Below are 129,909 nucleotides of genomic sequence, written 5' to 3'. Positions count from 1 at the left end.
TGGTTTTTCCCGATGTGGTATTTTGATAGTGTGATTTTCTTGCTCGTAGTTTGCCGTAAATAACCTGAAATAAAGCGTGTAAATTGAAAGTGCAAAATAGAATTTACTGATGATGATGGTCATGTCTTTGATGGTTTTTCCCGATGTGGTATTTTGATAGTGTGATTTTCTTGCTCGTAGTTTGCCATAAATAACCTGAAATAAAGCGTGTAAATTAAAAGTGCAAAATAGAATTTACAATTTACTGATGATGACGGTCGTGCCTTTAATGGTTTTGCTCGATATGGTATTTTGATGATGATGCAATTTCCTTGCTCGTAGTTTGCCGTAAATAACCTGAAATAAAGCATGTAAGTTGAAAGTACAAAATAGAATTTACAGATGATGGTATCGTGTCTTTGATGGTTTTGCTCGATGTGGTATTTTGATGATGTGATATCCTTGCACGTAGTTTGCCGTAAATAACCTGAAATAAAGCGTGTAAATTGAAAGTACAAAATAGAATTTACTGATGATGATGGTCATGTCTTTGATGGTTTTTCCCAATGTGGTATTTTGATAGTGTGATTTTCTTGCTCGTAGTTTGCCATAAATAACCTGAAATAAAGCGTGTAAATTGAAAGTGCAAAATAGAATTTACTGATGATGATGGTCATGTCTTTTATGGTTTTTCCCGATGTGGTATTTTGATAGTGTGATTTCCTTGCTCGTATTTTTCCGTAAATAACCTGAAATAAAGCTTGTAAATTGAAAGTATAAAATAGAATTTACTGATGATGGTATCGTGTCTTTGTTGATTTTGCTCGATGTGGTATTTTAATGATGATGTGATTTCCTTGCTCATAGTTTGCCGTAAATAACCTGAAATAAAACGTGTAAATTGAAAGTGCAAAATAGAATTTACTGGTGATGGTATCATGTCTTTGATGGTTTTGCTCGATGTGGTATTTTGGGTGTTTTTCAGAAAATAATTAATAAGCATTTAAAAATATAATCAAAATCAGAATTATCTTGTTTTTTTTTATCAGGACAGACTTGTAAACAATTTATATAATAAAAAATAAAGAGTTAAAATTTACTGTTAAGGATGTTGAAGCAATATTACACTGATCTTGATTTTCAGTACTACTACAAGACTTTGCTCTTGTCTTTTCTTGCTTCGTTCTTTCTCCGTTTGACTTTCTTCTGGGGCTGATATGTTATTAAAATTTAAAAATATATACCTATTGAATAGTAAGAATATCTATAATATATCAATTAGTTCTAGTATATATATGTTGATGTATAAGATGGCAATGGTTTTATGGTAAAAAAAATATTTAGTATATATGTATTTATTATGTAAAATGTAGAGAAGACAATAGAACAGAAAATAAAAAATTTATTTAGGTCTTTTTTTTTTATCAGGACAGACTTGTAACTAGTTTAATTAATAAAAAATAAAGAGATAATAAAATTTACTGTTAAGGATGTTGAAGCAATATTACATTGATCTTGATTTTCAGTACTACTACACTTTGATATTGATGCAATAAGACTTTGCACTTGTCTTTTTTTGCTTTGACAAAGTTCCTGTCTCTGTCTGGCTTTTTCCTTATGCTGATATGTTATTAAAATTTAAATATACCTATTAAATAGTTTGAATTTTAACATATATACACTAAAATGTTATATCATTTTTAGCACCTATAGAAGAAAATCCAAGGAGTTGTATGTGTTATAAAAATGATCAGTTATGTCTAAATTTGAGACAAAAATTTACTGTACCTCAGCTAAAATTTAAAAATATATGAATATCTATTTAATAGTAAAATTTTAACTTATATACACTTAAAAGCTATTCATAACTTATTTTTATAAATGATCATTTTTAGCCCCTATAGAAGAAAAATCCAAGGAACTGTTGTATGTTATAATAAAGATGTCTAAATATGAAAGTAAATCTTTAAAAAAATCTAGATATTGTAAAGCATGCAATAAAACAGGACCTTCAGGCGCGTACGCAGCGGGGGGGGGGGCAGGGGGACAAATCCCCCCAAAGCCAAAAAATGCAGATGCCGGATTATATTTTTCAAAAATATTATTGTTAATATTAATTTATATTTGTTAATATTTATTCTTATCTCATACATACATATATATATATATATTTAATTACATTTATTTATCACATTCATCTACTAAGTTATTTTATCAATCAATTTCGATTTCAAGTTTTCCTTGGCGTAATTTACCTATTATTTTCAAATTTTAGTGGCGTAATATTTATCTAAATTTCTAATAAAATAATAATTATCTCTGAAACTCCTTGTCCAACAGGGAGAAAAAAATTGCAAGCTTGTCCAACGAGATCGAGTCTCCGCCACAGTAACAGCTATTTTGGAGTTAGAAGAGCTGATTATTAATGCTATTACTGAAATATCACAATGGCTTGAAAGAAATATTTTTTCAGAAGCAAGAAAATTATTGGATTCAATACTTATTCCAAATTTTTTTTCTCATTAGAATGTATTATTTAATTATACAACTATTTTATATAATACTTTTCAAAAACATAACATTGACTTGATTAAGAAGATGAGAATAGCGGAGAGCATTTTATTAGAACTCAAGGAAATAGAGCTAGTGTTGTTGAAGAATTTCATATTTTATATGTTATTGTTGAGTCAAAAGCAGAGCTATACGTGTTAAATATTTGTCCCCCTCGACTTGCAGCAAGCAAGCTCATCATCAAAACATTAATATAGGATCAGTAGAAGAGTATTATAAAACATTATATGGTGATAGAAAAAAAATATAAATATTTGTTATATTTTTATCATGAAGATGTTAAAATATCTTATGATGCCTTATTAGCTGAATAACTATGATTAAAAGATTAACTATGGTTGATACAGTCCCAAAAAATGCTATGGATGCTTTTTATCTCAAACACATTTTAGATTATACTCCCAATTATTAAAATGGTTATATATATATTAGCAGCTCTTTAGTAAACTAATGAGAGAACATTCACTTTTTTAAGAAGAATAACAGAGCCTTGCAGAGGTACCATTTGCAGGACCAGGCCCAGATTTTTTTTAAAAATTTTTTCCGGCCCGGGTTTTTTTTAAAAAAATTTTCAGGCCCGGCCCGGCTGGCCCAGCCCGAATTTTTTAAAATAAATTATATTTATTTTTGATATTTATAGCTAATAATGGCGATTTCAAATATTTGGTTTTAAAATATACAACTCGGCTCGGATATATTTTCTTAAAAAATTTTCAGGCCCAGCCCGGGTGTTTTTAAAAAAAAAATTACGAGCCCGGCCCGGGTATATTTAAAAAAATTAAAATACGGTCCGGCTCGGGTGCCGGGCCTGCAAGTCTGTGAAAAACATACCTATGAATTACAACATCTGAAAGTAGATTGAATGATTTGGATCTTTTGAATATTCATAGACATTTAACGCCAAGCAAGGATTGATAATTGAAAAATTAGCTCAAAACATACAAAATACAATTATTCCTAAGAAACTTTTTGTGTATTAATTTATATTTACAACATTTAAATTTTTTATACTTTATATATTTTAAAAGCTCAAAAAATTCAAATTTCAATTTTGGGTCATAAGTGATTCATATCGTAGGTTATATTCACTTTATATTTTATGATTCATATTTAAATGCCGGTTTATATATATAATTTTTTTAATTCACATTAATTTAAAATTGTGTATTAGAAAAGTTTTTAATCCTAATAAATTTATGCTTAGTATTTTTAATTAAAAATATTATTTCTTAAAAAAATTTATTATCCCCCCCCCCCCCAGACCAAATTCCTGCGTACGCGCCTGAGGACCTTCATGGCTAAAATTTAAAAATATAAGAATACTTTTAATAGTTTGAATTTTAACTTATAACACTAAAAAGTTATGCATAACTTATTTTTTTTAGACAATCATTATTATAACATACAACATTTTCATGGATTTTTCTTCTATGGGGGCTAATAATGATAATTTACAAAATTAATATGCAAAACTTTTTGGTGTATATAAGTTAAAATTCAAACTATTTAATAGATATATATTTATCTAGATTTTTTAAAAGATTAACTTTTAAATTTAGATAATTATTATAACATACATTAGCTCCTTGGAAATTTCTTCTATGGGTGCTAAAAATGATAATTTACAAAAGTTATGCATAGCTTTTAGTGTTTATAATTTAAAATTCAAAATAGGTATTATTTTTTAATTTTAGCTGCCATGAAGGTCTGTTTTATTGCCTTCTTTACAATATCTAGATTTTTTAAAAGATTAACTTTCAAATTTAGACAATCATTATTATAACATACAACAGTTCCTTTGATTTTTTTTCTATGGGTGCTAAAAAAGATAATTTACAAAAATAAGTTATGCATAGCTTTTTAGTTTTTATAATTTAAAATTCAAAATAGGTATTATTTTTTAATTTTAGCTGATAAAGGTCTGTTTTATTGCCAGTGTTTATAAGATAATATTCAAACTATTTAATAACTAATTTTTGTATATTATTTTAGCCTTCATGAAAAATCTAAGGAACTGTTATATGTAAAAATTATAAAAATTTACTGTTATTGATTTTCAGTACTACAATTTGATTGTTGATTTTCAGCATCTTTTTGTTGAAAAGTATCTTGTGCAGGAATCTAAAAATATAATAAAATAGTAATTAAATCAAAAAATTTACCATAGCCTATAACCTTTTCGTGTATTTTAAAAAAATGAAAATTTTGTTTCGTGTACCTTCTAAAAAAATGAAAATCAAAGGAGCGGTTAAATATATATTATATATAAAAATTGTAAATCAGCTAGTTATGTATAATTGTGTATGAATATTTATTATTTTTCAGTTCAGTAATTGTGTATGAATATTTATTATTTTAAAGTTCAGTTTGGTTTGGTTTGTTTAATAAGATTATGTAGTGATTTTTAAAAAGAATGTAAAAAATTTAAAAATATCAGAATAACTATTTAATAGTTTGAATTTTAAACTAGCTACACTACACTTTGAATCGTTCTCTTTGATTAATTTTGTCAGATTAAGAAAAAAAAATATTTTACCAGATTAAGAAAAAAAACCATTTGCCGGGATTCGAACCTAAGTCCAATAATCCATCTAGATTTGTAAGCGAAGTTCTTGCCCAATTGAGCCATAGGCACTTTTCAAAATTAACGATTTTTTGAATATATATTATAAAGTGTGACATGAAAAGTGGGACATGAGAGCGTAACGCTATTTTTGTGATAAGGCTTTTATATATATTATAGATGTTGAAATTTATTATGATTTTAAATAAACTATGTTCGAGAAGATAATTAAGCTTTTGGAAAAATTTTAAAAATAAATCTATACTCGTGAATTCCAATTTTAAACTTATATAAGAATCCATCCCCCAAGTGTTAAAAGGCTTAGTCATAAATATTACGACATGATTTAGTGCTTAGGCCAACGCTATGGGTTTTCACTGGATGCAAACCACCCTAACTAACCTATACCTACCCCCTAAAAAACCTACACTTTCGAAGGTGATAATCTCACATTATTAATTCCATCCACTTTTTTTATTATAATGGTACTTCTTCATATATTTTTAGAAGAATGACCTAAATTATTAATGCTCAACGACTATCAAAATATTGTGATCGTAAAAGAGTTATTTATAGAACATGAATTTAATTAAAACCCCCTCATTTACAATGAATGCATTATTATAATATAGTGTTTGGCATGAATATATGAGTTTTGAGAATGTTTAACCTTTTTAAATTACATTTAAAGGGATAGCAGAAAGTTTTATGTGGAAATAATATCTATGATTATATGCAATATAGAGATTTGGTGAATGTTTACCAATATCATTTCCCGATAATGTTTCGTTTACTAAAAATATAATAAGAAATCCTGGACGAAAAATTAATATCCCAATAAAAAAAAATTTACTCCTTAAATGTTCTAATATCTTCACTACCTTAGAATTTAGAAATTTATTGCTTCAATACTTATTGATAGCGGATTCATTGGGCAAAATGTATATGCCTTATTTTATTATTTGGAGCAATGGCCAATACATTATGTTAAAAATAAGTAGAAAATTATTCTTAAATAAAAAATTATTTTCCTTTAAGATCCATAAAATAAGTTAATAAATATTTTTTTATGATAATTATCGTCAACAGATATTTCTACATAGTCTCTATAATTTGGATTATATATACAGTATATTTCCTTCCTTTCAGGCATGTTTGAACTTAATTAATAACATGTAATTTATATTGTTATGTGAAGCAAATTGAAATTAAAGAGAGAAGAATGAATATTTATAAATGAGCCCTTATTATCTTATTATATATAATTAGGGGAAACCGAGGCACGCTGGATACACGGGAAAATCAGTTAGCCCCATTTATAATCTAAACTATTGTATAATAGTTTTTATCTAATACAAATTATTATGTCATACATTATTTGCTATTAAATATTTAACACATACATTATTTGCCAGTAAATATTTAACAATTTTATTTTCGCGAAGGAAAATATGTTTTAGCGCAACAAAATAACCTAGACCCACTCACTTAGAGATACGATTAATATTTTAATTAAAAGATATTTTAATTACCTTTTACTTACTTGATATGCATGTTGTTTATTTATGTTATAAAAAAAGTTCAGATTCCTGGCCTTAAAATCTAGAATCGTCCACCTATTATTACAATAAAACAATAATTAAATACATTTTATTTGATAACCAAATCAAATTTTTATGTTTTAATATTCCCCACCCCTACCCTCTTCCATCCATCACAGGCAAAGTTATACTTATTAAAACCATGAGTGCTACTATTATTTCAGTTAAGATATATCAAATAGCTTTTATTTGATACCCATATCAACATTTTGTTGTGTATTTTTTACCCCCCTTCCCATTCCCAATCTAAACCCGCCTACTTAGGATCATAATTATGGTTATGATCAAATGATAATTAAATTATCTTTTATTTGATACCAAATATTGATATTTTATTGATATAAATATTCATGACCCCCCCCCCATACCAGACATAGACCTGCTTATTTAGATTGATAATTATGATAACAATTAAAATATAATTAAATTATCTTTAATTTGATACCCATATCGATATTTTAAGTTGATAAAAATATTCCTGACCTCCAAGACCGAGCCTTGCCCTCTTATAATGATAACTATGATTACAATCAAAGAAAAAAATAACATTTTGTGGATAAAAATATTCCTGACCCACAATGGCCTAGACTTACCCATGGGAGGGAGCGGTTGATCCCCAGCTTGGCAGATCTTTTGATTAGCTATCGATTGATACTTATATTGAACATATATAGTTTTCTAGGTCAAGAAAAAAGCAATTTTCAAAACTAATGGGTTTTTGCTCAGGGTTCGTGCTCCAGGTTTGCCAAAACTTTGCGCTCTGGGTTTATGGGTTTGCTCAGGGGTTTTTCTCAGAGGTCTTCAATAGACCCAGCAGTGTCTACATGAGTGGGTGGGGGGGGGGGGTAGAAACAGTTTACTTTCAATTTTTATTGAGAGGGGGCAAGGATTTTATGGGGGGGTAGGATAATTTTCTTGGGAGTAATCTATTAAGATTTTTAATGAAATAGGGCAAATGTGTTGCTATATAAATAAATAATTTTATTCTAGACTTATTTTGATACAAAAATATTGCTAAACATAGACCAAATCTATATATTACACACAATCATAGACATTATTTTCCAGATGAAATTCTTTCTGGATAATTTTGTTGCTATCCTTTTAAGTGTAATTTAAAAGGGGTTATTCTATCAGTAAACTCGTATTCATGCCAAACATAATACTATAATAATACATTCATTGTAAATTAGGGAGTTAATTGAATTCATGTTCTAAAAAATAACTCTTTTTACAATCACAATATTTTGAAATGTAGTAGAGCTTTAATAATATAAAATTTATGGAGTACAAGTTTTATTAGAAAGGTGAATAATGTGAGAATATCGCCACTGAAGGCGATGTGATTTTTTAGGGGGGGAGGAAGTATAGATCTATGAGGGGGGTTTGCATCCAGTGAAGATCCTGTCATGTAGACGCTGAGACCCAGACCCAGGGTCTTATGCAATTAACCTAATTGGCTCAAATTTTTAGTCAAATTAGAGAGTTTCGCAAATTATCAAGAGCCCAAATTAGATAGGTTTGACTTTTATGTTTTTTAAAAATTTTATTAATAATGTAAGCCGAGTTTTTAATTCAGATCAACCATCAAAGTTCTTCTTATTTATTAATTAAATTTTTGTTGTTGAGTTTTATGCTATCTTGTTAATCTAATTAATATTTAATAAATCAGTCTTGAATTGGAGTGCTCCTTTTGACGAATCTAATAATAATTTCCCGGAAAAAAAATCCCTGTGAAAAAAATTCCCCAGAAGATTACTCCCCTGAAAAAAAATCACCAGGAAAATAAATTCACCGGAAAATAATTCCCCAGAAAATAATTATCCGGAAAAAAATCCCTTGAAAAATTATTCCTTGGAAAAAAATTCCTTCAGAAAATATTTCAACTTTTTTATCCTAAAATATATTAAATTATTCTTAGAAAATTACAAAATAGGGAAAAAAATCCCCAAATAAAATATTTAAAATTTTTGAGAAAATCAACAAAAAAATAAATTCCTGTAAAATTTTTCCAAATATCCTCAAATAAAATTGTTAAACAAAATTATGAATATGTATTAATATTAAAAACCAAATTTTTAAATTATTATTAATTAACTTTAACCAATATAATAATGTTATGGCCTTATCCAAGGTTGCCATGTCTCCCCCCATCAGTGGGAGTCTCCAACAATTTTTTAGTTTACCCACATACATCTCACTCCCACAAAACTCCCACAATTAGAAATCTCCCACAAAAAGCTCCCACAATTTTTTAATTTCTCCCACAATTTTTTTTTTAGCATTTTAAATGTTTTTAATATATAAATAATAATTTTGAGAGACAGTATTTGATTATTTTTATATTTTTAAAATAAATTTTAAATATTTATTCGAAAAACATGTCTAGTTGTAAATTTCTTTCTATCCTGTTTTATTTTTATTCAATAATAAATCAACACCATTTCATTCATACATATAAGTCAGTACAGGGAATTATATTAACATCGATTGCAATACAAAAATATTCTCAAAAATAATAAATAATACAGATGCAACTACATTTGCGGAAATCGTATACATCTATCATGTAGTTCAACATTCACAGAGCTATTTTTCATCATAATGTGGGTCGAATCTTTTCCCCATAATATTTAACGACTCCAAAATAAGTGCTAACTTTACTTGTGGTAGGACAAAAATGAGCAAGGCTATCACAAATGTGTTAGGACCTGAATCCAAGAGGTCAATTCTAGACGATTTGAAAGAAGGACATCCATATGCTATTTTAACAGATGCATCAAATAAGGGAAATATTAAAACATTTCCCCTAATTCTTCGCTATTTTATCAAGAATAAGGGCATTTCTATATAACTATTGAAATTTTTTTCATCCGATAGTGAAAAATCCAACGATATAGCTAACCACATAATGGTAAATATAGCTGATTCAGGGTTATCAATGAGTTGCATGTCAGCTTTCTGCGCTGATAATGCCTCTGTTAATTTTGGCAAAAATCAAAGTCATCGAGAGAATTTTAAAATTAAACGAACCCTTAAAGAAATACTTCTTAAATAAAGATTTTAAAAGCTGTCCTAAAATTTTGAAAAATTTTTCGAGGATAAAATGTCAGAAGCATATTTGGGATTAGTTTCACATGTAGGAAATCTACTTCATGTAGTTAATATTCAGTTGCAATCAGAAGATTCTTTATTGATAAAGATTCACAAAATCATGCTACAGCTCTGTTCATCTCTACAGTTAAAAATAGATAATAAATTTTATGGCGCTATTGCTAAAATATCATATTAAAATGTTCAAATATTACTATAATTAACGTATTTTTAATTGAAGCAAATATTTTTATTAAGACAATTTTGGAATATTTACAATCAAGATTTGATTTTAATAACTCTATTTACAAGTGTATAAATATTATGACCTTGGAACAGAAACCATCATTTGATGGTTTTTGTAATTTAATAAATATATTAAAATTACCGATAGACATTGAAGCCTTGTTTGAAGAGATTGTAATTTTTTCCATTTTTTATGATTCGCCAGAATACTTGTTAGATGGTCTCAGCGTCCACATGACAGGATTTTCACCCCCTTCAAAAACCTTTGCCTACCCCCTAAAAAATTTTGTCGCCTTCGGCGGCTGTGTCTGTCTATTATTATTTTCACCTTTTTAATTCATTGATACTCTTTTCAGAGAATTTATCTAGGATAACTTAAATTAATCTATCTCTACTACCAAGACTATCGATATTTTGTGTATATACAGAATTTATTTTTTAGATAATAAATTCAATTAAAACCTCCATTATTTACAATGAATTAATTATTATAGCATTATGAGCTTGCTGAAATATCTAAACCTTTTAAATTACATTTAAAAGGATAGCAGAAAGTTTTATTTGGAAAACAATGTGTATGATTGTTTGCAATATATAGATTTGGTCGATGAATTGTATTATAATAATTCTATAATAAAAGTATTAATTTTTACAGCAATAAATTTTGTCCTATTTCATCTCAAAATTTAATAGATAACCCCCCAAAAAATTTATCCTACCCCCATTAAAGCAGCCTATCCCCTACCCCTCTCAAAAAAATAGGATGCAAACTGTTCCTACCCCTCCCGCTCATGTAGACGCTGGATGGTCTAAAAGCAGAGGAGAAATGGGTGGAATTTTTATGTAATAACGATAAATCCCCATGCTTGGAAAAAATTTGCGAGTATGTTTTCTCCTTACCTCATTCTAATGCCTCATCGAAGCGCATTTTTAGCCTGATGAGGACTGCCTGGAGAAAGGAAAGAAATTGAATTGCTTTAACAACATTAGAGGCCGAGTTAATGGTTAAACAAAATTATAAAATGTCATGCCAGGAATTTTATAAATATCTTAATAACGACGGTAAACGTTTATTTCCATTATTTAAATCTCAAATAAAATATAATTAACTATAACTATTTGACTTTCTATATTTTATAAAATCTTATTTATACATTTGCATAAAATCAAATAAATTTATTTTTTTCATTGTAAAATTAATATTTTGAATATTTTGGCAAATCATAAAAATAAAGAAGCATTACAATCTCCTCAAACATGACATCATATTAAATCTTATTAATAATTATCCGATAATAGTAATAATATTCTTACTTTGGCATTTCTGCAGAATAATTTAGTGAACCTTTATTAAATTATATTCTTCTGATTGCAACTGCATATTAACAGCATATAGTAGATTTCCTATATGTAAAATTCCTAAATATACTTCTGCCATTTATTTTTGAAAATTTTTTTCAAAATATTAGGACAGCTTTTATAATCTATTTATTTTTTAAAGGTTTGTAAAATTTTAAAATTCTACGATGGCGCGTATTAGGAGGAACCTGTCAACCAACATTTTGGCCTTGCTCATTTGTGTTCTACAAAGTATACTTTTCATTTATATTAGTCGTTAAATATTATGGGGAAAGATTCTACCAACATTGTGATGTTAAGTAGCTCTCTGAATGTTGTACTGCTTGATAGGTATTTACCATTTCCGCAACTGTAGTTGCATCTGTATTATTTCTTATTTTTGAAGAATATTTTTATTTTGCAATAGATGTTGATAGACTGCCCTGTACTGATTTATGCTTTGAAGATTTTTGATGCCTCAAAATATCATATTACCTTCCCCCATTGTATTAACTAAATACTGTAGAACAACTTCCCCGCACTGATTATAATTATTTTTTACATTGTAAATTTAAAATTGTTTGTTTTTTTTATAAAATCTTATTTATACATTAGCATAAAATATATTTTTTTACATTGTAAAATTACAATTTTTTTATAAAATTTTATCTTCTTTACATTCTTTTGTATTTAAAAAAGATCGTTGGTTATTATTTTTAAACAAAATTAATATATTATAATAAATCAATATAATTTTAATAATAAAGATAGTATTTAAGAAATTTTGTGTCGTACTATAATTACCTATTTTGAAATATAGTTGCGTATTTTATTTTATAAAATAGTTACCTATTTTATTTTGAAAAAGAGTTGGATATTTTATTTTGAAAAATAGTTGGCTATTTTATTTTGAAAAATAGTTGGCTATTTTATTTTGAAAAATAGTTGGCTATTTTATTTTAAATAGTTGGCTATTTTATTTTGAAAAATAGTTGGCTATTTTATTTTAAATAGTTGGCTTTTTATTTTAAATAGTTGGCTATTTTATTTTGAAAAATAGTTGGCTATTTTATTTTGAAAAATAATTACCTATTTTATTTTGGAAAATAGATTCGATTTTATATTTATAAAAAATAATAAGCGGATAACTAAGTCAATTCTAAATCCCAAAATTTTCTTTTAGCAATTTTCATATTTCTCCCACAATTTTTATATTACTCCCACAAAATACCGAATTTCTCCCACAATTTGAAAATTTTGACCTGGCAACCCTGGCCTTATCACGAACCCAGGTTTGGTGAAATTAAATAAAACGATATTTATAAAATAAACGAATTGGATACCTTGTCTCTGTGATATTACGCAAAATATTGATTTTTTATTTTAGCCCGGATTTATAAATTCATACCATTTTTGGCCCGGATCTGCACTACTTTAATTAAATCAAAATGTTTTAAATTCAAATTCTCTCGAAGATTTGAGGTTTTAAATAATAAAACGAAAGTTCACCCATTTTCATCAACTTTTAGATATTTATTTGAAAATCATATTTTTATTTATACACAAATTATTAATCATTTGCATGAAGTTTTTAGAAATATATTAAAAAATAAACTAATATTTCAACCTCGATATCCAGCAGCTCAAATCAAAAAAAACATATGAAAGTAAAAATATGAATTCACATTAAATTCTGATAAAGACAAAAAAAATTGCTGAGGATCTGAAATGAAGATTCTTGTAAAGATTATTTAATTAGTTTTATGAAAATTAAGATCATTCTTTTAATATTTGTTAGATTTCCCCAATTTATAATATAATACCAACCTCCCATCCTCTGCTACAGTTAAACACAGCCAAAGTTATTTTTAGCTTAAACGCTCTTGTTTATCTAGTCAAAATTTTGAAAATCAAAATTGTTAAAAATGAAAAATATATTTATATAATATATTTATTAACTATTGGGAAAAGAATAAATAAAAACATTTATATACAATATTTAGTATTTTTTAAGTAAGGAATAACGCGTTCCTATTTTCGCAAGGTAACGAATAACGGTAACCCGTTTTTTTTCAAACATAACATGTTAAAAAGTCGAGTTCACCCGACTCCGACTCAGAGTCTGAAGTCGTTAGTCGTGAACTCGAGTCGTGAACTCAAGTCGACTCAAGTCGTGAACTCAAGTCGACTCGAGTCGTGAACTCATGTCGACTCAAGTCGTGAACTCAAGTCAACTCGAGTCGAGAACATGAGTTTTCAACTTGAGTCGTGAATTTAAGTCAACTAGAGGACGAGTATTTAGAATTAGTATTATTGTATTATTGTGTTTGTGTATATTTTTGTTTGTAACAATTAATTAATGATTTTCAAGCCCAAATTTTAAGCAAAATTTGCTTTGATAAGAATTTTAAATCTTCTTTTTTGTAAAATAAAAGCTAATTTAATTTAAATATCTTTTGACTCAAAGCATTCATACTTGGTCTTGAGATGATGATGATTTGATGAGTATGACTTGGTCTGGGGGGTGGGTAAAGGGGGGGGGGTAAAAATAAGTTTTTTGATATGGGTATCAAATAAAAGCTAATTTAAATATCTTTTGAATCTAAGCATTCATTCTTGGTCTTGATGGGCATGACTTGGTCTGGGGAGTGGGTGAAGATGGAGGGGGGGGGTAAAAATAAGTTTTTTTGATATGGGTATCAAATAAAAGCTAATTTAAATATCTTTTGACTCTAAGCATTCATTCTTGGTCTTGATGAGTATGACTTGGTCTGGGGGGTGAGTGAAGGGGGGGGGTAAAAAAATAAGTTTTTTTGATATGGGTATCAAATAAAAGCTAATTTAAATATCTTTTGACTCTAAGCATTCATTCTTGGTCTTGATGGTATGAATTGGTCTGGGGGGTGGGTGAAGAGGGGTAAGCATTTATTCTTGGTCTTGATGGGTATGACTTGGTCTGGGGGGTGGATGATGATGGGGGGGGGTTAAAAAAAAAGTTTTTTTGATATGGGTATCAAATAAAAGCTAATTTAAATATCTTTTGACTCTAAGCATTCATTCTTGATCTTGATGGTATGAATTATTCTGGGGGGTGGGTGAAGAGGGGGGGGGTAAAAAATAAGTTTTTTTGATATGGGTATCAAATAAAAGCTAATTTAAATATATTTTGACTCTAAGCATTTATTCTTGGTCTTGATGGGTATGACTTGGTCTGCGAGGTGGACGAAGAGGGGGGGGGGGTAAAAAATAAGTTTTTTTGATATGGGTATCAAATAAAAGGTAATTAAAATATTTTTCCTATTGTATTAATGATAATCACTTTAAGCGGGTGGGTCTATGTCTTGGGGGGTCAGGAATATTTTTATAAACATAAAAATCGATATGGGTATCAAATAAAAGCTAATTTAAATTTCTTTTGACTGAAAGCATTCATTCTTGGTCTTGATGGGTATGACTTGGTCTGGGAGGTGGATGAAGAGGGAGGAGGGGTAAAAAATAAGTTTTTTTGATATGGGTATCAAATAAAAGGTAATTAGAATATCTTTTTATTATAATAATAATAATCACTTAAAGGGGGCGGGTATAGGTTTTGAGGGGTTAGGAATATTTTTATCAACTTAAAAATGGGACTATTAAATAGAAGCTAATTTAAAATATTTTTCTACTAATATAAATGAAACCTCTTAAGACTATAATATTAAATAACAGTAAATGGTCGGGTCTAGGGCTTAGGACGTCAGAATTTTTCTAAAATTTCTATAATATATAAATTGAATGTTAGACGAAGTCATACAAATCAAGACCAAGAATGAATGTTTTCAGTCAAAAGATATTTAAATTAGCTTTTATTTGATATCCATATCGATTTTTATGTTTTTAAAAATATTCCTGACCCCCCAAGACTTAGACCCAACCGCTTAAAGTGATCATTATTATTATAATAAAAACATATTTTAATTACCTTTTATTTGATACCCATATCAAAAAAACTTATTTTTTACCCCCCCTCTTCATCTACCCCCCCCCAGACCAAGTCATACTCATCAAGACCAAGAATGAATGCTTAGAGTCAAAAGATATTAAAATTAGCTTATATTTGATACCCATATCAAAAAAACTTATTTTTTTACCCCCCCCCCTTTCACCCACCCCCCAGACCAAGTCATACTCATCAAGACCAAGAATGAATGCTTAGAGTCAAAAGATATTTAAATTAGCTTTTATTTGATACCCATATCGATAATTTGTTTATAAAAATATTCCTGATCCCCCAGACCTAGACTCGCCCATTACGGGGGAGAGATTGACCTCCAGTTGAATAGATCTTTTGATTAGCTATCGATTGATACCCTATGATAGACATAACCTATTTCATAAGGTCAATAAAACAACATTGAAAATTAATAAATAACAATAAAATTAACGCGTAAAACGCTTTTAAAAATAAGATTCCTCTTTATATCACGGTTCAAACTGAAGTAATTTTATTAAGGAGAGGTAAAGGTTATAGACACATAGGCCTAGACAAGGAGTTAAATAGAGGAATTCTCCTACTAAACCTTTTTTTTAAATATAAATTTAACATCCCCTATAGAGCAGTTCCTCCTTTTCTTTTGGTAATCGAGTCAGAAGTGTCCTGGACATGAAGATCCGGACAGATTACCTCGGACTAAAGTACCCTAAAATTCATTGGACAAAAATAAACCCGGAGATTCATCCGGGCAGAAAGGCACCAAACATAAAGACTCTTGGATAAAAAAGACACCATTTAATCTTTTTTTTTTAAATGTTAAGAAAAAGGGAAAGTTTAAAAAAAATTTATTATTCACTAAAAAAATATTTAGTTAATAAGTTGTAGCAGTGTTCGCTGGTTTTAAAAGATGGTTCACATATGTGAATTAATGGGATATTGTTATTTAAAGTTTGTGACTACAAAATAAAACTCGTTTTAAAGGCTATAATCCAAAATTTTTAAAAAAAATTCGAAAAATTTTAAAATTGTATATATTTAATTAAGTATTAAAATTTAGAAAATTGTCTAGTATTTTTTGTAAATCTTTTTATTTTTATGTTTAAAAATATAGACTTATCTTATTTATAAATTTTCATTAAAGTTTCGAAAGTTTGTGAATTTAATTTTTGTTAATTTAGGACACAACCCAATGAAAATATTTTGCAGTTTGATAAATAATTAATAAAAAAGATATACAAAAAAGTTGTTATTTAATCGACATCTGGTAGGTAGTGAGTTCCGTCAGAATGTTTTTAGGGATCCCATTTTTCTGAAACTAGCCGGCACTAGCAGTTAGCCAAGGATTATCCTGAATTCACAGTAAGCGCGAATTCGTGGTGAAGTATACAAAAATATGTTATATAAATAATGCATTTTTTGTCACGTGTTTAGAGGGTTATGAGCGGGTAAGCCTCACACCCACAACTATAGTTGGGTAATGACTAAATGTCCGCTCAATCTATAAGCGCCTGCCGGAGAAAGTCCGTTAACATTAAGGCGTTATAATTTATATTTGTTTCTTTCAAATATGAGCCGCTATATTTCAAAGAAAAAATACCAAGGTCAAAGTGATAGCTTTAGGCTAAAAACTAGGTTTAGCCGATTTTTTTAGCCTGCTAAAAATTAACTTAAGCTGCTATATAATTATTACCCTACAATCCACCGCTAACTTTGAACTTTGAAAAATCCTGGATACTCCTATTGTGGGCTAGGATAAGTCTGTATAAAATTTTTGGATGAGTTGACGGTAAACCTATTTCATTTTTTTGGCGGGTAAATTTTAAGATTGCTTTGTTTTTTTAAAATAAATTTTTCCATACCTTGACATTTCAAATATTTTCTTAACAATTTTAAATAAAATTCTTAAAAATCATTCCAGAAAGATCATATATCAAAAAATTAATTATTTTTAAAAAATTTACCAAAAATAAAAAGGGGGAAATTTACGAAATTGTGGTAGAGGAGGGAATTTTTTTTAAAAAAAATTATTTTTAAAAATTTTTATAATATAAATGCCGATGCATTAAGTTATTTTTTTTTTATTATATTAAAATTTTATTATAAAAAAATATAATTAATAAAAAGTTTAAAATGTGAGTTATTTATTTTAGTAATTGTAAAAAAAAATATACAAAAAATTAGTGGTGCCAGCTAGGCGCAAAATCAAACTAATAAATAACAATAAGAAATATAATATTTTAAAAAAAATAAGCTTAAGAATAAGAATAATAACAATAATGGGAGAGGAGAGAGAGACGGAGGAAGGAGGGATTTAGAGATATAATATATAAAATATTTTATTTATATATATTGTATCGTATTATGTTTAAAAGTTATTTTATGTTTACAAAATAAATAAATATTGTGTAATACAAAGAATTATTTTAAAGAAAATATAATCGTTTCTCGTTTTAGAATCATAAAGATTTCAAAACCCCTATTTTTTTTAAATAAAATTCTGTATTAGTATATTGGATTCGAACTTTAATATCATCATTTTCTTTTGTAGAAAATTGAGTAAAATTTAACAAAAAATAAAATTATACCTAAAACGAATTATTCACTATTCGATTTTATTTCATAAGATTCGTATTTTATGAATAAAAGAATTATTTGATTCGAATCGAATAAAGAAAATATATTATCTGTGTCTGTGGAATATTTTTTTTTATCTATTTATTATTCGATCGAATTATTATTATTTGAAATAATTTATAAATTATAGAAATTATTCGTAATTAAATATTCCAAATTATTTGTTAATATTTCAAATTATTCAGAAATATTCAAACCCAGAAATATTTGACATGATTCTTAAGTATTTAAAAGTTCCTTGAAAAGTTTTTATATTTTTTTTCAACATCTATAAATCACTTATTAAATTTTAATATCCTTTTTGAATATATTTTTGAAGAATTTAATTTTTGGCATCGAATATTCGATGAATCAAATCCAATAATGTTTTCATTATACGAATTATTTAATTCGTACTAATACGAATAATATAATTATTCGATTCGAAAACACGAATATGTAAATATTTGATTTGATTCGTATTTTTGTAGGAGATTCAAAGAATTTTTTTTATTTTTATGTAAAAAATTTTAAATAAGAATATTAAATTTAAAAACTTTTTTTTATTGAGGAAATTTAATTAAGCAGAAGAAATAATTTATGTCCTAAATAAGAGTCTTCTTGAAAATTAAAAAATATTAGATAACTTTTTAGCTAAGTTCTATATCTCTTTTAAATTATTGAGGAATAATTTTGATCAAATAAATTTATGCTCGAATTTAAGCTCTTCACGAAAATTAGAAAGTATTAATAATAAATTTTTAGCTGTTTTATATTAGCATTGTTGAACGGCCCAATTAAGATTACCAAAATTATATTTTGTAAACCTGTAGATTTTACACATATATGGCAGAAAGGTTTTTACCTCTATTTGCCAAATCTCCAATCTTGCATAATATTAATTTGGCTAAAATCTTAATCAGGCCATCCAAAACATCACTATTTTATATATCTCTTATATTATTCAAGAATTTGTTGATTAGACCATAATTACTTCTTAGATTTATTAATGTTTGAATCTTTGAATTATAGAAAAGTTTTTTTTTTTAAATAAAAAATATTATAAAAAAATAATACAATAGCAACAACCAAAAATGATTTATATTTTAATTTCTATACCTAAAAAATAAATTCTTATCATGTACAAAAAAAATTTATAAACAAAAAATAATATATTATTTGAAAAAAAAACATGATCTAACTTTGTCTGTTTATAAAATAAATAAAAAATATAAAAAATGTATCAGACAGGACTTTGCAAAAAAAATAATTATATAAAATAGTTAAAATTAAATTTTATCCAGCCTTTATTTCATTTTTTCTGGAATTATTTAGAAGGGTAAATAAATGAGAAAGCCGTTTATTTTAGCTCGCTATAACACCTGGTTCTTGAGATATAGGGGCTCAAATCTGTAAAATTTTTAAAATGCTTATATCTCAAAAACTAATTATATATCATATTGTAAGTAAAAATATTCTCTAAAGGGCTATCAAAAAATAATAAAAATTGGCGCTAAATTGAGTCTTTAACATTCGGTTTACCTATAATGCTTTAGCTGTATTTTTAAGCAAAAAAGGGAGTTTGTTTTCAATGATATAATAAAATATATATTTATTAAATAATGTGAACAGGATTTCCATTAGTGTTGTTAAACGGCTCTTTTTGAGCCGATTTAAAAAAAAGGCTAAATCAATATTTTAACCAGAAAACAATTGTCTAAGCATCGAGTTTTCGATAATAGATGTCTAAACCTTTGTGCCATCTATCCGGATCTGGACCTTGGGTCTGAACGCGGGGTCTGTGCTCGGGGTTCGTGCTCAGAGCTGGTTTTGTCGATATTTTAGACCCAAACACCGGGTCTGGGCTCTACACAACCAACCAATTAACAACACTACTTATGCAGGCAAAAATAATTTTATATGTAAATAGGAAAATATCAAGTGCAGAAAAGGCTAATTTTATGTAATATTAAAGAACTTTTCATTCACTTTAGAGAGACTCATAACGATATACAGTTAGGTCTGAGTAGATTTGCTTTCTTACGACCTAAAAACTGTGTTTTAGCAGGTGGTCCAGGTACACATACCATGTGTATCTGCACATTACATTAAAATTTTAAGCTTATTTTAATAGGTGGAAAATTAAAACAGCTAACAAACAATATTGATCATTATAATTATCCTGTGTAAAAACAGAACAAATAAATTAATTAATAATAACTAATTTGAAATATTCGTCCTCTAGTCGACTCAATTATATATTTCGTATTCATGGTCAAGTTGAAAGTCTAAAGTAAATAAATGTAAAAAATAGATCACAAATATCTTAATTAATAAAATTTGAAATATTCGTCCTCTAGTCGAATCACGTTTATATCATATAAGTATAACTATTCGTCCTCTAGTCGACTCAAATATATATTTTGTATTCATAACTCAAGTTGGAAGTCTAAAGTAAATAAATGTAAAAAACAGAACAAATATCTTAATAAATAAAAACTAATTTGAAATATTCGTCCTCTAGTCGACTCTAGTTCATAGAAAACTATTTGTCCTCTAGTAGACTCAAGTATATAATTCCTATTTGCAACTCAAGTTGGAAGTTTAAAATAAAAAAAGTAATAAACAACAAATATCTTAATTAATAATAACTAATTTGAAATATTCTTCCTCTAGTCGAATCAAGTTCATAGAACTATTCGTCCTCTAGTTGACTAAAGTATATAATTCCTATTTAAATCTCAAGTTGGAAGTCTAAAATAAAAAAATGTAAAAAACAGAACAAATCTTAATTATTAATAATTATTATAAAATATTCGTCCTCTAGTCGACGACTCAAGTTTATAAAAATATTCGTCCTCTAGTCGACTCAAGTATATAGACTTGAGTTCACGACTTGAGTCGACTTGTTCACGACTTGAGTCGACTTGAGTTCACGACTTGAGTCGACTCGAGTTCATAACTCAAGTCAGTTTGGGTCGATTTTTTCGACCCAAAACTTCGACTCAGTCGATTAACAACACTAGTTCTTTTTGAAGTAACCTTTACTAAAGAATCGAATGCTATTTTTTAAAAAAGGTGCTAATATTTTAAAAAGGGATGGTGCGACACCGAGTCAACAACATGCATGATAATTTGAATAACATTTTAATTTAGACTCTTCCTTTTGAAGTAATATCAATTAAAATGCATGAATAGTATTAATATGTTTTGTTATAAATGCACAGTACAATTATTTTTAACAATCTATTTTATTTTGATATTGTTTATATTGTATCTTATTCTTATTTTATAAATTGAAATTATAATTTTAAATTCAATAAGGATATGGTAAGAGAAAATAGAATTCCCACTTGTAAATTTATATTTTAGCAAAAGAAAGCATTTTTATATAATTTGGCTTTCTGTTTAAAAAATTCAGTAGACGGGAAATATAAATCCATATAGTTCTCTCAAAAATCGTAAGTAGAAACGTTTAATAAGGCCAAATTAATTTGTAATAATAAAACATTTATTTATTTTTATAAAAAAGAAAGTTAACAAATTGAAAAGTTATAATAATTTAGTAAACCAATTTCAATATTATAATAAGGCATTATAATATGATAATTATAATGTGATAATTCAGGGGGAAAAACAGATAACGAAATCAAAAGTTTAATTACAAAATATATTTGTTACATTATTTAAAAAATAATATTATTATCCTTTTTTGTTTGTTACTAAAATTAAAAGGTATTTTAAAACAAATAACGAAGAGCCATACTATTATTCTATCCGGCCATATTATTGATATCTGGGTTTATATTAAAAATTTTTAACGATTCAAGAGGGTTTGGGAAAAATTTAATAAAGGAATTAAAAAATATTAACAATTATGATTTCTCCTGAAAACTTATCAAGATAAATAAATTCAAAGTTTAAAATTCAGGGAACAAATTATTTAATATTTTTCTTGTTTTCATTTCCGTTTTAACAAAATATTTTTATTGAGGTGCCAGTAATAAGCACCTAAATTGCGACGAAGTAAACGAAATCATGTGATCTTCCTCTGGTAACTTATCGCCACACTCCGTGCCATTATTATATGGAGCCGATACGAATTCGTTGAATTGATCGTTTAAACGATGATTGGGATCCCATTTTAGATCTTGTCCAGAAATCCACTCAAAATTTGAATTTTCATTCTTGCTGTAAGAATCGGCTGCCAATTGTAATCCACTTAATCCCGGAGCTGGCTTAACTAATCCTTTCGCAACCCATTTTTTGGACTGTGCATCACTAGTGCTTCTATTATTTTTGATATTAAAGATATCGAATAGATTGAGTTCTTCCCCGCCGATATCTTGATTGGAAAGACGTTGTTCAGCCTGGGTTTTTTTAGGGCTTGGAACACCGAAAATTGTAAAATCGGCAAATTGGGTTGATGCTAATGGTTTTTCCTTCGACAAATCTTTACCGCTATCTATTCCTAAGCCTGAGTTTATAGCGATGGTTGATTTACTATAAATCGTGGGAGCGGATAATTTTTTGACTTGATTCAACGATGAGCATTCGGCGCAGCTTATTTCTACCTTTTTATCTGGCGTCAAATTTGCTTTGTATATATATTTCATCGTATCCACTTCGTGATTCGAGATACCGTTATTGTGAATAGGATAATTCCTTTGAGGCGATAATTTGCTATTACGATATATTTTAAAAGGGGTGCTAGTGTATCGGCCTGGTGAATCTGGATTGTTGAAGTCGATGGAAGTTCTTAAATAAGGGTTACAGCCATAAAACTCATGGTCGCTATGTTCGAGATGGCTTTGGGGTGCTTTCATAACTATGTTCGATTCATATTTAGGAAGGCAGGCACAATTTTCCTCCTTGGGATCATTATTTACATCATTCTTAAATTTCTCATCTATAGCCAAGGTAGGTGGGAGAGGCGACAAATTTTTGTTGGGGGTATTTTTATTAGAAATTCTATCTGGGCATATCTTGTAATCGCATTTGAACGTCTTAACCTAAAACAGTATATAATATAAGGAATGGTATATAATAGAGATCTACCCTGCCCGAACGGGTTTCGGGCCTCCTAATATTTTTTAAGAAAATTCAGGTCGGGTCGGTAAAATTTTTTTAAAATATATCTAAATTTATCAATTTTACGTTGAATTTTTTTATGTAAAATAAAAATATGTGATTTTATTTATAGAAAGTATGTGCCAAATAACATATATCGTTTATTTTGAGTAATTATAAAAATTAATTTCTATATTTAAATAAAAAATTTCGGGCCGGGCAAAACTTTATAAAAAAATTTCAGGCCGGGCCGGGCTTGAAAAATTAGGCCCGATGCAGATCACTAGTATATAATCAAATTTATATAAAAACTTGGTAATTGGATTGTTAGCCATAAATTATATATTTCTTATTTGATTTTACGTAATTTTCCAATTTTAACATTAAATTGCTTGTAAACCAAACTAAATATGGTATATACTAGGGCTTGATGTGGGCTAGGGTTAGTTTATATGATAAGGCTAGGGTTAGTTCAATTTTTTTAATATTCATATTAGACAATACAAGGTGTGTGAGATAAAAAAAACTGTGAGAAGGCTAGAGTAAGTGAGAAAACTATGGTTAAATGTATTCGCGCCCGTACCTATACACTAAACAGACGGTGGGTTTAAATTTATTTAAGATAAATATATATGAAATCAACTATATTTTAAAAAAGTCGTGTTTCTGAAAAAGCACACTATTTGATTAAAAACTTATATAGAATTCAGACAATTTTAGAAGTTAAAGCTAGATTCCCCCCACCCAACTCTTCCCAAATAAATATATACATTGGGCCTACCATAGACATACCAAATGAAAGATACTAGTGACGCCACCACTACTTCTAAGGAATATTTGAAGAATTGGAATAATATCCAAATGTTTAGATTTATTAGTTGTGCATTAGGGGTTTTGAAGCTATTTTTTACAATCGGATACCCTTCCTGACATCAGCTCCTTTAGGTGGTTTTTATACTCCGTCGAGAGACTGTGATCATATTCTAGACTAGTGAAGGTCAACGGTCCGGTCCTATCGGTCTTAGACCGGGATCGGACAGGACCAATTGTCGGACCGATCTTTTTCTTGAGGACCGTGGTCCGGACCGGTCTTTTTATTTTTTTACGGTTCAGACCGCGGTCCGGACCGGTCTTTTATTATTGTTTAAGTTTGCTTTACTATACAATTAATATAATTTTTTTGTATATTTTATTTTATGATATTTTTCTAGAGGAGTCATTTTAGATTTTGTTAATTTTTATTTTACAATATGAAAACCATAAGTTTGTCCAAGAAACATTTTACTTATAGTCCCAATAAAAACATAGAGTATGTGTTCACTGCAGTACCAAATTTAATGTATCGTCAGCACCTAGTAACAAAATAATTGTTTATAATTTTTTAAGCAATAAATTAATCAAAATAAGCAATAATATTATTAAAATATTTTAGTTATTATATAGTTCTATTTTTTTTAAAGAAACTGTTTGTATAATTTATTGTAAAAATTACTTAACCTTATTCTTAATAAAATAATTAGGTACCTTAAGCAGACATCTGATAAAACATAAAATATATACTTCTAATGATGAAAATGAAAATATCTCAAAAAACACAATCTACTCTTAATTTTAATATGCCCTCTACAAGCACAAAATCATTTTTTTCAATACCATTGGATAAATTTTATTGTTTATATAATACTCTTATATTTAATAAAATGATAAAACAAATCAAATTAGGTTAAAAAATATGTTTATCATGACCTTCACTATTCTAGACCCAGACCACAGTGAACCTATTAAAACTCCTTTAGCCGCCAAAAGAGCCCCCCTTCCCACGCCACGATGAGGCTGAAGGTGGAGCATTTTTATTCGTATTTAAACCAGAGACTACAAGTCTGAATTTTTGATCAGGCCCAGCCTAAGCCCGCAGTATAAAATTTTTATAGGCCCGGCCCATATTTAATATTAATATCCAAATATTTAATTTATTGTATTCACATGAAAATAAAAAATATTTCAGTGGATTTAGGCAATCATTGTGTTTGCAATACTGAAATTCATTTTAAAAAATAATTGCAATATTTTTTAAAAATCAACAACTGTTTTAAATATGATAAGTTTAAATAAAATTAATTTTAGGCCCAAGCCGTATTCTGGCTTATTAAAATTTGTTTCAAATACCCCGGCCCGTCTCAGGCATACTAGAAAATGTAATATTAAGCGCATACTCTAGTCTGCCGGTCGGCCTGCCCATGAAGGTCTTTGATTCAAATAATTTCATTTTAATATTCACGAATATTATTCAAATAGTAAAAATAAATAAATAAAATTTTATTGTTTAGCATTTAATTTTTTAAGATGTGAACTATATTATTTATATTTGAGTTCTGCAGAATTGACCCGTCAGTTTTGCCTGGAGTGACTTTATCAATACAGACCCGGCCATAACCCAAAAAATATTAATATTTTATTTTCTTCTTATTCTTTTTTTCTTTGCCTCATTAATTATCACAATAAAACAAATTCAAATGGCATAAGAAATTGAAAAAAGTTAGTAATAAATAGAATGAAATAGCTAGACATTATTAAAATATTAAATTTATTGGGGAATATTTTAATTAATTGTATAACATTAAAAGAATAAAATAGATATTTTGAATTAGATTTCTCTATAAGCTTTTTTTAAAATTCAGAGGTCTAAAATTTTTTTATCACCTAGTCGCGGGTAGACTCATGCTGAAAAAATGATATGCAGGTCTCTAATCTACATCACAGAGCTTATATTTTAAGTATGATATTTTAATTATTAATGTTTCTCAAGGGGTTTTTGTGACAGATTAAATATTAGTTTAGACTTTTTTATATTACAAATATAATATTATTATATTTCAACTAGAGTGAAGTTTAATATAAAAAAGGTTCTAATTTCTGCCTCCGGTTTTTAAGTTTCTTTAAATAAATTATTCTTCTTTACTTTCTTAGATTTGACCTGGTTCCAAGCTCTGGTTCCAAAATTTAGTTAGAGATTTTAAAAAAATTTAAATTCAAACATTAAATAAACCTTTTAAAAATATCACGCAACATTCTGAATATTATATGGTAATGATAGGACTTAATTTTTTAAAAAATATTCGAATATATTTGTTGAAATTAATATTCATATAAAACGAATAATAAATAATAACCTGGTTTTATATTTAAATATTATTCGAATAAATAAAATGCTTAATTCGTAAAACAGGAGCTCTATAATGTTGACTCTGTCCTGGCTAGTTATTTTTCTTTTGTAATTAAAAAAGCTATTCTGAATAGTAAAATTGTAGATTTAAAAAACAGGGATAAGTAGGGGAGACCGCGGTTAGGCAAACCGCGGGGTTGACAGCTAACTTAATCTCATTTTAAAATAAAATACATCAGAAGTTTAAAATTTTATCATATCTCTTTTATTAGTGTCATCTATAAAAAATCTTTTGATAAATAAAATTTGGTGAAAAATTTAAAAGATTTTATATGACAGAATTTTCATTTTTATCAAAATATATAATCATTAATATTTAAATTAAATTTTAAATAAAATTACGAAAGTATACCAAAATTTAATGAATTGATATTATAATATAATTTTATGTTATTATACTGCGTATCCACTATTTTGCTATGGGAGGGGGGAGCACTAAATATTTTCCCCATAAATTTTGTTGGAGATATTTAAGTCCACTTATTGTAGGCTTTTGTTTTATATTAGAGAGAGTGGGGGGGGGGGTGAAGGGGTCAATTATTATTAGCTTAAAATAATATTTACGAAAACGGAAATTTGCGATAGTGGGGGGATTTCCCTCCCTCCCTCCCTCATTGGTTACATGTCTGGGCTATTAAGGTATATAAAGTAGTGATCTGCATCAGGCCTAATTTTTTACCCCGCCCCGGCCCGAATTTTTAAAAAAGTTTTACCGGCCCAGCCCGAACCAGAATTTTTTTTAAATAACAATTTACAGGCCCAGCCTGAATTTATTTATATATAGATATAACTACTCAAAATAAATTTTATGTTATATGGCGTCTCGTTTCCATAAATAAAATAAAATATTTTTATTTTACATAAAAAATTAAACTTAAAATTGATAAATTTAATATATTTTAAAAAATTTCCAAGGTCCGACCAAGTTCGAATTTTTTTAAAAAAATATTAGGCCCAACCCACCCTAACCTACTTTTGCAGATATCTAATATGAAGATTGTAAATCAACAAGGATCACTTGCTAACTAACATATAAATTTATCTACATTATCTGACTTATTTTTAAAATATAATCACAATAATTTTATGTAATTTTTAAACAATATAATCAAATTTTAGCCATATTTAATATAGAGATTATGTAAATAAAAATCTAAATGGTATGGTAAAGAGATTAGAATATTATTTATAAATGTTATTTATAAATTTTAAGTTCTTGTATTTTAACATTTGATAGATCAAAATTATGATGAAGTATAAAATTATAAAATTAGTATTTAAGTTTAAATTAATATAATCTAATATTTTATTTGGCATTAGATCAAACTTTATGAGATATTATAAGAGATAGAAAGTGAAATATTTGCAAAAAAAAAAAGTAAAAAAAATATTAACAAAGATATTTGTCTTTATCGTAATATAGAACACCATAACGGCAAAGAGTATACCAATGAAGAATGTTCCAATGATGGGCACATGTACATGTTTAAACTTCGATAAATTTTTTATATTTTCAAAATGTTTATTATATTAACCAAAATTAAGTTTCAATTTTTATATATAATTAGCTTCAATTTATTAGTATATTTTGAACAATAAAATTATTCTATACGTATCATTATTAATAAATAAAAATGCTTTTGATAGGCTAAGAAAACCAATGTTTTAGGAAGGCCAGCGGTTTGCCTAACCCCGCTATTGGGGCTTGTTGGACAAAATTTCCACTTTTACAAAAAATAAAATTTCAAAAATATACTTAAAATTTTTTATAAGGCACCAGAGTATAGTTATAGGTATCTATTCATATATTATTTTTTATAATTCCAAAAAGAGCCATCGCGATTTTGCAAAAATCGGTTCTACTAGCCCCTGTCTCTCCTACACCTTTAAACGTATTTTAACTATATCACTATATTAGATTAAAATCTATAATTAAAAGAAACTAAAAATGACATCCAGGTCCCTTTATTGATTAGTACATTAAAAATAATAACAAAACCTTAAATGGAATTCCCTATTTTCAAGCCTATCTATAATAAAATAATTTTTATATAAGTAAGGAAAGAAGAAAAGTAAAAAATAAAGAAAGAGGAAAATGAGCCCACATAAAATAGAAGTTATATAAATATGTTCGCATAATTATGTTTTTAAATCAACTAAGTATAAATTTTACATAAATGAGTAACTTTTTTATCTGTAAAAACTATCGATCCTTTTATAAGATTGTTTTCCTTCATGATTTTAAAAAACTGTTGGATTTGTTGGAGCAATTCCTCGTTCTGTTTAAATAATTGATTTACTCTGACCTGTAAATTATGAGGAGAATATAAATTAATATTTAGTGATTAGATTTCATTATTTATTTTCATATTTTAGTTAATTTAGATAAATAGGATAACATTGTGCATGTAGCTTATAAATCTCGACCAGACCATCTTTCTTTCAATTTGAAAAGAACCTCAAAAATTGATTTTAAATAGGTTTTTGCTGGCAAGGCAATATAAATTGCCACATATATCATATTTTCACTTTAAAAATAGCGGCACATGGGAAGGTAATTTAGGTATCTCATTAACATGTATGGTAAAGTTCTGTTCTGGATAAGACGACTAAGATTAAATTAAAATAAGAATCCAGTTAATAATGATACTAATGTGCCCCTTTATTTTATCTCCTTATACAATTTTTTATAATTAAAATAAATTCAAAAAATGAAATTAATTTTTTTTAAATTTATAACTTGTTATATTTTAAAACAAATAAAATCCATTTCTGAAAATTTCTAAATTTGGATATGCAGAATACTATAATAATCCAACTCTTTAAATTATTTGTGATCAGGTTTTATCAAGAATCCTCAAAGTCCTAAATCCTAATATCACGATATATTTTTCTCTAATCATCTTTAAATTACAGGAGTTAAGGTAATTGGTTTTCTAAAAAATAAAAAATAAATTAAAAAAAAACTTGAGTTTCTCTTCTGGCATTAGTTTCGAGATTTAGTTTTTCTCTCAGAAATTTGATTTGGGCGTGAGCCATTTGCAATTTATGTTTATAGCGCTTCAAATGCTGACTCAGCAAAAATAGATGGGAAATCTGATTATCATCCATGTCCTCAAACAAATCATCGTCCTCTGGGGAGGATAATGTTTTGCTGTAAGATCCAGAGTCTTCTTTGTCATTTATGCAGGTATCCTTTTTTTTTGAAATAAATAAATGAGTGTAATTAAAAAAAAAATTAATAAAATTTAAACATAAAATGGTGATTAAATATCAATTGTGACTGTGAGTAAGACGTGATTTATAAATTAACGAGAAAGAAAGAAAATACTTTTAAATATGATTATGAAAAAAAAATCTTAAGCAAATTATTCATAAATATTCTAAGGTGATTAAAAAAATAGTTCTCCTAAAAATAGAACCCAGCAAGGTCCCATTCAATTAAACTCGGGTCGGTCGGACTCAATAGAATCGAATCTTGATGTTTAAATTTTCTTCTGACCTAATCGGACCTCAATTTTTTTTAAAATTATTTTGTTTTATAATAATATAAAAATTATTTTCAAGAATAATCACAAAATTATTTATTATTCTTAAGCACTTATTTTTTTTTTTACCGATTTCGTTGAAATAAGGATTTAAATTTTTTGGTAAAATAAATATTTAATATCACATAATTTGAACACATTTTGCTCAAAAAATTTAATAATGAATTAAGATAATCCATTAAACCCTAAATTTTTAATTGCGAAAAAGGAAGTAGAATATTTTAAGCTAGTTTATGCAAAAATCCTGTTCAAAATTGTAACTCAGGTCGTTAAGAAAGTGGGTTGAAAAATATCTCGCATCCCCAAGTTTTGATCCGAAATATTCTTCCATGTCGTTTATTTTATGACACTAATTAAAGTTATTACATTTACTTGGTCCTTTTCAATTGAAGATATATGGACAAAAGAATCACTGATCATTGAATAGCCCGATAAACCGCTGTCTAATAAGTAGGTAAAAACAAAATAAATGGGATTTATCGATTTGGTTTTCATAACATGGAAGTGTAGATTATAATAATAAGCTGATTGAAAATATATGAGATTATTTTTTTTCCTATATATAATATATCAATGTTATGTAAGATAAATCACTATATTAAATAATCTTTATTTGATATCATTATTATTGTCCTCCTGATATCTAAACCTAGTCAAAATTAGTCTCCTCCATACTCTCAATATACTTTTATTTATCCTCATTTATAATAAACGCAATGATGTTTAAGTGAATTATCATCGATAAACATTAGAATAGTTGTATTATTAATTTTGTAATTTAAGTATCGAGTTATGGTGTCTCGTTATTTTTGCGTTTACTATAAATGAGGCCTAAATATGAATTTAAGAAATTATATTGGTTTAAGGTTTATCTCGCATATTTTTTCTCCTTGAATATATATTATGGATGTCTAAAACTGCAAAATTTTCTTAATAAAAACTATTCTAAAAAATTTTAAAATGTTATAAACCTCTCATATGCACTTTTTCAAATGTTATGCTATTCATAGAGGCACCTAATTTACACGCATTATCCACCTTAAAGTCGCCCTCTTCAGGTACCATTAGAGGTTTGTCGCGACATTTGTCTGATTTTTTGTCGATCGTAATAGGAGTTATGTCTTTTGAGGATTTGTAATCTTTTTCGCATGCGAATTTGTGACAAACTTCGAAGGCTTGCCCTATCGTTCTAACTATTAACATTGCTTGATTCTATTTTTATTTATTTAAAAAACAATTTAATACTGTCCGGTCTTTTGATCACAAATAAAAATTTTACATTTAAAAAAAGTATTAAAGATTAAATCCATAATACCAAGTAATTTTAAAGAAATGTCAAATGAAAATTAAACCTTTTTATCAGCTTTAAAGACGTTACATTTAAAATGGTTCGTACCGCAATCTCTCGCTATATAACTAAAAATCTTGAGATCTTGGGAATCGTGAGAAACATAAAATACCCTTAAAAAGATAATTATTTATGTCGCATATGATATATTTACTAATTTACGGTATGCACCCAAGAAGGATTTATATTTCATTTATTTTTTTTTCAGATAGATGCAGGGCTGTTCCTATTATTATAAACTAGGGATGTATAACGTAATGTGCATTCGTTTTTAATTAAAAGAAATGGTGGTTGTTAGGGATACTATATATAATTGGCTTTTTGATTCGACTTCAATGAGGGAAATATTTACATTATAAAAGTTATCAATTGATTGGAAAAAAAAATTACCTATATATTGGATGATTATACAGGATTTGTTCTTCAACGAATTCTTGTTTCAATTTGATAAATTTCTTCAAAATAAAAAATTTAAGTTTATTTTTTTAAATAATTTTTTTAAACTTCTTTGGTATATAATTTTTGGAATTTGGAAGTAGTTTATTCTATATCTAAATAAATTCGGGCCTTGTGGACAAATAATGTTTATTTTAATTTCTGGCCGGGCTTTTCGGGATAAATATAAAAAAATTCGTTCGAGATCGGGCAGGACAAATTTAAAAAAAAATTAGGGCCGGGTCGGGCTTGAATTAGGCTCGATGCGGATCACTAGTTTGTATCATAGTATAAGAGATGATAAATGAATAGTAAATTCATCTCATAATTTTGACGAAAAATGAAATAGTAGCATTGAAAGATATTGCATATTTTAAATAACATCAAGACAATTTTTTTTAATATAATATCCTGGGCCTTCATTCTTTCTTTCACTCATATAAAGGACAATTGTATTTTTTTGACCTAATTTACAAATATAAAAAAAAAAGTACACCGGCAATGAAGTGAAACTTTCTATATAAAAAAGAGGGGGAAAGCCTTAAAAATGAATATTATAAAAAAATCGATAAAAATGGCTTTAATTTTTAGTTTCCATCCAAAAAATCTATCAAATGATAAAAAGTTATTTTTTATTTTTTGTTTCATATTTTTTTTTTGATTGATTAAATTTTTTATATTATTTTGTGGTAATTTATTGGATAATGAGAATTATATATTATTTGTTTTCTCGTTTTTATCATTATTCAAAGGAATGTTAAAATTCTACCATCCATCTACCTTCTAATGGCCCTTTAAAATTTTATTCATATTAGTTCATGTCATAAAAACTTGTAAAAAAAGGAAGAACAAATCTCGGGATTTGATAAAAATATTTTTTCGATTTTGACCCTTCTTAAATGATTATATTGTATTATTTTTAGGAAAGAAGAAAGGAGGGGTTGGAGAGGGGAAATTTTTATTAGCTAAAAATGATATTTAAAAAAATAGCAAATTTTTAGTTACATGAGTCATTTATGTTAATGATTGATTATACAATTAATGCCCGACCTTAGCCAGTGCCTAGTTTCGGTTATTCCAAACAAAATATTTATTATTTGATATTAATAACCCAATAATATAATAAAATTAATACTTATGGTTTCCATTTATATATATTGGAAGCCTTTTTTAAAGAGTCAGGGTAGCGGATCATAGCTAAGACAGATTATTCAAACGAGGTACCCCACATAGGGCAAAAGAAGATGCTACTGAATAATGTCAGAACCTATCTTAGCTTTATATTCCTGATCAATGAATCTGCTAAAAGGAAGAGAACAACTATATAATAATAATAAGCATATCAATTTTTAATGGGCATAATAATATGAAATTTTCTTAAAACTTCTCATGCCTTTTATCCTTCATGATAATCAAATTCATATTTACATGATCGTTGGGAAACTTCAACTTTATTTATATAAACTCCAACATTAAATTATAATATTTCAAAGTTTATAATTTTATCTGTTCGATTTTATTAAATAGTATTTTAAAATTAAACACACCTTTGCCCTTAAACTAATTCAATTAATTTTTTTACATATTAGAAAATTTTTTTTTTTGTATTTTTTTTTATTAATTTAGAATTTATGTATAGTTAAATTTTATTTTACTTTCATTATTATTGTAAAGTATTATTTTTAATATATATCTATTAATAATTTTTTTCACCTTTTTAAAAAAAAATATATTTAAAATTATATAACTAAATTATTTTAAAAAAAACAGTTGAGGGGGATTAAAAAATTGTTTTGTCGGACATATAGTCGAAGATGGAGATAAAATTAGATTTGTCTGAGATATAAATTTTCTTTAGGATCTCCAGTGATTGTTTCCAACTTTTTACCTAAGGTTAGTTTTTAAAAAGAGAATTGCATCCTCGCCGAAGTTCCCTAATAGGGTAATAACAAAAGGTAGACAAGTATATTTTCTAATTGCGAATATTTGTTACGTTTGAATGATTCGGAGCCCGCAATGGATGAGTATTGTGTTTGATTTTACAAGCGCATCTATACAGATACAATCCCATACCAAGGATTGTCCTTACCGTCTGGGTCAGAGGTACTTAATTCAATTGGTTCTAAGATGGAAGGATGTTGGCTAATAGAAGCGCCTATTAAGTTGTTAATTGGCGAGTGACGGGAGTGCCTGTCTTTAGAAAATTACAGTGTAAGGAGTGATGAACTTTACTGTCAAACTGAGGAGAGAGGTATTTATCTAAATTTTGACTGGGGGTTGCCACAAGCCATTCGCATCCATTGTGTTTTGATAAATGCAAATTGGGAAGTTCTGATTGCGGGTTAGAAAGGATAAAATCAACGGAACATGCAATCAGAGGAGAGTCACAGTCTTTTTCGAGGACGCTTATTGAGCGAAGTGTGTTGGACAATATATTATTGTCTCATATGGGTAAGCTGTTTGGAGATCTTGGTCTATAAAGAATGTTAATTTGTTTATTAACTCATTGGATGAGAGGCAAGAGTGAGAAGAAATGAAAGCTGCAAGTGATAAAGAAATTGGGATCGGATTCCAATACCCGGTTTTAGAAGGAAGGGAATCTTGCACCCATATAAGGGGAGGATAATTTGATGTTTAAAACTTCTGCTAAACAGTCCTTGATTGTGTTTTTAAGAGAGAATAATTGATCAAGATGTGTGAAGACTTCTGTAGATCTGAGTAAACGAAAGATTTTAGGAATATAAAGAATTTTTTAATGAATGATGAGGTAACAGAAATAAGAATAATGATCTTAGTTCTTGCGTTGTTGATATAAAATTGTTTAAAATGGAGATAACTACTTCAGTTCCACCAATAAGGGCTCCTAAGTAGTGATCTGCATCGAGCCTACCCCAAATTTTTTTTATAATGTTTTGTAAGCCCGGCCCGTACCCGAGTTGGCAACAATCACTGGAGATCCTAAAGAAAATTTATATCTCAGACAAAGAATATCTCTTGAGATATGTAGATCTAATTTTATCTCCATCTTTATGTCCGACAAAACAATTTTTTAATCCCCCTCTACCGTCTTTTTTAAAAATAATTTAGTTTTAAATATATATTTTTTTAAAAAGGTGAAAAAAAATATTAATAGATATATAATAAAAATAAGACTTTACAATAATAATGAAAGTAAAATAAAATTTAACTATACAGATTTATTTAAATATAGAAATTAATTTTTATAAACTTAAAATAAAAGACATATGTTATATGTCGTTTAATTTCAATAGATAAAATCAAATATTTTTATTTTTCATAATCAATTTAATATAAAATTGATAAATTTAGATATAATTAAAAAAAATTCCAAGGTCCGACCGACCCGGCCCAAATTTTAAATATTAGGCCCGAGCCCGGCCCCAAAACCCGTTCGGGCCGGGTACAGGCCGGGCTTACCTTTGCAGATCTCTACTCCTAAGTGTGTGTGGATCTGTTAGTATGTACGAAAGAAAATTCTCCTTGGGGAGATGATATGGATGGAGAGCAAAGTTCACATTTGCTGGTATTAACTGATAGTGCTGCTATTGGTTCTAATTTTTTTATTGTAATGGGAACCTTCACTATTTCGGATAGTTAACCAGCAACGTGCCATCATCTAGGTACCAGATGCTTAGACCAAGTTTACATTGAGTATTTATTTCAGCCACTACTTTTGTATCCCTAAGAAAAATCATCTTGTCTGTTGTGATTGGATAATAATATCGTCAAATTTGACAGCTGACTATTGGTAGATTTCTAAGGATATTATTAAAATCAAGTTTCAAAATATAGAGGTTGTTATCTGTATTTTCAAGTATGTGAATGGAGTAGGAGGCGGCGGCACAACCATTTTTATCCCATAGCCTAGTTGGTGGGGTTGTAATAATGCACTGAGATTGACTATGATTCGGTTACTTATTAGTTTTGCTGCTACTCTACGGATGATGAACCAACAGCAATTGGAAGTATACCACCATTTCTTTATTTAGAGCTATTAGTCGTGCTCCAAATAAAACAGGTTTGACATCGGGTGGGGTCTCACCTTTAAGAATTTTGTTTAAAAGGCTGGTCAAGTTTGTTGATAAGCACTTACTTGATGGGATGGTGGGTAGAGATCTGCAAAAGTAGGCCCGGTCCAATCGAGTTCGAGCTGTGTCAGGTCTAATAATTTTTTTAAAAATTCGGGCCGGGTCGGGTCTTGGAAATTTTTTTTAATATTTCTAAATTTATCAATTTTATGTTGAATTTTTTATGTAAAATAAAAATATTTGATTTTATTTATAGAAACTAGATGCCATATTACATATATCGTTTATTTTGAGTAATTATAAAAATTAATTAATGTATTTAAAAATGGGCCTGCAAAACCTTTTAAAAAAAATTTCGGGTTTGGGCCGGGCTGGGCCAAACTTTTTAAAAAAATTTCGGGCCGGGCTTGAAAAATTAAGCCCGATGCAGATCACTAATGGTGAGTTTTAAGAGATCTTGTAAGTAGATTAGTCGAATGAGTAAAATGATCTTTACTACAAATTACATTAACTCTATCAATACTACTTGATTTTATAAAAGCAGTATATGAAATAGTGATCTGTATCGGGCCTAATTTGTCGTGACAGGCCCGAAATTATATTTTTTTAATTGTAAAAAAAATTCTATAAATAAAAAAAAATTGGCAACTTGTTTCTTGCAATAATTTAATATAAATTTATTCCATAAAATTGAGTGATATCATATTTAAAAATTTAAGCCAGACCCGGCCCGGCCCAAATTTTCTTTAAAAATTACACCTGTCCTAGCCCTTTCGAATTATTTTTAAAATAGGGTCGACCAAGCTTATACGAGCAGGGATTTGTAGATCTCGAATATGAGCATAAAATTAATTTTCATAAATTGATTGGTATAAGTCAGGGTTGGCAAGTCGGTCAATTGACCTGTCAAATTCAGTCAGAGGAGTATTTGACCTGGTGAGATACGGTCAATTACTCTAAAAAATGTTTAAAAAAAGGGGAAAACGGTATAAATACATGTGATCACAATGTTGCCTATTTTTTTGGGTCCCCAATATCAAAAGGAGCTTCTCACTAGTAGTTAATTCAATGAAGTATGTGATATAATTGAAGAATTAGCCATTTTACAAGGTGGTGATAGCCAAAATATTAAGTGATATAATTAATTTCAGAAGCAAAAAAGGCATGTTTAATAGCAAATTATGTGGAAAGCAGTAATTTTCATAAGAAACAATCAATTCCGACCTCAAGTTAATGGATTAAATTTTGCTACCATTCTCATTACGAGACTTCTTTAGAAAGAAATAGGTCGATTTGGGTTAACATTCTTATGAAAATAGAAATCGATTGAAGATCTCGACATCAGGAAAATTGAAAAAAAAATACTAAAGAAAATGATAATATTGAATATGAATCAGAACAAGACTCGACTCTGCTACAGAGAGCTAAACATTAGTTATTGAATGACAACAAATTTAAAAAATTAATTTTATAGATTCATTTTACTATTATATTCAAAATAAAGTTAATATTGACTTTAAAAAACATATATTAAATTTGACTAAATTTGGCCATATTTGGCCTGTCAAATATCGGTCAATTGATCGAAACTTATTTGACCGGTCAAATGCACAACCCTGGTATAAGTATCTAACCAAACATCGAATATTTATACTAACCCTAATGGGCAACCCAGGCCTCAGCCCTTAACTAGTTTAGGTAAAATTAAGAAAAACATGCAGGCATTAATTAATATTTAGTTAACCCTAGCCCACATCAGGCTTCAACTTGAAATGTATTCGTGGTTATGATTTTCGGGTTTATGTAGTTGAGGTAATACATTCGCGATAATTTTTTATCAGTCATATCTCATAAATGCATTCGCGGTAAAACATTCTCAAATTTATTCACGAAAATATCTTTTGCAGTAACCGATAGGAGTGTTTTTACTATATTAAATTTATTGATGTAAAGCAGAAAATTCACGCACTTAAAGTGTAATAGAGCACGAGTAAAATTGAATTTAGTTTTTTTAAATTTTAATGAAAAGTTAAAATTCAACAAATTAAGTCATGTCCGACTAGAAAATAGGTTTAGTCAAGTTCGGGTATGAAAATAAAAATATTTTAAAAAATCCGGTCGAAAAGAAGCTTTTAAGTGGACCGGACATTGACAAGGGTAAACATGGTTCTACTATACCGGTGACTCAGAAAATGTCTTTTTTGAAATCTTTAACCCTAAAACGAGTCAATTGGACCGGACATTGACAAGGGTAAACATGGTTCTACTATACCGGTGGCTCAGAAAATGTCTTTTTTGAAATCTTTAACCCTAAAACGAGTCAATCGTTTTTAATATAAAAAAATCCCCATTTTTATTAAAGAATATATATTGAATCTAACCTCAGATATTTTAGAATTCGATATAGTTGCTTTTTAGAAAATTGGGATCAAAAATAGTAAAATTTGAGAAAAAATAACTAAACATCCTCCTTTTTTAAAAAACGAGCTAGAAGGAATTGGAATAGGCCTGACACTCGCCTTTCAAAATTCTTTCTAAATTATAAAACGAAATATTTAGTTAATCAAAAAGATTCCGCCTTTTATTGACACTCAATAAAATCAGACGATAATTTTTTAATTTATGTTATCAAAAGAAGATCTTATACCGATAAAATAATATTTTTTTTAATTCACAAAGAATAAAATTCTATGTTAATATCAACTGAAAGAACTTTTACCACTTTTAAAGCTTTATTACCGATTAAAAATGATCTTTATGCATGACAACCTTCCTTCTCATAGCGCTCACCCAAAGAAAAATTTATAAATTTGCTCAATGACCCCTGGATTATCATGCGTAGTAAAAATTAAAGACTTGTTTTATAAAAATAGGGCAACGACCTTTGGGATTTAGAACTTGAATGAAAGATTCGTAAAATGTGGCTCCTAATTTCTGAAGAAAAATCTAGTTGGCTTTCGATCAATGGAAGATTAGATTACAGCTGTTATATTAAAAAAGGAAGACAGATCCAATATATATTTGTTAGTTATATTTTTGTATTTTGATAATTCCATGATATAATTACATTTAAATAAATTATATTTATGCAATTTGATAATTCATAATTGCATTTAAATAAAGATGTCAAAGTTTGTGTGTGTTGAACTTTATAATTTATGATTAGGAGAAATTTTCGAAAAAGATAGAACATTCAGCTATAGTCCAACATAGTGGGAACCCATCTAATCCCGTTTCTCAAAAAAAAATTGAGAGTACTAGTTATCTTTTGTCAAATTTTACTATCGATATTTATTTAAATAGGAAACCATAATGGCGTATCCCAGCTAATTTATAATCAAAGGTGCCTCAAAATGCATTTGAGTGAATGAATAGTCAGTGATAAGTATTATATTTCATTGGGTATAATATATTATAATAGAAAGAATTTGATATATCTGCAGATATTATAAATGCATGAAATAAATTATAAGGTCAAAGCATTATTTTTATACTTTGAACTGATGATGTTTATTATTATTTATAAGCACTTGTTTTTTTCTGATTTATTCTAAATTTCCACCAAAACAAAAAAATTAGTATTTTTTTTAGGTTAGCATTTTATATTAATAAGGGGGGGGGGCAAGCAATTAGATAATTTGAAAGGGGATAAAATTGATAAATTTCGCTTAAAATAAAAGAATTGGGTAATATTCCATGATTTTCTATCTAACAACCTACAAATAATCTAAATTTTGGGTAATGGTAGAATATTCAATTTTTTAAACTGAATCGTTTTCGACAATCTGTACAAAGTATAAACCAAGTATTATGAATTCACCATAAAATTTCTAATGATCTCAAATAATTTGGCAATAATTTAAAAGGATAATTTTTTTCATATTACTTTTATATATAATAAATTGGATATATTAGCAAAAATAAAAATCAGTCCCTTATTATGTTTAATTGGATTATATTATACAAGGATTATACATACATAGTATTTATTAGTCAATTTTTGCCATTAAAAATTATTTTTCTTTTGTAAACGTTCATCCAAAATTAGATTATAAAATGGTAATTTTGATAAGAAATTAAAATATTTAAAAAGGGAAGAAGAAAGGAAGGGACGGGTAGTAAGCAAAGTTGTTAAAGTAGCGCGATTTCCAATTACAATGAAACGAGTGTTAATAATCAACTTACAATAAAAGGGGGTAAACATAATAAGATTTTATTTTAATTTAATACATATTGAAATTTATGGAGAAGCAATTAATTAACAAGATTAATCGTTTTTAAATAATTAAAAAAAATTATGTTGTAAATATATAATTTGTGATGAAAAATTAATCTTGATCTTCTTTGAGAAAACTCGTAAGATTTTAATTAAATTTCATCTAAAAATTCTAAATAATTTTTTGTAAAAAATCTTTTTAATATTTGAAAATATTTTAGAATTTCTTAAATATAATCTATTTTGTAATTTTGTATCCATTTATTTCGATAAAAATATGATAATACTATAAATTTTTATAATAACTTCGATAAAATAATTAACACATAAAAAATATAATTATAATTTATGATGGTGGAACCTTTTTAGAAATTAAAAGAGTTATTATAATTAATACAAATTAATTATAAGGATTACCTAATTACTCAGTTACCTGCCATAACCCAACTCCTAATAGCTTTGCATGTGATTGTAAAAGTTAGTAAAATCATAAGGAATAAATCCGTGTAAGAGCTGAATAATATTCCCAAACAAATTCATCCCTTGAATTAGGGCGGGAATTGATTGCTCGATATTTATTTTCCAAGACTCCAAAAAATTTTTCAGTGGGATTTGGCTGTGGTGAGTATGGTGGTAGGTATTTATTCCTATCTTTATAAGCATCGATAAGATGGTTTCTATAAATAGATGCATTATCCATTACAATAATTGCATCTGGTGGTAAGAGACTGATAAGCTCTGTCATAAAATCACGGAATAATAACCCATTATAAGCTCCTTCGATTATTTTATAATGGATTACCCCTCTAATAATAATTGTACAAAGTATGCTTACATTTTTACTCTTAGAGGATGGGATTTTTATTATTGGATGTACATTGTATGGCGCCCTTCTTCTACAGGCTCCTTGCCAGCTCTTTTTTTCGACCAACCTATATTTGTGATATATTTACTAATTGTGGTTTTCGTTTTTGGACTACCAGGGGGTAAATTATCTATTATCTCCTGGATAGTAAGAGTGTTTCTTTCCATTAATAAGTTTATGATGTATTTTTTAATTATGTAAGATTTTTTTTTACTTACACTTTTTTGAATATTGTATTCATTTAAATGATCTCCATTTATATCTGGGAATGTGTCCCGTCTAAATTTATGGACCGATGCTGTAGACATTTCGAGCGATGTCTTTAATTTTTATTTGTTCTTTTTCAGACATTGATAACATTTTAGTAACTATATCTATTTTTTATTTATTCCAATATTTGTGTATTCTTTTTGGTCTTTAAATTCTGACGGATTAGGAGTTTTCATTTAAATTGGAAAAATTAGTATTACTATTGGATAATAAAGATTGTATATTAAACATTTTTTTTATTAATTTAAGAAAAATTAAAAAATTTCATAAATATTTTACTACAACATATTTTTTTATTTTAAATTAAAAATTCAACACATTTCTTTTCAACCATTAATCTAGTTAATTAATTGCCTGTCCATATTTAATTTTAATATGTATTAAATTAAAATAAAATCTTATTATGTTTATCCCCTTTTATTGTAAGTTGATTATTAACACTCGTTTCATTGTATTTATTTTTTAGTGCGTCCCTGCTACTTAGCTATTTTATATAATGGATGTAACTATACACATGAAAATTTAAATTTAATATCATAATTAATTATAATTTTTCAATTTCAATTTTAATTTTAATTTTAAAATTGAAATTTATATTTTTATTTAAACCTAAATCATCTGGTGAAAATTATTTAAAAGGTCATTGCAAATGGATCAAATCGACGTAAGTGAGTCAAACAATTTTGATATTAATGAAATGGAAGGTACCCTGATAGAAAATATTCTTGACAATACAAATTAACCATTTCCCAAAATTTGAAAAATATTTCAAAATTAATGAAAAAACAAATGGTGGCTACAAATTTATTTGTACAATAAAAAAAATATCCTTAAATAGTCGTTATAATATAACCTCAGAAAACACCTAATTTTGGTATAAGGGAGACTACTCCAAAAAGACCAATTCAATTCAAGTTAAATTAATTAATAATATTGCACATGCCAATATTTTTCAGAAACTGGCTTATAAAGTTATTGTCAAATTTATAAATGATGCAGTTCAGCCAATGTCATTGATTGGATCCATCATTTACCATGATGATTAAAACTCTATCCCCTGGTACAACAATTTTTTGACTCCAGAAACTAATTATTGAGACTGCAGACAAAAATGCCCTAGTTAAACCATGAAAACGACTTCCACTGATAATAATTTTCAAATAAAGGATACTAATAAAATAGAAAATCCCCTAGACACGTTTTTTAAATCTAAAAATACAAATGAGTATTTTTGATAATTTTATTAAAAATATGTATATAAAATTAAATATTGCCTTGCCCTCAAGTGCTGTGTTGAGAGATTATTTAGTAAAGCGAAACTTATACTTTCTGATCATCGCTCTAGACTTGGGGATGATATTATATATATGATTTTATTATTAAAATGCAACAAAATAAATAAACAATAAATATTGTCATAAATAGTTATTTTTATTAAATAAATTATAGTCTTTTTGCATAAATTTTTTTATAAAATTAACTATATTTAAATATTTATAAATGTTGATTTTTATGTATTATATACTATGCAATTACATTATAAGCAAAAGATAAAACCAATTTATAAAAAGTAGCCTAAAAAGTAGCCAAAGCTACTCTTAAAAAATAGTAGCTAATAGCGCGCTATTTTTAAAGTAGGGTTTAACAACTCTGGATGGAAGAGAGGGTGAATGTGTGATGAAAAAAAAGAGTGAAACCAATAATAAAATAATTCAAAAAATAATAAGGGCATATTGTATATTTAAAAATTCTTTCAATAATAAATTTTTTATAGCGTTGAATTCCCCAATCGGGCGAAGTTTCGTTTCTGAAGATTATTATGAAAATCATGTATAATTAATGTAATTTTTTATATTCAATATACAAAGGGCGAAAATTAAATTATTATATATCGTTGTCAATAAATTATGTTAAGATTGTTTTAAAAATAAATTTACAACTGGATGTTGTTGTATATTTTAATATCATCTTTTGTCCCGAAACAGGATTGATTGTTTTTAAAAATTATTTTATTTTTATGAGATGAGCTATTTTATTTGGAGCTGTGAACAGAGTTAGGCGGTTATTTATTTATTTTATTTGGAGCTGTGAACAGGATTAGGTGGTATTTTACCCTCGCTATATGATATGGATTTTTCAGATAAATAAAAAAATACACAAATGTTTGTAGCGATAATTGTCTGAAATTCACATTCTGAGATACATTTCCGGTTAAATCGAATCTTAAAATATAAAAACCCACCCTAGATAAATGACTTAAAATCAAGAGATTCCGAATCGCCATGGATTTCATATCCCAATACCACATATAAACTCAATTTCTTATACTGATTTTTAAATGTTTTATTTAGTTTTTATACAAATTTATATATTTGAAATTGCCTTCATTTACTTATTTACATGATAAAATAATTTTATGAATCAAGTTAGAGGAAAAAAAGAAGATCTTATCTGTTTCCTCATATAATGAGCCCAGGCACATGCGTAACCATGGGAGGAAGGGGAAATCCCCTCTTTGGAAATTTACCTGTTCTCATAAATATCATTTTAAGTTAATACCCCCCCCCCCCCCCCCATTTTAATCTCCCCCCAAAATATATCACTATAAACAAGAATTTAAAAGAAAAATTCGTAAAAACTAATAACTATTTTAAATATATGCTATAAAATATTTTTCAAATTTTGAAAATGGGAAATGTGTATTATTGTTATCAAGAACATTTTCTTCCAGGGTACCTTCCATTTCATTAATATCATCATTGTCTGACTAACTTACATCGAATTGGATATCCATTTGCGATATCTAATTAATTTATATCAGATAATTTAGGTTTATAATACAAATTAAAATATAAATTTCATGAAAAAAAAATAATAAATGATAAAAATTATAATTAATTATGGTATTATATTTAAATTTTCCTGTTTTTAGTTACATTCATTATATTTTTAAAAATTAGCTAAGTAGTCAAAAAAAGGAACGCGCTAAAAAAATGTAGCGCGCTAAGTACCGATTTAATTATCTTGTTTTATTTCTCCTTATTTTTTGTTGACATTCATTTAATGTGAATCCCGGAAAAAACCCCCCGAAAAAAATTCCCGGAAAAAAACCCCTGGAAAATAAACCCCCAGGAAAAAAACTCCCGGAAAATAAACCCCCAGGAAAAAAAACCCCGAAATTTTTTTTTCGAATTTACTTAAGACCTAATAATATCGGTATATTTTTATTTGGATTTAATAAGGTATAGACAAATTAGTATTTTAGAAAAATATTATAAAAATATAATTTAATAATAAATTGTTTTAGCCCCCAATTAATTACTTAAAGATAACTCATATACCCTCCATAAAAAATGCTTAAACAAGGAAAAATGCTATGTTCAAATTGGTACTGGGGAAGAAAATATCCCAGTAAAATAACCCATGTATTACTTATTTTCGTAAAAATTATTTGCTATAGTAATAAATACAATATCAAGTAGACTAAATTTGACAAAATTTGCAATAAGATCTGTTTATTTTATTGATAAATCATTATTATGTATATACAAATTTAATAATTTAGAATAATAATTATAAGGGTTGACATAGAATATTGAAGGAAATCGCTCTCATAAAATCTGGATGGCTTCGCACCCCATCACGGTATTCCTCGCAAAGTTTCTTTAGCCGAATCTGGATATTGTAACTCTGCGATTTTGTTTTCGGTGTCCAACTACCTACACGCCATCGTTCAAGTTTGGTTTTATCGGCAGCCACCTCGCATTTCATTTTTTTAATCAATACCCAGATTGATGGGTGTTTATTCCCAACCAGATTAAAAAAACGATGATTCCAACCTTCGCATTGATTAAACGTGCCTTCTTCCTCGGATAGAGTGCTCTCATTCACGTTCCAAGTTTCTGGAGAAAATCGAGGCCCAATTCGACGTGTCTGGGATTGAGAATTGCTTCTTGTGACCTCCCTTGATACTCCATTGATGTAATTTTTATTGAAATATTTAAGAATATCTTTACCATTACTCGGAGTAACCGATCTAAGGAATGCCATTGCATTGCCCATATCACATAAAGGAACAAATGCTAAGCCGTCCATCATGCCACAAAAGAAGCTTATCATCGGTTCTGTATTGGCTTTCCAGACCTAGCTTTTGAATTTTTCTATGGGTACTTTGACACAAATGGTAAAAGCATTCTCTGATTAGGATGTGATCCCCTAATTGTAAAAATAAATATAAATAATTTAACATATTAATAATCATACCAATGACAGTTTTAACCGCGCTCATAGCAGACTTTTCGAAATTCATGTATATATATAATGGATCAGGAAATAAATCCCGTTCTTGACATTTAGACATTATTAGTTCGAATATTTTTTTCGTAAGTATTTTGTGTTTTTTTGAGTTTAATAGCTCTTAATGATTGTGGCATTCGCTTATAAAATTATTTATCTAATTATTGCTAGGTTATACTAAAAAAAATTAAGTGAAAATTGAGAAGAAAAAAATTGAGAAAAGATAATAAAAATAAAGAACAATGACTTAAAGCAAAAATGGGAAGAAAAATATAAATTGAGAAAAAAATTTAAGAAAAATTGACAAGAAAATTTTTTTAAAAAATAACGATTTTCCTTTTTTTGAATTTTTTTCCATGGGGTTTTTCCCGAGGGTTTTTTTGCCAAGGGGTTTTTTCCGGGGGTTTTTTTTCCTATTAAATTAATAATTTATATAGATAGAATGCAATTATTTTCATAAATAAAATTGATACTTAAAATAAAAGCTCTATATAATTATAAAAGGTATATAATAAAAAAAAGCCATGAACAAACAAGCAAGATCAATGTTATAAAATAAGAACGGGTCATTAAAAAAAGTATTTGTAGCTATGTCATTTACTAATCTAGATTGACTATTTATTTATTATAGTATACATACATTGAAGTCAACTGTAGTCAATGTTATTGGCTAGTAGATACCATTGAAATATATTTTGTCGAAATACCTTTCATAACATGCCATTAAATAAGAACTCTATTGTATGTAAACATTTAAATGTATTTTAATGAATGAATCGTCAATCTAGGCTAGTATTAATATAATAGATTTGATGTATCAGTATTTAAAATGTAAAAAACATGGCTTATATAACCCCGATCTTCTATAAAAGTCAGAGTAATTTGCAATTTTATATACAAAATTTGAATTTTCTTTGCAACTTGAGCTCCCACATCTCATTTCATTGGTAGAGTCAAATACTAAAATTTTATATATTGGTTACCAGGAGGGTTACTATCTATTAGGGATCAGCATGGACCAGCCCAGCATGTTGAGATTTTTATACAAATTTCGCACCTTGCTCTGCTTTTAATAATTTTTATACGAATTGCCCACCCGGCCCACATAAAATCTCAAAAAAAATATTATTTTGATTTACATTTATGACATAATTTTCTTTAGACTTAATTTATAAAAAAAATTAAATTTTCTTGTAAATTTTTTTTTTGATCCTGGCGCATTAAAAAATATTGTACTACAAATGTCCTTCGGACTTTCGGATGGGCTGTGCAGATCTTCACTATCACTATTCAGAGCTTAAAAAAAAATCCTGCACAGTTCGGTCGAAACTAGTGTTGATTTGTTGTCAAATATACAAATATATATTTTAATATGTATGCAAATATGACTCTTTTTCGTAAAAAAATTATTAATTTATAGTTATAATATATTCTGTCTGCCTAAATAAGATTGGCTGTTTTTTAAAATATTTTTCATATTAATATGTTTGGGATTATGGATTCTAAAAAGATATATTATTTATTTATAAAATTTTTATTTCCATTTCCATTGCTATCATCATTCATTTGTATGGAAAATTTTTATTTTTTATTCATTATTATTTTATAAGTAATGAATGAGTTTTTATTTAGAGGATGAGAAGAAGAGTTAATAGTTAGATGATGGAATATATTATTGATTTATATTTTATTATTAAAAACTGAAAATAGAATTTATCAAAATAAAAAAAAAGTTATTATTTTGGTCAAATAAATGTTATGAAAATTTATGAAATAGTCTTAATATAATATTCGAAAAGTGATTTAAAAAAAAATTTACATTTTGTAATTTAAAATTACATATTCTTTCTTGTTTTTCTTTTTTTAATTCCCTTCTCTAGCAACCTTTTATCGGACCTATTTTTTAGATTATGGCCTTTCAAAAAAATAGACGTTGCAACAGCTGATTTATTTAACTTTATTCGTCTATTTATAATCACGTGGCCTGTCAGGTTATTAATAAAGAGAATTGGATTTTATTAAAAACTAGTCTAAACTTTTACCAATATATCTAAAACCTTTAAATAACCTAATCCATATCTTTAATCATCCTACTAGATACCTGTTTAATTTTAATCATATTTCATCAAATTAAAAATATTCCTTCAGTTAAACATTCCTTGAATTGAGTGATTATCTATTTTACCAGATTCGACATCATCTGAAAATTTTTTTCGCCCAAGACCCGATAATTTTTTTTATAGATTCGAACCCAATCTGATCTGAAATTGATTTTATATCAAAAATATAATTAATAAACTTTCTTAACTTTAACTAAAAAGAGTATTTTTAAATAGTAGTCTAATTCATTTATACGATAATTTTTTAAAGTTAGAGAAATTGATAAAATTTAATAAATTTTAGCTTAGCGAAATTTTTATGAAAAAAAGGTAAACGATATATTTATATTTTTAAAATTATAATAAGAAATGGGCAGTTATATTAATCAAAAGGTAAGTATATAAATTCAATGGGATGTATAAAAATGGTTTGGTAGGAATTATAAATTTCAAAATTTACAAAACTTGTAAATATTTTTAATGATGTTTCATAATTTTATATATTTACAAAAGTTTTGAAATTTTGAGATTTTTTAAAATATATTTAGGTCAATAGCTTAGATATAAGTTCGATTGATATTTTTTTATTGAAAAAGTATAATCAATGAAATTAAGAAAATTTATAAGCGCTGAAAGAATAATTAATAAATTTTGGCTATTCTCTAATATAATATTTTTAAAAATATTAGGAAAAAAGTTATAAATTTTGGTTGAGGTTCAAGTCAAGTCATTTTAGATCAAAGACCTAATCTGAACGAGTTCATGAAAATAGTTGTCCTCTTGGACTCAGATCGGTCCGGGAAGAGTTTAACCTTTTCCCCTTATTCTTTCTTTTTCCTTTACCTTTTTCTCCCCTTTCTCTATTTTTATTTCACAAAGTGGTGAGAAAGTTGATTTAATAATTTTTATAGCTTCATCACATAGCCACCGATCACCCTTTATGATAGGAAAAATAATGAGATTGTTATAATTTATTTAAATTCTAAAATAATATTTCAGTGTTCCTAGATATTACATCGTCAATTATGTTTTTAATATCTTTGACATTCTTTTTGGATTTATTATAAAATAAAATCGAGTTGTATTATATTTTATAAAATCGATAGATAATCGTTCTTAAAAAGAAACAAAGCCATGATCTAAAAAAAAACTCCTAACATTAGATCACAGTAAGTTAAAAGTTTTAAAAATATTTATCAATCATTTCATTCAAAAAAATAAACATAAATATACTTTTTTCGGCATTTTGAACGTAACTTTAATGCCGTTCGCGGAGATTGTCAATTTGATAGGCCTCTTTTTGACTGAATTAGCCTTGTATTCGAACTAGATAAATTGCACATGGGAATTGAATTTGTAGATTAATTTTGAAATAAAAAAATATGTTAGTGTTTTTAAACTAAAAATAATAATGTTTTTTTAATAAAAAATATTTTTTCGAAATAAATAATTATATAAATTGAAATGAATACTATATATGTACTCTTGGGTATTGAATGGATCACTCATATATTTTTATTTTTCATTTAGACATTTTGGATTACATATATAGGGGGAAGAGGTCAATCAAAATTCTAATATTTATTTAGGTTTATGGAAAAAGTTAGAAATCTCTGTTATCATTCCTATTACTCAGGCGAGACCAATGACATAAATACCAACCCAGACTTATGATTATAAATGCACATACATGAAAGCAGTGGCTCTACTAGCCTTTACAATGTCAGGGGGATCAGAAATATTATTTTTTAATCTTAATTTTATTTTCATTTTCAAAATGACCTCGTTTTTAAACTAACATTTTCAAGATACCTTATGTGTTTTTTAAACTTTTTCAAGGGGCTCGAGCCTCTGTACCCCCCTTCCATTCCCCATTAACGTAATTCTATTGAAAAGTTTAGTCAATAGTAGACGGCATCGAATGCCATTTTCGTCTAGATGCCTTTTAATGGCGGACTTGTTGTCAAAATGTAATAGCAAATAATTAATTTTTTTAAAAGGTAAAATTAATAAAGGTGAAAAATGTAGAAATAGAGTTTACGGGATATATCTATTATTTATCAAATTAGAACAACAAATGTTAATATATATAGTTTGTATAAAGTATTGTATTTTTATTATAATGATATATTATATTTCATTTTAAAAAAGATTTATTTACAATATACAGAATCTATTCACTACAGTTGGGCAATCACTAAATGCCAGCTAATTCTCATTCTACAGACAGGTGCCGAAGAAAATCACTAAGCATTGAGGCGCATGATAATTTATTTCTACTTTTTAATGCTGAACTTTATTTTCAAAAAATACACCGAGGCTGGGGTAATAGTTTTGACTAACAAAGTTTTATCCCTTTTTAGCAAGATAAAAATTGGCTTAAACGGTTAAAAATCAAGCACTTACCCTAAAGAATTACCGACATTATTTATTTTAAACTATTATAAAAATTAGTAGGAGAGACCGGGGATAGTGTTATCCTGGGGTAGTTAATTTCTTATTAAATAGTTTAAAAACTAATAAATTTTGAGAATTGAAATTCAAGTTAGATATGTATTTTAATAAGGTGCTTAAGTAGGCCTATTTCATACAAAATTGCTCATTAAAAATTTTAAATTTTAATTTTAACACGTCAAAAGTAACTTTTTAATTTTTTATATTTTTACTAATAAATTTTTTTATAAATGTAACTCATGCTAAATACTAATTCTAAATGATAAAATAAATTCAATTTTATAATGTATAAAAATATTGACAATATCTATGGTATTAGATTTTAATTAATGGGAAACCTGGGTCAAGTTTTAGCGGGGTATCTATTAGTCATTTTAAGCTGGTATTATTTTAAATGAAAAAAATCCAACTAAATTTATACGAACAATAGAAGCCACTAATTTGTCTAGGGCCACCAATGACGATATGAAAATAATTCACTTTTTTTGAGATAATATGACAGTTTTAAGTGTCAGGTTCTTCCGGGTGATATATATAATATAAACTAACCTGATAAAAACATATTTGACAATTTATTTTTCTATATTTACTAAATTAACAATATTATATAAAAAAAAATTTTTAAATCTATAACTAAAGAAGTGCTATCAACGCAACGCGAAAGGATTCATAATTCTTAAATTTTCATTTTTTAAAATTCTATATAATAAAAAACTAAAATATTTTTTTCTTAAATATCAATTTCTACAGTAGAAATATATGTAAAAATTAAACTACTTTTAAACATTTTGAAATATTTGCTTCATCTATTTTTTTTATAGCACTTTAATATTTTATGGACAATATAACCCTGGTCTCCTACACTTTATATAAATAAATTATCTCTTTTCATAATATATACATAATGGAATAAAAAAAATCAAATGTAATTAGTTACTTTTATAGTTACACTCCCAAATATGTAACTAACTACATAGTGTTTGCAACGGTCCTTTTTTTCTAAAATGAGATCGAACCGATGGACCGTTAAGTCAAGTGAGACCGAACCGTGGGACCATCGGTGCAGTCCAGTCCGGTCGGTCCGGTCCTATTTAAAAAATTTTTATTAAGCTAGAAAAGTTTTATTCTGCATTAAATTTATTAAAAATGAAAAGTGTTAAATTACCAATATTTTAATTATATCATAAAATCCTTTTTATTATATTATGCAATACAAATGCCTAAAGTTCAAAAGAATATTAAAATACAAATTTATTAAATATAATTTAAATCAATTTGATTTACATATTTAACTAGTTTTTATTTTATATATGTGATAAATATTTGTTATAAAATAAATTATATTTATCTTCTAAAAAATCAAAAAATTTTCTATTTTTTTCCATGAATCAAGTGTCATTTGTCATTTTTTTGTTATTTTATTATTAGCTTTAGAAAAGATCCGTTTACATGCTACAGATGTAGCTTGCTGTGGGAGATAATCCATTGCTATTTTGACTAGAATTAGATGGTTCCTTCCCACAAATCTAGCATATTTGAATTTATCGGATATAAAATATCAGATAAATAGCATTGGATTTCATGTATATCATCTTTCTCAGCTTTCTCTGCTGATGTCCCAGTTCCCATAAGCCTATCCCTGGCTATTCTCTTATTTCTATTCTTTCTTTAATTTAAACCAATATCAATACAAGTAATAGAAAATATAATTTAAACCAATAGTAATATTTTAGACCTAGTACCAATACAATAATTCGTTAACTTGGGTTTTTAATATTGGTTCCCAGCCCTAATCATTACTATAGTATGTTTATTTGATTAAGGTTTTATTCATATATTTAAAATTTTGAGCTCCATATATATGCATAATTTACTTGTGCTTGAAGAATTGGAAAATATTTCTAGACATATATTACATGTTTTCTCAGCATTTTCTTTTTCAAAATATTTCTATATTTCTTTAACATTATGTAAAGAATTTGATGGATTTTTTTCATTTACATCAATAGTCATTCTTTCAACCCTTGAAGAAAGAGTGTGGTGGTTCAATAGTTTTATCAACTTCTATGATAACAATTTCCATTTCCATTTCCATTTCTAAAAATAATATACCACCTACCCTACTAAATTAAATTGACGACGAATAAAACGCAAGAATATAAAAAGTAAAAGATGAATGAGATATTATAAAGTGTTAGGCATTAAATAATCATGTTTTATGTGTTCATGTACATGCACATTAACTAAAAAGCAATTCATAGTATAGCAAACTTATCTTCTTTAATCGGTCTTATATCGGACCGGACCATCGGACCGTGTTGTCGGACCGGACTGTCCCGTGGAATCCAAGAGTCTGATAAGACCGCCTTGGACCTGACAGGGCCGTGAGTCCGACCTGATCATTGCTAACACTATAACTACAGGAGAAAGTTGCATTTTTAAAATAGTTATAGTTATAATTCCTCAACAAAGGTAATTAGTTACTAACACCAATTTTAATAAATAAATCGTCAGTTTAAATTAGTATTAATGTCATTAGACGAGACCAGATTAGTGAATTCAGATAAATTAGTATATTGATATCGACACGATATTTTTGACAAGATCAGTGGCGTAGCCTGGATTTATCCATGGGAGGAGGGGGTTGAAAATTTTTGCAAACCATTTTAAAAATTTGCCAATATTTTGTGTTTTATTAGTGTCTTCCTCTATAGTAGCCAGCATAAATGAAAAAAATATTAGTAACAAAATTTTGGTCAAATTTATGATTAATACGCGACTTAAAGCATTATTCTGAAAATTTTATCAAAATCAATTAATTGTAAATTAATTCAATCCATTCGGTGTAGAAAGAAGAATAAAATCTCTCCCGAAACCATCATTTTTTATGATCACTTAATATATCTTATTCTATGTTAAAAATAATTATTTTAATTAAATTTTTTCATATAACAAAATTTTGCAGAGAATTTCATTATAGATTTTTTATTATTAATACTTTAGTATAAATAACATATTTAACTATGCATTTATTTTAATGATAATATACAGGCGCGTACGCAGCGGGGGGGGGGGAGGTCAACCCCCCCCCCCCCCCCCCCCCCCCCCCCAAGCCAAAAAATGCAGATGCCGGATTATTTTTTTCAAAAATATTATGTTTATATTCATTTATATTTGTTAATATTTATTCCTATCTCATATATATATTTAATAACATTTATTTATCATATTTATCTACTAGGCGTAATTTACCTATTTTTTTTAAATTTTAGTGGCGTATTATTTATCTAAATTTCTAGTCAAATAATAATTATCTCTGAAACTCCTTGTCAAACACGAAGAAAGAAATTGCAAGCTTGTCCAACGAGATCGAGTCTCCGCCATCAAGCATAACAGCTTTTATGGAGTTAGAAGAACCAATTATTAATGCTATTACTGAAATATCACAATGGCTTGAAAAAAATATTTCCTCAGAAGCAAGAAAATTATTGGATTCAATACTTATTCCAAATTTTTTTTCTCTCTAAGAATGTATTATTTAATTATACAACTATTTTATGTAATACTTTTCAAAAACATGACAATGACTTGATTAAGATGATGAGAATAGCGGAGAGCATTTTATTAGAACTCAAGGAAATTAGAGCTAATGTTGATGAAGAACATATTTTATATGTTATTGTTGAGTCAAAAGCAGAGCTATACGTGTTTAAAATTTGTCCCTCTCGACTTGCAGCAAGCAAGCTCATTGTTAAAACATTAATATAAGATCAGTAGAAGAGTATTATAAAACAAATGTCCCCTCTCTTAGATACATTTATAACTCAAATAAATGAATGGTTTTTAATTAATTAAGCAGCACTTACAAATCCGCAGATATTACTTCCACAAAAGCCTTTCCATCCCTTTTTCAGATGATGATAGAAAAAAAATTATTTGTTAGATTTTTATCATGAAGATGTTAAAGTATCTTATGATGCCTTATTAGCGAATAACTATGATTAAAAGATTAACTATGGTTGATACAGTTCCAAAAATGCTATGGATGCTTTGCATTATTTCAAACACATTTTAGATTATATTCATAATGTATTAAAATGGTTATATATTAGCAACTCTTCCCATTAGTAAACTAATGAGAGAACATTCTCTTTTTTAAGAAGAATAACAGAGCCCTGCAGAGATACCATTTACAAGGCACGGCCCGGTAAATGGTACAAAAATTTTTTCGGCCCGGATTTTTTTTTAAAAAATTTTCAGGCCTGGTCCAATGTTTTTTAATAAATTATATTTATTTTTGATTTTTATAATTAATAATGGCGATTTCAAATATTTGGTTTTAAAATATATAGCTCGGCCCGGATATTTTTTTAAAAAAAATTTTTAGGCCCAGCCCGGGTGTTTTTTTAAAAAAAATTTCAGGCCCGGTCCAATGTTTTTTAATAAATTCTATTTATTTTTGATTTTTATAGCTAATAATGGCGATTTCAAATATTTAGCTCGGCCCGGATATTTTTTTTAAAAAAAATTTTAGGCTCAGCCCGGGTGTTTTTTTTTAAAAAATTTCGGGCCCGGCCTGGGTATGTTCAAAAAAATTATAATACGGTCCAGCCCGGGGGCCGGGCCTGCAAGTCTCTGAAAAACATACCTATGAAATACAACTTCTGAAAGTAGATTGAATGATTTGGATCTTTTGAATATTCATAGGCATTTAACGCTAAGCAAGGATAGATAATTGAAAAATTAGCTCAAAACATACAAAATACAATTATTTCTAAGAAACTTTTTGTTTATTAATTTATATTTTCAACGTTTAAATTTTTTATACTTTATATATAAATTTTAAAAGCTCACAAAATTCAAATTTCAATTTTGGGTCATTTAAGTGATTTATATCGTGGTTATATTCACTTTATATTATAATTCACATTTATTTTATAGTTTTTCAATGCCGGTTTGTATATATAATTTATTTGTAATTCACATTAATTTAAAATTGTGTATTAGAAAAGTTATTAGTCCTAATAAATTTATGCTTAATATTTTTAAATAACAATAATATTTCTTAAAAAAATTTTTTATCCCCCCCTCCCTTCCCCCCTAAGACCAAATTCCTGCGTACGCGCCTGATAATATAGAATAAAATAAATTTCAAAATGTATAAATTTTATACAGATTATATTAAAAATTTATTCGAAATAACTATATTTAGAAAAATAATATTAAAATAAAATATGAGTAATTCTTTTGTACGGTATTTTAAAAAAATCTAATTTAACAATTATAATATATACAAATGAGTATATTAATAAAACATAAATAATTCTTAATAGAGATCTGCAAAAGTAGGAAAATCGGGTTCGGGATGGGTCGGGCCTTGGAATTTTTTTTAAATACATCTAAATATATCAATTTTATGTTAAATTTTTTATGTAAAATAAAATATTTGATTTTGTTTATAAAAACTAGACGACATATAACATATATCTTTTATTTTGAGTAATTATAAAAATGAATTTCTATATTTAATTAAATTCGTGCCAGGCCGACAAAACTTTTTTTAAAAAAAATCGGTTTCGGGCCGGCCAAATTTTTTTAAAATAATTTTGAGCCGGGCTGGGCTAAAACTAGGCCCGATGCAGATCATTAATTTTTAGTGCAAATGCAATATTTTTATTAAAAATAGTATAATATATAAATATTATGACTAAGAATTCATTATAATTACGTTATGAATATAAAAATTTTATGACTAAAATCATAATATAATATTAAATTGTAATAGCTCGACTTAAGGAAGTGTTTAACTGAAGGAAATTTTACCCAAAGTATAATATAATAATATAGCAATTTTATGATTTGAATTTATAAAGAGATGTCTACTTTTCTTTGAGATTTGACTCCTCAAGAATCAAATTTTTATTTAGGATAATCTACTTATAAATATTTAATATTGCGAATCCATTTAAACGGCTTTCATCGGTGCTATTTCTTAAATAGGTTTTTAACCTTTTCAAAATTGAAAAAGACCTTTCATTAGCGCAGGTGCTAATCGGTAAGGTAGCTAAAATAAAAGGCAATGTTTTGATATTAGGCAGGGAATCTAAAGTTCAATTACACATGGAAAGGGCCTGCATATTTTGGTCTCAAAGAATACTCTATTCTGTGAAAATTTTTATACCAAAATTCGACATCACAAAGTAACTTATCATACGATCCTGATAATTCATCAGAATAAAACTCTGAGATTTTCTTAATATCCTCTCGCGTTTCAAGTGTATTTAGACTCAATCGACAAAATAAAATAAAAGCTGTTTAAAATAAAATTGTGAGTAATAAATATTTCCTTAAATTGAAGTAAAAATGTATCAGAGTAAAAATATTTATTTTATAAAAATCCTCAATCCTAGACATCAATATTTAAGCGATTGAACTATCTAGCAACTACTCTAGGTTTAAAATTTTAATCCCAAACATATTAGCGATCACTTTTACTTTCTCATTATATTTACCATATTAAATGATTTTTCTTTAATTTAAAAATTATCAAATATCAATTAAATTTTTAAAACAGTTTAACAATATAAATTTTATTATAAAATTAATTAATACTGCCAGAAAAAATTTACAATATATTTTTATTGTTTTAATATTTTACATATAATTTTTAATATGTATTTTATTTTTAAACCATGTTACATTTAAAATTTAAAATTCTTATTTGTTTTTTCTAATATATTTCATTTTCATATCGTATATTAATTTTATTTATAAATTGAAACCGTTTTTTAAATAAAATTATTCGCAATAAGAAAAAAATTTAAAAAAAAAAATTTTCGGAGGTTATGAAGGCCCCCCCCCTTCTTATCTACGCCATTGGACATGATTCAATCTTTTTATTAATAGATTTCATCTTTATTATTTGTCATCGCCTTAGAGGATGCTATAAGTGGTCATTTTTCTTTAGTGTTTGTTTATCTACAGAGCTGTTAATAACTAGATATACTATATTTCGATTTGTAAATGAGATATCGGTATCTTAAGATATTTATATAATGTTAGCTAGATACTTTTGCTGTTTTTTTAAAGTTTTTTTTATATAGTAAAAATATTTAATCCTACTTTCGTATAAATCCGATTTATTACATATCTCTCAGTTTATTTATAATTTAATTTAAAAAAATTGGCCATACATTTTACACACTAGATGACAACATGTCTTAAAATATCTAAGGGAGACCGGATATCTTATGCCTGAGGTTCTTGTTAGCCTTTAGGTTTTCTTCTAGAATACTCAACTTTATTGGTTAATTTTTTAACCAAATATGTATAAATATATTCTGTATATTGCTATAATTTCTTAATATCGGATCACATATAATTTGAATAACACAATATATGATACCCATAATAGTAACTTTTCGAATGCTGCAATTTATAAAAAATAATAAAGGTTTTAATTATCCATAACTAACTTATATAAAAGATTAAATCCTCTATATAAAATTATTCTTTAATTGAACAAAAAAAATGTCTAAACTACCATATAATTAAATTTTAAATATATTGAGGGTCTGGGGCTGCTTTTCAGAGATTAGCTTTTTGAGCTTTATTTTTAAAATTTATTTTATTATGGTAAGAAATTATATTAGAAAAAAGAAACAACTAACAAATGATGATATCATGAATGTATTTAATAAAAATTCGAAAAAATATATAACCTTTGATTATTAACCTATCCAGCTTATAATTTTCTATGAATTAGATTTATAAAAAATATATATGTTAACGGCAATGTGTTATTTTTTCAACTTTAAATCAATTTTTGAACACTTTTTTAAAAAATCTGATACCAAAAATGTATTCTATCATGTTTGGAATACCTATTCTATGAATTTCATACAACTTTACCATGAACCTTTTAAATAATATATAATTACAAGATGATTAAAGTATTATAATTTCCTTATATCGACAATTTATATCAAGGTATGTTATAATAATAGTAAATCACAATTATATAAAGTCATTAATTCTTACTATTTTTTTATTGATTGAGATTCAAGTTCCCTTTTAGCGCTAACATTATAATAGGCAACAAAATGGCCAAAGTCCATACTATGCATAGAATGTTCAATTACGGGGTTTCGGATATTGGAAAAATAAAGCTGAGATAATTATATTTTACTATGTTTATGGCTAAGCATTGGCGTAGGTAGAATCCCTCGTTGGGATTCTCGGTCCTAGCAGAGATCCGTTTTCCCAGCTCTTTAAAGAAGTCTAGGGCATGAGAGCCGAACGACGTTAGAGTGGTGGCGATTAATGGTAGGAATGTATGAATATTTAGCTAGTTTATTCGCCTCGGCATCTAGTATGGCATCTCTATTTATATTAGAAGAGGCAAGAGGATCGATGAATGAGAAATCCCAAGTTAAGAATTCCCCCCTCTTCAAAGGGATCATGTCGAACCATCGGGCCGCTTACCATCTGAATTGTAAAGGCCAGTAGGTTCGAGGGTTGATCGGATTTTAAGGCCCTGGCAATGGTATCACATTTTGAAAACCTAATGAATCTGCCTTTACAGCGCTTGCAGTGTAGAGAGTGACGGCCTTTGGAGTTGACCGACGTTTGACAGAGGATACAGTTATAAGGTATTACCATATCGCAATTCAGTCTAAGACCGATGGCGTGACGTAACTCATCATTGCTTAGGAGCTGGTCAAGGTTTCGGGATGGGAAGGCTTCAAGAAACTCGTATCCACTACCTTCGGAAATGGAGAAGAGTAGAGAATGGTCCTCTGGTTGGCTCCTCGATTTAAGGAATGCAACGGAGTTGCCAACTAGAGGTTTATCCCAATCCTTCTGTAATGCCGACGATGGAGGATCGACTAATGAAAGGGACTTCCATAGATCAATTGCCTGTTGGAGTAAGGGGTCAGTATGTTTTGTTAGCGTTTGAATGATGGGCTCGCAGGACAAGCGAGAGGATATGAATGAACGCACTAACAGAAAGTAGGGAGGTGACCTTATACCAATACCGCCGGATTTGGTTGGTAAGGTAGCCTGTAGCCATGATAACTCCCCATATTTAAGATTGAGTATATCTTCTGTTAGGCGTTTAATCTCCAGTTCGTGTGAAGCGAGATTGACGTCATATTGAAAGATTCGTGACGCTCGGAGTGTATATAAAATTCTTGTAATTAAAAGGTAGTTCTTTAATAAGAAAAAAGCTTGGTGAGCTGGGAGGCGAGATAGTGTATCGCGCATAAGGGATATCTGTCGTAGAATATCGGCAAAGAACTTGATAAAGGACTCGTCTTTACCTACTGGAGATCCGAGATGTGTTAAAGCGTTCAATGGTGTATGATTGAACATAGTTTCGTGGTTAAGGTCAATGATCCCAAGAGGACAATATTCGCTTTTGTCTTGATTAACTCAAAGTCCCAAACTTTTCTCGCTGGATTTTATTATTTGGATTGCCTTCATAACTACAGCCGGTGGGCCGCCTAGTATACCATCGTCGATATACCAGTTATGAAGATTTAGCTTGCATTGGTCATTAATGTCTCGTATTAGACTATTAATGCCCAGACAGAACAAAAAGGAACCTAGAGGGTCACCTTGTTGAATCCCATCGCTAGAAGGAATCAATCTATCTTCGAATTGAAGATGCGAGGGATTAGCATAACAATCGAAGATAAATTGTGAGAATTCTGGGTAGAGGATGAGGATGATTTAGAAAAGCTCCACATCTTAGAGAGTTAAAGGCGTTCGAGAAGTCTATTTTGACTAGGATATCGTTGGTGGGGTCCGTTTGCAGATACACCCGGGTCATGTGAAAGGATCCCTAATATCCACCTTTTACGTTGACTCCTAATTGATTCGGGCAAAGGTGATTGGATATTGTGAGCAATAATCTGCTAACTACTAGTTTTGCAGTTAATCGGCGCCCAGTGGTTCCAATAGCGATTGAGCGAATATCTTTATTGGGTTTATGGAGAGCGATGTAGCTCCGTATACCAGTGGAAATAATGGCGGGTGGTATGCCTCCAGTAAGTATACGGTTGATTAATTGGATAATCGTTTTTCATAGATTAATTTATATAAATTATAAATGACTCAAAGGTTAACTTATGAATTATATACAATTCATAAGATAGGTATTCTCTTCCAAAATCCTATCTTCAGCCTCATCGTGGCTGGGGAGTGGCAACGTCTTTTAGCGGCTAATGGAGGTCTAAAAGGTTCCCAGTGATCTGGGTCTAGAATAGGATCATTGTCTCCTCGACGGGGTGTAAAAACCACTTAAAGAGGTTGATGTCAGGAAGGGCATCCGATTATAAAAACCTTGCTACAAAATTTCCCTATGGTTATAACAAATGGGCGGGGTACAGCCCAAAGTACCCCGTGGGCCTCCTCATCCGCCTACGACAAAAAGAAGGATGGGAAACCTGGTGGAACCACTATTCATGAAAATGAAACTTATGACGGCCATAAACAACCTGATAAAAAGTGGAGAAACCAGTTTACGGGTGATCGAGTTAGTATGACGGGATGAGCGGGAGAAGTCGTCGATGTATTGCACAGAAGACATATAGATGTGTGCTGCATACAGGAGACTAGATGGAAAGGAAATGGGACCAGAATGATTGGCAAGACTAGCGAAAAGTATAAATTCTTTTGGCAAGGAGGTAATGATAGTAAGGCTAGAGTTGGGGTATTGGTTGCGGAGAAATTGGTAGACATGTAGTCGAAGTGAGAAGGCTAGACAACCAGATAATGGTTATCAAGATGATATTTGGTAGAAAGCTATATAATATTATCTCGGCATATGTTCCTTAGGTTGGAAGAAGACAGTCTATTGGGGATGACATCGAGACTGGCAAATGAAGAGGGGATTATCCTGGCTGGTGATCTGAATGGACAAGTGGGAGCGAGTAGTGAGGGTTATGAAGGAGTACATGGAGGGTTCAGTTACGGCATGAGAAATTTGGAAGGAAAGAGGATTTTAGAATTTAGTGATGCTATGGATATGATTGTTTGTAATACAATGTTTAAGAAAGAATCAGAGAAGCTGGTGTCTTATAAGTCGGGTAGTACCAAAAGTGCTGTGGATTACTTGTTATTAAGGAGATGTGATCGATGTATAGTAAAAAATGTGAAAGTGATACCGGGAGAGGAATGTATAAATCAGCATCGACTAGTTGTAGGAGATCTCACTCTTAAAGGTGCCAGGGTCACTAAAAGAAAGTTTGTCCCAAGGCTGAAGGTTTGGAAATTGAAGGAGGAGAATGCTAGACGTCAATTCAATATGGCATTGGCGTTTAGGGAGGCGGAGGTGGCACAAGCATCTGGGGTGAATGACAAGTGGGAAGCCATGAAGAAAGCCTGGGTAATGACAACTGAAGAGGTATGTGGATGGACAAAAGGGCCGCCTAGACATAAGGAGACGGAGCCCGGAGGTAGCGAAAGCCGTGGATGAGAAACGGAGGTGTTTTAAAGTATGGTATAATAGCAAAGAAAATAGTGATAATGATATTTACAATGGCTAAAAAAAATGCTAAGAAATTAATAGCGAAGGCTCAAGAAGAAAAGGTTTGCTAAAGAAATGGAATGCGCTGATGGAATTGGAAATATGGTTCGAATGGCAAAACAGATGTCAAAAAAGAGGCAGAAAAATATGGAAGGAAAAATGACGATTGATAGTAGTGGTATTAAGAACACCTGGAAGATTTATATGAAAGGACTTTTGATTGAAGAAAATGAATGGAATAATAATATTAGTTTTGCAAAGGTAGAAGGTCCAGGGTGTAAATTTGGCAAGGACAAGATAAAGAGAGCAGTGAAAAAGATGAAGAAAGGGAAGGCATCGGGTTTAACGATGGTGGTATCAGAGATGTTTAAAGGTTCTGATGATTTAGGGATTGAATGGTTAATGAATTTAGCAAATCAGATTGTCACAGAAGGTACTATTCCCTAGGACTGGTGAAGAAGTATAATTATCCCAGTATACAAGGGGAAAGGTGATCCTTTAGATTGCGGGTCTTACAGAGCTATTAAACTCTTGGAACATGCAATGAAAGTATTTGAGAGTGTTAGAGAAGCGTTTAAGGGAACAAATTAAAATTGATGAAATGCAGTTTGGTTTTACATCGGGAAAAGGCACGACAGATGCAATTTTTGTGGTGAGACAAATTCATGAGAAGTATCTTGCGAAGGAAAAGAAACTCTATTAAGCGTTTGTTGATTTGTAGAAAGCATTTGATAGGGTGCCGCGTGAGATTTCAAGATGGGCCTTGAGAAAATCCGGTGTGGAGGAATGGTTGGTTACCGCAGTGATGGCAATGTATGTTAAAGCACAAACAGCAGTACGGACGGATTATGGTGATAGTGACAGCTTTGAGGTGAAGGTAGGACTTTATCAAGGATCCGTGCTGAGTCCATTATTATTTATCTTAGTAATGGATGTGGTGGCTAGAAAAATGCGTGAAGGACTTCCCTGGGAGATATTATATGCAGATCACCTTGTATTAATGGCAAACAGTGAGGGAGAAATGAGGGATAGTTAGTAAATGGAAGATGACTATGGAAGCAAAGGGTCGGAAAATGAATGCATCAAAAACAAAGGTGATAATTGGTGGGAAAAATCTAAAGATGGAAGAATCCTGTAAGTGGCCTTGTGGTGCATGTGGGAAAGGAGTTGCTAGAAATTATATCCAATGCACCAGATTCCAGAAATGGGTACATAAAAGATGTAGCGGGAAAAAAGGCAGTTTGATGTTAGAAAGAATGACCTTTATTTGTAAAACATGCATGAAAGGGATACATAATAATGATAACCTAAAAAATGGTGGTCTGGATATTGGCAATGGGTTAATCCTAGAAAAAGTGGATAAGTTTTGTTATTTAGGTGATATGCTAAACGCAGATGGTGGTGTTGATTCTGCCGTTGTTGCAAGGATCAGACAAACTTGGAAGAAATTCAGAGAGATGTCGTCTATTCTAACAAATAAAAAAGTTACTCTGAAGTTAAAGGGGAAAGTTTACGTAAGCTGTGTGAGGAGTTGTTTAGTTTATGGGGGTGAAACATGGGCAATGAAAGCAACTCACGAAGCCAAATTAGAAAGAACAGAGATGAGGATGGTTAGATGGATGTGTGGGGTATCTTTGAGAGAGAGAAAAACTAGCAAGGAATTGCGAGCAGAAATGATTGGTATGGTAATGCGACAAAATAGACTAAGATCGTTTGGTCATGTGGAACGTATGACAAGAGATGACTGGGTAAAGTGATGCACAAGGATGGAAGTAGGAGGATCAAGACCTAGAGGAAGACCCAAGATGACGTGGACAAATGTGATAGAGGCGGATATGAGAAGCATGAATCTTACAAGTATTGATGCTCAGGACCGTCAAAAATGGAAAAGAAAAATCAGAGGGAAAACTGGCCTACCCGGGTAAACCTGGAAATTGCCATAAAACGGAGAAGAAGAAGATAAGATAGGTATTCTAAACATGCTGAAATACATTTCGGGTAAAATCAGATTTTTAAATTTAAAAAAACACGCTCAAAAATGATTTCAAGTTGAAAAATAACATTGTCAGAAAAACACATTGACGCTAACATATATTTCTAATTTGCATTTTTTTTCCTGGGTGGTCCAACTACACTCTTTTGCATCCTGCTGCACACAGAACAATTGTGAAGCAAATACAACTAGAATAAATCAAAATTAAATAAAGAAAATGCTCATAGTTTTCATCTTCAGTGTCAAATTCCAAAGTAGTGTTGTTAAACGGCCCGTTTTGAGTCGATTTTTAAAAAAGGCTAACTCAATATTTCATCCAGAAAAATATTACGCAAGCCTGAAGATTTTTCTCATAGAAGGAACAAAGGTTTGACATATATTATAATCTCGAGCCTTAGGCAATATTTTTCTAGCTAAAATATAGAGTTAGCCGTTTTGAAAAATGGCTCAAAATAAGTCGTTTAACAGCACTATTCAAAACCCATTTACCCTATTTTAAAAGTCCATAAAACAATATTTAAATTTTACCAGATGATTTAATAATTGATTTTGTTATAGATAAAATGAACCATTTCAATAGTCATCCTATCAAGATGATTAAAAAAATATTACCACAAAAAATATATTTTTCCAACAAGTAGAATTTCTTAATCAATTTAAAAATTTATGCATGGAAACCTGCGGAAACGTTGTTAAGCCCCTGAAAAAAAACACATTTGTCAATCTATAAAATAAGAAAAGAAAAATTACCCTGATTCTTCTCATTGCTATAACGATATCCGTCCGGTTAGTTGGTTTGGGGACTTCCATGCTTCCGATATACTAAATTAAAAAAATATGTAAATTAAATTTTGAAAATTAATTTATATAAATTCTGAAGGAGTGTTAGGTAAATTTACTAAGAAGTAATGCTGTAAACATTTAATAAATTTCTTTCACGTTTGTAGTTCATATTTAGCCATTGGATTCAATATTTTACTTTAGGGCTCACATTCATGAATAAAGATTCTCTTAAAATATATAATGGGTAAGTCATTGAATTGGGAAATATTTTTATAATATTTTATATAAAAAACAAACTATTTTGTTTTATAGATTAAAATATAGATATAGGAAATAAAGTTAAAAAATAGGAATTCCACAATTAAGAATCATTTCAAATATTTAAATAATTTCGAATATTTACCGATTATTTCTAATAATTCGATTGAATAATAGATAGAAATTTATTCGGCAGATAGTATGTTTTAATTAATCGTATTCGAATCTAATAATTTTGTCATTCGTAAAATATGAATCGAATAATTATTTTAGGAAGTAATTTATACGAATAAATAAATATTAAGAGTTGGTGGTGTTTAATTTTTTTTTAATGGAGAAATACTACTGACATGGGGATTTTTTTAAAAATTTTATAAATTATCTACCATTACTTTATTATGATAGAATATTTAAAATTCAGTTCTTCAATATAAAAATAATAAGAAAATTTTTTCCTGCAAACCCTAATTGAATTTATAAATATCCATGTTGGGGAAAAAAGAATTCCTAACATAACAGTCCTGAACAAGTTTATTTTTGAGATTCGAAAATTGGAATTTTTTAAAAAAATATCAATTCTTTCTACACATAGGTTTCAGGTTAAATAAATATAGGATTTAGATTAATATCTGTCTTATAATTTCTCTAATAAATTAGGTTGAATATAGTTAGGATAGGTCTATGGGATGTAGCTTTAGTCATTACTTGCTTTTAAGGTACAATTAGTAGTTTATAGTTAAAATACCTTTTTTGATAAGTAATTTAGTTTGCAATTTAAGAAAAATTCCACACTTGATTAATTTTGCTCTATAAGATAATCACGTAGAAAAAGTTGATATATTACAATTTAATATTAGTAAAAATTGAGCTCTAGCTCTATATAATGTCCCCAAAATTTTTAAGGTTTATTTCAATTTTATATAAAGCTTAGTGTATAACGTAACATCTATATTTATTAATATTTTTTGAAATAAAGAAATTTGGCTATTATTATACAGTGTCATTTTTTTCGGTGTATCTTTTCCTAAACAATATGATGTAGCATTCGTTTTTTAAATAATAAGCAAATATTTAAGAAAAGACCAATTAGATATTTGTGTGTATACAGAAAGATAATTCTTACAAAATTTCTGTTATGATTTTTTTCAAGGTTATACTATTCGTTCCTTTGTTCTTTTTCATCTTCCCAAGATACCTCTAGTATTCGTTTTTTAAATTATAACTCAAATAAGAAATGGCAGATTAGATATGTGCGTATACATAAAGATAATACTTGCCTTGAAGATTTCTGTTATGATTTCTTTCAAGATTATACTATATGTCCCTATGTTCTTTTACAACTTTATCCCCCCCCCCCTCAAGTGAATTATTTAAAAGATGGTTAAAGCATTTAATTGCATAAGAAATTTAAAAAAATTATTTTTAAAATTGTGGATTAAAATTAATTAATGAAAAAAAAAATTGAATATAAATTCTTCCAAATTGAGGCTTGAAAGTCTTTGACAAAGCTATTTTAGCCATTTATTAACTAATATTTTGTGCTGGAAAAATGTTTGCATGAATAATTTTTTGATTGATATTTCTGGGTATATTAGCATGAGAATATAAATAACAATATTGAAAAAGGTTTATTCTTTTGAAAAATTATTCGAAAAGAAGTATTTAATATAAAAATAAATAAAAATTTGAAAAAATTAATATAAACTAGAATTGCGTCATTTGGCAATGGGTGAGTTTAATATTTTTTCATATATATTTATATGAAAATATTATTATAAATAGATAAAATAAATAAAAAAATGATATTATTATTGATGATTTATATCTTAGCTTTTTAAAAATAAATACATTATAATTGAATATTTTTTGATACGGCTAGTGCTGTTAAATGGCTAAATTTGAGCCGATTTTTAAAAATGGCTAACTTAATATTTTATCCAGAAAATAATGCATAAGCCTCGAGATTTAGTAGATCAAACCTTTCGCCATCTCAATGAGTAAAGTTTACAGGCCTGCATAATATTTCTCTGGAAAATATATTGAGTTAACGGTTACTCGGCTCAAATCGAGCCATTTAATTTGGCCAATTTGGCATCAGTATTAATACAATGTTGATAAACTTTAAAAGTACCCTCTAGAATAATGCATGTCAAAAAAATCTGACAAAATATCCAGACCTGCCCCCCGATTTTTTTGACGAGGTCTAATATGACGCTACCTATTGTAGGAATAATCGATAGCTAATGTTGTTAAAAGTTAATAGTTACACTTTAAAAGTTAACTAATAACTAATTAGAGTTATATTTCAAATTTAATTATATATATTGCAAGTTTAACACAGTATGATATTTATTTTTCAAAAAATCTTAATAAATTTAATTTTAAAAGTTTAAAAATTTTAATTAAATCATATGTTAAATTTATAAAAAATTTTAATATTTTGGACATGTTTATATTTTTATATTAAAAAAGCTTAAATTTATTTTTCTATAAAATTTCAAGTTTACAAAAGTATTTTTTGATATTTTAGGTTTAGCCTTAACAATAAAATATTTTCAAATAGGTGCCTTAAAGGCTTTCCCCTGACTAAACTATTTTTTTACAAGTGCGATTGATTAGTGACATTATATTTAATAAATAAGCAGCATGTTGGATTTGGCAAATAATAGATAATCAATTATTAATATTATAAAAGGCAATAATTAGTAACAGTTTAAAATGTGTTTGTAACTAATTTCTAACTATACTATTCCAATAAAAATAAGAAACTGGCTTAAACTATTATTTTATGTGGAAAAGCATATATGGAGTTTTGTTTAAAAAAATAAATACTTGCAATTCTGGAATATTTTTCACTTATATTAATATAATATTCAAAAGACGGACTTTAATATTTTCTTAATTAACCACCAATTTTTGCGCTGATATTAAGCGAAATTGTGATATCATGACAAAAAACCAATTTTTATAAATAACTCAAGAATTTAACTATTTAATAATAACAAATTTAATCTTTTCTTAGACACAAAAGAAATATTTTATTTAAGTAGGGACTAGAACACAACACAGGAAAATTTTTTTATTGTTTTATTGCAAAATATTAAATTTGAAGTTATTATTTATTAGCTTTTTAAATATTGTTTTTGTAATTTTTTTCTTTAGCTCAGATTATCGGCGACAAATAACTGAAATGACACTTTTACATTGATGTGTAAATTAATTATTATACTTCAGAATTTATTGCTATTTTTATTAAAAAATAATAAATATGCTCGTGTTGCTATTGGTGGAAATTTTTTGATATAAAAATAATTCAAAGTTTTATTACTCAAAAGTTTTAAGAATTGCATAACTTTTATGAAAATTTTCACAATTCTTTAATTTTACATTAAAAATGGCTCATATATTTATTAACTTTCATGAAAATTTTAACAATTCTTTTATTTTACATTAAAAATGATGGCTCATATATTTTTTTTCGTTGCGTAATTTACGGGATTTTTTTTTTTTTAATTTTAAAAGTACGTGTTATTGATGATATTAAGTTAGGACTATTAAATCAAATACTATATAATTAAGCAATTTAAATTTTAAGGATTCTATATAAATTTATATCATTTAATTAATTAATTTAAATCTGATATATGTTTAATACTTAATAAATAATTCACATATATATGAATGACAAGAAGATTTTCTTCCTGTTCTGAGGATGCTCTCCTTAAGATCCCTCCATAAACGCTCAATACGTTGAAAGTTTCTGCTGTGATTGACTGAGTAATGATCATATCCATTTTCATTAAGATCGTTAAAACTTGAAAATATACTATTTTAAGATTTAATTTACCCCTTCCATTTGTCCGTCATTATAATTGAATCAGTATGAACGTGCTAATCTCTTTTTCAGTTTCAGAAATAAATTTCTACCATACCTTGATATCCCACCTACAACCCAAATGGCATTTGATTATAAAATCCTTCCTGTGTTATTTTTTCTTTCAAATATATGGGATTCATCTATTTCGATTATATGTCCAGGGTCCCCTATTTCAAGAGATGACCTGTGTATGCTAGCTTTTTTAAATATTGCATACCTAAAAAAACTTATTGGCATATTTTACCATTTCCCAATAGTACTTCGTGCCAACCCTATTAAACTATCACTGTCATTATAGAAGTCCTGGACACAAAAAGATATAATAGCTGGATAAATTTGTTCATAGGAAGATTAATATTTTAAAATATAGTGCCTAGTTAATAAAATAATTTAAAAATTAATATAATATTTAACCCTTCTACATAGAATAGCTGCTTGAGCATCTTACTCCATAAGATGCCGCATTTTTCTCCAATTTCATGCTATTATAACAACAAGTGTAATTAAAAATAGCTCATGTAAAAAAAATTCATGGTTCTTTTGTATATGAAATTATGATCTCGGTAAAATTGATGTCCATAAAAAGGGAGGGGGGGGGGAATATTTGTTAAATTTAAAATTTTTATACATTAAATTAATATTTATTAATTGAAAAATTTTCAACTAATGGTCACAATAAAATACACCAATTACCACAATGGCATATTTAACTATTATTCATTAATAAAAATATATTTAAAAAAAATAAATATAAAAAAAATAATATTAAAAATTTCTCCTAGTTTCAGTGACTTGTATAGTATATGTTAAATTTATTTATTTATTCCTTCCTTCGAGTTTTTAGGACCGGCCCAATCCAATTTATTTTTTCAAATAGAATTTTTTTGACCGATTCGACTATTTTTAAAAGGTAATTCGAACTCTTAATTCTTTAAAAAAAAGCAGTTAGATCGAGTTCAGCAGAAAGAGTGCAAGCTCTACTACCTATCCTTTTAAAAATAAATATTTATCATATTTAATTTATTATAATATTTCATCATGATAAAATTATTATTTTGAAAATCAAATTTATATAATAATCTTTCTTTTGAAATAAATTTTTTTTTATCAATTTATTTTATTTTGTATATGTATATAATCCATCTTAATCTTGACATTTGAAAAAAGGAGAAGTTAAGCCTTTAAACAACAAACTATTATAAAAATTTTATTCTATAGCCCAAGGCCGTCTAACACGGGGAGGGATACTAAGTAATGGTGTCATTGAAATTTCAGGAGGTTAACTTGGGGGGAGGGAAAGGATTATCAACTTAGTTTGCATGCATACTAGGCATTCCATTTACAAATGGCCCGACCGGTGGAAATTTAGCTGATGCCTGGCCCGGCAAGTTTCAATCTTTTACTAAGGTTAACCGGCCCGACTTTAAAATTTTTTTTAAATGCAAAGTCTAAACCAAAATATATTTTGTTAAATCCAAAACAAACAACTTTTTAATCTTATAAAGTGGTTAATAGTATATTTTAAGAATATTACTTCATAAAATATCAGAATTCATTGAATATATATTCAAAATTTTTTTTTGCCCAGCTAACTATTTTTTTTTTCCTGGCCCGCCACAAAAAATATTTCAGACAACACCCGGCCCATGGGCCAGACATTGCAAATCTCTAACTCCAGTTATAATTAAATTATTTTTAACTTAGTCGTTAAGAACAGGGCTGTGAATTTTCTTTTAAAAAGTTCGGGCTCAGTGAAAATTCCTAAACCAGATTTGGTTTCAGGATTTGGAGTCCAGAAAAATAAGGACTTATAATATAGTTAAACCAGAAACATGAGTTTTTTAAATGTAATTTTCGAGAGGGTTTTTTTCTTCGTCAACGATTATCCATAGCGATTCTCAAAGCTAATTATATCAGTTTCAATGGTAGTCTTCTAGCCAAAGAGCTATCCTAGACAACACTTACGTCCCTTTTTCATTTTTGTTTCCCTGCGTCACACCATCTCCGTTCTTTTTTTTTTATAGTATTATTATATATTTTTCAAACATTTTTAAATATATTAAAACATAAAATATTATATTTTCGTTTTTTTTAATACTTTATATTATTTATTATTTGAAAATTGAAAATAAAGGATTCTTATTAAATAAAAGGAAATCTATCACTATAAATAAAATAATCAATTTTAAAAAAAATTTTTATATTTTAAAAATTCTATTGCGAATTATCATGATATCTTCCAAAATTGAGACTGCCACTTTAGTTTGATAATACATTTTTTAATGATGAAAATGCTCCTTTGACTAGCCTAATAATTTATAAGTTTAAATAAGTTTGTGATGCTAGAAGACCTAGAACAATTTTCACCAATTTATATAATTTTGGATAAATATAACTATTATTTTTCCATAAATATGTACCTCCCTAAATCGCATATGCCCTAATTTTTCACTGGGAATTTTTTTTTCATTTTTTCTATTTTCTAAACGACATTTTTCCTTATATCATAAAATTTTGAGAGGCACATTTGTTAAGGTGGTAATCTCAAATTTGTCACTTTAAGTAATATCAAAATGTCAGCAAGCTTAGCTACTGAAATTTATTATGATTCATTTAGATTAACTCCAGATGTTGTTACGAAATCCATACAAATATCCTTCTACATTAACAATCGATCTAGCATTACTTGCAACGTGCCTTACTCGGTCAATAATCGTTATCGAATAAATTGCCTTTAAAAAATCATTCATGAAAATGATTCCACAAAAAAGAATTTAAAAAAAAGACTTTTAATACTGAAAATATTTTCTAAAAAACAATTTTTTAACCCTAAATTTTAAAAGAGGGGTGTTTGGTTTCAGTAAAATCTTGAGGGTTCATGCTTTTAGAACTGATTAGGAATGCATAGACGTCATTTGCTTGGGGGGAGGACTGTAGGTGGCTTTGTTGTAGCCTTTACAATCTCAGAGGGCTCAATAAAATTTTAAATTATTTTCAAAGGGACCTTTTTTAGCTAACATTTTGAAAATGACTGCATAAAAAAAAATTCCAAAATTTTAGGAGGCTAACTCTAGTGCCGCTACTGATGTCATAACCTGATCAAATAGTGTCTAGATTTAGAAAATAAATTATAAGTTTTTTAGATTATAAATTAGGGACCAGACACTAGAAAACTCGTCCCCTTTTCTTCAATTTATGCATCCTTTTTCTCTAACATCACCCCCACTCTTTTTTCCATAATTATATACAATAATATAACTATAAACTAGGCCTATTCAAAAACAAATCGAATAGTATGCAAATAGTAAGTTATTCGCTTTTTACGAATAGGAATAAAGAATTATTCAAATATATGCGATTTATTTGCTTATTCCCAAATTATTAGAATAATCAGTTTTATTCAAAAATTATCAGATTAATTATTAATATATATTTTTTTATAAAAATTAATCATTTATTTCTATTGACAACACATCAATCTGATGTGATGAACAAGGTATACATTAACTCAGGGCATACATCAACAGGCGTGTAACCAAGGGGGGAGGATTCAACCCATAGCAAAGTTGCCTGTTCTCGCGATATCATTTTAAGCGAATAAAAACTTCCCCCATATACCCTCCCCCTTACCCCCAAAAATATATACAATAACAAATAAAAAGAAAAAATGAATAACTTTAAAAAAATTTTAAGATAAGTGAAAACCCAAAATTGATTTAAAAAAATATAATATAGCCAAAGTCCTACAATAAGTGGTTCTAAAGACCTCCAATAACTGGCGGAAGACCTACCTAGTAGTGCACCTCCTCTACCTATAGACAAATCCTGGAAACGTCTATGGTTGAAAGTTTCCCCAAAATTGGGGCTCCTCAGAGCCGGCGGGAACATCATCAATAAATATAAGCTCCGCCCGTGGTCCTGTTAATATTATATTTCCTTTCTTCCTTCTTTTTTGCCAGATTGAATATCAAAATTTATGATGTTCATATTCATTCATATTTCTTGTGATAAATATAATAAAATAGAAAAATATTCGCGTTGTTTATCTTGAAAAGTAACGAGTTGCAAGTTGCAATCTTAAAAAGGTAACTAGTTAGAATTTAAATGAATAATTATTACTAACCAATGTAAGCTACTTTTAAAATATAACAACTAGTTAATAGTTACCTTCAGGCGCGTACGCAGGAATTAGGTCTGGAGGGGGGGGGATAATAAATTTTTTTGAGAAATATTATTGTTTTTTAAAAATATCAAGCATAAATTTATTAGGACTAATAACTATCCCTAATACACAATTTTAAATTAATGTGAATTATAAAAAAAATATATGTAAAGAATCACTTAAATGACCCAAAATAGAAATTTGAATTTTTTGAGCCTTTACACAAAAAGTTTCTTAGGAATAATTTTATTTTGTATGTTATATATTTACAATGTAAAATCCAATCTTCGTTGGAATTGAGCTAATTTTTCAATTATCTAACCCTTGCTTGTCGTCAAATGTCTATGAATATTCAAAAAATCCAAACCTTTCAATCTACTTTCACATGTTGTAATTCTTGGTATGTTTTTCAGAGACCTACAGGCCCGGCCCCTGGGCCGGACAGTATTTTAATTTTTTTAAATATACCCGGGCCGGGCCCGAAATTTTTTTAAAAAACCACCCCGGCCGGACCTTAATTTTTTTAAAAAAACACCCAAGCCGGGCTGTATTTGTTAAAATAGCCTATATTTGAATCGTTATTATTAGCTATAAAAATCAAAAATAAATATAATTTATTTTTAAAAAATCCGGGCCGGGCCTGAAAATTTTATTTAAAAAAAAGCTGGGCTGAGCCTGTAAATTTAAAAAAAAAAGCCGAGCGGCCTAAAAAATTTTTTAAAAAAAGCGTAAAAAATCTTTAAAAAAAATCCGGGCCGTGCCCTGCAAATGGTACTTCTGCAGGCCTTTGTTATTCTTCTTAAAAAAGAGAGTGTTCTCTCATTAGTTTACTAATGGGAAGAGTTTATAAACCCTTTTAATACATTGGAAATTTAATCTAAAATGTGTTTGAAATAACGCAGAGCATCCATAGCATTTTTTGGGACTATATCAACTATAGTTGATTTTATAAACATAGTTATTCAGCTAGTAAGGCATCATAAGATACTTTAACATCTTCATAATAAAAATCTAACAAATATTATTTTTTTTCTATCACCATCTGAAAAAGGTTGGGAAGGCTTTTGTGGAAGTAATATTTGCAGATGTAAGTGCTGCATGATATATTAAAAATTCATTTATTTGGGTTATAAATGTATCTGCATCTAAGATATACTCTTCTACTGATCCTATATTAATGTTTTAACGCTGAGCTTGCCTTGCTAAAAGTCGAGGGAGACAAATATTAAACACGTATAGCTCTGCTTTTGACTCAATAATAAAATATAAAATATGAAATTCTTCATCAACATTAGCCCTAATTTCCTTGAGTTCTGATAAATGCTCTCCGCTATTTTCATCTTCTTAATCAAATCAATGTCATGTTTTTGAAAAGTAATACTTAAAATAGTTGTATAATTAAATAATACATTCTAATGAGAAATAAAATTTGGAAAGCATTGAATCCAATAATTTTCTTGCTTCTGAGGAAATATTTCTTTCAGGCCATTGTAATATTTCAGTAATAGCAAATAATTGGTTCTTCTAACTCCTTAATAGCTGTTAGTGCTTGATGGAAGAGGCTCTATCTTGTTGGACAAGGTTGCAATTTCTTTTTCCCTGTTGGACCAGAAGTTTCAGAAATAATTATTATTTGACTAAAAATTTGAAAGTGGTAGATAAATATTACGCCACTAAAAATTTGAAAATAATAAGTAAATATTACGCCGGAAAACTTGAAATCGAAATTAATTGATAAAATAACTTATAAATGTGATAATAAATGTAATAAAATATAATTGTGTAAAATAATTTTGCGATGTAATAATTAATCAAAGGAATTTTAATGAAAATAACATTCATTAAATTTAGAAATAAATGCGCTAAATGACGTTTTTGAAAAATGAGTATTTTAATGATTTTTCTAAAATTTGTCTTATAAGGTCTTCCTTTAGAAAAGTTATTTAATGACGATTGAGATCTAGATAATATATGAATTATTTTTTGAATCTGAATAATAATAATTAAACTTAAGCTCAATACAAATTTGTGAATCCTTCCTTATAAGATTCAATACCAATATTTTTTTTATCTAATGATGTTGCTAAGATTTAATAATATTTTAAAATAATTTAATGGAGGCTATTAATTAAAAGAAAAAAATTTAAATTTATTATAAGATATCGATTTTATCTTCTTTTTTTATATTGAATGGATATAATTTATGAACACCTAAAAAACATGTGTCCGAAAAATTATTTTATTAAAATTTAAAAAAACGCTCTAATAAACATATTTCATTTAAATTGAGTATATTATTATTTATATCGAAATTTTAAAATTCATACAAGTAAAAATTGTGAGGGGACAATTTGTATCTTTTAAATGGTTGATAACCATTTCCCAATATTAAAAAAATGTATCGATTATTGGTATTATATACATTTAAGAAAAATGTATTTGTAACTGGCCCGACTTTTTTAGAAATTGTGTTGGCACTCATTCGTTTTATTTCAAAAAAAATTTAAAAACAAGAAAATAATTTATTATATAAAGAAATTAATAATTTCATTTAACTTTTATGCCTTAAGTATTAATTAATACTTTTATTAAAAATTCTGGACAGGGCTCAGGCTAAAAAATATATAATTTGCAGGGTTCTGTCAATTAATAAGGCTTACGAAAAACGAAAAAGAAAAGACCAAAATTTTTATAGATTCAAAACCTACATTTTTTTCTAATATTATAAAATAATCTATTATACCAAAAATATTGATTCATTGGACCATGAATTTATATCATTAGTTATGAATATATTTTTATAAAAATTTTGGTACAAATTATAATAATAATAATAAGAGTAAAATAAAACCTCTTTTCATTAAGTAATATAGTAACTTTCGTTATTGTTCGTTAAAAGTGAAAATCCACCCAGAAGCCCAACCCAAATATTTGTTTTATGGAAGGGGGGGGGGGGGGTGGGGGGGGGCACAAATCATGACTTTATTTTATTCTAAATTTTCTTTTAGTGATTATATTGATATATCTCTTTGCTAATTGGAGTTTATTCGATTAATATTATGAAGTGAAACTATTATTTGAAGTATAATAATATTACAAATAATATTTAAAAAAAAATAAATGAAGCAAAAAAATAACTGCTTTAAACCGTTTTACTTATATAATATACTAACCCTAAATATTTTCTAGCAATAAACAAATTCTTATCGAGACAATATATATACCCCCTCTTGGAAAAAGTATATGGATGCCTTTACATCCTTTTTTAAATTTTCTTTTTCTTTTTGATTTATTAATTCCAAAATGTGATATTTTGATTAGAAATAAATATAAATGATTGAGGAATGAAAATAAAAGGATTGGAAGCGAATAGAGGGGAGAAAAAAAATAAAGATGTCAATATCTTAGAAAAAAAAATTCTATAAATTTTTTATATATAGATAAAATAAAATATTTTTGTATAGTAGATAAAATAAAAGGGAGAAAAAAGTTAAAAATTTTTAATTAAAGTTTAAAAAAATAAATAATTATCAAAATCCATAAAAATTAAATGGTAGAACAAGTATATAATAAGTTTTTTGGTAATATATCTATTATAAGTAAAAGATCTATTCAATAACCTATCTCTTTTTCATAAAAAATATAAACTTTCAATAAGTTAATGGCGAATAAGCATTTTCGAATGTATCTTTTGTTTTGTCTAAATTAAATATCAAATAAATAAAAATATTTAAAAAAAACTGTTTTTGTAGATAATTCGTTCCTTAGTATATCTAATATATATAATCTCTATAATCAAAACATGATCGTTTTCGTATTTTCCTAATGTATTTAAAATTTAAGGAGACTATAGTGTAATGTTATTTTTTGCTCTCTACGAGAGTCGAACCACAAACCTCCTCGTTTCAAGGTCGTATGTTGTAAGCATGCACCAACTTGAATATAATTAAATTTAAAATATTAATTATATATATATATATTAAGTGATAGCTGATATTTTTAAAATTCTGCCATTTATTACCATACTAGCTGACGGGGGTTAAGGGTAATTATTTAGTTTGTGTGTATGGTACTAAATATACTTTATTAATAAATTTTATATAAATATTAAAATTTAGGAGAAAAAGAGGTAAGATTGTTGCAATGTATACCGTAAGCATGTATTAGAAATATCAAAATTTAAATTTGTGATGGAAATCATATTGGATAAAATTTAAAATAGAGATGCTTTAAGATTTTTGAATTTTAAATATGGGTTATAAATTGGCCTGAAAATAGTTTCTTGCAGTCATAGCCAGGCCTGATCTAAAAACCAAGTCCAATGCAACTTTCATAAAATTTTGCCATTTATTTTTATTGTAATTCAATAAAAATGACTTAAATTTAATTTTATATTTAAAATAAAATTTAGATTTGTGATAGAAATAATATTGTGTAAAATATAAAATGCTTAAAAATTTTTAATTTTAAATATGGGCTAGACATCTGAAATTTTTTTTTGCAGAAATCGCCAGGCCTGATAAAAAAACAAGCCCATGGAACTTTCATATTCGGATTTTATTTTTAAATGAATTATGACTTTTATATATTTTATTTCAGTTCTCAACTAACAAAATTAATATGGTCTTTGGCGGGCTTGAGAAAATTTTTTCAACAATATGGTTTTCAGAGATTTACCTATCTCCAGGCTTGGGAAAAAATTACAAAATTATTATGGTTTGGCCAGGTTTGAGGAAAAAAATTTCAGGTCAATGTATGGTCCATATTTAAAATTAATAAATTTTCAAGCATATCTATTTTAAATTTTACGGATGATTTCTATCACAAATATAAAATTAAATTTAAGATATTGTTATTAAATTACAATAGAAATAAATGGAATATAAATTTAAGAAATCGTTATTAAATTACAATCAGAAATAAATGGCAAAATTTTATGAAAGTTGGACTTGGTTTTTTGATCAGGCCTGGCTATGTCTGCAAAAAAAAACTTCAGGTCAATGTCTACCCCATATTTAAAATTAAAAAATTTCCAAGTTAAATTTTATTCAATATGATTTCTATCACAAATTTAAATTTTATTTTAAATATAAAATTAAATTTAAGACATTATTATTAAATTTCAATAGAAATAAATTACAAAATTTTGGGAAAGTTGCATGGGACGTGGTTTTTTGATCAGGCCTAGCTGTGTCTGCAAAACAAAATTTTGAGGCCAATGTCTATCCCATATTTAAAATTCAAAAATTTTGAAGAATCTCTATTTTTAATTTTACCCAATATGATTCCTATCACAAATTTAAATTTTGATATTTCTATTACCCTTAATACTCACGGGTTACATTGCAACAATTTTACCTCTTTTTCTCCTAAATTTTAATATAGAGCAAATTTAGTAACATATACACAAACTAACTAATTACCCCTCAACCTCATTTTTGACGGGTTATTAGCTAGTATAGATATAATATGACTGTGGGAAGATTGGAATTTAAAAGTGTTTAAATTTTATGTATAAGTTTGGTTCGTAAAAAATATGTTATTTAATTATAATACCAATAACATTCCTTGCATGCAATCCTATTATCCTATTAAGAAAGAAATCGGATATGATACTAAAGTGTTAGTCAATTTTAAGAATATGATAAAATATTTTTTACGATTTTAAAATGTACAAACTAAACATTTTTTAATATTTCTTAAATATCGGTTTATTTTATGTTATCCTTTATGCCCAGTAATATCGGAAAATCTTATCGAACCGATAGATTTTAAATGATAAAATATACTTTTAAGGGGATCTTTGCCTCAGTTGCAAAGGGGATTAGGAGCCCTTGATCTCTAATCATTAGGTCATCATACTTAAATTAATTTTCAATATTAACATTGTATATATGATAAAATTGTAATTACAAACCATCCAATATTATATATTATTTCTTATTTAATAAAATAGAAAGGTCTATGGATTGAGAGATGGAAGGATCTCGTTAAATAGAGAAAAAATAAAAAATAAAATGACAAAAGGTTATTGCTATCTTTATATCTTTTATATATTCTATTTTGTAGGGACCCTCGAATTTCAAAAGAAAAATTATAATCGAACAATATCAATTATATTTATAATAAAAATAAATTACTTATAAAATTTTCATGGAAATAGAGTCTTATTTAATACGAATCCCTGGCATAAATGTTCTTAAGCTTTTAAATTTTTTCCTAAAATTGCGATATTTTTGTCCGGTGTCAGGACATTTGTGTCAGGGATTAAAATTTTACAATTAATGATTATTTATTTTATTAATAGGTGATTATCATCGTATCAAATGTAGTAGCGTAGATAATGGGAGTTCATAGATTTAATTAATATGTGATTATCATGGTGTGTATCAGACGCAGCAGCGTAGATAATGAGAGTATGGAGATGAACCTCTCCCTCCATGGAAAATATGGTTGATTTATTTATTTTAAATTGATATAAACCTTCCTAAATTTTCAAATTCTATTTCTTACCATATATACGTAATAATATTTTTTTAATATTTATATTTTAAAAAAATGTCATAAATTATATAAAAAAATCAAAAAACGGAACGCTTCCCAACTATGATCGATATAAGATTGACGTTTGACCATTTTATTTACAGTGTATAGATGCACTTTTATTAGTATTAATCTATTAAGCAATCACTCAACCTTAGCGCTTGGGGGTAAAAAAAAGCATCTATTATAATTGTTTTCAATTTAACAAATCCCTCTTATTTCGATATCACATTTTCCAAAGGTGCCACAAATCCATTTGACTTCTTTATTATGCTAAACTAAATTATAAAGGTAAAGTACGCGACCGAATTACAGTTTAAAATACGATATAAATAAATTTTTTAATATATCTTCGTTTATTTAATTTTTTTGATTATAAATGTTCTTTTAGTGCTTCTATATTTTTCGTTCTATCTTTAATCTTGATAAGTCAATGTTGGCAATTTTTTTCTCATTTTACCATTATTTTTTTTCCTCTTTAAATTATCTCCCAAACAGATTAAAGATATAAATTAAGCATTACTTAATGGTATGCTATAAGTTTTAAATTAGTGTTTCCAAAAGATTGCCTCAATTCTCGCTAAAGCATGAGGTTATAATTTTCATTTTGTCGTTTATAACTCGGTTTCTTTTGGAGGTTCTCAAAACTGATTGAGGAATTAATAAGCAATTGCCAAGCATGAAATATTAGCACAAGTCAGATATTTGGTTCTTATATACTTTTCATTCAGGCATGATGTCGATTTTAACAACTTATTTTGCAACCGTCTACCAAACGGATTAAAATATCATACAATTAAGTATTAAACATTGATAATATTTTCAGGATAATTCTCCCAGTCTCTCTTTAAGGTTGACCATTGGTAATAATTTTTCCCTTTATACTGGTAATTATACTGGTAAAAGAACTCATAGGCATTAATAAAGTAACATTAGCAAGATATTATAATTACTGCTTCCAATTGTTCAGCTCACCATAAAGGAAATGATGTTAAGATATTATTTTTAATATGCAGAATAAAAAAATAATCATAGAAAATTCAAAAATACCTAATCACATTTTTTTAGGGATGATCCCCTCCCCCCAAGATAAATCCTGTCTACAACTGGGGTTTAGAAAATTCAGGGATGATATAGACCCGCCCACGTTTATAGCAAATTTTAAAATCTTAAATTATTTAAAGCGTCCCTATTTTAATTTTGAATCACTAGAATTTGCCGAAATCGTATTCCAGCATGGATAAAGTAAGGGAGACTGGAACTAGTAGAACCGATTTTTATAAAATCAATTATAACTCCTGTGTTTTTTTAGATATTATAAAGAGCAATATATGAATCGATACCTATAACTATACTCTATAAAGGTACCTTATAAATATTTTTAAAAATATAATCATATTTTTAAAATTGTATATTTTGTAAAAGTTTTTTTTTAACAAGCCCAATAGTGAGGTTAGGCAAACCACTGCAAGAGGCTTCCTAAGCCATTAGATTTTTTAGGGCTATAATGAATTGAAATGTATTTAATTTATTAATAATGATACGTATTGAATTTTATTATTTTATTGCTAAAATATCACAATACTTCAAAATTGAAATATATAAAAATTGAAACTTAAATTTATTTAATTTAATAAAATTTTGGACATATAAAAATAAGGATCTTAATTAGATGATTCTTAGCATAAATCCTAATAAATACCTATCATACACAGCCATGAAATCTTCCTTTATAGATTTTGAAATTTTTTACATATTAATTGCCATGTATGGTTTATCAAGCCCCGCTAGCTCTAAATTGCCTAATGATAATTGAAATAATATCTAGACAAAATAAATACTCATAAAACATTCTCAAATTATAAAAGAGGGTTAAAACTCTGCTATAAAATTTAATTTATATATTAATGATTATATAACATAATAAAAAAAAATTCTATCATGTAAAAATCTTTTAAATTTTACCTAAAAATTTTTAATAATTAATTATTTCAAAAGATTTTTTGCCTATAAATGCATACTAATAAAAGTTATATTAGGATAAAATTTAAACCTAGTCTATTAATTTTTTAAAACGAGATTAAGTGGTTTGCCCGGGGGTTTATCTAAGCCCAGTCTCCCCTATTTAGTGAATTTCAGACGATTTCGACAAGAATATTTGTGTATTTTTTAATTTATAGGAAAAATTGATGAATTAGCTTTACGTTTTGAGCCATTTACTTATTAAAATATATTTATTTTATTCTAGTCTTACAGAGTTGTTAAATGAAAGGAAAGGGTATTCAAAGATTCAAGAGCAAAATTTTCTAACATGCTAAACCCCGAGGACAAATATATATGTGAAATGTGTATAAGTAAATTTGACTTAAATATATTAATAGTATCTCATTTTTTTAAATGAAGCCTTCTTGGCCAACTGAGTCAAAAGTTCTGGTATGGAGCTGTATTGATTATAAAATAAATCCAATGGCTAACTTAGTGTTATAATTTTTTATTTTAAGAAATTTAAAAAATATAAATTATTTATATATTTTTAATCATGACCATTTTATTGATAATATTATAAAACAATGGTAATTACAAAAAAGGTAATATTGTTGAAGGATGGTCCTTCAAATATTGAATGAGTAAAACTGAGAAAGTTGATTATATGTTTATTCTATGCCTAATAGTGCGTACAAATTGTGCGTTGCAACGCTGCGTTTCAAAACGCAAGCAATGCATTTTAAATGCATTCGTTCAAATTGAACACATTTCCGTTTTTCATTTAAATTATTTTTTTCAAAACGTAAACCTGCTTGCGTTTTCAAATTTTTTTGAAGTGGAGAAATGAAAACACCATCAAAATGTAAGAATATATATAATTAAATCATCATTTATTAATTATTTTAGATCATGGAATGAAGAAATAACAAAAAGATTTGCTGAAATGTTGGAACCTGAAGAGGTTATTTGGAATCAGGCGCATCCTGATCATAAGAAGACATTCTCTGTAATGGAAAAACTTTCCATCATAGGAATTAAGTTAAATAATATATAATATTATTAATAATTTTATTTTTAGATTATCAGAAGAGTTTCCAGATTATGATTGTAGCGTGAATTACCTAAGGAAACGCCTTAGGAACTTTAAAGATCAACTCAACAAGGATAAATTAGCGAGACATTCAGGATCTAGAGGAGGGGTGCATGAATATAAATATAAGAAATATATTAATTTCATGCAAGCCACGGTTGCTGACAGACCTACTGTCAGTAATTTTCAGGAATCCCCTCCTCAAACAAGGAACCCTGCTAAAAATCAAAATGATTTGCAAAAGCTTATGAGTGTATTGGAAAAAACATCTTCTAGTATCCAGTAATTCTTATTTTTATCTATAATTTATTCATCTTTTATATAGAATCTTTTTGGATAGCCTGGTTGATGTATTGGAAGGTTACGATTCTGATGAAGACTATTTTTTCAAGACAGAAGTTTTAAAAACAATGCAAATTATCAAGATTAATAGAAGAAATACACAAACAACAGAAACATCTGAAACAGCTTTAGATATTTTTAATACTATATAATTTTGATATTTATATTTGTTATATTGTTAATTTTTGATATATTGTTATTAATAAAATTTTTATATAATTAGTAGTGAATAATTATGTGTTAACTTCTTCCTAAAATGTAATTTTAAAAATATAAATAGATTTTAATATATAGCAAAATATGATAAATATTTATGATTATATTTACTGGCTAAAGTCTAGGTTTCACTCTTAGTTTATTTTTATTATGATTGAGGGCAATTAAAAATATTTGCATTGTTGAGTTAATATATATAAATCTAATCTACAACCTTCATTTTATTAATAAAATTTTTATATATTTAGTCTGTTTCATATGTAAATATAGGATAATAAGTAGTGGATAATTATGTGTTAACTTCTTCCTAAAATGTAATTTTAAAAATATAAATAAGATTTTAATATATAGCAAAACATGATTAATATTTGTAATTATATTAACTGGCTAAAGTCAAGGTTTCACTCTTATGATTGAGGGCAATTTAAAATATTTGTATTGTTAAGTTTAATATATATATAAATCTAATCTACAACCTTCATCCCCATTATTAATCCTCAACTTTGGATCCCACTTCATTTAATCTATTACAATTAACACTAAGCTTACAAATATATAACTAAACTTAAAATTATTTCATGATCAATACTTTATTCAAATTTTATTTAATATTAGATCCTTGAACTATAAGCTAGTTGGGCAAATGATACACCAGTTATTAAATACCTATTATATAAATAATTAATAATAAATTAAATTTATTTTACCTTAATGTAACAAACAAACGATCCTCAGCATCGATTTGTTTGTTACAGTTAGTAACTTTTGGATTAATATCCTCATATATGAGCTCCAGTATATAAGAAAATGTCGCTCTTCTCATTCTTGTATAATTATAAAATTGCCAATTTGTTAAATCGCCTTTAATATTAATATATTCCGAAAAAAGATTTCTTTTAACAAATATTTTGGACGTCTTGCTCTTCTTCCTTCCTTTATTTCTTTGTAGTAAATACAAAGCAAGTAATTTTTTTTGTTTTAAATTTAAATGTTTCATATTGAAAAAATAAAAGTTAACGCATCAATTTATACATGGCTGCGTTTACGTTTTTTTATATGCGTTTTAAAACGCTGCGTTGCAACGCACAATTTGTACGCACTATAATATAATATTTCTCTTTTAGAACATAGTTTTGGCAGAGATGAGTTTTCCCAGGTCTTTAATGCAAAAGAGAGAATCATAAGTATGGCAAGAATGGAAGTAGAGATTAGTGAGAATAGATAATTGACAGGCATTTCAGAAAATTTTCATATTTTTTTGTTTCACAGCTGACAATATGTCACAATTTAAGCAAGGGGGTAAAGTTCACAAAGAAAGGATCTTCTTCTATGAGATTTTGGTAATCCAGCCTGGATGTCGAGTATCGTTGAATAGTCCTAGTGGTTTAAGAATTTACACCTGAAATGAGGGCTTTATTGATGAGGGAGGTATATGTGGCGGGTCGATGGGTCACTGCTATATTTGACGGTCTTAAGGAATTACTATCTAGTGCCCTCTATACAGAGGAAAAACATGATTTAGATTGCAAGATCATGGATAATCAACCCAGACGGTCACCAACTTGGTATCCTTTGTTTGCGGGAAATCGGTAAGGCAAAATTCACAGAATGTTTTAACGAATTCCTTTTTTTGCAAATGAATGTTGAACATGAACGTATTATATTTTTGATGGAGATAACGATACTCATTCTATAGGCCGATATCGGCCAATATTTATTTTTGCATACCATGGATAACAAAATTATTTAACCCTCTTAAGGTTAGTTGAATAGTTATTAAAAATTAAATTTTATTGAAAAATTCGTAACTTTTATAATTTATCTTAAAAATATGAATAATAATAAAATTTGCCCTCACCTCTCTTGTGCGTCTCATTCTCTTCCAAGAAATAAAAATGTTATTATATTTTCCGTTGACTGGCGCATTTTAAACAAAATTAATCACAATCCGAAAATAAAAGATCAAATTCTATTTTATTTTATCATAATCTTATTATACTAATATTATTTTATATATTTAAAAAATAAAAATTTATGAATAATAAGAGATGGCTAAGTTAATGTTTACTTTTTTCGGTAATTTCATATATAAGGTGAAGCCATGCCCCTTCAGATATTTGCTTGTTCCATATCAAAAGTTAATAAAAAAGTTCCCCTAACATCTACACCCTCCAGGGCTTCAAACCGAACTGAATCGCGAAATCAAAACGAACCCGTATAATTCTGAAACCGTAACCAAAATGTTATAAATATTTTAAACTGGATTAAACCGGTTCAAAACGGTTTTAAAAATAATTAATTTTAAATTATTAACCTAAATTTTAAATTTTAATTTTCCTTGGTAGCAATTTAAATTTGGGATTTCTTTTCAAATTAAATTTTTTTTACAATTAAATCGCCATTATCTTCATATCAATAAATACCAAGTTTATTGTTTTTACTTTATATACTCAATTTAATAGAGACTAGGCAAATTACTAAATAATTAGATAAGAAATAATCTTCATGGTTAAATTAAATATGGAATTATAAAAATATAAATTAAAAATATATATATTTCTAAGATTAATATATATATGGTCAGTGGCGTAGCCAGGATTGATCCATGGGGGGGGGGATGTAAATTTTTTTTGGGACTTCGCCCCCAAACTGCTTTTTAAAAATTTGCCAATTTTGTGCTTTATTGGTGTCTTACCACTATAGTATTCAGTATAAATGAAAAAAATATTAGTAACAAAATTTTGGCCAAATTTATGATTAATACGCGATTGAAAGCATTATTCTGAAAATTTTATCAATGTTTAGTCAATTGTAAATTAATTCAATCCATTCGGTGTAGGAAAAAAAATAAAATCGCCCCCCAAACCTCCCATTTTTTATGATCACTCAATATATCTTATTCTATGTTAAAAATAATTATTTTAATGAAATTTTTCATATAACAAAATTTTGCAGAGAATTTCATTATAGATTTTATTTATTATTTATACAATATTTCAAAATGTATAAATTTTATACAGATTATATTAAAAATTTATTCTAAATAACTATATTTAAAAAAAAATAGAATTACAATAAAATATGACTAATTTTTGTGCGGTATTTAAAAAAATCTAATTTAACAATTATATTATAATTAATACAAATGAGTATATTAATAAAACATAAATAATTCTTAATAGAGATCCGCAAAAGTAGGAAAATCGAGAACGGGCTGGGTCGGGCTTAGTATTAATTAAAAAATTCGGCCGGGTTGGGTCGGGCCTTGGAAATTTTTTTATATCTAAATATTTCAATTTTATGTTAAATTTTTTATGTAAAATAAAAATATTTTATTTTATTTATAAAAAATAGACGCCATATAACATATATCTATTATTTTGAGTAATTATAAAAATGAATTTCTATATTTAAATAAATTCGGGCCAGGCCGACAAAACTTTTTTAAAATAACTTCGGGCAGGGCCGGGCTTGAAAAATTAGGCCAGATGATGGTATTAATTCATAGTGCTAATGCAATATTTTTATTAAAAATAATATAATATATAAATATTATGACAAAGAATTCATTATAATTACGTTTTGAATATAAAAATTTTATGACTAAGATCATATTATAATAATATAGCAATTTTATAATTTGAATTTATAAAGAGAGGTCTACTTTTCTCTGAGATTTGACTAATTCATCTAGAATCAAATTTTTATCTAGAATAATCTCCTCATAAATATTTAATATTGCCAATCCATTTAAACGGCTTTCATCGGTGCTATTTCTTAAATAGGTTTTTAACCTTTTCAAAGTTGAAAAAGACCTTTCATTAGCGCAGTGCAAATCGGTAAGGTAGCTAAAATAATAGGCAATGTTTTGATATTAGGCAGGGAATCTAAAGTGTAATTATACATAAAAAGGGCCTGCAAAGCATATTTTTGTCTCAAAGAGTACTCTATTCTGTCAAAATTTTTATACCAAAATTCAACATCACAAAGTAACTTATCATACGATCCTGATAATTCATCAGAATAAAACTCTGAGATTTTCTTAATATCCTCTCGCGTTTCAATTGTATTTAGACTCACTCGGCAAAAGAAAATAAAAGCTGTTTAAAATAAAATTGTGAGTAATAAATCTTTCCTTTAATTGAAGTAAAGATGTATCAATAAGGGAATTAAAAATATTTATTTTATAAAAATCCTCAATCGTAGATGCATCTATTTAAGCGATTGGAATATCTAGAAACTAATCTAGGTTTAAAAATTTTAATCCTAAACATATTATGATCACCTTTACTTTCTCATATTTCCCAAATTAAATGATTTTTCTTTTATTTAAAAATTATAAAAAATTAATTAAATTTTTAAAACTATTTAATTAGTTTAACAATATAAATTTTATTATTAAATTTATAAATATCTAATTTAACTATACGAGAAAAAATTTACAATACATTTTTATTGTTATTTAATATTTTACATATAATTTTTAATATATATTTTAAACCATGTAATCATTTAAAATTAAAAATTCTTATTTGTTTTTTTAAATATATTTCATTTTCATATCGTATATAATTTTATTTACAAATTGAAACCATTTTTTAAATAAAATTATTTGCAATAAGAAAAAAATTTTTTTTTTCGTACCCTTCTCTAGGCCACTGTATTATAATTAATTTTTTTAAAAAATAAAATTTATAAAAATCAAAACTAACCGAAAAGGAACTAACCTAAAAGAAGCACCGTAATGGAACAAAACCTATAAAAAATTTAAACTGAGAACCGAAATAAACCGACGGTTCGAAGCCCTGTAAATCCCCCTCTCCCCTTTCCAAAAATATATACAATATATCATAAAGAATAATTTGAAAGGTAAGTAAAAGTTAATAATTTTTTAAAATAATGACTATAATTAAAAATTATTAGAAAAGGCATCTTTATAAAAAAAAGTGAAAATTAAAATAACACAGCCAAAGGCATGAAATATGTGAACTTAAGAACTACAATAAATTTAAGGGAAGAGGCAACTTAATCCCCTTATATATTATGGGGACGTCTATGGTTATATATATATAGATACATGGGATCGCTGGTATAGGATCGAAGGGTATTAGTAAAACAATTGGTGTTAATGCATCTCTGATTTTTGCCAATAAACGACTAGCGAACGAATTCTTTTTTAAAGAAATGCTTAGAGTAAAATTTGCAAAACCCGATCCAACCTAAAAATCTAACCGAAATTGTGATTATTTCTTAATTTCGCTATAAGTCGGGAAAATATCTTTCTTGCTGGGTAGCGTTTCGGATTGGAAATATTTTTAAAATTTAAGTGATAAATAATAGTATGTTAACGAAATCTTGATTCAAATCTCACTTTAAAGCTCAAACATATACATAATATCACAATTGTACAAATTTTGAAAATAATATATAGTTATCTCAAATTAAATATAAAAAAGTGTACCCTGTCTAGAAATTTCCCTAATATATAAATGGATTAGAGTGCCATTCTTAAATTTCTTTTAAAATTTAAAATTATAAACATAAATTATTGTTATTTAGAAATAGAAAAGAAATGAATATAATATTTTTATAGAAATAAATGTGAAAAATATGAATTTATACTTCTTAGTGATCGGCACAGGCCTAATTTTTCAAGCCCGGCCCGAAATTTTTTTTAAAAAGTTTTGCCCAGTCTGGCCCGAACCCCAAATTTTTTTAAAGTTTTGCCGGCCCGGCCCGAACCCAAATTTTTTTTGAAAAAATTTACCAGATCGGCCTGCCCCGATTTATTTAAATATAGAAATAAATTTTTATAATTACTCAAACAAAATAAACGATATGTTATATGGCGTCTAGTTTCTATTAATAAAATCAAATATTTTTATATTACATAAAAAATTCAACATAAAATTGATAAATTTAGATATATTTAAAAAAAATTCTAAGGCACGACCCGGCCCCAATTTTCTTAAATTTTTTAGCCCCGACTCTGCCCGAACCCATTTTTAAAAAAAAATAAATAGGCCCGGTCCGACCGGATACGGGCCGGGCTTACTTTTACAGATCTCTATATTCTATTTCATTTAAAATATTTATTTTAAAGAATGAAAAATTAGCCCTGCCACTCTTACCCTATCCAGATGAAAATAATGTTTACACCTTGTCTGACCAGTCCTGTTTTTCTTGTTAATTTAATTATTTCAGAATGTTTGATATTTCATTTATATTTCTAAAATATTATATAGAGCTATTTTTATATTTTACCCTAGCATCAAACTCAATCCCACTTTGAAAAGCTGTTTCATTTTGCAAGGCACCCGTTGATACGGCCAAATTTTCCTCGTAATCTTCTGATATTAAATCTGAATACCTATGAATATTGTTCGTCATTCTGTCCTTTAATTATTTTATTTTTTTAAGTTATTTCAAAAATTTAAATATTTAGGTAAACAATTTTGTTCTACTTCTTTATAGGGATATTTAATGATTGATGTATTATTATACATTTTTTGGAAGTCCCATAAAAAAAAAGTCGAATATTATTTCAGATTTATTTATAAAATGTCACTTAGGATTCTGAAAAAATCTTAGATTGAATTGGACAAATTTTTCAAATGTTTTCTCTGTGTTGATGTGTATTTAAAAATACTTTTTTACAAATAATTTTTTTTCATATAATTTTTAAAACAAGTGTGTTTTATAAAAAAATTTAAAACAATTTTATGTATTTAAAATAGTTTAGCTATCTTATTTTAAAACAATTTGTATCTATTTAAAAATAATTTGTAGTTGTAGCTTTGAAAAAAATATATTTTTGATATCTTAATTCTTTATTTCATTTTTATATATATGGAAAAGAATAAAGATATTAAAAAATATAATTTTTTTAAATTGTCACATTTTATATTACAAATATTATTTATAAACCCTAGAGGAGTATTTTGGTCTTTTCTTTATTTATAAATAAATTTTTAAATGTTCCAAAATAACGATGTTATTATTATTTTTTATAAAAGAAATATTAATTTCAAGATAAAATTAATATACCAAGCAAATAGCCTCCGAAACTCCTCTTTTATTTCTATAACTTAATCTTATCTACTATATTAATTTTTTCATTTTCAAATGATAGATCCCAAAGGTAACTAAAGCCCATCATTTAAAAGCTATAAGACGGTGGCAAAAATTTAACAATATTAAGTTTAAACTCAAAGAAGCAAAATAATTGAGTTCCACTCTTTGTATTATTCAAAGTTTATTATTTTTAAATAATTTTGTCAGAATCTACTTGCTCTATCATTAAAGGAATTGATAACTCTTTCCCTAATAATATAATAGATTAGTTTTAAAACCGTCCAGATTATACTTTGCAAGGTTCGGTTCCAGTTTATACCGGCCTTCTGGATTATTTAGGTCCAGAATAGATATACATATAATCTTGTTTCAGTCACAGATTAGGTCGATCATCGGATCTACTTTTTTTTTATCAGCACTTCTCATGTTATAAAATTCTGATAAATATTTAACCTTTTTCCGAATAGCGTAATATTTTCTTCTTGTTATTTTCCAAAATTGAATCGTATTTTTCCTTGAAAAATTTATAATTATTCCTAAATATTTGATAGATTTTTTAATAAATCATTTATGCCCCTCTTCTCCCAAAAATAAATAATCGAAAAATAAAACTTAGAAGTTTTTTCTTCTCTTCTTATAAATTAATATTTTTATAAAGAAAAATAATTTAAAACTTTTTTAAACTTTTGCATTATTTAATTTTAATTTTTTTATACATCATAAAAATCGTTAAAATTATTTCTTTTATTATAAAACATTTAAAAGATTAGTATTAGTATTTTATATTAAAATATTTTTATTAAAATAAAATATTATTGGAGCCATGGCAAAAATTTCAAATAAAAATAACATTATTTATGTATAATATACAATAAGTAATAATATTTTTAAAAAAAGATGAAGATGGTTCAAAAGAGATTATGATAATCAAAATTATTATCTATTTTTAATATAATTTTATTATTATAATAAAATAAAATTATGAATTTGCGCTTATAATTCACTTTTCTTTCTTTTGCAAAATTTATCGAAACTTAAATCTTTAATTAATTTTCTATTAAAAAGTAAAACTGACTCTTACTTTTATTTCTATTAAGACAATCGTTTGAAAATGATTAAGATTGTATAAAGAAATTACAGATTTTCTTTTCTCTTCTTTCTCTTTTATGTTTTACTTTTTTATGTCTCATTTCTGACCCATCGTTTCCTATTTCGATCAAATATCCAAAATTAAATCATAAAATATATATATGTATTTTTTTATAAAAAATATTGAAGTTGTGGCGGTATATTAAAATACATGCACGTATTATTTCAAGACTTGATAAAAATTGATTCTTAAAATATCCACTTAACAAATAAGTATTTTTAACATTGGTATTGTATATATAATTAATGAATTTAAAAAATTAAATGAATCAAAAATAAATAAAATAAATTCTTTAGAAAAATAAAATAGATGAAAGAAAGTTAGAGTGTATGCAGGCGCATAGTCAACCGAGGGAGGAAGGTCCTCCTTTTAGCTAAAATTTTGAAAAAATAGGTTTTGTGAATTGCAAATTCTATTTTAAATCTGTTATGTTTGTAGTAAAAAGTTAAAATTAATTTAAATATATATCCCTTGTGCATTAATATTTAATCCTGCAAAAATTTAAAGTGGATTAAAAATTTTATCAATCAAATAAAATTCTATTTAATTTATCTACTAACTCTGACTAGATAATTTTATAAAGTGTGAAATGTTAAGTCCAAGAATTTGCTAAGAAAAATCATCTCTGAGACTTAATGTGCTAAGAAAGAAGGGACTGCAAAAAGTATGCCCGACAAGATAGAGCCTTAGGCATCAAACTTTATAGCATTTTTATATCTAGAAGAACCAATTTTTATTGCCCTATAAAAAATTTCAGAATAGGCCGAACTAGATATTTAGCGGATACACTATTAGATTCAATATGAGCCAATTTTTTTGCGTTGGAATGTGTTAATAAATTTACGCAACAATTTTATGCAATATTTTTTAAAAATGTTGACTTTGATTGAGATTATGAGAATGGCGAATATTATAATTTTACGAGATTTGTGTGTTGAGGCGAAAGCAAAATTATATGATTTTAAGATTCGCAAGCCTCGATTTGCACGTAGGCAAATAAGTCCTTCCAGTATAAACGTGAACTTAATTGAGTATTACTATAAAATAATCGTTATTATTTTTTGAATGAATTTTAAGATCAATCAACGATTTGTGATTCATAAAAAAGCTCCAACTAATTTACAAATACTATTATACCTAAATCCGTTTAAGGATTAAATCTTGATATTGAAAAATTAAATATTTAGCACAATTTTATTCAGTGGATATAAATTTATCTGAATGCCAATTAATTTCAAAACTTAAATCTTGGTGTGAAAGATTAATAAACTCCAAGAAACTCATGGAATCATTGCCTACCTTAAAATACATTTTAAAGCTTTTCCAAATATTTTAGGATTACTAAATATTTTGTTAACAATAAATATTGCAAGCATAAATGAGAGGAACTTTTCTACATTACGGAGAATAAAAACAACGAAAATGGATTGAATGGACTAGCTCTGCTTAATATATATAGATACTTGATCACTAATACTGAATAACATGTTAAAAAATTGGCGCAATCGCGTTAAAGATTAAATTTCCATTTATGACCGATATTTTGATTAACATTTTAAATCATCATCTAATGTTTAATTCTAAATTTTTTTTGATTTATTTTCAGGTTTATATAGCTATAATATTTTTTAACAATATTATATTCGCTCTTTTTTTTTAAATATCAAATATATTTTAATCATCTATTAGATAATTTTTTTAAAAAAACTCATTCTATAATACGGAATTGGGACTACAAGTTCCCAAAAAATATTTTAAAATGATAATTTGAATATTTTGTTTTAAAAAATAAAATTTCTTGGGTTCTGATGTAAGGACTCTTATTTTACCCACTATATTTTTAAAAATTTTTTAAAGTCCCGCTTGATATATGCCCAAGGGAAGACATTATGATTGGTAAAAAACAAAATTTGTTAATTTCGAATATTTTTTTTTATTCAACTATTTAATCAGTTCAGATCTGATCCTACAAAGAATTTTAAAAAAAATTCACACAGATCCGATCTGACAATTTTTCCAAAGATTCTAATTTTTATTTTAGAAATAGATTGGAGTAAATTCCCAATTTTTCTTTTATAGAAATGTATAAAAGGCATGTTATTTTAAGAAATCAAAATTATAAGGCTTAGGGATAAACTAATTTTGGTTACTCTTGAAATTAATTTTCATGAAAACATTCAGAAAACAAAATAATTTTTAATTCTTTTGAGGTCGGCGGCTCTAAATAAGTTTTAAAATCAAGGTAGGAATTAGGTCAAGTCCGAGAAAAAGTCCTTGCAAATTTGACCAATCTGAATTTGATCGGATCGGACTTCGATAGGGCAATCAGTCCTACAGGGCTCAACATTTATTTTATTTATAGCATAGCTCCTTTTAGCTAGATAATTTGCCACTTCTATAACTACTTCTATCTATGAAAAGGGTTGCCAGGTCAAAATAACGAAATCTGGAGTCCCAATACTTCCAGTATTTCCAATTGTGGGAGAAATTTGGTATATTGCCGTTGAAATATGAAAATTAAAAAAATTGCTAGAAAAGGCCCACAAAATCGCGGCCTTTGAATTGACTTAATTATCCACCTATTATTTTTTAAATTAGTTTATATAAATACAAATTCGATTACTATTTTTCAAAATAAAATAACATTTTGATTTATTAAAATATATTAATTTATAAAAAATAACCAACGATCCTTTTTAAATATAAAAAAATGTAAACAAGATATATTTTATAAAAAAACAAATGATTTTAATTTTACAATGTAAAAGTATATTTTATGCGAATGTCCCGTAAAACATCCGCAATTGGAAATCTATCTTGTGTGTGTGTATAATATTATAGGGATGGGCGCTTAATTATCAGGTATCACGTTTAAATACATAATAAGGTAATATTGTACTCATTTCATTGATAATTATTTTATTTATTATTGATCACATTATTATAATCAGTGCAGGAGAGTATATCTACATCCATAAAATATTCTCCAAAAATAAGAAATAATACAGATGCAACTACAGTTGCGGCAATTGTAATCACTTATTTTGTAGTACAACATTCACAGAGCTACTTATAATTACAATGAGGATAGAATCTTTACCCATAATATTTAACGACTCCATGATAAATAAAAACTTTATTTGTAGAACAAAAAATGAGCAAGGATATCATCACTGTTTTAGAACTTAAATTCAGGAGGTCAATTCTTGAAGATTTGAAAGATGGGCATACATATGCAATTCTAACAGATGCATCTAATAATGGAAATATTATCCTCCGCTATTTCAACAATATTAAGGATGTTTCAAGAAAACTATTAAATTTTTTCCCCTCAAATAGTGAAAAATCCAAAGACATAGTTAACCATATAATGATAAATATAGCAGATTCGGGATTATCAATAAATTGTATGTCAGCTTTCTGATCTGATAATGCCTCAGTGAATTTGGAAAAAACCAGAGTGTATTTACAGACTTGAGTCAGCACAATGTTGGTTGCGATATGTTCCTAATACCCGTCATCGATAGAATTTTAAAATTTTATAAACCTTTAAAAAAATTTTTCTTAAATAAAGAATATAAAAGCTGTCCTAACATTTAAAAAAAAATTTTCAATATTGAATGGCAGAGGTATATTTAGGAATGATTTCACATGTAGGAAATCTACTACATGCTGTTAATGTGTAGTTGCAATCAGAAGAATCTTAACAAAGATTCACAAAATTATGCTGCAGATGTGTTCATCTTTACAGTTAAAAATTGACAATAAATTTTATGGCGCCATTGCTAAAACAATGTTAAAATATTTTAAAAATACTGATAGACATTGATATCTTGTTTGAGAAGATTGTAATGCTCTCTATTTTTGATTTACAATGTAAAAAATATGGAAAATTAAATAGTTATAATGTTAATTATATTTTTTTGAGATTTAAATAATGAAACTAAACGTTCATCGTCGTTATTGAGATATTTATAAAATTCCTGCCATGAAATATTATAAATTTGTTTAACCATTAGCTCGGCCTCTAATGTTGTTAAAGCAATCCGATTTCTCTCCTTTTTCCATGCAGTCTTTATCAGGCTAAAAATGCGCTCGCATGAGGCATTAGAATGAGGTAAGGAGAAGACTTACTCGCATATTTTTCCCAAGCATGGGGATTTATTGTTATTATGAAAAAATTCTACCCATTTCTCCTCTGCTTTTAGACCATCTAACTTTAAATATTCTGGCAAATCATAAAAAATAGAGAGAATTACAATCTCCTCAAACAAGACATCAATGTCTTTCGGTATTTTTAATATATTTATTAAATAACAAATGTTATACATTTGTAAATAGAGTTATTAAAATAATAATCTAAAATTGTCTTAATAAAAATATCTGCTTCATTTAAAAATGTAATAATTAGAGTATTATTTAAACATTTTAATATAATATTTTTATCAATAACGCCATAAAATTTATTATCAATATTAAACTGTAGAGATGAACAGAGCTGTAGCATGATTCTGTGAATCTTTATTAATAAAGAATATTCTGATTTGCAACTGAATATTAACTGCATGAAGTAGATTTCCTACATGTGACCCTAATCCCAAAAATGCTTCTGCCATTTCATATTCGAAAAAATTATTCAAAATTTTAGGACAGCTTTTAAAATCTTTATTTAAAATGTATTTTTTTAAGGGTTTGTAAAATTTTAATATTCTATCGATGGCAGGTATTAATGATGACCACCTGATGGGTGCATATCGCAACAACTCACACCATTCCAAGTCAGATCACTCCACCAATTCTTTTAATTCATTAACTCTTTTAGTTGATGATTTAAATTCGTTAAAACATTTCATCACAATTATTTCGACATCCAGAGGTAGTACAAAATTTTGGCCAAATTAATGATTAATACGCGAGTGAAAGCATTATTCAAAATTTTATCAATGTTTAGTCAATTGTAAATTAATCCAATCCATTCGGTGTAGAAAGAAAAATAAAATCGCCTTCCAAACCTCCCATTTTTTATGATAACTCATTATATCTTATTCTATGTTAAAAATAATTATTTTAATTAAATTTTTGCATATAACAAATTTTTGCAGAGAATTTCATTATAGATTTTTTTTTATTAAAATACTTTAGTATAAATAACACTCCTTTATTTAACTATGTATTTATTTTAACGATAATATACAATAAAAAAAATTTCAAAATGAATAAATTTTATATAGATTATATTAAAAATTTATTCTAAATAACTATATTTAAAAAAATAAATTTACAATAAAATATGAGTAATTCTTGTACGGTATTTAAAAAAATCTAATTTAACAATTATAATTAATACAAAATAATTCTTATTAGAGATCTACAAAAATCGGGTTCGGGTTGGGTCGGGCCTTGGAAATTTTTTTAAATATATCTAGTAATATCAATTTTATGTTAAATTTTTTATGTAAAATAAAATATTTGATTTGTATTTATAAAAATTATACTCCATATAACATATATCTTTTATTTTGAGTAATTATAAAAATGAATTTCTATATTTAAATAAATATGGACCAGGCTGACAAAATTTTAAAAAAATTCGGGTTCGGGCCGGCAAAATTTTTTAAAATAATTTAGAGGGCCGGGCTTAAAAAACTAAGCCCGATGCAGATCATTAATTTTTAGTGCAAATGCAAAATTTTTATTAAAAATAGTATAATATATAAATATTATGACTAAGAATTCATTATAATTACGTTATGAATATAAAAATTTTATGACTAAGAACATATTATATTAAATAGCAATTTTATGATTTGAATTTATAAAGAGAGGTCTACTTTTCTCTGAGATTTGACTACTTCATCAAATCAAATTTTTATCTAGAATAATCTCCTTATAAATATTTAATATTGCGAATAGATATAAACGGCTTTCACGAGTGCTATTTCTTAAATAGGGTTTTTAACCTTTTTAAAGTTGAAAAAGACCTTTCATTAGTGCAGGTGCTAATCGGTAAGGTAGCTAAGATAAAAAGCAATGTTTTGATATTAGGCAGGGAATCTAAAGTACACTTACACATGGAAAGGGCCTGCAAAGCATATTTTGGTCTCAAAGAGTACTCTATTCTGTCAAAATTTTTCTACCAAAATTCGACATCACAAAATAACTTATCATACGATCCTGATAATTCATCAGGATAAAACACTGAGAATATCCTCTCGCGTTTCAAGTGTATTTAGACTCAACTGGCAAAAGAAAATAAAAGCTGTTTAAAATAAAATTGTATCTAATAAATCTTTACTTTAATTGAAATAAAAATGTATCAATAAGAAGAGTAAAAATATTTATTTTATAAAAATTTTAAATCATAGATGCATCAATATTTAAGCAATTGTACTATCTAGAAACTACTCTAGGTTTAAAATAAAACTCTCCCTTGTTTACGCCACTGATGACCTATCAGAATTGACAGGGATCCCCTGATCCTGTGTAGTGTTGAAACGGCGCGATTTTAGACGATTTTTTAAAACAGCGAACTCAATATTGTATCCAGAAATATTAAGTAAGCCTGAAGATTTCTCTCATAGATTGCAAAAAAGGTTTGGACAATTATTAACAAAATTCGACGCTTAGGCAATATTTTTCTGGTTAAAATATCTATTTAGTCTTTTTTTAAATCGACAACTAATTATATTTAACAACACTAATCACGTTATTATTAATATAAATAACACGTTATATGGGAGAAACTTCATTGGGATTGATTATGAATTCCTAGTGTAGCCTTGGTTAGGGAATGATTTATGAATTTTATTTTTAAAATTTCTTAAAATTTTTAATCCAGCGAGTTATTATTTTTAGTATTCCCTTAAATTTTTAGAACACTTTATACATTCTTGTAATTAAGAAAGAAATACAAGCCAGGAAAAGAATTTTAGGGGACGGACAATAATTCACAAGATAGACTCCAAAACCTTTTTAAAATTCTTGACGCCCCATGCTGATTATAAAATAAACTACGATATTAAAAAAAAATAATGATATATTTTAAAAAGAAAATTTAAATATTATTTTTTTAACAAAATTTTAAAAAGATCAAAAATGATCTCCGTGGTGACCAGGTCCTACGAAAACCCTCTTCTCCTGTTGAACCAGACATTAGCGCGAGTCAGTGCATTTGAACACCCTCATTTACTCAATAACAATCTCAGAAAAGCGCAAATTTCTTTTGAAATAGTTCCTATAATATTTGGAGTGATATATTTCATTTAATAACCATGATGATCATTTAAGCTATAGTTGTGGGTTAGTTCGATTTCCCATGGAATAATATCAAAAATCTTAACATCTATAATTAAAACACCATAACCTCAAAACTTCAAATCAATTAGGGTTCGTAATGAAAGATAGTTATGAACTTGTTTCTCACTAGTAAACGTCACAGTCTGATCTTTAGTCCATGCCAAACCGATGCACACAGAACGGATCAGACCCAGTTTTTCAAGGCCGGTACTTTTTTATATTTTGAAAATATTTATTTCTACCTAATTATTCTTGTTTTATCTTTTTATTAAATATAAAAGTGTTTTTTAATAATATCAAATCAAATATAAGTGAAATAATAAACAATATAAATATTTAATTTAAAAGTAAAATTCCTTTTTATAAGAGTTTTCGCTTTCATAGTTTATTCAAAATAAATATGAACTAAAAAAAACAATCACAAAAACTTAAATAACTACTCTAAAAAAGTAATATAAAATAAAATGTACACAAAAATTTGTTAAAATATTATGTGAATGGATAAGGCAAACTTTACATCAATAAAAGACTGATTGGACCGGTGGTCCGGACCGGAAAAATAAATAAATGGTCTGGACCGCAAGCCTCATAAGTCAATTCTGGTAATCTTGGTATAAGAACGATAGGACCGGACTCCTAACCTTCACTCTCTAGACTCTTAAAACTTTTTAGAATTTAACACTGTAAAGACTGACTTGATGGCATGATATATTATTAACATGTGATATGAATGTTTTATGGAAATACAGAATTTGTTATGGTGATCCTGTGGCCATGCAAGCTATAATGGAATTCTCAAGGATCATTAACAGTTAAATGCTATTTGGGCCATCCAATTTGCTACCATATGATGATGCATTGGAATGGAGGAGGTGAGGGAGAGATGTAACAACTGACTAAGATGACGAGAGGTCGCACTTTTTTTAATTTTTGGAAGGTAATTAATAATTCCTCTATCTGCTGGAACTTATCAGCAATATAAGATTTGCAACCTAATTTTTAAATAGTTTAATATTTTAAAAGGTATCATTAAATTATTTTTCTGGCATCCCCTCCCTTTAAGGCCTGGTGTAATTACCTTCCAAAAAATATAATAAATATAGTAACAACGCCTTATAAATTAGACTAAATTTTAACATTCGCAAGGGTTCATTAAAAGACTTTAACTATACCCTGAACTGAATATGAATAAAATACTTACCATTCATATATTGTCAACACCTGAGAAATTAATATCACGAACTCCAAGCAATTTATATTCCAAGGGGCATTAATGAATAATCTAAATTTTGTAATATGTTCATTATGCTAGGCAGTAATAATTCTTTTCATTAAATTTATACCTTTTAAATATATTGTTATGTCAGATGTAGCCAAGGACTCCATGGAACATGTATCAGTGGCCCCAACTTAGTGCCCCCCCCCCCAAACTTCCATTTGCGAGTCTGCAGCCCGCTTCCGATAATGATATTAGTTTAACAGATATCATAATACTAATTAATAACTATTTATTTAAAAAATTGTTCTGTTTTTAATTATAAATGTATGCCTTACAAGAATAATCATTAATACTATAGTTGGGCAATGACTAAATGTCGGTTAATTTGGCTCAATCTTCAGGCTCCGACAGGAAAAAAACCGTTAAAATTAAGGCATTTTAATTTATATTGGTTTCTTCCAAATTTGTTTTGCTATTTTTTTTAAGAAAAACCCCGAGTCTAAAATTATAATTTTCGGCTAAAAATCTGGTTTAAATAGCAATTTGCTTAAGTGGTCAAAAATAAGCTAATTATCTAACTATCATTAATGCACATAAGAATATAATTATTGGTGCATATCATTTCTAAACATTTTGTTCATTGTTCTAAGAGATACAATTACCAAAATATATTGAGCATTTTATTATTTCGCACAGAATAAAAACTAAAACTATAAGAATTTTTTTTATTTAATGGCTCAGAAATAAAAAAAATACATAAAGCTAAGGATTACTGAATTTCACAAATACTTTTCTTATAACCAAAGACGATTTTGTAAAGTAATTCTGATTTTCTCAGAACTTTTTTATTGAATATCTCAGAAGAAATACTATATCGCTCAGAAATTTTGATATTAAATAATTTTATTTCAAAATAATATTAATCAAATTTGTTGAGTTTTATCAATCTATGCTCTAATATAAGCTCTCGGGTCTATGTCATGGGTAATGAGAGTAGGGGGGTGGGGTACAATTTTTTAACATAATATATTTCAGATGAAAATTAAAGAAAAATGATTATATTGACACATAGCAATATATGTCATAAGGGTAGGTGGAGGGGGGGGGAAGAGGGAAATTTTTACAAAATATGGCAATATTGGGAATTTAACGAAAGCAAATAAAAGACAAATTGATTACTTTGATTCTCAACATCACTAGGGTACTTGTTCTAGAGGGGGGGGGTGTGAATTTTTTAAAATATAATATGTTAACATGGATATTAAATGAAAACGAATACAAAGATCAATTGATTAATTGATGTCCCTCTATATGTCCATGGTGGGTGTTGGGGGAGGGGTAAAATATTATATATCATTTGATACACATGTTGGGATATTTTACTATGCACTTTTGACCCTCACCCCAACCCTAATGCCATATATTGTAAATACCAATTTAATCAATTTATATTTATATTAGCTTCTTTTTTACACCCCCCTCCCCTCCTCCAACCCCAACCCCTACCCTTATGACATATATTGTTGAGTTAGTATTAATATAACCAATTCATCTTTTTAGCGCTTTCATTTGATACTCATTTCAATATATTATGTTAAACAATTCTACTACCCCCCCCCCCCCCCCCCCCCACCTATGACTTAGATCCGAGAGCAAATTAATAAAATTCAACAAGAGCATAAATAAAAGTCGACATTTGATTATCTTTAATTTGAGCAAAATTTTCTAAGCGATTTAGTATTTCTGAGAAATTCTAAAAAAAATTCTGAGAAAATCAATTTTTACCTAGCAAAATCATCTTTGATTTTAAGGAAATATCTGTAAAGTTTAGTATAAATCCTTAACTTTGTATTTTTTGAGCATTTCAGTTTTTATACTGTGCCAAATAATATGTCTATTTTTTATTATAAACATATTTATTATATTAATTTTAATTATCAGTGATAAATAAATTATATATTGAAATTCGATCAGTCAATTCAAAACTTTTCTAGGTTTATTTGGTTTATCTTTTTTATTTCCTATAGGTAAGTCTTTTAATGCCGGGGGTAGTTTGCAATATTTTAATCCAACAGGTCCTCCCATCCATGGGAATCGGAAGGGGCAATATTTTTTTTGAAAATTTATAATCGTGTATAAATTATTAAAATTAATAGTACTATAAAAAAATATTTCTGAGCAATTAAGTGACTAATTCTGAGCACTTCATATATTTTTCTGAGCGATTCATTTTTTAATCGAACTTTTCAGTTTTATACCTGAGCAATTGGTATTTTTTCTGAAGAATTAAGTTATTTATCTGAGCATTGAGAAATTATACTGAGCATTAAGTATTTTTTTCTGAGCAATAGGTATCTATTCTGAGCCCTTAAGGATTTTTTTTCTGAGAATTTTAGTTTTAATTTTTAGCGATTAAATAGGAACCTATATTTCGTGATAATAAATATAATATAACATCATTTAGATAACAAATTTCGGAACGTATATAGATAGGTCTATCCAGGATTTTCTTTAGGTGCTGAGGGGTGGTGCTCTGTTAGGCAGGTTATTACGCCATGAATTTTACTGGAAGTCTTCAACCCAATTTATTGTAGATCTTTGGGTATGTTATATTTTTATAAAATTAATTTTGGGCTTTTCTCTTCCATTTATATAATAATGTTTTTTTTCTAAATTTAATTATAATCGTTATTTAAAAATTATTAACTTTTATTATTTTTCTCTCAAATGTTTGTAGTAATATATATTATATTGTACATATTTTTTGGTGAGGGAGTGTGGAGGGGGGATTTTTATTAACTTAAAAGAACATTTATGAGAACAGACAAATTTCCGATGGGGTGGGATATTTTTAACTTTCCCACCTTTTGGTTATGCTTGTGTATAAGCATATATAAAACTTGAATAAATAAATAGTTATATTTTAAGAAAATTTGGACTAAAAAGAAACCATGGGAATAACGGAATGACTAAAATTTTCTATAGTGCAAATTTTAAAAGAATAACTTCTTAAATAACCTCAACTAAAAATCAATATGAAATACAATGAGTGACCAAGATTTTAAGATCAGGTCACTATTTATATATAATTATGTGATTGGTCTAAATAGCAATTGTAATATTTAAAAAAATTATGGATTCATATCCACAAAAAAGAGTTTATTTCATAAACATGATGAAAGCTAGAAAAAATAATTGTATAACAGCAAAGATGAAGAGTGAATTTGTTACTGAAAGCTATCATGAAAAGTGCCCGATTGTAATAATCTCTCTTGCACCATCCTGAAAATTAAAAACGTTACTATACCCAAAATTTATTTAGGAATTTCAAAATTGAAGGAACTGTTTTATATCTACAATCATTATATATTATGTGTTCAAAATAGTATTATCAAAAACCTCGATTTAAGCGCTTTAAAAAAAATATTAAATCAATAAATATTACCTAAGCCCCAAATAGTGTTGTTAAATGGCTCGTTTTGAGCCAATTTCTAAAAACGGCTAACTCAATATGATAGCCAGGAAAATATTGCACAAGCCTTGTCTTTCCTGCTAATAAATGCCCAAACCTTTGTGCCATCTATCACCAAAATCTTAAGGCTTGTGTAATGATTTTGTGCTTTATAAAAATCAGCTCAAATCAAGCCATTTAATAACACGAGCCCCAAGATTTGATCAAAAGAGGGCCAAACCTTTCTGCCATCGAGTTTATTTTATTTGAACCGCATCATCTTATTTTAATAATTTTTAACTTACTAAACGTTCTTTCACTTAACTTGGGTAAAATAATTGAAAATATATTCATATAGAATATAGAAATTTGTATTTGAGGAGGTTTCATATAATGGCTATATATCAAATCTTAGACACACTTGAGCATCAGTCTCGTTTTCACTAAAAGTAGTATCATTATTTATATTAATTTCATGCTTTTTACCAATCATCAAGCCAATATAAATTTTGACAAGGAAATTAGGTCCCCATTTAGTCTATTCCCATCTATTTTGATAATAAGAAGTTTTAATAAAATCTTATATTTACCTTAATAATTTTTTTAAATATTTTCGCATGAAAATATTGAACCTTGACTATCAGCATGATATTTTGAAAATGATTTACGAAACTACCAATAATTTAATCTAGATATGCCTCAATTCTGTAGTTGAACGCTCATCTGCCCATTCATCAAAATATACTTACTTCTTGTGACTTATCCTATCATGAGATATTTTGTTTTTTATGAAATGTCTGGAAAAACATAACTCAGGCAATTTTTTATTATACATGCTAATGATATTTTTATATCCTCTGGATATATATAAGAAAATAATGGTTCAGGTTAAGATATCATTTTCAAGCATTTAATATATTAAGTTTTTAATTTGTAGATCATTTTTCCGTTATTCGTATATAAGATAGCAGCTTACTAAAGATAAAAATTAAATTGAACTTAATACTGTTTAAAAATCAATAGTAAATAGTTAATATATTATAGTTATATGTACATATATGCTAATTTGGTTAGTAGAAATAAAATGATAAGCAATTTTATTGCCACAAATGCAAAATAATTTTAGAGAACATAAAATATGTTTATGAATTAATTCTAATGCTAAATTTGTGGTAAAATCAAGTAATAAAAAATAATTATTTTTTTAGGTTTCATAAGACATAATCAACATTTTTAAAGGGTAGCGACTTGTTCTGCTAATGCTTAGGAACTGTCTACCTCTGGTTATTGCGTATTATATCATATTGGGAAATTATTTTATATGGTTCGACTTTGCCGATGGTAATGGAACATCAGAATTCCTATTTTTGAAAATGTTACTATAGTATCATAAAATCGATGCTCATATTGAACCTTTACTTTGATCATATCTTCCATCGCCATTGGCATAATAAGCAGTAGCAGGGATTACTATGGTGCCACGGGGCCTGGACAGTAAAGGGACATGCTTAAATTTTTTGGTTCGGCTCATCATCCGAAGGTAGCAATTTTTTTACTACTATACCCATGGCCAAAAAATTTAGGTGAAGGCCCATAGAATCGTAAGTCAAAAATCGTATTGCAACTTGTTTGCCCCTGCATTTAAAATAAATAATATAAATGCAATAACTACTCTGCAAACCTTGATATTGACATCATTCTTGAAAATATAAAGGAAAAATATTAATAAAATCATATGCTGAAATATTTTCTAGTTTGGAACCTACAAATCTTTTGCCTGATAATTATAAAGGACCAGATGGAACTTATTCCCTGGTCCAAAGGTTTTTCCCCTTGCATAATTGAAAATTTTTTCATAGCGTCTAATCGACATGCATCAGCCTTATCAGCATCTGAAATAACAATACAATAAAAACAGTGATTTTATCAGTCTTACTCTTATCCAATAGAAATCATTACCTTTGTTGTCTTCCTAAAAGATGTTATGAAATCAAGGCCGTGCTTAGGGGATGGCAGCTGAGGTGACCGTGCTGGACTGCCGAATTAAAGTTTCAACAGCTTCCAAATTTAAAAATCAATTTTTACATTTTTTTAAAATTAACCTCCTTTCCAACTCTTTATATTAAGCCTATTCAAAAATAAATCTAATATATTCGTTCTAATAATTCGAATCGATAGTTGCGAATATAAAATTGCAAATTAGTTTATTTTTTTCGAATACGAATAAACTATAATTCAATTAAAAATAAAACGAATAATTTGAATAATTCGCTTAATTCGAATATTCAAATCAAATTTTGGAATGATTACTTATATATTTTTTTAGTAAAATTTAATCATTTGTCATTTATATTAATTATAGAGTTGAAAGTTTTGATTACAATTTTAGAAGATAAAAAACATAGTTGAATCTAAATAAAAAAAGTATAGATTAAATAATGAAGATTGAAACAACATAATTTATGTTTCTTTATTCATCGAATTTATTATAAAGTAAAAATATACTAAATTAACATGATAAAATATTATAGTAAAAACTTATAAAAATTTTAAAATTAAAAAATAAAAAAGAATTCTTTCCAAAAATTGAAAAGTATTACAATATTCACAAAATCTCACATATATAATATCCTTTAATCCTCATATTTACATAGTCTATAATCTTAAATAATATCGTAATAGTTTTTCTAATTTGAATAAAACATTTTTCGTTTAAACGTTTTCATCTGAATTATATATCTGACAGATGATGGGATTAACAAGGTAATCAATGCTCGTGAAAGGCTTTCCTCAGTTGGAGTTGATTTGCTAACAAAAAATCTCATGTTTTATAAAAAAGAAATAATAAGAAAAACTATTTCTCAAAAAATTGGATTGGCATTATAAATTAAATTGATATTCATTTTAATATATTTTTTTTATGATTTGAGGTAAAGAAAAAATATCTGAAATCAATGGATCTCTTAAAAATTTACAATTAACCTAAATAGCTGTGTTCTGAGACAACTCTATAAGTTTCCTCGGGACTTAATGAATGCCTTCTTTTCATTTATATATATTTTTTAAATTTCTCTTTTTTTAAATTATTCCTAGCAAATTTTATTTAATATTTATATAATTTTTTTCATATTACAAATTTTTTAAAAATTATATATATTTAAAATAACATGTAAACTATTTGTAAAATAAAATTTATATAAAATCTATATTAAATAAAATAATAATTAAACATTTAATTAGGTATTATCAACGGGGCTTATAGACCCATGTATGGATATGCAGTTAGAACGACAGATTTCAGTTGATATTCTCTGTCGAAGGTAGAAGCTTTCTTTTGGATCACCTGTGATTAAGCGTAACCTTTGCCCTATTGTTTTGAATAATTTTAGGACTTGGGGTCCAAATGATCCACAGGTAACTGAGACTACCGGAACAAACAAAACATTATTAAGGTTGCTATTTTTGTTTGTTTTTGTGTTTTCGGCTTTCGTGATAGAGTTGGAAGAAAAAGATCTGGCAGAACGATCTACGCAAGTATAATCCCAGGCGAGAGGTAGACCTTGGTTCCAAGGGACTAGCGTCATACCATCTGGTCTGGTTTGATTGTCGGGGCTGAGGCCGGATGGTTCCAGGGTGGAGGGAATATTTGAGGATTTCAAGGTTTTGTTGATGATTGAATTGATAGCATGGTGTCTGGTATCTGCCTTTTGAGAAACGACAGTGAAGGGGGTTGTCAAGACTAATGTGGGTTTCACATAGACGCATGATGTAGGTGATACGATTTCACATTTTAAGCGAAGGTCTATGGCTATTCTGAGTTCTTCGTTGGTTTATAACAAGCCTAGATTAGAACTTGGTACAGTTTCTAACTATTTATATCCTAGATGGCATATGGGTGAAGTTGGAATTATTGGATCTGGCAGAGGGGTCATATTATTGTCATTATGCATAATTGGGTTAGAGTTTAGGTGGAGAAATAGGGATGGAGATTTTCTTTGAACAGCTTTGAAGTAAGTAATCAGCGCAATGCTGTATCAATGGAAAGTTTCAGTCTCTTTTTTTAGTGAATCTGGATATAAGCGATTTGGGACATTTTTGCTCCAGAGGTCTAGTGATGCCGTACAATGTGGGTCGAAATACAAGTCTCCCAGTGTGTGTCGAAATTTAGCCACTGAGGATAAAAAAGCTGAAATGCTTAGGGATATGGGGGATTGTGTACCTATACCGTTTAGCTTTGGTGGAAGAGTAGCTTGCATCCAGGAGGATGGTGAAAATTTGATATTTAATATGGATTCGAGAGTATTTTTCAAGTGGACTTCGAGGTCCAATAATACCTCAGGGGATGTGAAAATTGTAGATTATGTAAAATTTTTGGAATGAAAAAAAAATTTTCAGTAAATAGAAAGCCTGATGAGCGGGTAAATATTTTAAAATATTTTTTATTCTATTAAATATAGCAAGGAATTCATCTCTAAAATGAAATATGGTTTTTATTAACTTTGTTTTTTTTAAATATGGTTTTTAAAATGTATTTTTTTTAAAAATATGGTATTTGAATTTTATTTGGTTATAGTTTTTTTTATATGTTTTTTGATAAAAAAAAGTGTACATGTTATTTTAAACAATATACTATTTTTATAATATTTATATCCATGCAATTTTCACTAAATAATTACAATTTAAGAATAATATAGATTTATTAGTAAAATACCGATATGACTAAATTGCAAATGTCTAGATAAATTACAAATGCTTAGGGAAAATTTTTATGTTTATACTCTTTGATATTTATTTTTTATGATATGAATTAAGTTAAAAAAATTAAATTACTAGATATACTCAATAAAAAATTTATATAATTATATCATTAGTTTAAATCTTTCAATCTAAATATATTTATTGATTTAAATAAAAATCCATAATTCTATCAAATTTGATCTCAAATTACATTTTATTGTTTTTAAATTTAATTATTTCATTCTGAAATCTAAACTATAAAATAAACTAGTATATCCCGTATAAATATACACTGCGGAATGCTATGTATAATTATGACAATATTTTTCTTTTATAATTATATCATAAAATTTATCTTATACTTTTAAAGATTCAATTAAATATTTATATTATTCATTTGATCTTGATATATCAAACACTATAACAATTTCTTTATTTAAATCTGTACAATTAATTGGAAACATATTATTAATATTTCAAGTATAATATATGACATTCAATCATTGTACCTTTTTTTTTACCTATTACTTATTAAGTTTGGGCATACTTTAATTCTCAGGGAAGTATATGTATTGGGACTTCACATGTATAGACTTTTTAGCCCCATCAAATAATAATTACGATCTAAAAGGAAATCCCAAAAATATTAACATCTAGCTTACAATAATTTATTTATACTAATTGTCGTTTCAACAAGCTGCTCATTTGGGAAAGAGGCTAAATCCCTAATCAAACTAATTAGCCAAAAGAGCCAGAAAACAACAATCGATTAAACAAAAAATTGGCATTATATATTACACTACAATTTTAAATTATTTAAAGATTCATGGCCATCACCAGAGGAGGAAGATTAAACAAAAAAAAAATTTTTTCTTTCGAAATATATTATCATATATGCAGTCTACATGATATTTTAAATACTTAGTATAATTTCGATTATTAAATTAGTAAAAAGGAAAGAGATATATCTCTATATTTTTGTGAAAGTTTGTAAGTATATTTATAAATCATTCAGCCCAAACTTCTTCAGTTAAATACTTCATTAATATTTTTTTAATGATATTTTTTTAAATAGTGGCAGAATCAACATCATCTTACAAATAAAATGTAACATTTTTATAATATTACATATTCCGAACACTATTTCTCATCTAAAAAAAAATCAATCTACAGAATTAATAATATGTTGGTCACAAGATTTGTTCTGCGCTTTTGTACTTTGCATATTACGTTTTGTAAAATAAATTACTATAGTATATATTACAAATATGGAAAATGATTTTACTAATATTTTTTTTACTATTATTATAACTTACCTTGATATAAATTGTCGATATAACGAAATTATAACAAATGGACATTATATGAAAATTAAATATCTATTAATTAGTATAATAAAAAATAAAATTGTCAATTTAAAATAATACAATAAAAAAATTTGCTATCAAGATGGTTTCACATTAGATGTTATCAAATTTAGCAGATTTGCAGAAATAAACTTCATTGGGACTTATGCTCTTCTATAAAGATATTAATGACAAATGACCAAAATTATTGGGAAAAAAATCAATAGCATAGACCAGAATCATTAGAAAAGATATCAATAACAAGTAGGCCTAATTATTTTAAAATATATAATTTAATCTTAGTTTTAGTTAGGCTTTTAGAGTTAAACATAGATGACCAATAAAACTTAACCATTTGTAATTTATTTTTCACATTCCAAATCTGGAAATTTAAACCGTAATATGTTTCAATATATTATTTTTATTGATAGTAAATGGAATAAAGTTTACTCTTATGTAATATTGTTAATATATATAATTTTTCCAAATGGTAAAAAATAATCAAAAAATTTTTAAAATATTATTACGGTAACTGCCGATTTATATTTATTATTTTAATTAGGAAACATAATCATTAATGTATATCACTTTATTATTACGCCTACTTGCGATTTAATATTATTGAAATTTAAAATGTAATTATAATTATTTTTAATATTGTTAAATTAGAGGATTTAAACTATTAATATAAGATAAAAGGAAAATACAACTATTATGTATATTCATTTATTATTGATGATATTTTCTGGGAAGGCAGGTAATGAAGTAAAATATTTATTTTATTTTATTTAATTTATCATTTTAATTTTATAAAAATACTACTCTGATATTTACAATTTTTACAGCTATATATATGTCGTATTGGGATATGGAATCTCGTGGGATTCGGAATCCCAACGTGGGGATTCGAGATCTTAAATCCCCACGTTTTTTTTAGAATCTTTTTTTTAAATTAAAAAAAATATTTAAATATTCCGAATCCCCATGGGGATAGGGATTCGGAATATTTTTTTTAAAAATTATTAAATTATATTTCTTATTAAATATTTTAGCTTTATATAAAAATTTTAATATTTGGAGAATTTCTTAAGAATTTAATAAAATCTTTCTTTCCTTTCTTTCTTATTACTTTAAGTGATCTTTCTTTTCTTTCTTTCATTACTTTCCTAAAATTTTTTATTTTAATATTTGGAGAATTTCTTATGAATTTAATAATCATCTGTATACATTTTAATACAATATTTCAATTTAATGAATAAAATTGACTCGTTTATTACTATATTTCGATATTTTTATTTTGTATAAATTTCAATAGTATATTTCAATTAATTTCGAATTAACCCTTCCCAACAAAGGTTAAAAAAATCACTTAAACTTTAAAGATGGGGTCTATTTTATCCCCTAATAAATACAAAATAATATACCCGACTTAAGCAATAACCCATATTTTAATTTTTCTTTCTTTCTTATTACTTTCCTAAAATTTTTGAAAAAAATATTCACAAAAACAACAAAAAAAAATTGAAAAAACGAAAAAAAACAACACCAATTTTTTTTTAAATCTAGCTATTTTTTTTATATAATAAAAAGGTAAAATCATGGGGAAATTTTCATAGGGGAAATTTTCATATATTATTTTTTTTTTATTTATTTTTTTTTAAATATATTTATTTATTTATTATTTTTTTTAAATTTAAAAAAAATCTTAAGTATATTTAAGAATTTAGAAAAAAAGAGTATATTTAAGAATTTAGAAAAAATGAGTATATTTAAGAATTTAGAAAAAAAAGAGTATATTTAAGAATTTAGAAAAAAAGAATATATTTAAGAATTTAGAAAAAAAGAGTATATTTAAGAATTTAGAAAAAAAGAGTATATTTAAGAATTTAGAAAAAAAAGTATATTTAAGAATTTAGAAAAAAAAGAAGTATATTTAAGAATTTAGAAAAACAGTATATTTAAGAATTTAATAAAAATAGGTATACTAAATAATTAATCAAACATAACATATATACAATGTTAAATTTAAAAAAACTTTGATATTGTATCAAAAAATTTCCTTCAAAATCCACACAATATTTATTTATCAAAAAAAAAATCTAAAAATACGCCAATTGAAAGAAAAAAGTAACAAAAAAGTTATAAGCAAAAATAAAAATTTATGCCAACTTCAGCTTAAAAGTCGATTGGAAGCACTAACGATGAAACTTATATCATTCTTAAGTGCTTCGTTAGTAGAGGTTAGTGCTTCAATCAGTTCCGTAGCCGAATCTAAGAATAAAAAGTTATTCACGAAAATAACAAAAATAAACAAATAATGGCGACGTGCCAAAACAAAAACTATAGGAGTACTAAACATCCGGTTTTCGCCATTATTTAGTGCTTAATTAGTGTATTTAAATTCCGTTATTAATTTACTTAACCGCCTTATAAAAAAAAGTTATAAGCTAAATAAAAACTATGACGTCACGATTTAGGCGTGAAGTTGGCCGAACTTTTGGAAGCACTAACGATGAAACTTATATATTTATTAGATTTCATTATTATCAATATAATTATGCAGGAATTCTGATAGTTACCCTGATTCAATATAGCATATCAATAATTCAAATTTTCTGACACCTCTTTAAAATCTTAAGAAAATAATATATCATATCAAATTGATTATGTTTCTATAGATAAATATGAATAATTGTATTCATACTCTTCTCTAGAAATTATCAAAACAACTAAAGAAGTTATTAATAAAAATGCAAGTCCAACTCCACTTAGTGGTCGAAAATATAATCCTCGAGCGTTATATCTTTTTATTGGAAAACTGTTACTCGATAATATAAATAGATTGTAGAATAAGAGTGTTATATTTTTATTCGAATATTAAACTACAATATTGATGGAAGAATAAAGAAGGAAAAAATTATAAAAAATGTATGATATAATTTTCAACGAATAAAACAGCAATTAGCGAAAATAATTTTTTCACAAACTCGATTTTCATAATTCTGCTGAAAAGTAAAAATTTTTACCATACATCTCCCCCACCCCACCAATTTTTGTTTTTTTTGGCAAAGTCTGATTAATGTTTTATTTATTATTATGTTTTTTATTGCATTGTTATATTTTTTATTATTATTTTATAAATGAAGTTAGTAGAATTTACAAGTAAAAAGAAATTGTTATTATTTAAAAATATTAAAAAATTTTTTAAAATAGTTAGCTATATTATTTAAATTAGGTTTTAGGTTTTAATATAATAATTAAATTAAATTTCAAGTAAAAAGTAAGTAAAGATTAACTATAGTGGCTATTTTTTTAAATTGGTTATTAAATTAAGTAAATTATAAGTAAAAATGAAAAAAATTTAATCAAGAATTTTAAAAAGAAAATGGCCCTGATACAAATTATGGACTATATATAAATATTTTTTAAAAATTCTAGCCATGCAAATGTTACCTCTGCAACTATTGCTGTACAATTATATTGCTAAAAAAAGTTTTTTTGGAGCAGTGCCAGCCTTCGGTCGTGATTTTGAATTGGCTTATTTACCCCCCTTTTAATTCTTAGAATTACTTAATATAAATATTAACAAAGTTGGTAAACGTTTTATAATTTCAAAATAGGTAACAGATGAAAATGATAAATTATGAATGAATGATGTATATTTATTAATATGATTAAGATAAGAATGGAAAGGAAAGAAATTTACAAACTAAACATGTTTTTTGAATAAATATTAAAAATTATTTATATATTGGATCTGCCGTTTAACACTAATCACAAAAAAATGAATTTCGGCTCAAAAGTTGGTTTGAGCCTGAGTCAAATTTTTGACTTAAAAACTGGCTGATTTTAGAGCTAAATAGGCTTGGATCAGCCGTTTAACAACACTAATCACAAATAAATAAATATCGGCTCAAAAGTCAACTGAGCGAACTCCTTAGCCGGCTTGAGCCAACACCTGATTCGACTCAGCCGGCTTGAGCTTCGAATTTTCGGCTAAAAATCTGGCTGAGTTTAGGATTAAGTCGACTTGGCTCAGTTTCATAGGTATAAAAAAGAGCCACTTTGGAATGTGTAAAATTTTTAAATTGCTTATATCTCAAAAACTATTTTTGCCATCTTTACCTTAATATTTTTATAAAACTTATTAAAAGCTAGCATATTTTACTGTAACAATATTTATAGTTATCTTCACACTCATCACTATCTATATTATCCTTCTCTTTTTCTGAATTGTGAATGCTGTCATATAAATAGTCATCACTTGACTCTCAATCTACTTCATCTATATAAAATATTATAAATAACATGTTCAAAGTATATATTTTTACCTATTAGCATAATTAAATTCAAAAAGTATAAGATTATGACAATTTGTCACATTTCTATGGGTCATCTTCACTGAAAATATAATTTAACATGTTTACAATATATATTTTTACATATTTGCTTTGAAAAAATTCAAAGAGGTTCAAAAATAACGATTATGACAATTGTCATTTTTATATGGTACATCTTCACTGATATTATAATTTAACAGATTTACAACATATATTTTTACAAATTTGCTTTAAAAAAATTCGAAAAAGTTCAAAAATAACAAATATGACAATTGTCATTTTTATGGGTCATCTTCATTAAAAATTTAATTTAACATGTTTACAATATATATTTGGCTGATATTTATAGTAATAACTCTACACATGCTGGAATACATTTCCCGTTAAATCCGATTTTTAAATTTTTTCAAGAGATTCCGAATCCCCATACGACATCATAAAGATTAGCTATAACATAGTCACAAAAGATCATTTCCGACTAATGCCTAATCCATTAAACCCTATTCTTTATTTCTCCAATGCTCTTAGACCCTATATTTACGAGGATATAAAATAGAATCCTCAACCAAGATATCAATATCTAGCGGTATTTTTAATATATTTAAAATTACAACATAATCTTAATCATTTTCTTACGCTTTGTCTTAAAGAAATATCGTGTGGATTTTGAAGGAATTTTTTTGATACAATATCAAAGTTTTTTAAATTTAACATTGTATATATGTTATGTTTATTCAAATAAATTGATTAATTATTTAGATACCTATTTTTATTAAATTCTTTAATATACCTTTTTTTCTAAATTCTTAAATATACTCTTTTTTTCTAAATTCTTAAATATACTTTTTTTTCTAAATTCTTAAATATACTCTGTTTTTCTAAATTCTTAAATATACTTTTTTTTCTAAATTCTTAAATATACTCTTTTTTTCTAAATTCTTAAATATACTCTTTTTTTTTAAATTCTTAAATATACTCTTTTTTTCTAAATTCTTAAATATACTCTTTTTTTCTAAATTCTTAAATATACTCTTTTTTTCTAAATTCTTAAATATACTCTTTTTTCTAAATTCTTAAATATACTTAAGATTTTTTTTAAATTTAAAAAAAATAATAAATAAAAAAATATATTTAAAAAAAAAAATAAAAAAAAAATATTAAATAAAATAAATAAAAAAAAAATAATATATGAAAATTTCCCCTATGAAAATTTCCCCATGATTTTACCTTTTTATTATATAAAAAAAATAGCTAGATTTAAAAAAAAATTGGTGTTGTTTTTTTTCGTTTTTTCGTTTTTTCAATTTTTTTTTGTTGTTTTTGTGAATATTTTTTTCAAAAATTTTAGAAAAGTAATAAGAAAGAAAGAAAAATTAAAATATGGGTTATTATTTTGTATTTATTAGGGGATAAAATAGACCCCATCTTTAAAGTTTAAGTGATTTTTTTAACCTTTGTTGGGAAGGGTTAATTCGAAATAAATTGAAATATATTATTTAAATTTATACAAAATAAAAATATCGAAATATAGTAATAAACGAGTCAATTTTATTCATTAAATTGAAATATTGTATTAAAATGTATACAGATGATTATTAAATTTATAAGAAATTCTCCAAATATTAAAATAAAAAATTTTAGGAAAGTTATGAAAGAAAGAAAAGAAAGATCACTTAAAGTAATAAGAAAGAAAGAAAAGAAAGATTTTATTAAATTCTTAAGAAATTCTCCAAATATTAAAATTTTTATATAAAGCTAAAATATTTAATAAGAAATATAATTTAATAATTTTTAAAAAAAATATTCCGAATCCCTATCCCCATGGGGATTCGGAATATTTAAATATTTTTTTTAATTTAAAAAAAAGATTCCAAAAAAAAACGTGGGGATTCCCGAATCCCACGAGATTCCATATCCCAATACGACATATATATTATTATTTTAATACCATTTACATATTAACGTTTACGAAAATTAATATAATTTAAAAGGTCATTAAAAAAAGAAAAGATTTTTACAAAAGGTCAAAGTAAAAAATATTCAAATTATATATTAACATTTCCTCCTTTTTTTTTATGTCTTCTTTCCTCAGTTTTTTATCTTCACTTCCAGTCATTTGTTTCTCAATAGCTCCATTAGTCATTTGTTCGTATATCTTTAGATTGTTTGTTAGACCAGTTGAATAGATTATCGAACATCATGAAACATCGTTGGTTGAACATCATTGTTGAAACGTCGTTAGTTGAATATTGCTTGTTGATTTGCTGTTTGTATTGATCATCCCATTTCTCTTTCAAAATTATATATATATAATTTTTTACAAAATTTTATTTATTTATTTATAACAATCATTTCTATGTCGTAGGTCATATTCTCGCTTTATTTTTCAATTTAAACACTTTTTTTTATCATTATTTCTCTTTAATTTGTTCTTTATAACAAAATTTCTCTTTCTCCTTCCATTTTCAACATACAATCTCCATACCGTACTCCTAATCTCTCTTTCAACATCACGATATTTAATCACCTTTGTTTTAATTTTCTTTTCCAAAGTTTTTTAAATTTTTTATTAATTATAAAATTTTTTATTTTATTATTTTCTTCAATTTTTATTTCATTATTGTTTTTAATAACTATTATTTCTTCAATTGTTATCAAATGATTTATTTCTTCTAATTTATAAGAATTTATTTCTTTTTTAACATTTGGTATTAATTTACATAATTCAATATTCAAGTTTTTATTATTATGATATTTATAATTATAATTTTCATGCTTTTTATTGTAATATGTACCTTCATAATTTTTACTATCTACTTCTCTATTTTCCTCGATTATATTTACAATTTTATTAAGTATGTTCCCAAAAACTTTTATCCACGTCCTTCCCAGAATTGCAATTTTGTCATTTTGGACTACATACGCATCTAAATTTTGAGTTTTGTCTTCTAGTTATCGTAGTTATAATTATTTTTATTGTTAAATCTTGTAAAATTACTATACGGTCCTGGCCCATTATACCCCCTATCATTATCATAAACTCTAGGATTATAATTGTTTCGATATCTTGGTTCATAATTATTTGTATGTCTCGAATCTTCATAATTATCGTATCTCGGTTTCCACTGATATCTGTATACGTGCGACTTCATCCCTTTATCGTGCTCATCGTATTTCATCATCCTTAAATTTTTTTACTAAATAATCTTCTAATTAATCTATGAATTTTGTTTTATCATTATTGTCTTATTTTAAATATTTTATCATTAAAATTTTATTATATTTTTATTCAATTTTATATTTTAATCATCTCTTACGTGTTTTTAGAATAATATTAAAATCATTTTCCATAATCCTCTTTCGTCTAGCTTCACCATGTTTCACTATAATTTGTAGCTTCTCTACCACCATGATATTTTCTGGGAAGGCAGGTAATGAAAAAGTAAAATATTTATTTTATTTTATTTTATTTAATTTATCATTTTAATTTTATAAAAATACTACTCTCTGATATTTACAATTTTTACAGCTACATATATATATTATTATTTTAATACCATTTACATATTAACGTTTACGAAAATTAATATAATTTAAAAGGTCATTTAAAAAAGAAAAGATTTTTACAAAAGGTCAAAGTAAAAAATATTCAAATTATATATTAACAATTGAATATATCTAATAATTTAATTTTTATAAATTATTCATATCAGAAAAATGAATCTCACTTTATTTAATAGAGAATATAACAAAATTTTTACCTATTTGTAGTTTACCTTAGCATTTGCAGTTTAGTCAAATACCATAATTAATAATATATAATTTTAAAATATACTAAAACAAAAAATGTTTAATTTTTTTTCATAAAATAATTATGCCATCTTGAGGATTAATGATTTAAAATGGTAACTATTTTTAATTTAATTATATTAAAGGATTTAAACTATTTATTATGAAATAAAAGGAAATAAAACTATTAATGTATATTCATTTATTATTGATTATATCTAATAATTAAATTTTTATAAGTTATTTATAACATAAGAAAATAATTCTCACTTCCATTAATAGAATATATATCAAAAATTTTTACCTAAGCATTTGCAGTTTACCTAGGCATTTGCAGTTTAAACAAACCCAAAATTACCATATATTTTTTAACACAATATAGTAGCCATGTTTAAAATTAATAGTTTTAAGTAAATAACAAATTATTTTTATTTATCAAAAAAATTCTTCCTAATTTTTAATATATGAAAACTTTTATATATAATATAAAATTTAATTATTTATAAAATATATAATTCATAATACTTTAAATAGTGTTTGATTATTAAAATATGAAACTCCTGATAAAAATTTACAAAAAATAGCAAAATTTTAAATAATCAAACTAAAAATAAATAAATAACTATTTTATATCTATGTATAAGGAGAAAAATTGGTTAATGATAGTAACTACCAAGTTAACGTATAACAATTTGCTAAATACCGACCAAAATTTATTAAAATGTATTAAGATATATTATAACGAAATCACGTGGTCGAGTCCGGCCACCTTTATATCACCCCCCCCTCAAGGACGGAACCACCAAATTAGATTAAGAAATAAACATCTTCATTGCTGATTCGAACCCATAACCATCGGATTAATAAGCGACGCTCTTGTTGACTAGGCCACAGAGGCTTTCCAAAAATCACGATTTTTTAAATATATATTATAAATAAAAAATACAAATTTGATAGGTAATACCTTAAGGTAGTGACTATCATTAACCAGAAAAATATAACGATGGATAAAAAATTCAAATGAATAAAATAAATAGCTGATTAAAAAATAGCTCGTTTTTCTTATAAATTTGGATTAATATTAAAAAAATATTTTTTCAAGTGAATAAAAATAAAGAAAATTTTCTAAAATTAAACGAACGTAAAAAACAAACGTGTGCATCAAAAAAAAAAGGAACGCGTTCATATTCAAAGTTTGTCAAAAATAAAAGGAACGTTGTTTATCAAAAACGAACTTTGTTTACGAACACGTTTTGAACCCGTTAATTAGTAACATAATGATCAGTGATTATCTAATTTATAAACGTTTTAAATTAATTTTAACTTTCTATTTTCTATCTGGAAAGGGAGAATTTTTAAAAGTTGACCATGAACGATTGGTGATATTTTTAAATGGTTTCAAATAGAAATAAAGAAGGTAAATTAGTTATAAATGTTCTAACATGAGGTTACTTAACTAGTGATTAAAAATAATTTAAATAAATTAAAAATTTTTAGCCCCCATAACTCATCTATTTAAACGAATCCTTACCAAAATTAATAAAGAAATCAATGTTTCCACCATGCCATATTATTCTTTGTATATTATTATTTATTCAATGATGTGGTGTTAGGGGCTGCTAAGTGTTACCCCATTAAAAGGAAAAATCCTAAGACTCTCCTTAGTGGTCACTGACAAATTTCGCAATCACGCATCCATATTCAAAACTAAATCGCTTGAGCATAGTTTTCTTTGGATGTTTCGTGCAGGACAGAGGGTATGAAAATTTGGTTTTTTAAAAATTTTGATTAACGAAAGATATAAAATATTTATAAAACTCTTAATAGCATATATATATTTGATTTAGAAAAATTTTAATCTTAATGGTGATAAATGGTTAAGTACTTGTGATGAAATAAAATATTTTACAATGCATATAATTTAATTAAATCAAGTTATGTTATTCCAATATTATATTTTAATTTAGGCTGTCAATAAGTGAACAAAATTTGTTTATTAGATAAGAGGGAGGGAGGGAGGGAGGGAGGGAGGGAGGGAGGGAGAAAGATAGAAAGAAAAAAAGAAGGAAAAATGTATATTAAAATTATGTTATACTGATTATTTCCAACAAATAAATATATTTTAACATACAAAGTAATTATAATTTTTCAAATAGAAATAATAAGAATTTTTTTTTAATCTAAATTAAATTTATAATATTTAAAAAATCTTAAATGGTTTATAAGTTTTTTTTTAAAATGAAAACATATACAATTTAAATCATTTTGCAAAGTAAAAGTATAATTTTTCGAAATTTTCTATAAAAGCCTTTAAAATTTGTTTATATGTATAAGTTTCGCATGATGTATATTTTATGGCAAATTTATTGAAATACTTTTTGATATATTTACTACTTATGTCGTTTAGTGCGAAGGAATTTTAGACCCTATCGATAATGCTTTGACTAAAAAAAAATACCTACTATCTCATTATGGGAAAATTTGTAAATGGCCTAGTTGTGAATTCGGGTTTAACATATCCCTTTCTGAAAATAAACACTAAAAGTATAATATATAATTCAAAAAAAGCAGTTATAACCATAAATGATTCCATTTCTTGCAAAAAATAAGCATTTCATGCATATTTGATTTGGTATAGCGCAATCGAAGCTAATAGTGTTGATCGGCTTAGCCGCGAATCGAGTCGAGTTTCTATTCGTAAAAAACGGATCAGATATGAGTGGCTCAATGAGCTGGCCGATTCCCGAGCCCACTTCTAAGCTGATTATTTTCAGAATAAAAATGAATTATTTTTTGTATTAGTATAATTATAAATTTTTTTTTATTTTTTCAAGATATAGAAATATAATAAAATTATACAAGAATTCATAAAATAATTATATTATATTAAGTGTAGACTGTACTCTAGAGTAGATATGTGATATTTAATTTATTTTCGTATTTAAAGATTGCTTTGTCATATTAACCTATTACACGGGAGTGCTGCCCAAATTTTTGGCATATATAGACCTATTACACGGAATTTATCAAAATTTTTGTCATATTAACCTGTTACACTGAAGTGCTGTCCAAATATTTGGCATATATAGATCTCTTACACGGGCATAATGGGGAGGAAGATGTGATGGAAATACTGGAAATTATGATACCAGAGGGGGTTTTCCAAAGAGAGAAATGGGGCAAAATACTTCGAATGTGCGGACTATTGAGGGTGAGAGAAGTAAAAGAATTATTGTACCTAATGTAAAAGAAACCAAGGAACAAAATGTGGAGTGCTTTAGATGCCTTAAAAAAGGACATGTGGCTAGAGAATGTGGGAACTGGTGACTATATGATGGCAATAAAAATACACGGGTCAAGGTGAAGAGATTAAAAGAGACGGGCAAAATATGTTCTCATGAAAATATAAAAATAATGGGATGTGTAAATATGATACAAGTAGGAATAGTACATGACCCATGTCCGAGAGTAATGATAAATTTTAATGGGAGTGTGGTACCAATGTTATTTGACACGTGAGTGGCTATTTCGAATTGGATAAGATAAATATCAGAGCATTTAGTCCGATGAGATGATTGAAAATGAAGGATTAAGAATACGACAATTCGATGGATCACAAGTATCTGCAATGGATAGAGTTGAAAGAAACAATGTTGGGAGAAAGAGTGGAGATATTAGATTTACGGATTGTTAATCGGAGGGTTGAAGCGGTGATGGGGTAGGAGTGGATCACCCGAAAAGGTCCGTGGTATCATTTTTGGGGGGTATTTGCATGGTGGGGCGTGTTTGTACCCCTAACTAGACAAATTGGGTATAGAGACATATCGGAGGAATATGTAGAAGCATTACCAGAATTCGGGGCAGCATCTAGTAGGAATAGAGAGAGAAGAGAGTGAGGGAGTATCATAAAGACAAGGGAAGAAACAGTGAGTGAGAAGAGAGTATTCTTAGGAAATGAGAGAATAAGCGAAGTGAATTCTAAGGGGTGAATTGGGGTGCATGATTCTAGAGGAGAAATAGAGGAAAATATTGCTAGGAGAGAAATTAGGAACAGTAATCGAGGGGGGGGCCCATTGGGGAGTAATAGGGAGAACTCATTTAGGAATAATAGGAGATAAATTGGGGGGAGTAATTCTAGGTGGGTAATTGAGGCGAATAGTTCTAGGGTAAAAATTGGGAAGAATATTTCTAGGGGAGAAAGGGAGGAGACCTGTAGGGGAGAAGACGATGGGAATTTTTTGAATAAAAGGGGGTTGCCCGAGATATGGATGATGGAGATCGAAGAGATGGAACAAAAAGGGAAAGGAAAAGCCCGTATTCGAGGAGTTGAGATGGAAATGAAGAAAACGGATCTGCGTAGCCACACTGTATTGTAGAATAAAGAGATGGAATTAGGAATAATCAAAGTGCAAGAAGGAGTACGTAAATTAGTGGATAGTATCAAGAGATTTTCGATGTAGGGTTGGGATGTCTATTATGAAGTAGATATTAAAATGAAGGAGGGCTCTGTGCCAAAATTTTGATGATTGCGGCGAGTACCGTTCGAGTGGCGAAGAGAAGTGAAAATAGAATTGGATCAATGGGTAAAGAAGGGAATTGTGTGTCCGGTGGAATATAGCGAGTGGGCAACATCGCTGGTGCTGGTAAGGAAGGTCAGCAGTAAGCTCTGTCTGTGAGCAGATTTCCGGGTCACGCTGAATCCGTGGGTTATGGAAGTGAAATATCCCTTTCCGCGATTTGAAGAATTATTGGCCAGTCTAAAAGGAAATGTATATTTTTCAAAAGTGAATTTTTAGAATGCCTACTGACAATTGCGGGTGAAGCCAGAGATGCAAAATCTATTGAGTTTGCGTTTTGTAGATTGCCCTTTGGACTTAGTGTATCAGCTCCTATTTTTCAACAAATAATGGTGACCGTTTTTCGTGGAATGGAGGGAGTTTTCTTCTATATTGACGTTGTGTTGGTGACAGGAAGAACTCCCGAACGCAAAAAAGGAGATTGGATGAAGTATTTCGGATAATAAAAGAAAAAGGATTGCGGGCGAGTGCGGAAAAAAGTGTGTTAGTAGGAGAGTCAAAAGTTGTATACTTGGGGCATAAATTCAATGGAAAAGAGGTGAGGCCATTGGACAAAAACACTGGGATTACGAGTATGCTGAGACCAAAAAATAAAGTGGAGGTACAGGCTTTTCTTGGAATCGTAAATTATTATCACCGATTTGTGGAGGGTTTCGCAGAAATAGCGGCGCCGTTGTATAAATTGTAGGAGAAAAATTTGAATGGAAGAATGAACAAGAGGAGATGTTTGATGAGTTTAAATCTAGGATCGGAAAAGAACCAGTTTCCGTGTTTTAATAGTTTGGAAGTGGTGTTAGTCGTAGATGCGTCCAATAAAGGTGTAGGAGGAGCGTTATTACACTGAATAGACGGCCTGGAGAAACCTGTTTTATTTTTCTCAAAAATATTTAGAGTGGCGGAAACTAGATATTTGGTTATCGAGCAAGAGGCGCTAGCCGTTATTTTTGGATTGATAAAATACCGAGAGTATTTAATAGGGCTTAGATTCATGGTATATACGGATCACAAACCACTGGTGCATCTTTTTAGGAAGGATAATATAGAGCTAATGTTGTCGCCTAGACTACAGAGATGGTTATTACTGGTAATAGAAATATCGGCGGGGAAGAGAAAAAAATTATTACCGGATATTCTTTCAAAATCTGGAGCGGGAAAGGATTTTGAGATTAGTGAGTCAAAAAAGATGAGCACGGATTGATTAGGGCGATGGTCGGAATATCCAAAGGAGAACCGGTAACGTGGGAACAATTCAAGAGGGCCACGTTAAAAGATCGAGAATTAACACGTGTCAAAGCATGCATAAAGGAGAGGAACCTGGCTAGACGCAGACAATTTTTTAAATATATAGAAAAAGAATTGGCTATAGTGAATTAATGTGTGGTATGGGGGAATTGAAGAACAGTACTGCTGAAATTAAGGGCCGCGGTGTTGATAATGATTTATGCGAGGCATCAAGGAGTAGAGAAGATGAAACAATTGGGTCGAGAATAGGTGTGGTGACCAGGGATAAATAGAGATATTGAGAATATCGGCAGGAGTTGCTTGATGTGCAATACGTGGGCCAAGATGCCCCATAAAGGGATGGAGAGTGTTTGGCCAAGGGCTACCCAGCCGTGAGAGCGTATATACATTGACTTCTTCGACTTTGAAAATAAGATATATATACTCGTAGTGGACGCCTACTCAAAGTAGATAGAGTACGAAGAAGTAAGGGGGTCAATGACTCAAGTGGCGTTGAAAACGCTGAAAAATCTATGCGCTAGATTCGAAGTAGTGCCGATAGTATCTGATGGAGGTCCAGCTTTATCAGTGTACAGTTTAAGACGTTTTACGTGGAAACCGGGGTAAAACATATTCTAGCACCGCCATATCTTCCAAGCTCAAATGGTCAGGAGGAGAGAATGGTGTCGTTTGTCAAAAACTGGTTAAGAAAATCAAAGTATGGAAGTGGGGAAATTTAGATAGCCGTGGCATATTAATAATAATCGAAAGGGAGAAGAACAGTCTCCGGCCGAGAAGTTTCAGGAAAGCTAAAGTAAATTATTGGATTTATTAATGCAGAAATCAAGTCAAGAGGGTGAAAGAGAGATAAGTAAAACGCCTAAGTTTATAGTGGAACAAAACGTGTGGGCAAGGATATATGGTAGTACAAGAAAGTGGGAATCAGGGGTTACCGTAGAGAATATTGGACGTAAATTATTATTGATAAAGGATATATAATTGTACAGTCATTCATAATAAAGTAGTTAGTATTATTTGGCGGTTCCGAGTTCTAATAATAATTTTTTGCTTTCTACTATTTAATAAAAATGTAAATTAATTTTATAATAAAATACAAGATTTTTTCAATAAATTTTAAAAAAAATATCAATTAATAATAATTAGAATAATAATTTTTTTTTCATTCTTTTGTAACTCCGCACCCCCCTCCCCAGACCAAGTCCAACCCATCATGACCAGGGTTGCCAGGTCAAAATTTTCAAATTGCGGGAGAAATTTGGTATTATGCGGGAGAAATATGAAAATTGCGGTAGAAATATAAAAATTGCTAAAAAAGAGATTTTGAATTGACTTAATTATCCGCCTATTATTTTTTAAAATTAGTTTATATAAATACAAAGTTGGTAACTATTTTTCAAAATAAAATAACATCTTGATTTATTAAAATATATTAATTTATAAAAAAAACCAACGATCTTTTTTATATATAAAAGAATGTAAACAAGATAAAATTTTATAAAAAAAACGATTTAACTTTACAATTAAAAATATATTTTATGCGAATGTCCTGCAAAACGACCGCAATATGAAATCTACCGTGTGTTTGTGTATAACATTATAGGGATAGGTGCTTAATTATCACGTATCTCGTTTAAATACATAATAAGGTACTCCAAAAATAAGAAATACAGATGCAACTACAGTTGCGGCAATTGTAATCACTTATCTTGTAGTACAACATTCACATAGATACTTATGATCACAATGTTGGTAGAATCTAATATTTAACGACTCTAATATAAATGAAAAACTATACTTGTAGAACAAAAATGAGCAAGGCTATTATCAATGTTTAGGACTTAAATCCAGAAGGTCAATTCTTGACGATTTGAAAGATGGGCATACATATGCAATTCTAACAGATACATTTTATAAGGGAAATAAAATATTAAAATACTTCCCTTGATCCTTCGCTATTTCAACAAAATTAATGTCGTTTCAATAAAACTATTAAATTTTTTCCCCTCAAATAGTGAAAAATCCAGAAATAGCTAACCATAAAATGGTAAATATAACAGATTCGAGATTATCAATAAATTGCATGTCAGCTTTCTAATCTAATGCCTCAGTGAATTTGGTAAAAATAGAGTGTATTTACAGAATTGAGTCAGCACAATGTTGGTTGCGATATGTTCATAATACCCGCCATCGAAGAATTTTAAAATTAACTAAATGTTTACCGTCGTTATTTAGATATTTATAAAATTCCTGGCATGACATTTTGTTTAACCATTAGCACGACCTCTAATGTTGTTAAAGCAATCCGATTTCTCTCCTTTTTCCAGGCAGTCCTCATCAGGCTAAAAATGCGCTAGGATGAGGCATTAGAATGAGGTAAGGAGAAGACATACTCGCATATTTTTTCCAAGCTTGGGGATTTATCGTTATTACTAAAAAATTCTACCCATTTCTCCTCTGCTTTTAGACCATCTAACTTTAAGTATTTTAGCGAATCATAAAAAATAGAGAGAATTACAATATCCTTAAACAAAGCATCAATGTCTTTCGGTATTTTTAATATATTTATTAAATTATAAAAACCATCAATTGATGTGTTCCAAGGTCATAATATTTATAAATTTGTAAATAGAGTTATTAAAATCAAATTTTGATTGTAAATATTCAAAAATTGTCTTAATAAAAATATCTGCTTCTTAAAAATGTATTAATTAGAGTATTATTTGAACATTTTAATATAATATTTTTAGCAATAGCGCCATAAAATTTATTATCAATTTTTAACTGTAGAGATGAACAGAGCTGTGGCATGATTTTGTGTATCTTTTTTAATAAAGAATATTCTGATTGCAACTGAATATTAATTGCATGAAGTAGATTTCCTACATGTGAAACGAATCCTAAATATGCTTCTGCAATTTCATACTCGAAAAAATTTTTAGGACAGCTTTTAAAATCTTTATTTAAATAATATTTTTTTAAGGGTTTGTAAAATTTTAAAATTCTATCGATGGCTTGTATTAATGACAATCACCTGATAGGTATATATCGCAACAACTCACACCATTCCAAGTCAGACTATTTCACCACTCTTTTAATTCATTAACTCTTTTGATGAATTAAATTCGTTAAAACATTTCATCACAATTATTTCGACATCCACAGATAGTACATTCATTGCCTTCTTGCAAGAATTATGTTATATATGGCATATACAGTCAATTAGTATTATTTCATTATTGTGCTGCCTCAATTCGGTAACTTTAGTTTTTGCCAAAGTTTACATAGGCATTATCAGCGCAGAAAGCTGACATGCAAATCATTGATAACCCTGAATCAGCTATATTTACCATTATGTGGAGAGCTACATCGTTGGATTTTTCACTATCCGAGGAAAAAATAAATTTTAACAGTTTTATTGAAATGTTCTTATTCTTGTTGAAATAGCGAAGGATAGAGGGAAATGTTAATATTTCACTTATTAGATGCATCTGTTAGAATTGCATATATATGCCCATCTTTCAAATCATCTAAAATTGACCTCTAGGATTCAGGTACTAAAACACGTGTGATAAGGCTTGCACTTATATTGGAGTCGTTAAATATCATGAGGAAAAGATTCGACCCACATTGTGATGATATAGCTCTGTGAATGTTGAACTACATGATAGATGTATACGATTTCCGCAAATATAGTTGCATCTGTATTATTTATTTTTTTTGAGAATATTTTTGTATTGCAATCCATGTTGATGTATTCCCCTGTATTGATTATATGAATGAAATGATGTTGATTTATTATTGGATAAAATAAAACAGGATAGAAAGAAATTTACAAACTAGACATGTTTTTCGAATAAATATTTAAAATTTATTTTAAAAATATAAAAATAATCAATTAATGTCTCTCAAAATTATTATTATTATTTGTATATTAAAAACGTTAAAATACTTCTTTTTTTTAAATGCGGGAGTAATTAAAAAATTGCAGTAGATTTTTGCGGGAGATTTCCAATTGTGGTAGTTTTGCGAGAGAGAGATGTCTGCGTGTAAACTAAAATATTGCGGGAGTCTCCCGCTGATGGGGGGAGACATGGCAACCCTGATCATGACCAAGAATTAGGACTTTCAGTCAAAACGTGATAATACCGTATTATCATTCCTTAACTTAAAACCCTAATTTTTTAGTAATCCTTTTAAAACCAGTAATGAATCCGGATAGCTCTGATCCCTTTAAAAATTAAGATAGATTTATTATAAAACAAAATACATGTAAAAATAAATATAAAAAACTACCTTAAAAAAAATTTGGTAACTCACTGAAACTCGTATTAATTTTTTTATGCAATCACACAAATCTTAAATTTTAATATTTTTTCAAGTTATAACAATATTGACCCATATTCAACGTATTGAGCGTTTGTGGAGGGATCTTAAAGCGAGCATCCCCAGATCTGGAAGAAAATCTTCTTCTCATTTATATATGAATATGTGAATATTCTTATCTTCGTAATATTAAAAATATGTCAAATTTAAGTAAATTAATTAAATTTTTAATGATATAAATTTTTATAGAACTATTTTTGTTTTTTCTTAAAATTATATATATCTATTATAATAATCTTCAAACAACGTCAATCAAATTTAGCCAATAGTGTTCTTTTAAAAAATATTCGTCCAATAAAAATCATCATAGCTTATTGGGTCCAATGATAATCATCATAGCAATTTTAAGTCAATAGTAATTCTAGCATGTGATTTACATATTTATATATTATATTTAATGGCGATAATTTTATATATATTATATTTAATGGCGATGATTTTATATATTCAACATAAGATGCCTTGGTAATTTATGTTACAGATGATTTTCATATTTCACATTGGATCTCAAAATGATAATCAATTAATGATGTTGTCATTCATAAATTTTGCCAATTTTTCTTCCTACCGCAAAAATTGACAAGTTAGCTGCAGGTTAAATATTCATTTTTCAAAAGTATAATTTTTAACAAATTTTATTTAGATAAATAAAAAAAAATTTCAAACTAAGAAATATAACCACAATTTTTGTTATTTTTTTATCATTCTTTCTCATTTTTCATCAGAAATTGTGATTTATGAATCCAATGAGAAGATGCTTTAAACTTACTCAAAACTCTGGAGAACATTTTACAAGAAGTGCTTTGTGCATTCCATTGCATTATGTACTATTATATATCTTTCTTACAATCTTTAAAATTCTGCGCATATTAAAAAGGCAATTTTTATTCATTATTTTATCATGAATTTCTTTAAAATAAATATCTGCTTTTATATGATAGGGAATTAGAATTTTCTACTTAATTTGATGATAGATGAATCAGAAAATTCCCTCTTGTGGATAAATCAGAAATAGGCCTATATGACATATAAATCAAAAAATGAGGGTTATCACTAAAATTTTCATTTATTCTGTAAAAAATGTTAATGAAGTATATATATTTATTACATTCCATGTAAACAAATATTGGACATGAATATACTGTTTTTATTAATTTTATAATTTCTGTATTTATTTTTATTTATGAACTCAATAAAATATTATTATATAGCTAGGTGAGGGTTTTGTAATTAATTTTTTTTTTAATATAAGGTTTATACAAAATATATGTTACTGAACACCAAAATAAATACTATTTACAATATTGGGGAGTGGTTAAATTAAAAATACTATACTTTATGAATTATCACTTCTATAATATCAGAATTCAGCAATATATAAAAAAAGGTATGGCAACCTTAGTAAAAAATTGAAATTGGGCCAAGCAAAACTTGAATGGCAATAACTCAATTGGGCCTAAAAAATTTGTCTTTTGCAGACCACTGATGGCAAATGCATGGGAAAATAAAAGTGGCAGACGCATATCATTTATAAATGCTTTGGCAGAAATAAAATTCATTACAATCTGCTGTTCTGATGTCATCCTGTCTGCAATTGGCAGATTTTGGTGCACCTGCCTGCTCATTTATTTAAAAATTTTGTTTAACCTGCCTGTCCAATGTTTAAAAATTATTATATTGGTTGATTTGGCTCTTTATTTATTATTTTATTTTTACTTAAATAAATTATGAAATAAAAAAATAATATTTAGTAATAAATAGAAGTCAGTTGCTCATTTTGCCTGAAATATATTTCAAATTCACCTGCCCATTGTTTCAAAAATATTTTTTAACCCTCCCACTCATCAACCCATTATCTTTGAGTCTATCCATAGAATATGCGGGTTTAAGTTAGGCAAAACCTTCATCTAGCAAAAATAAACTTTTAGGTTTTAAATTGCAAATAAATGTATAAAAATTCATTTAGGAATATTTTTTTATTGAGCATATAAATACAATTTTTACAGATTTTATGAAATCAACATAATGAAAATTTATGTTCCAGTTATATATTTATATTGAAGGTAATAAATATATCAGAGATGTAGGTACCATTTGCACAGCCTATCCTGATTTTTTTTTAAAATTTTTGGCATGCAGTCTGGATTTTGTTAAAATATATTATATTTATTTTCAATTTTTATAGATAATAGTGGCTATCAGCCAGACCTGGGTACCTTTTTAAAAAATTTTAGGCCCGGTCCGGGTGTTTATTTTTTACCTGGAATTTTACACCTAATTGTTTCTTAAATATAGCTGGGGAGATTGATATCTTTATCCCCCAAAAGTATATTGTTTCAAAATGCTAAATTTATAAATTTTAACATGGATGAATTAAAAGATAAATTTTGGGTTATTTATTTTCATATACCATTAAAACTAAATTTTGTTTTTGCCTCTTTAATTGACACTCTAAACAATTGGAAGTACAACATCAATTATATAATATTATGGATGGAAATATTTAATTATATAGGTGTCGGCGTACCTCTCGGAGCCTGATGATGGTTTTTTTTACTCTACTAGAAAAATTGGCACTTTAAAAAAATATTAATATTTGTTATGCACTGATCTATAACAAATAAGTATGATCGCATAGGAAGTCGTGTGCCATTATCTTGAACTAGGAAAAT

At 27.3% G+C, this 129,909-nt stretch overlaps 2 protein-coding genes and 1 long non-coding RNA gene across 6 annotated transcripts in view; 2 read left to right on the top strand and 1 right to left on the bottom strand.

The window, feature by feature from the left end:
- Positions 1-21,513: 21,513 nt before the first annotated feature.
- On the bottom strand, positions 21,514-90,278 carry LOC135931404 (uncharacterized). 4 transcript variants are annotated; one of them, XM_065468481.1, is made up of 11 exons: positions 90,161-90,278; positions 88,898-89,029; positions 64,127-64,198; positions 48,630-48,722; positions 31,557-31,621; positions 31,171-31,279; positions 30,790-31,030; positions 30,185-30,261; positions 29,238-29,465; positions 28,457-28,576; positions 21,514-22,989 (listed from the first exon to the last, which is right to left on the bottom strand). In XM_065468481.1, the coding sequence occupies exons 2-11, from the start codon at positions 89,021-89,023 to the stop codon at positions 21,964-21,966; spliced, it is 2,157 nt and encodes a 718-aa protein (XP_065324553.1). In that variant the 5' UTR covers positions 89,024-89,029; positions 90,161-90,278; the 3' UTR covers positions 21,514-21,963. The 4 variants fall into 4 exon arrangements, with proteins under 4 accessions (XP_065324553.1, XP_065324554.1, XP_065324556.1 ...); XM_065468482.1 differs by having other exon boundaries at positions 30,191-30,261; XM_065468484.1 differs by lacking the exon at positions 28,457-28,576.
- Positions 81,754-82,569, top strand: LOC135922339 (uncharacterized). Its single transcript, XM_065456724.1, has 4 exons — positions 81,754-81,847; positions 81,892-82,023; positions 82,064-82,357; positions 82,401-82,569. The coding sequence occupies exons 2-4, from the start codon at positions 81,929-81,931 to the stop codon at positions 82,567-82,569; spliced, it is 558 nt and encodes a 185-aa protein (XP_065312796.1). The 5' UTR covers positions 81,754-81,847; positions 81,892-81,928.
- A 37,444-nt stretch (positions 90,279-127,722) lies between the features above and the next one.
- The window catches only part of LOC135922039 (uncharacterized), an 8,738-nt gene continuing 6,551 nt past the window's right edge, over positions 127,723-129,909 (top strand). Inside the window, exons 1-2 of the long non-coding RNA XR_010570706.1 lie at positions 127,723-127,831; positions 127,963-128,061. This is a non-coding gene — a long non-coding RNA (uncharacterized LOC135922039). The remainder of the gene's footprint in view (positions 127,832-127,962; positions 128,062-129,909) is intronic.

This window comes from Gordionus sp. m RMFG-2023, chromosome 1 (assembly GCF_954871325.1).
Source record: "Gordionus sp. m RMFG-2023 chromosome 1, tfGorSpeb1-WG-v2, whole genome shotgun sequence".
In the NCBI taxonomy this organism is placed as follows: Eukaryota; Metazoa; Nematomorpha; class Gordioida; order Chordodea; family Parachordodidae; genus Gordionus; species Gordionus sp. m RMFG-2023.
The sequence above is the reverse complement of the archived record's forward strand: the minus strand, read 5'-3'. Positions and strand labels throughout refer to the sequence as shown.

Bases quoted from the DNA above. Each gene is read 5' to 3' on its own strand.
- LOC135922339 (XM_065456724.1), top strand. From the start codon at position 81,929: ATGTTGGAACCTGAAGAGGTTATTTGGAATCAGGCGCATCCTGATCAT. The intron at 82,024-82,063 runs GTTAAATAATAT...TTTTATTTTTAG, and splicing joins CTTTCCATCATAGGAATTAA to ATTATCAGAAGAGTTTCCAG. The intron at 82,358-82,400 runs GTAATTCTTATT...TCTTTTATATAG, and splicing joins AAAACATCTTCTAGTATCCA to AATCTTTTTGGATAGCCTGG.
- LOC135931404 (XM_065468481.1), bottom strand. From the start codon at position 89,023: ATGACGAACAATATTCATAGGTATTCAGATTTAATATCAGAAGATTAC. The intron at 48,723-64,126 runs GTAATTTTTCTT...CAATTTATCTAG, and splicing joins TAGCAATGAGAAGAATCAGG to TTCGAATACAAGGCTAATTC. The intron at 30,262-30,789 runs GTTTATAACATT...CCTACTTATTAG, and splicing joins TGAAAAAGTGCATATGAGAG to ACAGCGGTTTATCGGGCTAT.